This window comes from Oryx dammah, unplaced genomic scaffold (assembly GCF_014754425.2).
Source record: "Oryx dammah isolate SB20612 unplaced genomic scaffold, SCBI_Odam_1.1 HiC_scaffold_5, whole genome shotgun sequence".
In the NCBI taxonomy this organism is placed as follows: domain Eukaryota; kingdom Metazoa; phylum Chordata; class Mammalia; order Artiodactyla; family Bovidae; genus Oryx; species Oryx dammah.
The window spans coordinates 41083280-41205175 of record NW_024070189.1 but is presented as its reverse complement, the minus strand read 5'-3'; the positions used below and the strand labels follow the sequence as shown (position 1 = coordinate 41205175).

The 121896-nt window shown below is 45.8% G+C and overlaps 2 protein-coding genes and 1 non-coding gene across 3 annotated transcripts; 2 read left to right on the top strand and 1 right to left on the bottom strand.

Moving 5' to 3' along the window:
* The first annotated feature begins 6627 nt into the window (after positions 1-6627).
* On the top strand, positions 6628-21326 carry NIPAL4 (NIPA like domain containing 4). Its single transcript, XM_040241438.1, has 5 exons — positions 6628-7541; positions 11585-11641; positions 13256-13346; positions 16108-16268; positions 17642-21326. Exons 1-5 carry the CDS (start codon positions 7265-7267, stop codon positions 18268-18270), a joined length of 1215 nt encoding a protein of 404 aa, XP_040097372.1. The 5' UTR covers positions 6628-7264; the 3' UTR covers positions 18271-21326.
* On the bottom strand, positions 20899-113946 carry ADAM19 (ADAM metallopeptidase domain 19). Its single transcript, XM_040241437.1, has 23 exons — positions 112517-113946; positions 109834-109919; positions 105140-105210; positions 74661-74739; positions 69198-69274; positions 58732-58915; positions 57873-57938; positions 51989-52060; positions 48337-48503; positions 46294-46378; positions 45482-45621; positions 43398-43575; positions 41527-41616; positions 38949-39144; positions 37613-37721; positions 36184-36388; positions 35125-35202; positions 34898-35006; positions 33499-33643; positions 32590-32674; positions 32075-32299; positions 25249-25401; positions 20899-24415 (listed from the first exon to the last, which is right to left on the bottom strand). Exons 1-23 carry the CDS (start codon positions 112581-112583, stop codon positions 24362-24364), a joined length of 2721 nt encoding a protein of 906 aa, XP_040097371.1. The 5' UTR covers positions 112584-113946; the 3' UTR covers positions 20899-24361.
* On the top strand, positions 87833-87939 carry LOC120864975. Its single transcript, XR_005721302.1, has one exon. It is a non-coding gene; the product is annotated as a U6 spliceosomal RNA (small nuclear RNA).
* Positions 113947-121896: the final 7950 nt, after the last annotated feature.

The following is a 121896-nucleotide window of genomic DNA, read 5'->3' as shown; positions in this document are numbered from 1 at the left end:
CACTGTTTCCCAGCATTAGGATCTTTTCCAATGAGTCAGTTCTTCACATCAAGTAGGCGAAGTATTGGAGTTTCAGCTTCAGCATCAGTCCTTCCAATGAATATTCAGGGTTGATTTCCTTTAGGGCTGACTGGTTTTATCTCCTTGCAGTCCAGAGGACTCTCAAGAAGAGTCTTCTCCAGCACCATAGTTCTATGTTGTATTTAATGTAGTATATCCAAGAAATAATCATGTCAACATGTAATCAATACTAGAAAATTATTGAATGAGATATTGTATACCTTTTTTTCTTATTAAGTTTCTGAAATCTGGTTGATTCTTGATCTGGAGCAGTTTCGGCAATTGTCTGGGATGTTTGAATTTTCAGAACCAAGAAGGGTAGAGGATGGCAGGCAGAGGTATGTGTGTGCAACTGGCATCCAAAGGGCAGATACTGGGGTTGCTGCTAAACTCCCTATAGTGCATACGACAGCCCCCCACAACAGAGGGTTATCTGGCCCCAAGTGGTAACAGTTCCTGTTTTACACATAAAGCACAATTCAGGTTAGCCGCTTTCTAAGTTCTAAATAGCCACATGGAGCTGGTGGCTACCATATTGGACAGTGCAACTCTATGACATAAAATATTTGGAGATGCACTTAAAAAGCCAAATTTTTAGGAATTTGGGTTTTAGTAAATTTGTTTTCCTGCTCCTCCCTGAATAAGTGGCCAAATGAGATGTAGCTGGCTTGCCCATCCCTGGCTGGCTAAGAACAGAGACCATCTGTCTCTGACTGGTTAGATTCTTCCAAAGCTACCCGCCCTCCCCTGGGAGACTGAGCCTGGGATGGACAGTGAGCCCTGTTGTTCTTTTCTGGGGAGACAATGCTTCAGGCCCTGCTACCTACCTGACAGGCCTATTGTGGCTCAGGGAGAAAAGGGCTTTGTCAGGACAGCAGCCGAGGAGCCTGCAGTTCAATGGGGCCCTTTATGTCTGCACTCCCGGGATGTTCGATGCCACCCCTGGGGAGGCTCCACCCCCTCCTAGAACAAACAGGGACCCAGAGGCCCAGAGAGGGTGTGGAAGGCCCTCCAATAGATCCCAGTTCCCTCCACCTCAGCCCTTTGCCCTAAAACATGAAATCCATCTAACTCTGAGAAGCCCTGCCTCAAAGCACAGGGTGAACTCAGTATTGCCCTTAAACTGGGCAAGGGTGCCCCTGACCCATACTCTGAAATTTAGCAGCTCCACAAATCACAAGCATGTATACAATTAATGAATTAAAGAACATGCATGTATTTGTCTGCCACAACCTAGGCTCAGCTCTGGCACAAGGCAATGATAACCCAAGATCTCCTCTTGTGACTTAAAAAGCCCAGGCCAAAGCGAAGCCCTCCATCTCTCTTGTCCTGTGTCCTTGGAAAAATGCAGTGAGAGTTTGAGGGTTGTACCTTGGCCAGCCTCAGAGATGGACTCTGTTTTATAGCACAGGTGGGATCTGAGTGGCAGAAATGCTTAACTAAGAGTGTGCGCATGCTCAGGCGTGTCCAACTCTTTGCGACCCCATGGACTGTGGCCCGCGGGGCTCCTCTGTTTTCCAGGATTTTCCATGCAAGAATACTGGGTTGCCATTTCCTTTTTCCAGAGGATCTTCCCAACCCAGGAATCAAACCTGTGTCTCTTGCACCTCCTGCATTGGTGGGTGGACCCTTTACCACTGCACCATCTGTGAAGCCCAGGTAAGAGCAAAGACAAACTAAATTCTCTTGGCATGTTCTCCCTCATGGTGACGTACTGCTGTTGCTACTGCTAAGTCACTTCAGTCGTGTCCAACTCTGTGCGACCCCAGAGACGGCAGCCCACCAGGCTCCGCCATCCCTGGGATTCTCCAGGCAAGAACACTGGAGTGGGTTGCCATTTCCTTCTCCAATGCATGAATGTGAAAAGTGAAAGTGAAGTCGCTCAGCTGTGTCAGACTCTTCGCGACCCCATGGACTGCAGCCTACCAGGCTCCTCCGCCCATGGGATTCTCCAGGCAAGAGGACTGGAGTGGGGTGCCATTGCCTTCTCCACATGGTGGAATAGACGCATTCATTTTCCTGTAATGCAGTATCATTTCCCAGGAGGGCCAATCTGTTTCTGGCTGCTGTGCATTCCAGTTCACGCTGGTCTTGAGAAGTACTCACTTCCATTTGAACTCCGGTGCCCATCCCTCCGTGGTTAGGGACAGGCTTGGATGTTAGGGGTAAAAACATATGAACTTGGATCTGTTGCTTCCCTTTCCTTTCTAATCTCTGGACCTCTGCCCTACCTACCCTACCCTAGACCCCATGGTGAAGTTTACAGATAATGGATACACACACACACAGACAGAAAGGAGCAGAAAAGGCTGTCTTATTTGATAGGTAAGGAAACTGATCCTTCTGGAGACAAGGTAACTTTTTAGTTATTCAGAAAATTAAGGGAAGCCACATGCTGGAAGAACCCATCCTTTGAGGCCCAGCTAGAAGGCCACCAGTAAAGGGTGGTGGGTGGTGATTGGGGAGACAGCCAGGGGCACAGCAGCTCTTTTACTCCTGACACCCTCACTTACTGGCTATGGGACTTTGTGGTGTTGGGAGGGGTGTGTTTCTCAGTATTTAAAATATGACTTTTTTCTATTCCTGTATAAGATGTTATTATGGGAAACTGGTGACAGGTATATGGGAACTCTCTGTAATATTTTTGTAACTCTTCTGTAAATTCAAAATTATTTCATAATCAAAAAATTATACAATTTTCCCTTATCTGTACCATGGAGATTAGCATCTGCCTCACAGAAGGCGTCAATGAAATATGCCTGTAAGGCTTTAGTAACTGGGAGTGAGGACTCAGTAAATAACTACTTTAAGAAGCTATTTCCTCCAGGAGGCCAGTGACCTAACAGAACTGAGCACAACATGGCAGTACCATGTCTTCACTACTTGGGAGCACAAGATTATTTTGGCCTAAAATGCCAGGCTCGGTGTGGCTGCTAGGAGCATGCATTTCATTTGGGCTCCTCCACTTCCCAGCTGGGACTCCGGGGAAAGTTGCTCAATCTCTCTGTGCCTCAATATCCTTTCTTTAAATCATAAAGCTGCAAGTAAGGTTGTCATGAGGATTAAATGAACTGGGGACTTTTCAGCACTAACAGCTGTGACTGGCCCATAAGCAAGGACTGCCCAAGTGTTTTTATGGTCCAGCTCAGTGTTTCTTGAACTTTTTACTAGACCCCACAGTAACAAATGTACTTTCCCTCACCTCCATTTTTCTTTTTAATGGTGATTTGGAAAGCCCTAGTCTCTGGGGAGTTGATCCCATTTTGTTTCCCCTATTAATGATATATAAGGTTCAGGGGACAGGGGGATATTTCTGATTGATTTTGATCTCTAAGTACTCCATTCCCTTCTTTCATTCAGTTCACCAAGCTTCCACCCCTCGTTCATTCCACATATATGTATGGACCATTTGTTGAGTACCTACTTTGTGTGCCTGGTACCTATTAGTGTCCCCGTGTCCATCAGACATATGTAGAATGAATAAGGCAGGGAGGCGGGAAGGCAGGCAGAAAGGAGAAAAAAAAAAAAAACCAGGGTCCCAGACACCCCTAGCCCGAGAGGGCTCCAGCTGACAGCAGAGCCCCCTTTTCCACCCCCACATTCCCACTTCCACCTCGGCCAGAAAATTGCTCCCTCTGCAGCCACGCTGCAGCCCATCAACTGTGTCATCTGGACGGAACTGGGTGTTGTCCGGCATCGCACGGCGGGGCGGCGCCGGGGGGGCCCGCCCTCTCGCACCTGTGGCGTTTGGTGGTGATCCCTCGCGGTGTGCCAGGCAGCCTCCGCACCCCAGGAGGGCATGCACCCCTCCGCGGGCAGCACGAGCACAGAGCCCCCGGCCCGTGGAGTTGCCCAAGAGGCCGGGTGGCTCCTCCCCGGGGACCCTCCCCCTCTGGGGCGCGTCATTCTCCCCACCCCCGGGTCCTGACCCCAGGGCGCCGACCTCGCTGGGACAGTTCTCAGCCACCTGCTCCGGAGCCGGGGAGCCGGGCGCGAGCGCCCAGAGCCCCATGGAGCTGCCGGCCAGCAACAGCAGCTGCGAGAACGGTGCGTGGGGCCGGCGGGGGCCGGCGGGGACCCGGTGCACCTTGCGCTCTGCCTTCCCTTCACGCTGCTCCTTTCTTCCGCGTCCTCTCCTGCCAGGGGACCCCAAATGGGGCAGGGGGTCTGCGCTTGTCCCTCCACCTAGTTCTCAGGCCCGTCTTGGGGAGGAGCAGGCTCCTGGCTGACTTTACCCCTCTTTGGACCTGGGGGGGCGGAAAGGAGGGGAGGAGGGGAAGAGGGGGAATTGGAAGAAGGAGGCGTGGCTTGATTGATTGGAGCTGGTCCATCCAAAGGGTTGAGGGGAGGGTGTCGGGGTTTCTTTTATGTATAGTTGCTTTGGATATTAGTACCTGCCCAGGCCTGTCTCCCTGGGGCTCACCAGAGATAGGGGAGTGGGCACAGAGCCCCACCACCCCCAAACCCATATCCACCTTTTAGGAAAAAGAGGGAAGGAAAAACCCAGGAAAGGAAAAGGAAAGATGCTGAGCCTCATGCTCGAGTTATGAACCTGGGAGTAGGCGCTTCACTTGCATTATCCCAGCTAACCCTTAACACAGCTCTAGAAGGCAGGTGGATATTACCACCTCTGTCATCATCCCAGAGACAGACAGAAATTGAGGCTCTTAAAAGTCCGATGACCTTGCTCAAAGTCATACAGTGGGGATGTGGAATATAAAGCCAGGGTTCTTGGATTCTAAAACCTGTGCTCACACCACTGTGCTCACCCCATTTTCTGGCATATCTCCATTTTTCTACCTGTCTTGGTATTGCAGCCTGTGGAATATCCGTGTTTTTCTAACTTCTCTTCTCCAGTGGCCTGTTGGGTGTTGGCTGTCTTTGGTTTTCTGAACAACAGTGCAGTCCATTTTCAGCCTCACCTTCCCCTGGGGATAAATATGTTCCGGTCCTAGCATATTCTAGGGGAGAGGTAGGGATCATCTGGCCCAGCATCCATTTGGCAGCGGCGCATCCTCCTCAGGATTGGGTTCCCTTTGGCCCTCAGCCTTCCCTCCTTTTCTTTCCCCCGCTATGGGAAGACTTGACTTGATGGAGGGCACTCAGCTCCTTGGGCACCTCAGGCCTCCCCCAAACTGCCAAGCTCACCCTTTGGCTCCACCTGCTGGAGATGTACCTTCAGGAGGGCAGGGGAAGGGCGTGGGGGTGGGCTTGGACTTCCTCTAAGGAGTTGCCTTCCTTGGCCGGCATCCTCCCAGCTCTGGCTCTTTTCCTGAGCTCAGGGAACTCCCAGGACTTGACTCCTGTCCAAGTGGAGGAACAGGAGTGAGCAGTCAGGACAAGTCTGATTAAGGGCCCAGATGGTTTCTCGTCTCCTCTTCTCTGGATTGTGACACAGGTGTGGGAAAGAGAGGTCTCCCACTGCAGAAGACGCCTGGGTGTCTCTGCTGGGTTCCAGACCCAGTTCTGCCTCCAGGCTTTTGTGAGACTCAAGCAAATCCTTCCCCATCTCAGGGCCTCCGTTTCCCCAGCTGAGAAGAAAGATGGTTAGATGGGCTGCTGCTATTCCATGCTTTCTCTGCTGTGGAAGCAAGGTCAACATTGCCCTTCCTTTGTTCCACCAAAATGCCACTCTGTGCTCCAGGTGTGCCAGAGCTAAAGCTGCCTCACCTTTTGGGCACTGAGGCTCTTCCAGTGCAAGCCCAGAGGTCTAGCTTGGCCCAAGGGAAAGTGCTAGGCCCAGCCTTATATCCTTGGCACAGGAGCTTGGGTCTTTGTGACATACAGTTTGAAAAAGACCTTCTCCACCAAAAGTTACAAACTCAGATGCTTCAAGGGGCCGAGAACAAAACAACAACAATGATGACTAAAGAGAGCTGGGTATGGACTCTGGGGAATCGCAAAGATCGTGTCCTATCTAGGAGCCAAAACCCTGCTGAGCTGTGGCCCGTGGTTGCCTATGGGACCGCATACCCAGCGAGGTAAGCAAAGGCAGCCCGGAAGTGGAGTTTTTGTGGGAAATCTCCTGATTTTTAAATGTTAACAGTGAGTTCATATTTTAAGATAACCTTCAAGAGGCTGAGTGAAACCCAGCCTCTTTACCCCCTGCTTTGTGAAGGGTATGTAGTGACTGAGAGCATGGACTTTGGCATTCTATGCACTTGAGAAAAATTCTGGTTTCACCGCTTATCACCAATGTAGCCCCAGGTTACCGAGCTTGTCAGGGCCCCAGTTTCTTCAGGTAAAACCCTGAGCATCATCACTGTGCCGTTTCCATGACAAAGATGCTCCTGGAAAGTCCTGGAGTGGTGGGCCCTGTGAGTCCCAGCCTGTATTTTGTACTGATTCCTTGAACTTCGGCAGCTTCATTCTACTGACTAAGGGTCTGCCTCTCATGCCCAGGTTTGTCCTCTTGTCTTTGCTGTTTGGGCCAGAAGAACCAGCAAGAGTATGCTGGCTGAAGGGCATGAGAACTGATGATTCTTGCAGCCTCGGGGACTTGGAAAGAGAGCCTAGACAAAGCCTGTATGGGATGGCAGGGACCCTGATTCCTCTGAGGCCTGAAGGAGGCCCCAGCCACTGACCATGCACATCAGAGGTCTTCGAAGTAAGAGCTGGGATAGTTAGTTCTCATAGACAAGGATGCTGGTATTTCATCACCTTCAGGCCTCAGAGGGCCTATGCACTCCAGCCTCGCTCGCTCCTGTTACTTGTAGGGACTCCCTGCTGTGGCTGGAATTAAGTATAAGTGAAGAAGCCTCTGGAAGGGGAGAATATGTGTGCTCTTGAGCTGTTGGAGGCCTCTGTGCCTGGAGGGTGGGAGATGTTTCCTGTGGAGGCCAGGAGGTTGGATTCAGTGATGCCTGAGAGCTGGGGAACCCTGTTTGGTGTGTGGGAGCATCTTTCTGGCTTAGTGATGAGGCGCTGGAGCTCCAGAGTCAGACAGCCTGCATTCTTAGGCAAGGTTCCTGACCTCTCATGGCCTCCATCTCCACATCTATGAAATGGGAATCAAAGACAGTGCTTACCTGACATGTGGTTGGAAGGACTTGATGAGTTCATAAAGTCCCTTGTCTGGAATAAGCACTCGGTGACCCTTAACTGTTCCTTTTTAGTTTGGAGCCGGGGATGTGGATGGAATGTGGCAGTAGCTGAAGCATGGAGTCTGAAACAGTGGCCAGTCGAGTGCTTCTAAAGCACACAGATGTCCCCACCTGACTCTCTCATCATACTCTTCCCAGGTTCCCTGATCAGCCTGTACTGCTCCTCCCAAAAAGTCCTGTGCCAGATCGTCAGTGACCTCCAGCCTGAGGTGCCCAGCAATGTCACCTCCAACAGCTGGCAGGAGAGGTTCAGGAAGAACTACAGCTTCTACGTCGGTCTGGGGCTGGCCATCCTGTCCAGCTTCCTCGTCGGCAGCAGTGTCATCCTCAAGAAGAAGGGCCTACAGCGACTGGTGGCCTCGGGCGCCACGCGGGCTGGTAGGCTCCTGAGGGGGCAGGTGCAGATGGGGTGTCGGGTGGCGAGCCCTCAGCCAGCCCTGTGAGCCTCTATTTGTGGGCCCACTGGAGCAGCTTGCAAGCTGGTCCTAGACGGGCACAAAAGGCCCACTGTCCATCCCATTGGGAATCTCATCCACCAGCAGGAGACCCTCCTTTATAATCTAGTAGTTTATGAGAACTACATGATCCGTTAATTGGGGTGAAGTCAGGGAAAAGTCCCAGGGCCAAGACTAAGAAACCCCACGTCTAGTTCTGGTTTTTTTTTTTTTTTTTTTTGGCTGCACCAGGTCTTAGTTCTGGTACTTGGGATCTTTGATCTGAATGTGGGATCTTTAGTTGTGGCATGAGAACTCTTAGCTATGTCATGTGGGATCTAGTTCCTTGACCAGGGATCAAACACAGGCTCCCTACATTGGGAGCATGGAGTCTTAGCCACTAGACCACCAAAGAAATCCCCTGGCTTTATTTCTTATCGGTTGTGTCATTGTAGGCAAGGCATAACTTCTGTAAAAAATGGGAATATAAAACTTCTGCCCATAACAGTGTCAGGCAGTAATGTGTCCTCACTTACTAGCAATCTGAGCACCTCTATAGGCTACAAAAGAATTACTGAGTTTCTGTCCACTGGGATTTGCTTGTTTGGAAAATAAGATGTGTATCCATGAAACAGTTGTTGAGAAAAGGAATCCTATGTAAAAGAATCTCGCCATTTAATCATCATTCATTATGTCCCTACTGTGTGCCAGGTGCCATGCTAGACCTGGGGACACAGTGCCCTTGTGGGTCATTGGGTTGAGTGAGAGAGACAGGCAAGTCAATGAGCACTTGTTCTGTAGCATGTTAAGTGCTATCATGGGGAAAATGGTTTTTCCAGTAGTCATGTATGCATGTGAGACTTGGATCATAAAGAAAGCTGAGGGCTGAAGAATTGATGCTTTTGAACTGTGGTGTTGGAGAAGACTCTTGAGAGTCCCTTGGACTGCAAGGAGATCCAACCAGTCAATCCTAAAGGCAATCAGTCCTGAATATTCATTGGAAGGACTGATGCTGAAACTGAAGCTCCAATACTTTGGCCACCTGATGTGAAGAACTGACTCACTGGAAAAGACCCTGATGCTGGGAAAGATTGAAGGCAGGAGGAGAAGGGGACAACAGAGGATGAGATGGTTGGATGGCATCACCAACTCAACGGACATGAGTTTGAGCAAGCTCTGGGAGTTGGTGGTCAGGGAAGCCTGGAGTGCTGCAGTCCATGGGGTCACAAAGAGTCGGACACAACTGAGCAACTGAACTGAACTGATGGCAATATTTTGGAGGAGCATGTAAATCTTAGGCTTGGAGGGTAGGGGAGGTTTCCTGTAAAGGCTAATTTGAGGAGCTGAGACTATATGACATTGAGATAACAAGGTGGGGGAAAGAGAAAGATGTAGAATTCCAGGCAGAAAGAACAGCATGTGCAAAGGCCCAGGGGTGAGAGAGTGTGATTGATATTAGAAGTTGCAAGTATCTCAGGATGGCTGGAGCATGGAGGGGTAAGAGATGGGGTGAAGGCCAGCTCATGAAAAGTCTTATAAACTAAGTTCCAGGGTTTAAGTGTAATTGCAAGTGATGGAACTTTTAAGCAGGCATAAATGATATAGTTCAGTTTATGATTTGAAAAGACCCCTAGCTGCTGGGTGCAAAATGGATTTGGGGGTAAGACTGGAGGCTAAGAGACAAGTTAGGGGAGGAAAAACAACAAAACTTGGGCAAGGAAACTGCAGTGGGAATGGAGACAAGTGGTGGAGTCCAGGGATAGTTTTTGAAGGTACAATGTACTGAATTCGATGGTGCTTGGCTCCAAGGGGAGGGTGAAAAAGTGAGTCAGGATGACTCAGAACTCTCCGATTTGGGCAACTGAGAAGATGATGGTGCTATTTTCTGAGATAAAGGATTCAGGAGGAGCAGGTTTATAGGAAGCTGATGTGTTCAGGTTTGGACATGTCCAATTTAATGTTCTGCGGGACACTGAGCTTTGGAAGCAGACTCCTTGAGTACCAACTCTAGCTCCTTGGTTCCTGGTGATGTGATCCTGGGCAAGAAAACTCATTTTTCTGTGCCTCAGCTTCCTCATCTGACAAACTGGGGATAGGAATAGTCCAGGCTAAAGCATTGTTGTGGAAATATGTCATGTATTTAGAGAGATACTTGGCACAGACTAAGCGCTAGTATTAGTATTACTGTGATCTAAGTGGGAGGGCCTGACACAGTTGGATACCCAGGACTAGAATCAGATGTGCTCTAAAAATGGAGAGCTGTGAGGTTTGGGGATAAAGTCAAGGTCAGCGGTCATTGCTGCTCCATCTCTATGGAGACAAGTGTTCCAAAGGCCGGAAACTCCCTAAAGTACCAGAAAAACAGCTGCTTGCACTCAGGAGAGAGCAGGGCAGGTATCATTGATCATTCAGAAAGGCAGCTTTCCTGGAATGAGTTTTTTCCTCCAATCTGCTATTTCGATACCTTCTGAGATTTCAACTCAATAAAATGCTCTCAGAGCTCTTAACTTTTATGGGAAATTCTGACTCCTTTAAGAACCTGATGAAAGCTAAGGGCTATCTTAGAAAAATGGGCATTTACAAAAAAACACATTCAAGTTTTAGACAAAACTGTCTAAAACCCATCTTCCTTCTCCTCCTCCTCATCGCTAACCTTGGGTTTTGACTGTGTGCCAGGCTCTGAGTCCACCATGTGACCAAAGCAGACACAATTCTTGGCTTCATGGAGCTTCCATTTTAGTAGGGGAAATGCCAGAAAATAAATAGATCAATTCAAATTATAGACAGTAAGTGTCACTAATGAGAAGAACTGAGTGTGATGAGAGAAAAACCCAAGGGAGGGCATTTTAGGGAAAGTAGTATCAAGTGAAGACCTGTAGAGTAGGTAAAGATACAGGCAAGTATTGTTAAGAAGACTATTCTGAACGTGGGAAAACACACACAAAGACCTTAAGGCCAAAATAAACTCATCATTTTTGAAGAATGCAAAGACAGCCGGAGTGGCTAGACTATAGTAAGAAGAGTGTTGGGAGATGCCTTTGGAGAGGTGAGCAGGGTCACAACTAGGATCAGGCTTGTTAGGAATTCTGGTCTTTATCCTAAGAGTATTTTGAAGCCACTGGCCAGCTTTAAGCTGAGGAGTGACATGATTGTTAAAAACCCCTGGCTACTATGAAAAGAATGGATTATAAAGGCACAGGATTGAGCTGGAGGAATCCTAGGAGGCAGTTGCCTCCACCCAAGTTGCCTCCACTATTACCCAGAAGTAATAGTGCCTGGAGTTGGGTGGTAGCAGTGGAGTGGACACGAGATGCTTTTTGGAGACAGAATGCACAGGATGGACTGGATGCAGTGGAGTAATGGGAGGGTCCAGTGTGATTCTCTGATTTCTGGATCAAGCAACTAGATACGCAGAAGTACCCCTTACTGAATTTCATTTGGCGGGTTATTGTTGTTTTGGTCGCCAAGTCTTGTCAACTCTTTTGCGACTGTATAGACTGCAGCCCACCTGGGATTTCCCAGGCAAGAATATTGGAGTGGGTTGCCATTTACTTCTCCAGGGGATCTTCCCAACCCAAGGATCAAACCTGCATCTCCTTCATCAGCAAGTGGATTCTTTACCATTGAGCAACCCGGGAAGCCCTCATTTGGTGGGTGGGAGCATTTTAAAATCAAGAGTTCCATTTAGGACAGAGTTTGAGATGCGTGTGATAGACCCAAGAGTTGTTGAGCAAGTAACCGGATACACATCAGGGCTCAGAAGAAAGGATCAGGATGCAGACATGAACTAGGGACATGAGCATCCAGATGGAATTTCAAACTTTGGAAAGGATGCACTCACTCAGGAGAGGCCCCAGAAGGAAGCCTGGAGGATGCACCACAGCTGCCGTGTACTGAACCATTGGAGGCCAGGGAGGGAAAGGAGGGAAGGAAAGGTGCTGGGAACGTGTGGCCAACCTCTAACTTAGTGCCCATTCCTTTCTACAGTGGATGGAGGCTATGGCTACCTGAAGGACTCAATGTGGTGGGCTGGATTTCTCACGAGTAAGTCGGTCCTTTCTCTCTCTCTTTGTTTTGGCTGTACCCGGTCTTAGTTGCAGTACACAGAATCTTTGTTCCCCAAACAGGGGTCAAACCTAGGCTCTCTGCTTTGGGAACTCAATGTCTTAGGCACTGGACCACCAGAGAAGTCCCTTGTGAGTGGATTCTTTGCTACTAAGGACACTGCCCTATTCATGATAGAGACAGAGATGAAAGAAGGAATAGATGTCTCTATTGTGCAAAATATGCATCCAAGGCCCAGATTTCTAAGGGGGAAACCTTGATAGTCTTTGCAGGTAGAACATTTTACCTGGCCCCTCAGGTTACTTTCTCCATCCACAGTGACGTCTTTCATCCACAAAGCATCTGTCCCCAGAGGGGTTTGTACAGAACTGGTAATGATAAAGGTATAATTTCTCAACTTCCCCTGAAAGGCAGGGAGCTATGACTGCCAGAGTCTCCTAGACTCCTACAGGGCACAGCCCAGGACTCCTAACTCAGCTGTCCCATTCCACAGCAGTGGTTGGCTCACTTAGGATGTGACTGGTCTGCCCCCTAAGGTTTGTCCGAATTTGCACGTTCACACATTCCACCATGCTTTCTGGCTTTCAAACCCTAATTCTTTGGGTTGGATGGAGAAGTAGTGAGCTTTCTTTTATAATCCCCTAAGTCAGGTTTTGATCCCTGTCTTAGCCAGAGTTATCAGAGATCGCTTTCAAAGGGCAGACCCAGGTCATTCTCTATGAGCGGAGAGACAGGAGTCTGCAAATTGGAAACTCACATGGGGAGAAGTAGACCCTTTGGGAATGTCTGTCTAACCACCTGCCTGTCAGTCTAAACTATCCACAACTACTCTGGGAAAGACAGCTCCGTGGACCATTTGGTACCTGGAGAATTGATGACTGTGGCTGTGTCTTTGTTTGATAACTCACACTTCCTAGTTGTTGTTGTTCAGTCACTGAGTCATGTCTGACTCTTTGCAACACTAGAGACAGCAGCATGCCAGGCTTCTCTGTCCTCACCATCTCCCAGAGTTTGCTCAGATTCATGTCCATTGAGTCAATGATGTCATCCAACTGTCTCATTCTGTTGCTTCCTTCTCCTCTTTGCCCTTAATCTTTTCCAGCAACATGGTCTTTTCCAAAGAGTAGGCTCTTCGCATCAGGTGGCCAAAGTATTGGAGCTTCAGCTTTAGCACCAGTCCTTTCAATGAATATTCAGGGTTGGCTCCTTTAGGATTGACTGGTTTGATCTCCTTGCTGCCCCACTTTTTAGAACTTACTTTAATCATACAGACCAATCATTGGTCTGAGATACCCTTAACCGTGCTTAGGCTAGAACCCAAGAGACCTCTAGAATAAGAAGGTGCCATATGACCCTGGACTCTAGGCCACCTCCTTATCTTTGAAATGAGAGGATCTGGTCAGGATGGTCTGGGCCTGACCTTTAGATGAGATTCTGCAGGGAGAAAGCATAAGGATCGGGATTGTAATGAATGCTGGTCTGGGATTCTGTGAATGGGTGAACACCGAACGAAGCTGTCTCCACCCACATTCATTTGGGCTGGAGATGGCGCATCAGAGCCACTGTGACCTCTTCTCTCCCTTCATTTCCTAGTGGCTGCTGGGGAAGTTGCCAACTTCGGGGCCTACGCGTTCGCTCCTGCCACAGTCGTCACCCCTCTGGGAGCGCTGAGTATCCTCATAAGGTTAGTCCCCTCTCCTGCTCTCTCTGACTCCTTCATGTTTTCAGTTGATGTCTGAAACTGCCATATGGGGTCAATCGCTACTTGCAGTCAGGGACCTGGGTCAGTCCCACCTCCTGGAAAGAGGCTCTGCACTGGGGACTGCGTGCTGCCTGTTGTTCTAGCATCCCTTCTACTGCCTGGGCAGTGAAGGGACAGGCCAAGCCCCATCCAGGGAAAGGGCTGTCCCTGCCACCAGGCTGAAGGTCTCACGTCAGTGTTTTGGTGCACACACATTGAAAGTACAAGCCCTAGATTAACTGTCCCTGAGTTCTAACCTTATCTCTGCCACTTTGTAGTTACGGTACATGGCAGGTCACTTAACTACTCTAAGCGTCTATTTCCCATCTCCTAAGTGGGAATGTTCATAATGCCTGCCTGAAGGCATAGCTTCAAGGCCTCAATGAAATAATGCACAGAAAGTGCATAGTACAGAATTGGCACTGAAGAATATCCATGGCTAACATGTGTTTAGGGGTTTTGTTGTTGTTCTTGTTTAGTCAGTAAGTCGTGTCCAACTCTTGTGACTTCGGAATTTTCTAAGCAAGAATACTGGAATGGGTAACCTATGCTATCTCCAGGTATCTTCCCAACCCAGGTATTGAGCCTGAGTCTTCTGCATTGCAGGCGATTCTTTACCAGTGTGCCACCTTTAATCCTCACAGTATCCCTACTAATTAGAAAGGAGGGGAGACCTGAGGCCAAGTGAGGTTAAGCATCTTGGCCAAGGTCACCCAGATTCCCGGAGACTGAGCCAGGATTCCCTCCCAGGCAGTCTAATTTCAGAGTCTGGATGCTTAATCACTAGGCCATGTTTCCTGGAAAATGTTTGATGATTTTAAAAGATAACTGCTATTACATGTGTGTGCTTCCCATTGCCCTGTTCCTCCCAAGCTATAAGACCCCTCCTCTGTGGGGGTCCTGAGTCCCATTTGAAGCTGGCTCTGATTGTTGCCCTAATCATGGAGTCCTGGTAAGTGCCAGCCTACCACACCCAATACCTATAATTTCCTGTTTTGTTTTACCAGCTTGAAGATAATCTTGCAACATCTATACACTCAAAAACCAGATAGAGCCATGACTCACACGGCATAGTTGGCTGATGTAACTGTGATACCACTATTGCATATCTGGTTAGTTTACAAATTCCCATCCCAGGTAGTTAGGAGAGGCAGGGAACCCTTTACTTTGTGACCCCTGCCTTTGCTAAGGCCACCAAATGCTGGTAAAAAGGCATCGTGGGTAAGATGCTTTTGGTAGTTTTAGAGGAGAGATGGGAGACATTTAGAGGAGCTTAGACAATAGTCCCCTCTTTCCTGATCTCTTTAAGCAGGACTTGTGAAGCTTACTGGGTGACCTTAGGTCAGCCAACAGATTTTTACCCTAAAGTAATGCCACCCTTGTAAAGAAACAGAAGCATGCCCCAGTGATCATACTTATCTTGTCCCATTTCCCTCCCATCTTCCCTCACCTTTGCCAGCTCATTTGGAGGAATGAAAGTCATATCACCAAAGGACAGCAAGGAATTGGAGGTGTTTTCCCAGAAAAGACTCCAGTCACAATTCTCCTCAGTGAGATGTAGAGGGAAAAACCATAGGCTTTATAATTAGACAGAATTTGAGCTCAAATTCTGGCTTGTCTCTTATCAGTTGTATGATCTTGCCACCATTTAAGCTTCTATGGGACTCACTTTTCTCATCTATTAAATGGGCATAAGTATATTATTTACTTCTCAGAGTTGTAAGATGTTAGTGAGGTAATACAACTCTGAGAAGTAAAAAATATACTTATGCCCATTTAATAGATGTTAGTGGGGTAATATGGAGATGGCAATGGCAACCCACTCCAGTACTCTTGCCTGGAGAATCCCAGGGATGGTGGAGCCTGGTGGGCTGCCATCTATGGGGTCACACAGAGTCGGACACGACTGAAGCGACTTAGCAGGAGCAGCAGCAGCAGTGAGGTAATAAATAGAAAGTTCCTAGCATAATGCCAGTGCAAGAGATGCAAGAGACATGGGTTCGATCCTTGGGCCGGGAAGATCCCCTGGAGTAGAAAATGGCAACCCACTCTAGTGTTCTTGCCTGGAAAATTCCGTGGACAGAGGAGCCCGGCAGGCTACAGTCCATGGGGTCACAGACTTGGACACAGCTGTGCCTGCACGCATGCATTGCCTGCTGGTAAAGTGCTCAAGACACAGTGCCTGTAATGGTCATGATGGTTGTTTATGCTGGCATAGACAAATGGAAGAAGGGATGGATTTGTTCTGTATGGTGCAAGGAATAAGATATGGGACAAGCAGAAATAACCACATTTGGGTAATACCTCATAGAATGAACCTACAATGCATTCATCTGCATTGTGAAGCAGTGAGCTGTTTGCCACGAGAGACATACAAGCCAAAGCTGAAAGCGTTTAACATTTGTTTGCAATGTTACAGATGTGCTCACTGGGTAGGAAGTTAGACAAGAGTGCTCTGAAGGGCTCTTCCAGCTCTTCTGTTTGGGGATACTCTCCGTCTCTAAATGAAAGAAATTCACGTGGCTGTTGTCCATTCCTCCCACTGTAGCCCTCCCATAAGTAAGTTTCTATTTCAGACATTTTCAAGGGGTCCAGAAAAGCTCCCAAGTGGAAGAGCAGTGAGCCCTCGCTCTGCCCTGGCCTTTCTCCAGGATGCTGGGGCCAGCCTGGCTACTCTGAGCCCTTTCTCCTCTTCTGCACACAGTGCCATCTTTTCCTCGTATTTCCTGGGGGAGAGTCTGAATCTCCTGGGGAAGCTGGGCTGTGTGATCTGCGTGGCTGGCAGCACAGTGATGGTGATACATGCCCCCGAGGAAGAGAAGATCACCACCATCATGGAGATGGCTGCCAAGATGAAAGACACAGGTAGGTTCCAGCTCCCCTTGAGCAGGAAAGCGCTGGGGGTGAACCCTGGGGAGGGCTGACTGGGTTATGGCTGTCTCAGGTGCTGCCACCTGGAGGAGGAGGAGGAAGCAAGTCTGGGGAAGAAAACTGATGGCCTGGTACTAAGGCTAGTTTACAGGGTCCCAGTCTGATAGGTGTTGATGCTGTTTATTATGTAATGAGTACTGTTCTAAATGCTTTGTTTGCACTGTCTTCGTTCAAATATCATAGACTGGGTGGCTTATAAACAATAGACATTTTTCACAGTTCTGGAAGCCATCATCAAGTCCTTGATCAAGCCCTATAGATTTTGTTCATAGACATCACCACCAGGTGTCCTCACCTGGTGGAAGGGGCAGGGGAGCTCTCCGGAGTCCCCTGGGGCACTAATCCCTTCATGAGGGCTCTACCCTTATGACTTAATCACCTCTTGAAACCCTCACCTCCAAATACTGTCACATTAGGGGATTAGGTTTCAATATATGAATGGGAGGGGGCATTCAGTCAATTGAGTATATTATCTCATTTAATCTCACAAAAAAAGCTCCTATAGGGAAGGTCCTATTATTACTCTTATTTTACAAAGATTAAACTGAGATCTTGGGGGTTTAATGAATAACTTGTACAAGTTATTAAAAAGTTGTGTTGCTGGGACCAGAACCCATGTTTGATTCCAGAGCCTAGATTTCCTTTTTTAACAACACAGATTTATCTATCTATTTATTTTTACTTTTTATTTGACCGTGCCACAAGAAGAGCTTCCCAGGTGGTGCTAGTGGTAAAGAACGTGCTGCCATTGCAGGAGACATAAGAGACCTGGGTTCAACCCCTCGGAAGGGAAGATCCCCTGGAGGAGGGCACGGCAACCCACTCCAGTACTCTTGCCTTGAGAATCCCATGGACAGAGGAGCCCGGTAGGGTCAGAAAGAGTCAGACACAACTGAAGTGACTTAGCACGCATAGTATAAAAGGGCTTCCCAGGAGGAACTAGTGGTAAAGAATCTGCCTGCCAATGCAGGAGATGCAAAAGATGCGGGTTTGATCCCTGGGTCAGGAAGATCCCCTGATGGAGGGCATAGTAACCCCCTCCAGTATTCTTGCCTGGAGAATCCCATGGACCAAGGAGCCTGGTGGGCTATGGTCCACAGGGTCGCAGAGTCAGACGCAGCTGAAGAGACTTAGTTTCCCGACCAGGGATAAACCCACACCCGTTGCACTGCAGGTGCAGAGTCTTAACCACTAGACTGCCAGGGAAGTCCTCCAGAGCCCAGATTCTTAATGTGACATCCCGCTGCCATGGTGGATGCTGATGGCATCCTCCCAGCTCAGGTCCTCTCTCTCCCTCCCCCACAAAGGGTACATCGTGTTCGCTGTGTTTCTGCTGGTGTCCTGCCTCATCCTCATCTTCGTCGTCGCCCCACGTTATGGACAAAGGAACATCCTCGTCTACATCGTCATCTGCTCTGTGATCGGGGCCTTCTCCGTGCCCGCCAGCAAGGGCCTGGGCATGACCATCAGGAACTTCTTCCAGGGGCTGCCAGTGGTGCGGCACCCTCTCCCCTACATCCTGTCCCTCATGCTGGCACTTTCCATCAGCACTCAGGTCAACTTCCTCAACAGGGCGCTGGACATCTTCAACACCTCCCTGGTGTTCCCCATCTATTACGTGTTCTTCACCACGACGGTGATGGCCTCCTCCATCATCCTCTTCAAGGAATGGTACAGGATGTCGGCCGTGGACATCGTGGGCACCCTCTCCGGCTTTGTCACCATCATCCTGGGTGTATTCATGCTTCATGCTTTCAAAGACCTGGACATCAGCCAGAGCAGCCTGCCCCACATGCACAAAAACCCACCTGCCACTCCTGCCCCAGAGCCCAGTGTCATTAGACTTGGAGACAAGAATGTCCTGGTGGACCACATGGAACTCTCCAGCACCCCATCACCAGAAGAGAAGCCCAGAGTGTTTATAGCCCATTCGTAAAGCCTGAAGTAGAGAAGTGAGAGGATGAGCCCTCTGTGGTACAGCCTGACTGCTTGATTTCAGAGCCACCTGGTTACTTCCAACAGAACTCTTAGCAATGGGCTCTTTTCTTGAGACTTTGATTTATACCTCATCGCTGTTTCCAGGAGAAAAATCCCTACGCAGTGAGCAGTGGTGGTATAACTTCCTGGAAACACAGCCTCTGTGACCAAATACCCTACTTTACTTGGTGCCAGCAGGTCCTCCCCTGGACCTCCCTTCCCACTTGTTTCCTCTGTGTTGTGGGGAAGAAGATCAGATTTGACCCATTGAATGTAGCGCAAGCCAGGAACTTCCCTGAAACGCTGGTCATCAGGAAGTTCTCCTCCTGAACTGACTCACTGTTCCCAAGTCCAAGGCTGAAGTGCACCTGGCTCCCCGGGGCCCAGAGAGCAACTCGCCATACCCTCCCCATCAGGAACCAGTAGACACACAACTCTTGGCAAATGTCTTGTTGCTGTTGCCACCTCATTTTCGGAGACGGAAACAAGACCTCAGCTGACCTTCTTACTGTGAAAGCCGCCTGATGTCTCAGGGAAACCCTGCCACCAGCCCCATTCCCAGAGCAGCCAGCCTGGAGCTTAGCATCTGCTTCCATCCTCCCCACCCCTACCCTTCCCTTTGTGCTGTGCTCAGTTGCTTCAGTCATGTCCATGGGATTCTCCAGGCAAGAATACTGGAGTGGGTTGCTGTGCCCTCCTCCAGGGGATCTTCCCAACCCAGAGATTGAACTCATATCTCTTGTCTCCTGCATTGGCAGGCGGGTTCTTTACTGCTAGTGCCACCTGGAAAGGCCCCTCTCTAGATGCACCCCAAGGAGTTGGTCACAGAGACATTCAGGTGGTTGTCCAAGAACGCGAAACAACACAACCAACCACCACAACAAAAGGTGCCTCCCAGCTGAGCTCTGCTGGCCAAGCCCAGAGTTTCATTCTGCCTTACTCTAAGAGAACAGCAGTTGCACCACTCTTAAAAGCAGCCTGGTTGTCGAGTAGAATGCACTTTCCTTTTCCTCAAGGAGTAAACCACAATATGATTTGGGGAGATGGGGAGAAGAGTGAGGAGCAGAGTCAGGATTTGGCAGAGAGCAGACACAAGCTCTCTGGAAACCAGAGGCTAACCTGTGTTTACTCTGGTGGCTGACCAAGAACCCAGGTTGGAAAGGTAACCTCTGGGGGTGTGTGTGTGTGTTTAAAATGCAGCATGCAGGATCTTAGTTCCCAGACCAGGGATTGAACCCATGCCCCTTGCATGCAGTGGAAGCATGGAGTCTTAACCACTGGACCACAGGGACTTCCCCTTTTGCAGTGGAAGCTCAAAGTCTTAACCACTAGCCTGCCAGGGAAGTCTCCTCTGGGTAACTTCTGGGCTGAAGCCTTGGGGGCTTGGCAGTGGAATCAGCTTTGAACTTCAGTGACCAAGTTGGGGCGTAAGCTAGGTACAGGGTGTCATTCTGGCCACGGACCAGATTGCCACCAAGTCCCCACTCCACTGATGAGCTGCCCACCCTGGGAGGCGGCGCGCCACAACTGCTGCACCACCACCTGCTTTGGGGACTGCCTGTGGTCCCCCCACATTTGGCTGGAGGCAGTCAAAAAACCAAGAGCAGCTGGAGAGAGAGAATTAATATCGTCTCCCTTCCTGTCTTCTTTCCACCAGTGAGAATGCGACAGTTGATTCAAGATCATTGATACAGAGGTAAGGGAGTCAGTATATTTGTCAAGAAGGAAGCCCTGGCCCTCAGCCCCCTGAGCTGGTGTAGAGCCCCACTGTGTAATTCCATACCTGTGCCTGTGTTTATGTCCCAGGCCCTCAGCACAGCCAAGCCCAGGCCAAACTCCTGCTGGCCTTAGAGTGCCAATGAACAGACTGGCTTTCTGCATGCACTCCAGCCTCAAAGCCCCAATTTTGAATGACTGTGGATTTCTCTAACTAAAATCAATGCAACCCGTTGGATGTTGAGAATGGTCATGATCTGAGGGCCCTGAGGGTGTGGTCTGTGGGGTCAGTAATAAAGACCTCTGAGTGTGTTTACTTGATGCTTACATCTCGGCCCTCCTTGGACATGGAACAATTAAACTGGTTCTTCTAGTGCTGGGGGTGGTGGGGCGAGGTCAGGCCCCAATCTCTGGAGAGTTGTGGCTATCAAGGAGGTCCTGTCCCTCCAGTGTCTTCTGCAGCCCAGCCTTCACTAGAGAGGGAAAGGTTGTCTGGGGAACACAGTCCACTGAAGACTTCTGTACATCCCTTGTTTTTTTGTTGGTTTGTTTTTACCATCCCTTGTTAATGCCTGAGCCCTTAGGAGGAACCAATCACAATGCTAAGAGCCTAAGCCCTCACAAATCCTCAAGGTAGGTCTGTATCACTCATGTCCCGAGTGACCCCAGACCTAAACTAGACCAGCCTTTGTCCAGGTGTAAAGACAAGCCAAGATCCCAGGCTTCTCTGTGGCTCAGGTTCTTCCACAGTGGTCTGACAAGCTGGGTGGATAGTCCCCATGGGAACTCTTCTGAGGAGTCCTCAGGGATGGATCCTATCCAGGCTAGCCAATACAACATGAAAACAAACAAACGAGCTGTCAAACCAGCCAACATTTCAAATGACAATTTAATTAAATACAAACAAGGAAAAAAGGCACCATGGCCCATTCAAGTATTTTGCATAGATATACAAATATTGTAAACAATTAATAGGTGAATGAGAGAAAAGAGGATCTGTTTTCCGTGAACAATCTCCCAAATAAAAAGAAAATTCACATTGCCCTGGATCCCAGACACATACATACGTACACACAGTGGGTGATGAGAGAGGGTGGGTGGCTCTGGGGGCACTTGGCGTGGATTCTACAGATCCTCTCCTTTACCAGGTTCCCTAGGGAGGGGTGGGGCACCATTCCAGTTGGCATAGTCTTGGTTTTCTTGGGTGTCCTGCAGAGCTGTTGTACATACATTTAATGCAATCTCTGACTTTAAAACCAGTCCCCGATTTAAAACATGAGAGTTTTCTATACCCCCGGCCAAAAAAAAAAAAAAAAAAATTCTGACATGGGTAAGAGGAGGCTTTGTTCTAAAGGATTACACCAAGAGATAGAGAGGGGTCATGGCCACAGAGGATGGGGCTACGATATCACCGTAAGATCTATAATGAGGCACTGTAAGATCTGCAAGGTTCTCAGAGCTGGGACAGAAAGGAGCTTTTCTTTTACAGGGAGAAGTAAACAAGGCTAAAAAGAACCGAAGGTAAGCAGGCATTTACCACTGGAGCCCAGTGCCTGGGCTAAAACCCACTGAGACAAGGAGAGCCAATGCAAGCTCCCTTGAGATCCCTTGAGGCTTACATTTCAGAGATGCCTCCCAGGCTCTTAAGGAAAACAAGTCTAGGGTTGAAAAACTGGTAGGAGGCTAAGTTAGCTTCTAAAAAGATTTACATAGTCTCCATCTGAACAGAAGACTGGTTAAGTCACTCCACCAAGCCTCAGTTAAGCTCCTTTCCTCCCCATCAGACCCTGAGCATGGACTCGCCCTCAGCCAGAGCCGGCATCAGCCCCTCCCCCAAAGGCTGAGCACAAAGTCTGTCCCTGAATGTGGTTCTTTCCAGCCATGCTCACTCCTTCCTATAAAAGGCCTCTTCCTTCTGAGCCGTGAGATGCTTATAGATCTTGCAGCCGCTCAGCTCACCCAAGCATTCTCCTAAAGCAACTGCCCCATGTCCCTAACTCAACATTCCCTTCCCCAGTCTTGCAGTAATCCCTATGAGTAAAGTCCTTCCTTCCCTAAATCCATACTAGGTTTTGTCACCTCAAAGCAGCACATGGACACAGGAGGGGAAAAGCGGGCCACAGTAGCCAGTCTTGTCCCCCTGGGCAGCCTCCCTGGCCTGCCAGAATGGTGCCTCCTGCCTCCTTGAACAGAACCAGGAGAGAAACAGTAAAGAGAACAGGTTGCCAAAAGTCTTACCAGATTTTAAAAATTCAACCATCTTCCAGTTCACAGTACAATTTTTATCACATGGAGGTGGTACTAAAATAATGGGAAACAAACACACAAGAAAGCAACAACCCAGGTCTCTTTCTGGTTTGGTTCCAGGGAGTGGATTTCAGATTCAAGAGGCTCATACCTCAGAGCCTTCCACCTCCTGATGTCGGGGAGGAAAGCTGGATGAAACCACAAGATCATTGGTGAGGCATGGGATTGGGCTTAAGGGTGATTTTGGTGGGGGAAGCCTTTCATTTTCTGGGACCCAGCCGTAAGGCCTGGGGCGTCTAGAGTAGCATGCTTAAATGGAAGGCTGTCCCCTGACCCCACCAGGAAGTGAGGATGATGGACATTGGGTGTGGGGCGCAACCAGGACCCTTGTCAGCAAGACAGAGGTGTGAATATCACCAACATCACAACTACCTAACTACCTGAGGGAGGAGAACTTCATTTCCTGAGCTCTTTCTAAATCTACCCCAAGAGTCCCCCAGGTGCACAGCCCAAATCTCCTACTTGTCTCCAAACCCAGAACATTGATTAAGCACCCATTGTGTATGGAGAGCTAGAATGGGGCCCTGGGCTAGTGGCTGGGGGGTGAGAACTCAAGCCTCATCCTTGAACTGAGGTTTTCAAGAGCAAACATCTGTTCATTGCAGGAGGTGGGCAGCCCCCGGATACCCAGCACCTTTCTGGGGTGGGAGACAGTCCCAGAGGAACTCGCCGGTGACTCTGACAATTGTCCCAGCCTGCAGAGCACCGCACAGCCCCCCTCCCTGTGGGGAGGACAGGACCAGAGGAAAGAGCACAAGGAAGTGGGTGAGGAATCGTCTCGCTGGTCCCAGCACAGACTGTTCCATCAAGGCTGCTTCTCTAGGAAGTTCTAGAGACAGCTCTGCTCTCTGCTCAGAGGACAACAGTCCTGTCTCGTTCCCAGGACATCCGCTCCCTTCCTTACACCTGCCACCATCCCTGAGGACCATGCTCAGATTCAGGGCAGGGAGTAAGAGGAAGACCTGTGCTCTGCTGAGGTCACAAAACCACAGACAGTAAAGCCAGGAGCTCACAGCCATGGCCCGAGGCCATGCCAGTCATCACTCTTGAGAGACCAGGAAATCCCGGGGGCCAACCGTCAGGCAGGACCCTGACCTGCAAGTCACAGCACCAGGTCCCAGGAAGTCGGGACTGCTGAGGAATCACATTCCACAGCACCACACATTGGGCAGGTCCAAGCAGGGAAAGAGAAATCAAAAGCACGAGGCACTTGCAAAGTGCAGAAAAGAGAAAACAGAGCAAGCAAGAATCATGGCAAGTGGATGGCGACCTTTGGCTTGACGGCTCAGAGGGGCCCAGGCTGTGCTCCCCTTGCTGTCTAAACGCCTACAAATAGTACCTGTCTGAGTCAGAGTGACCTGTGGGAATATGGGGAGGTAGGGGTTTGGGGGTGGTGGCGGGTGGTAAGGAGAGGGCTTGATTTGTTCACATGTGACCACTGAGCCAGGAGTTATGACCTTGACCAAGCCCTGGGCAGTGGGATGGACCCGTCGATCCCAGAGCTAAAAGGGAGGCTAAGTGCCCACCTCCAGCCAGCCTGGGACCATGGAGGAAGACAGAAGCAATAGAAAGCTCTCACGTGTACCCTCCACCACAGACATGGATGGATGGCTTCTCCAAGCTGAGTCCTGGCCTGAAGCTCGAAACCAGCTTCCCAGCTGGGCTCCAGCTGGGACCACCGGCACCAGCTGGACTGGCACCTCTGGGGGGACGGCCCAGCTGGAGGGTGGATGGGGGAGAAGCAGCCATTCGTCCTCCTCTGCTTTCCTGTTCCTACCTGGGGCTGGATATTGCACAAAACAACACTTGTATGCCATGGGATAGAAGTCACTCTGGGCCCCTGAGGAGGCCGAGGAGGCACTGAGTCAAGAAGGAGATTTTCAGAGATGCGCTGGTTCCAGGAGGTGGGGAGCTGGGGAGGAGGAGCTCAGAGGCAGCCAGACATGCTTCTTCCAGAGCCCATGGCTAATGGCTCCTCTGTGGTATTCAAAGTCCTCAAGAGAAGGGAGAAGCCCCTTTAGACGAGTCTAGATTTTCGAGCTAGTCATCCCCACAGCCCTCTGTGATCTGTATTCAGGAAACTGGGGGAAAAACGAGAGGAGGGAGAGAGACATCAGATCCGTGCGGATTAATGGAATCGTGGGGCGCTGTCCTCTTGCTGGTGACAGGTGAGCAGATGGGACAGACAGCTGGGAACGACGGTTTCTACAGAAGTCTGTCCATGTGTCTTCTTGTCCATCAGCTATCCAGTGAGAGGCATGGTGGCACCGCCACCCCGCTCCTGACCCCAGCTGATCAGCTATCCCCACTGCTCCCTCTCAACAAAGCTGTACTTCAGTCTGCAGTTTGCAGGGCCTCATGGGAACACAGGGCAGTCAACCAGCTTCCTCACTGGCTCCCGTCTGCCCCAACCCCCAGGACTGGCCGCACAGAATACATCAGCTTCGAGGGAGATATATTAGGAAAGGCCATTGTGCACAGCCTACCAAAGGCTGGCAGTTAATGGCAGTTAACTGTCTTGACCTTCACAGCAACCCGGGGTTGGGGTGGGGGGGTTGCCTACTGCTGCTTCCTAAAACCTCTTTCAAGATAAGGCATCAGAGACTCAAGAGTGACTTGATCAGGGCCGCTCAGCACATCCACTGCAGAGATGGTGTGAAGGTACCAGAGCTCAGCCTCCTTAACATCAGCTTTCATGTGAAACTAAAACACCTCTATCATCAGGGGATGATATCACCAATTTAAGGGACAGTGATTCAGGCACGAAGAAACGCTAAGCTTTTTGCCCTTGGCTTTTGTTCTGGAAGTTCAGCCTTACCCAAGAAGCATGAACTGGTCTGTTTTCTCAACCATATTTTTGCCCCCTGGATCCCTCTGCTCTCAGCTTTTACCTCAGGAGTTTCTGAAGACTCACCTTTGGGGCAGGTGCCACCAGGGGCCGGGTCTGCTGAGGGCCGGAGGGAGGGGGCCGCAGGATGGAGGTGCCACCTGGCCTAGGCAGGTTCTTGCGGCCTGGCACTGGGTTAGCTGGGAGTGCTTTCTGTGGTGGCCGAGGCCTGGAGAGATCCTGTGGAAAAAGCCATAAGCCTCACTCAAAGTCCAGAGGTGCCCGTTCAAGAGAAAACGTCCTCAGTATGTTACAGGCCAAAAGCAGATGAGAAGAGAGATATACCATCTAAAAAGAATGGTCCCATTTATAAAACCAGATTGTGTGCATCCCTGTTTACCTGCTCAGGAGAAAAAGCTTTTTTGGAGAGCAAGTTGGCAGTATCTATTAAAATCAGAAATCATACTCAATTTAGAAGTGATCCTTCTCTGACCTAAATACATGATTCCACTTCCTTTTACCCATGTTAGAGAACTGTTTGCACAGGGCCACAGAAATGAAACTGCAAGGCTGTTCCTTGAAGCACTGTTTATGACAGCAAAAGAAATTATAATTATTTATAAATTACTTATGAATTTATAATTTATAAAAGTTTCATCAACAAATTACTAAAATTACACAGTGAGATATGACGCAGCATTTTAAAAGAATGAAGTAGGCTGATAAGTGCTGAGGTGGAAAGATGACCAAGAAGAATGGCAAGGTGTGGTACAAGCTGCGGAGGATAGTTTAGAGAAACAAGTCACCCTCCCCCAGTCCCTTACCAATGTAAATGCAAAGGTATGGTGGTGGGGGGTGGGGGTGGAGAATCAGAAAGGATGAAGACCAAATTGACAACAGAGGTCAGAGGTTAAGAGTGGGCTGTGCATGGTGAGAGGGGTCGTCCAAGTGAACATTCAATTTTTTTTTTAACAAGAGTATATATATGTATATTACCTGTGCAAATAAAATTTTTAAAAAGAAGATAATCATATTTTCCATATTGGTTGTCTGTGGGTGGCACAATTCTTTCCTTTGTACTTTCACGTTACCTTCATGTTTTACTACCTTCTCAATAAGGCCTCCCCTAATGGCCTTATTTAAAATTATCACACCCTGCAAAACACAACCACACACAATCTAGGGATGCTGTAAAAGCAGTCCTAAGAGAGAAGCTCGTAGTGATACAGGCCATCCTCAGGAAACAAGACAACTCTCAACAACCTAGCCTACTACCGGCAAGAATCAGAAAAAGCAGTTTGATTTATACGAACAAAACTTAAAGTCAGTTTATGGGAGGAAATAATTAAGATTGGAGAGGAAACAAATAACAGAGATTAAAAACCAATAGAAAACAATCAATAATACCAAGAGTGGTTTTCTGAAAGGATAAACAAAATCAATAAACCTCTGGTCAGGCTCACCAAGAAGAAAAGACAGTACCCAAATAAAACAAGAAAGAGGAGAAACAACTACAGACACTGCAGAAATAAAAAAATCATAAGAGAAAACTCTGAACAATTTTATACCAATAAGTTGGACAACCTAGAAGAAATGAACAAATTTCTAGAAACATACAGCCCTCCAAAACTAAATCAGGAAGAAATAGATACTTTGAACAGATTCATCACTAGAAGTGAGACACAATCTATAATAAAAAAAAACAACTGCAAACAAAAGTCCAGGACCATGGCTTTACTGGAGAATTCTACCAAACATACAAAGAAGAACTTAAATCCTTCTCAAACAACTCCAGAAGATTAAAGAGAAGGGAACACTCCCTAAGTCATTCTATGAAGCCACCATCACTCTGACAGCAACACCAGACAAAGATCAAAAAAGAAAATTACAGGCCAATATCTTTGATGAATGTAGATGCAAGAGCACTTAACAAAATATTAAAAGGCTGAATCCAACACATAAAAAAGATCATACATCATGACCAAACTGAATTCATCCCAGGGTCACAAGAATAGTTCAACAAACGCAAATCAATATGATACACATCAAGAAAAGACAAAAACCACTGATTGTCTCAATAGATGAAGAAAAAGCGTTTGATAAAATTCAACATTCATTCATAACAGAAATTCACCAAAGTAGGTATAGAGGGAACATATCTCGGCATAATAAAACGGATTTATGACAAACCCACAGCCAACATAATACTTGACAGTGAAAAGCTGAAAGCCTTCCCAACTACAATCCCGAACAAGGATGCCCACACTCACCACTTCTATTCAACATAGCATTGGAAGTCCTAGCCACAGTAGTCAAGACCAGAAAAAGAAATACAAGGTATCCAAATTGGAAAAGAAGAGGTAAAGTTGTCATTATATGCAGATGACATGATACTATATATAGAAAATTCTAAAGACTCAAACTACAACAGCTGGGATGTTCAGTGGTTAAGACTCTGTGCTTCAACTGTGGGGAGTGCAGGTTCAATTGCTGGTTGGAGAACGACATGCCCCATGGGGCAGCCAAATTTTTTTAGATAATAAAAATAAAAGGGAATAGGATTTAAAAACCTGCACCACCCCCTCATTCAGCATTCCCAGACCCCTTTATCCTAATCTACTTTTTTTTTCTTGGTATATATCACTTGCCCCATTCCACCACAGTATACTCCCTTATTTTTTATTTTCTCTCTCTGTTCCCCACTAGACCAGAAAGAGGAGCAGAGGTCCTTTTCTGTCTGATTCAGGGATACAGCTCAAGCTTCCTGAACAGGGCCTCATATACAGTGAGCACTCAACATCCATTAGTTGAAAAAAAAATAATAAAACTCTGTATGAGTCAGAAAAGTTTAAATAACTGTATTTCTTCTGTGATTAAAAAAAAAAAAAAAAACAAATTTTAAGGGGCAAAGACTGGACCATGCCACCACCCACAGATCCCCAGGCTGGTACAAGAGAAGCTGATTCCACAAGTGAGGGTTTCAGGGCCTGCTGACCTGGATGGTTCCCCTTCTTGAGAAGGTAACGAGCAAGCATAAAAATGGCTAAATGGCAAGCATGGGCAGAGGGTGGGAGTAAATCAGAGATTTTCTGCAAGAAGCTTCTCAGTCAGCAGAAAACTGGGAGCAGAAATGAATAAGAGCAGCAGATTCTTGGGACCAAAAAACCACGCCGTCCCGCTCCATTCCTTCCCCTAAGGACCAAGAGATCCCACACGCTTCCAGGCCAGACAGCTGCCAAACCAGAGTGGCTCCTGGAGGCCAGGACAGAGACATTCTGGCGGAAGCAACAGCTGGGTGCAGATGTCAGGATGCAGTGGGGAAATGCTGTGCTCCCTTGGCTGCTTGCTGTGCAAAATGAACAATTTGTGTGTTTGTGTGTGTGTGTGTGTATGTGCGCATGTGCACACATGCTAACAGAGGTGATCTGGGCAGGAACCTCCTCAGCATGGCAACACTGGGCATCCCCGAGCAGGGTCGTGCCACTGGCCATGTCTGCTCCAACCCAGCTCGGCTCTACCGGAGGCCTCAACCAACACTGTTTTTCTGGGGTGGAAACAGTCCCTGAACTGCTCTGGCCCAGTGCTCCATCCACAGCAGCACCTCTGTCAGTCAAGCTGCACAAACCAAACCAGACATGGGGCAGCTGTGCAGGCAGGGATCATCCCCTCCCAACCCTCAGCAGTAACTGTTCCCCAAGTCCGGTCTATTTTCCTTTCTATACACCCCTCATGGGATTCACCCTGTCAGTGCTACCATCGCCTCTCCCCCGGACATAGTTTAAACCTTATAACTGATAATGTCTGTGTACTCGGCCTCATCCCCCTCTGATAAAATGCCACCAGAGTGGGCCTTTCATTTTTTAAAACTACTTTTTAATTAAAGTGTAATATACATAAAAAACATGAGTCATAAATATACAACCAAATGAATTATCAGAGTGAACACACTAACGTAATCCTCACCCAGGTTTTAAAACAAAAGGAAGATTAATAGCCCCAGAAACATCTCTCGGCCCTCTCTTAAGCACTGTGCCTCCCTCTCCCCTAAATGTAGCCCAAAGAGAGATCCCAAAGCAAATCTGATCACATCACCCACACCCCACCACAGCCCCCCTGTTCCCATTGAATGCAAATCCAATTTGTAATTCAGGCCCAAGGCACAGTCTGGCCTGTCCTGGCTCTCCAGCTTCTTATCATAGCTCCTTCGGCCCCAGGCAAAGGGGCTCTGAAGCTCCTTCTATCTGTGGGCTCTCTTCATCAAAAAGCTTCCCCACCAGCAGATCCCTGGTCCAAGAACCTCTCCTGCCCCTCACAGCCTGCCAACTCCTGCTCACCCCTCAGGTCTCAGCTCCAGTGTCACCTCCTCAGGGAAGCTTTCCCAGATTTTCCAGACTAGATCAAGTCCCCGATAACTCTCTGTAAGCAAGCTGAACCTCTCCTTCATAGCACTAACCACTTCTGTAACTACACACATACCAGTGTCTTCCCCAGCAGGCTGTGAGCTCCAGGAGGCAGAAATGGCTTCTGCTTTGCTCACCAGGGCCAGGTACAAAGTAGAAGTTCACACACATGTGCAGAGAGAGCAGAAGAGGTTATAAAGCTTTGCCTACCAGCTCTCAAGAGTGGTCCAAGTCACCAGGCTAGGAGGTGGTAGAGCTGAGACATGAGAGTGTGGATGCCTGCAGAGCCTACCCAGGGCCTGACACACAGGGTGGTGAAGGGTCTAGAGTCAGCCCTAGGTGCAAGTCCTGGCTACTCTACTTACAAACCGTGCCCTTGGCCTGGCCCCTCCAACCCTGTGAGATAGCTCCCCCAAACAGAGACTGAGGGCAGCAGACTCAGTCCTCGGACGGGTCCCAGGAAGGCGTCTGCCCAGACTGAATCCCTGCCGCCTGCCCTCAGCACTGTTGAGAAATCCCTGTTTGGGCCTGAAGCCATGCTTGGGGTGTATATTTTGGGGTACCTGCCACTGGCTGAGGGGCCTTCTGGGCTCTGGATTCCTGCCAGCAGCCTCCAGGGCTCCCTGCAGCTGGAGTCCACTACCCAGCCCCTCCCCCAACCTATTGCTCAGCACCTTGGGCTCAGGCTGAAGCCATCTCCATTCAACAAGCCTCCAATGAGAGATTTTCTGGAACACTGGTCTCAATGGACTGCCCCCTCCCTCCCTCCTCCTCTGTTCTCCCCTCACACCCTCGTCTGCGCATGGTTGCTTTCTCCCCTCTTATTCCCTTTCTCTCTCCTCCTGTGGCCTTCAAAACTCACATGTGGCCACTCTAACCCCCAGTGTCTCAGAATGTGAGTGTATCTGGAGACATAGTCTTTAAAGAGGTGATTATGTTGAAATGAGGCCCCTTAGAGTGGGCCCTAATCCAATCTGTCTCTGCGGACACACAGAGACATCAGGGCACACACACACAAAGGAGAGACCACACGAGGACACAGGAGAATGCAGTCACCTGCAAGCCAAGGAGAGCTGCCGCAGAAAAAACAAACCTGCTGGACTTCCAGCCTCCAAAACCGTCAGGAATTAAGCAGTGTCTGTGGTTTCGGCACCACCCCACCACCAGACTCTGGTGTCAATTACAGTTGCCCAAGGAGCCCAACACTCTCCCTGTCCTCTGCTCTCCTCCCTCTTCTTGCCTCTCCTGTCCCTGTCAGTCTTTCTTTTCTTTCTGTATGGAATTTCCTATCCCTCTCCAGCCCCAGATGAGAAACACGGGAGAGCAGCAGTTTTGCAGGGCTTCCCAGGTGGCGCAGGAGTAAAGAATCGGCCTGCCAAATTCGGGAGATGCAGCTTCGACCCCTGAGCTGGGAAGATCCCCCCGGAGCAGGAAATGGCAACCCGATCCAGTGGTCTTGCCTGGGAAATTCCATGGACGGAGGAGCCTGGTGGGTTACAGTCCACGGGGTCACAGAGTCGAACATGACTGAGCAATGGAGCATGCACTTGCAGCAGCTTTGCATCATCAGGGAACCAAACCTGCTGCTCCTGGCTCTGCTGAACCATGACGCTGCCATGTCCCAGGGACCCCAGGACCTGGAGCCAACCACAGTCCTTAGGGGCAGGGACAGCCTGGGCCCCCTGGACCATGCCCAAGAACAACAGTCCCAGGAGGAAAATGGGCAAGTCCCCTACCCCAACTGAGGGTAAAACACAGGTGGTTCCGGAAGGCACCACGCCTGGCCACCACCCAACATCTGTGTCTGTGCTGTAGGAACTCCTGCCGGAAGGTAGAGCTAGAACCATCAGAGCGTAGACACGCCAGGTAAACAGACTGCCGGGGAAGATGGCTCTGCTTCTAAAGAACACCAGTGATGGAGGGAGAGCCCAGACCCTGCCCACCTCTCCCAGATGCTGGGCCCCTTGACCTGCTCCCCAGATGAGCAAAGCATCACCCTACATCCCTCAGAAAGACTTCCTGACTAGTGCAAGGTACTGATTGGCACAATTTGGTGGAATAAGTACTATGATGAAAGACACGCAGGGACACCAACTTGGGCTTGGGAGTCAAAGAAGGCTTTTTGGAGGAAGCAGCATTTAACAGGAAATCTAAGAATGAACACACGATGTTGATGCAAAGGGAAGAAAGTGTATGTGGCAGAGGAAACAGCATTTGCAAAGGCCTAGCAGAGAGGAAAAGACCATGGGGAACTGAAACACTGACTGCACATGCATATTTGGGGTGGAAGATGGGCGCTGGCTGTCACAGAGGAGGCCAACCGGGGAGGAAGTCCCTGTAGCATATTTCCCCATCGCATCACCCCACATTCTGTGTGCCCAATATGGACCAGAATGCAGAAAAGGCAGCCAGCCCAGGACTCAGCAAGCCCTCTTCCCAGCCTCCATCATTCCTCATGGCTGATGGCTTGACACGTGACGCTCCTGATCCAGGGTTGCTGAGAAGCCACTTACCTGGGAGAGGATGCACTTAGGTGCAGGGGGCACTGGCCGGCTTGGGGGCGGTCCCCTGGATGATTCTTTCCTCTCTACTGATGGTCTGGGCCCTGGGGAGTTTCTAGCAGCCTTGCTGAGGTGTGCTGGCAATGGTGCAGGTGGTGACACGCTGTGCAGGTAGTCTGGAGGGGGCCGGGGAGGAGGCTGGGAGGGCTTCTGCAGGGTTTCAGGAGTGTTGGTCACCTGTATGCATAAGACGAGGAACGCCTGAGATACAGGAACCCTTAATGCACTTAAAAACTTGGGGGTGGCCTTGGGTGTCCCACTGGCACAAACAAAGACCTCAGATCCCAGAGGTCAGATGCAACTTTTAAGTCATGAGGGGATGGTAGAACCAGCTGACCATCCCTCAGGCCAAGAGAGTGTCGTTTATTACCAATCCCAAGGGGCCCACAAAGGTGCTTAAGGGAAAATCTAGCACAGTCCTAGGAGAGAAGGTCAAAGTAGCAAAGTTCATGGTGCAAAGCCCTTACCTTTCGCCTGCCTTGGGGTGTCTGCAACTTGAACGTCGGGTTGGCATGGCCTGTTCCACTGTTCTGAGACACCCTGAAGGGACAGCTAGTAACAGGGAAGGAGAAGCACAGGCTGTTCATTGAAGGTCATTGCCTGAGTTCGCTCTGACCCAGGTGTGGCCAGCCAGCAGCTCAGTCTTCCCTGAATCTGCTCTGGCGGAAGTGGGATTGGCCCTCCTGAAGCCCAGCTCCCTCGGCATGGAGACAGTGGCCAGTGGAAAACTCCCAAGGAAAGACAGTTGGCCTCATACACAGTACAGTGTGCCTCAGTATCTTTTCTTCACCCTTTTAAGACCTTTCTCCCCACAAGAAGACAAGGATGTTACCAGCCATCAACCAATCTCCCTCAGGCATCATTCCAGGAGGACCTGGAATTTAAAAATCTCCTCTGGAAAAGGTATGATTTATAACAGAGGACTTGGAGACTATACATTTTCAATATCCACAGGAATGAATTACTTAAGACAAAAATTACTGTCTTGAGCTGATGTCTAGCCACCTATGTGATTGAGCTAGTCAGTATTCCTCTGCTGCCTCACTTTCTGGGCTCTAAGATGGGGAGAAAATCCATTAGATACAGGATAGATTTCATTTCACATTCCAGCTTGAACTGGTTGGGGCATTCTGCTGAGAAGGCTCCGGAAGTGAAGACCAGGCTCAATCAAGCTTACTTACAATAAAAATCAGGTAGTAATGTTTGCCGTGGTCATGGAGCGTAGCAGAAGGGGAGAGGGTGGCGTGCACTGGGCATTTGCCTTCCACCTAAATGAGACCCACCACCACCACCTTCTTTTTCTAAAACCAAGCACTACTTTCAGAAAGCTGTGACCCCCAAGTAGACCTCAGGTCCTTCACAGCACCCCATCATACCTGAACTGTTGCCTCAGCTTGGAAGGGAGGGCTAAGGAATTGAGGTAGCCCGGTTTGTTGTTCTGTTTACAGCAGCGGTACATCAGGATCAGGGCTACCAGCACAAAGATGGCTGAAAACACTCCAGCTACCACAGGACCAGCGCCTTCCAGAAACAGAACCCAAGAGGCAGATTTAGAAGCAATTGGAGCTTCACTTGCTGTGTTAGTCACTCAGTTGTGTCTGACTCTTTGCGACCCCACAGACTGTAGCCCGCCAGGCTTCTCTGTCCATGGAATTCTCCAGGCAAGAATACTAGAGTGGATGGCCATTCCCTTCTCCAGAGGAACTTCCCAACCCAGGGACTGAACCCTGGTCTCCTGCCTCACAGGCAGATTCTTTACCATTTGAGCTACAGGGAGCTTCAGTAGTGGATTTCAAATAATATGTTCCAGATACTCTTCAGATCCTTGATTTTCATTTACCTTGTATTACTTATTTTTAACTTAAAAACTATAACAAAAAACCACATACTATATCCCACTGTGAAGTTACTAATATTATTACTAGCTTCAATAATCAGGTCAACTTGCTTGGCAGAGACTTCACAGTAAAATTTCTCCAGCTACTTCAGTTTAATTGAAAAGCATTCCTTTTCATATAAGGCAAGGAGCTCTATTATTCCAGCTCTATTATTATTTACCACTTGTTTTCTGCCTAAATCATGATTTTCCTGGACACAAAGCAACCACAAAAACACTGAGACATATAGATTGATCTAAGATTAGAAGTCTCACACATAATCCACAATTTCACATTTGGTTTCACCAAACTAGCCTCAATGTTCTCATGAATTATAAATCTAAATGTACAAAATATATACAGATCAGTGAAACACTACTTTTAACTGTTTTACATATTGAGGTTTCTTCCTTGAAAGATTTTGCTCAAAAAAAAAAAAATTTTTTTTTGTTATTATTTTTTTAAAGTTTGGAAACCAAAGAGCTAGAATCCCTGAAATACATTTCTGAGTTTCTAGCTCATTTTAAGCTTTGTCCATCAAAGGGCATCTGAGTCACTATAATGTGACCTAGGTTCATGATTAATTTTAAGTGACTGAGAAGGGGTAGTTGCTACCACTGACCCCCAGATAGAATGGGTTATTCAATAACCTGTGGTCTGTCTTAATCTCTCTGTAAGCAGGAACAGGCTCCTCAACAGAAGGGACAGAGGCAGAGGAAGAGCAACTGAGCTGGGCCCCACACCAGGCCACTAGCCTGGGCCACTCCTCCCACTCAGCCCCTCTTGTTCTCTCATCTATAAAAATCAGGACGACAGTGCTGACTTATCATTCCTCTGCATTATACCACCCATCCCTCCTCACAAAGGAAGGCAGGAGCCACGCAGGCCGGCCACTCACTCTCGGGGGGCATGGGCCCGCTGTCGATGCTGCCCCCTTGGCCCGGCGTGTTGCAGAAGGGTGGGGCCCAGCCCCGGAAGCAGTGGCAGTTCTGGTTGTTGTTGCAGACCTGGAGCAAGGGCAGGGCAGGGAAGAGGTGTCAGCACCCTAGAGAGCTCTTGCCTCCCATAGTGCCTGCCCCCATGGACATCATCGCAGAGGAGCCCCAGAACCCCCAGCATGCATACCCCGTTGCCATTGCACTTCTTTGCACAGCCTTCCATTTCAAAGAACGAGGTGTTCCTGCACTGCCCCTCAAAGCAAATCTGTAATGAGAAGAAACCGGTCAGTACAACAGAAGGGACACTGGTTGGCAATTAGGAGACTGAGGTTTTGCATTCAGAACATATGGGAGTCAAAAAGGCAGCCTGCTTCAGGTTATTATCATGAAAAAAACAACCCAAAGAGTCGAGGACAGGATGGCAATTAACTAAGTTCTGCTATATCTCTTGCGATGAGGGAGAAAACAACAAATACTACATTTTAAGAAAATATAATAATATAATGTGCGTGTGTGCATGCTCAGTTGCTAAGTTGTGTCCGACTCTTTACAGCTCCATGGACTGTAGCCCACCTGACTTGTCTGTCCATGGATTCTCCAGGCAAGCTTACTGGACTGGGTTACCATGTCCTTCTCCAGGGGATTTCCCTGACCCATCGATTGAACCCGAGTCTCCTGAATCTCCTGGCATTGGCAAGCAGATTATCACTGTGCCACACCTGGGAAGCCCATATAATAAATACGTCTGATTTCATTCTATATTACTATATACTGGTTATATGTTAATTACTTAATTGTATATTAATATGTACTAATTTAAATATTATACTTAAAGATAATGACCATAGTGATAGCTGTTTACTTTATGCCAGGTACTACACCGAGTGCTTCAGATGTGTTTTACAATGTTATTCTCAGAGTTAACTCTCAGATAGCCGGCCCAGGCTTCCCAGACTCCTAGTTTAGACCATTTCATAATTCATACGATAATTAATGATGAGGGTAAAAGAGATATAATAGCCAATCCTTCTGAACAGTTTACAGGGATTATCTCATTTAATCCATACAACAATTCTATGGGGGTGGGTCTTGCTCTTAATAACATGCTCTATAAAGAATGCAAGCCATAGGGCTAGAGAGGTTGGGGAAGCTGGGATTTGAACCCAGGCATCCTCCCCCAGACTCCCACTTCAATCACTGCCCTCTGCAACCCAGAGGCTGAGTGAGGCTGGAGGAAGGAACTTACGTGGTTATGGCCACACTTGGTCCCGGTCATCACCAGGCCGGGGTCCAACATGTCACCCTCCTCCTCGGGACCTCGGTAGACGTGGGTGCCCCGACATCGGATCTGCCTTCCGTTTATCACGATGACGGTGTCAATAGGCACTGCATTAGACTCCAGGGGCCGGGCCTCGGAACTCTGACACTGAATCTTGCCACACTTGGCATCTCTGAGCCCAAGAGAGGAGAGGGAAGGAGATGGAATCAGAGACAGGGAAGAGCTGGGACACCAAAGAGCTTCAGTCTTTCTCAACTGGGACAGCACGTTTGTACGGGGGAGAGGCAAAACGCAATGAGTGTGCTGTAGGGACTCAGCCAGAATTCCTCTGTGTGGTCTTAGACCAAGGATAGGATGCTACATCCTTATTCCCAAGCAGATGTAGCCAGAGGGCTGGCCTTGGGAAGTCCCCTTTCCCACAAGAACAACTGCCTGACCTGAGCCACCTAACCCCTTGTGCTCTTTGTACCCCACCAAGCACTTGGGTGTTGCAGCCAGAAGAAGCCTGGTGTCATCCCCAACCTCCCTCCTCCATCCTATATACCAACCCAAGTTCACACCACCATCCTCTCTCACCTAGACACCAGGAAACTGATCTCCCTGCTCCAGACTTGCCCTACAAGGGCCTAATTTCCAAACTGCTCTCAAGCCAAAGTCCAAACTCCCCTAGCCATGTACTCAAGGCTTCTCATGATCTGGTCCCTGCTCAACTAACCAGGCTCATTTCTCAGTAGCAGCCCCCCTCCCACTGCACCCCAACATTATACTTTATTAAGTTGCTATCAATTCTTCCTACCACCAGCTTTTCTCTACTCATTTCTCTGCCTGGGACACTCTCCCATGTATCAGCACCATTCCTCATCCTGTTCAAATAGATACTTTCTCCAGATCGCAGCTTAAGCATAACTTCCTCTGGGAAACCACTTCAGCCCACTAAGGTGGGTTAGGTGGCTCCCACCATATTTCCATTATTACACTATCCTGTTAAGTTCCATGTACTCAGCCCAGTGTCTGGCACATGGTAAATCCACAATAGATAGTGGATGGGTGGGTAGGTGGATGGATGGTTGAAATGAATGAATGACTGGGTGAATGACAGGCTATTCAGATGAGGGTGTAATTAGTACCCTGCGGAAATGACTCAAGAGGGCTGATGGGCTGCCCTAGCATAAGAAGGTCCCAAAAGGAAATGTGACCAGCCTTCTAGGAAGCATTGCATCCACACCCTCCCTCTGACTTCCTTAGGGCTGAATGGTGCATTGTCGAAAGGGCCTGGAAGAGATTTACTTAAGGGCCTGCTCTAGGGCCAGCCAAGCTGATGAGTGGGCAGGAGTGACGAAAAAGCAGGACTTGCTTTCTCATCCTCATCTCATGGGGTCTGCCTTATGGTCATCACCTCATGTTGCACTTCTTGTGTTTTCCATTCATGTCCTTCCCACAGTTTCCAAAGGTGTCCCCCGCCACATTCACCTTCTCGAAGCAGAGATCAGGAGCAGGCCGGGCTCCTGGGTGGGCAAGAAACATTTATTAGCACACTAGCCAACTTTAGTAGGAGTCAGAAGCCCCCAAAGGACAGAGCTAGCCCTTGGCAAAATCAGGAAGTTAAGGAAGTTTTGTGGAAGGGAATATTCAGCCTTTTCTTTACCCCTATCTGTTATTCCACCCTCACCTTCTCAAGACCTACTCATAAAAAAAGGTTTTATATCAGTTCTTTACATTTTATTGAGGTTTCATATCTATGGGAGGTTTGTGTGCTAAGCCTTCTTTCTCATGAAGAAGCCCTGTCTCATTTCAGGTGTTTGTTATGTTTTTTTTTTTTTTCTTTTCTTTTTTAAATAAAGGTAATACCTGCAGAAGATTTTTAAGAATAAAATATGTCTTTCAGTTTTTTCTACTTAGTCATTCCAGTTCCTACATCCCTAAAACCTAGAGAAGCAATCAATTAATAGTGTATTTTCTAAAGATAATTTTATCTCTACCTTCTAGATACAATTCTTGTGTATCTTCTAGAGATAATCTATCTCTAGTGGCAGCATAGTCTATTCACATGATTTTTTTTTACTTAGTACATACAGAGCTGCATCTTTTTATTCAGCTTATGGAGTTCCAATGTATGGGTGAACCAGAATTACCTTAACTGGTAGGATTTATTGAAGGATTTATGGGTTGTTATTGCTCTAACAATGCTGTAATAAATATCCTTGGCCAAATACAAAGGTAGGACACATCCCTAAGCAGTAGTATGGATGGGTCCAATGATAGGTACACTTAAAGTTCTGGTATCTTCAAATTGCTTTCCATTGGGGTTGTATACATCTGTTCCCTCACATGTATAATATGGTTTTCTCCACAACTATATTACTATTGTTCTCATTACAGTATTATCATTCCAATTTATCATACTAATTCTTGTCTTTGCCAATATGATACATGAAAAAAAAAATCCCATCTCATAGTTGACACTTTGCTCACAGCTCCCTCCACCTGTTTTATTGGATTATTCTTATCCATTCACTCACTGTGAGAATTTAAAGCATCAAGAAACTAGGAAGAACACTGTCTACTGCCTCCTACTGAAAGTCTACCTTGAGGCAAGAGGATTAAAAAAGGTGATATCTGGAGATGCTCTTTTAAAATCTGATTCTAAGCAATCCAGAGTGTCTGAAGGGGCAGGCTGGCTAGGAAGCAGTGGAGTGGCAGGAGGGTGGCCCGCTCCCTGGGGAGTGCCTTACCAGGGCCCCACAGCTGCTGGCACTGCTCCTGGTAGGTGAGGCACATGCCATTGTAGCAGTAGGCCTGGCCATCCTCGCAGGGGGTGCCGTCCATCTGGTAGAAGTTGGTGGGGCACTGGGGGGACTTGCCCGTGCAGAACTCCGGGAGGTCGCACTGCCGGGCCTGTTCACGGCACAGTGTGCCCGGGGCCAACAGCTGAGCCGAGGAACAAGAAAGGGGGATAAAGTCAATCTCCCACCTGTCCTCAATCCTCCCAGCAAGGGCTCATGAGCATCACTCCCATGGAACAGAATTTCCCCTTACCATTATTTCAGAGCACTTTTCATATGACCTCACTAGCTTAAACCACCATAAATCATCTCACAGGAAACATCTAACACTTAGTTTCAAGGTGGTTTTACAAATGTTAACTCTACAAGCAGTCTTAAGAATCATGTAAGAAATAATATTTATGCAACTATTTACAGTTCACTAAGTGCTTTAGTAATAACAGCTATTTTATGGAGCTCCTACTTAAATGCCCAGTACAAATAATATTTCATTTAGTCTTCATGACAGTCCTATGTAATATAATTATCCCTGTTTTATAGATGATGAAATCTGAGGCATGTCTTCAAAGTCTCATGGTTAGTAAGTGGCAGAAGAGCAAAGCCCACTAGTATGTATGTACAGACACACACATACACACACACACACAAACTAGCATTCATGCATCTTTGAATTCACAAGCACTCTGGCAATAATACACTCACATTACCGAGTCAAGCTCCAGGCCAAGTATGTTGTACATGTTCATGTCATGAGATCCTCACAATGTCCATGAGCTAGACACTGCTATTTGCCCCATGCTGCAGATGAAATAACTTGATCAAATAGCACACCTTGGGCAACTGGTAAAGTCTGAGTTTCTGTTCGAGTCTTCCAGCCTCCCTGGGTGGGGTCAGTGTTATTAGTACTCTTCCCATCTTACAGATAAAGAACTCAGGCTTGGATGGGTAATAGGTTGCCCCCAGTCACACACAGGGCTGGAAATGAAGATCTCAGACTCCAGGGCTCATCTTTTCCCACATACTTCTCTGCAGGGAAACCCTTTCCAAGATCCAAGCTGAAATCCTGGGACCCGGAGACGAGTGCTCTCCATGTTCATTCTCAGGCCTCAGCCTGAGACCCTGACCTGACACAGCACAGACTCTCTGAGGAATGCTGGATCTGTCTTAAATGAAACAGACCGCATGGGAGCTCCCCTGAACAGGCAAAGAGACCTGTGTCTGAGAACAGCACCCTGCCACACTCCTGGGTGACTCCATACCACCCACGAGGGATCCAAGGAGGGAAGGTGGGAGCAGGCCAGCTGAACAGCTTGCTGACAGTCTCAGAGCAAGGGTGGCCTCAGATGCATTTCCCCACCCAAGAGCAGATTGGAGGGGAAAAAGACTCACCAACCCTGGAGCCAGTCTGCCTGGGTTCAAATCCCAGCCCCTTAGGCAGCAGACCTCTGTTCATGCACTTTCTCATGCGTGCATGAGGATAATAACCCTCTCGTGGTTATTGCTAGAAGCTCATGCTAGAAAGAATGTTCTAATAAAGCACTTCAACAGTATGGGGAACAAAATGAGCCCTGAGCATGTGGTAGGTGGAAGCACAGTCTACGATCCGATCTAAAACCCTGGGACCAGATGGGCCCCAGACTTCACAGATTCGAGAGAGCAGACATTACACAGATGTACATACATATGTATATGTGTATATCTCTCTCTATATATACATACACATGACATATGTATATTACATAACCCAGCATCAAGGCCTAGGATTATACTTTATAATCAAACACACTAATGTTTTTGCAATGAAATACACTATTTGCTTTCAGTGTGATTTTTTAAAAAGACTATAATTAGATTCATGTCAATTCAGATCCAATTTTGCCACCAAATGAGTTAAAAAAAATTTTTTTTTCAGTTTTTAGAACTTCCCGAATTTCAGAATTGTAGATAAGAGAATGCAGACTTATGGTAACATTAGTGGTAAAAATGGTGTGCTCTTCCAATCAATACTAAGAATGTGGGCTCCAGAGTCAGAGAAAGCTGGTTCAGCCCCTTCCTCACTGTTTAACCCTGGAGAAGTCACTTATACCCTCTGAGTCTTAGTCTCTATATCTTGAGGATATTAACATAAACCCCATAGGTGTTCTATCTATAAGGACTGAATGAGATGACACATATAAAATTCTCTGCACTGTGCCTGGCACCTAACAAGCAATCCCTTAATGTTAATCAAAACTGTGATGAGAAATATTATGAACGCCAAATGAAATCAAGCCTACTCTCTCTGGACTTTTTTTTTTTTAATTTAATTTCCCACTTTCCAGGAAGCCCATACAGCCTTCTGGAATAATCTGAACTCAGTGAAGTCAAATATAGAAAAAGGGAAACTTTGTTCAAGGCTCTTTCTGGCTCCATGTTTCTGAAATTTTGACACCACCACTTCCCCAGGACTGAGGCTGAATCCTGGCCGTCAGCCCCTGCAGAGCCTCGGACTGTCAGGTCAGAACCCTGGGTGGGGTGGGCCCCTTACCTTACAGCGGTGGCAGCAGGAGCCGTGCGCACACTCGGCCCCCTCTCTCAGGGTGCAGTTAGCGGCATTGCAGCAGGGGTTATCGCATTCCTGGGGAGGCAGTGAGAGGGACGTGAGCCTCTGAGGCAGCAGGGCAGGGAGACGGGAGACAAGGCAGGACGAGGGGCCTTTACCCCCTACCCCACCTCATGTGCCCCTGGAACTCCAGCTCCCTGGGAAATCTCTACCCAAAACACCACTTTAAAGCTTTATCATTAAGATAGTATGTATATATTGTAAAGAATATACATAAGCAGAATAATAGTAACACACAACTTAGACACAACTGCATTTTGACACATTTATAAACATATAGTTATTTTACAAAATCACAATATCCATACCACTTTTAAACTTAACGCACTACCCCCACTTTTCCTTGTAATCATGGATTCTTCTAAAATGTGATTTTTAGCATAGTACTACATTATAAGGAAATGTCATGATTTGTTTTTCTCATCCCCAATCCAACATCCAGAGACCATGTCTTCCTGGGATCCAGGCAGACCCGTGTTCCTCCCCTTCTAGCGCACCAGGCGTCTCCCCCCCCGCCCAAGGCACAGCTCTCCCACTAGCTAAAGTGTGCCTTCCCCTCCTCGTGCCCCTCGCTAACTCCTACCTCAGCCTTCGAGCGTAGGGTCAGAGTCCACCCCCACCTGATAAGGGCAGCTCCCCTCATATTACATACACTCCTAGCATCATGCTATTGGCTCTCCTAGTATTGACCACAGTTGTTATTTATACATTTTTGCAGCTATTTGGTCAATGTGTGTTTCTGGCTTTGGACTATATACCCCATAAGGACAGGAACCACATCTATTTTTTTCTACCTATTTATTTTCCTATCCCTGGGACATGACCTAGTATCACATACTCATTTGTTGAAGGAGAAACTGCTCTGCATATAAGCCATTGACCAAGCCCACTCATAGGAGTGGGCCTCTCAACCTCACTGGGCCCTCCATGATAATACAACTGTCCTTTCTGAAGGGTCTGGGCTGATCTCTCTGAACTCATGCTAGTGCAGGTGGGAAGCCTTTAAATGGTTCTTGTTTTATTAAAGTTACATGCTGGCATTTTTAAAAAGTCAAACCATAGAGAAGATTAAAAAAGCAAATAGTCTTTTCCCACATATATAGACCCTCACTCTCATCCCCAGAGTTTATTCTGAATCCATAGACTACTGACACATTCTCCCACAAACTGTTCTGCACATTAACGTTCATATTTTCATGCTTCATAAAATAGATATGAAACTATCCAGTTCTGCTTTTTGCAGAACCGCTAGCATCTGTTAGAAGTGACAGAGCTATGATATGCCCACTATATTCATCCTGAAGATCAGAAGGAAGGAAAGGGCTTGTACACCACCAATTCTGCTCTTTCTTCCTCCTAGAAGCCCCTTTCAGACTCGACAGGACTTCCTACATCCCCTTTCAATCATTTCTTCTACAGGTCAAAGAGCATGAGCTTGTTATTTTAAGTATCCTCATAATGCCCAGGTTTAAGTTCACGTATCTGGCTGTGGACAGCCAAGGAGGCCATCTGTAGCTCCACTGGCCAGGACTGTGGTTTCTGGGTAGATCAGATGCTCACAAGGAGAACTCCCCTGCATTTTGGACACAGATACTGTCAGCCTCAAACTGGGAGAATCTACATAAATGGTCCATATTTAAGGCTTACTCCCCATATGTTATTTGTGATGGGGTCTTTGACTGCCACGTGTATGTAGGAAATGCCTATGACTAATTTTCAGATACATGCTCTTTGACCTTGAGATTTGAAGTCACTGTAAATTCTTCCCCTCCCACTAACATGGCATGACACCTTACCTCCTCCTCCCCACAGTCACACTCTTCCCCATCTTCCAGGTACCCATTTCCGCATCTCCGGCCTCCATACAGCGTCCTGGTGTCTGGCATGTTGGAGAGACACATCCCCCCGCCTGACTGCAGATACCTGTCCAGCTCCCTCCTGTTGCATCTGTTGAACACTCTGGGAAAGGGGTGCCTGGGAGGAGAGCCAGGGCGGAATCAGCTGGGGGGTCTGAGCACCAAGCTGCCAGAATAGTATCAATCCTGCTGCCCATGAGGCTGATTCCAGCTGGATTCAGACCCCCACAGGCCCATGCACATACATTCTGCCCCCTGAGAACATAACCTGTACATTAACTTTCTATGAGCTAAGAAATATTAACTACCACATAATGGGTTTTTTTTCCCCTTTCTCTCCATGGAGGATTTATTTGAGAATCTGAAGCAAAGATTTCAGCCCTTTCCATGAAGGAGTTGCAATAAATAAAGGATAACCAGTATGTTACAATAGGTCTCTTGAGCCTTAGAGTGGAATAAAATTCCAGCCAACCCAAACTTTTCCTGAAGCTGATATTAGATGGAGATTTTCTTAGAACAGAAGACCAGGCCAAAAAAGGCCAAGTTTATGGGTTTAATTTCTTTGTTGGGCCAGTGATCTGATCTCTGCTCTAACGATGCAGGCAGCACTCCAAACTCAACCTCCCAACTCACAAACACATGGTCTGTATCTCAAGAGTGTGAAAGGCCCTGCATCCCGCTATTGGGGAAAAGAATCAGAAGCCATGCACTGCTTGGTGAGAGGTGGGTACCATGATTTGGGTGTACAGAGGAAGAGTTATCCTGATCCCAATTACCTAAACCAAGTACAGGTTAGACACTGGAGGGTTTCCTTCAGTTGTCAGGAATGTCACAAAAAGCCCGTCACTAAAAATTGTTAAATTACTATAATGTCTGAACAGTTTAAAACAAATTGTAGTAATTAACATAATTCTCTCAACCACCTGTCTACAAATAAGATTTTTAGATTGAGAGAGAAAGAGGTGGACTTAACAGCGAGCTTGAACCCTGTTCAAACAGCAGAGATTTGAGCACGCACCATGGAGCTGTCTCCTGCATATCAACATCATCCTTTGTGTGACACTTTCTCCACGAAGTGAGGAGAAGACACTGGAACACCAAGAAAGCTGCATCTCCTCTCAGAGACACAGCAACACGACTCCCTGAGCAGCATGAGCTGGCCCTACTGGCTTTCCACAGGAGGAACACAAGCTCCCACCATGATGCCTTCTGAAGAGTGACTCGGGTCCCTGAAGAACCTGGTGGTCTCTGCTATGTGAGTCCAGACACTGACTCTAAGTCCTCTGAAGCAATTGAGAGTTCCCTTTAAAAGGCTCTGGTTTAAAGACCCCTCAGAACTACAGTGAGATGGAGCTGCCTTGTCCCTGTTCCTTGTGGTAAATGCAGCCTGCAAAACCCCTGAGGAGTCACCGTGGGGTGTGGGGTTGCTGTCTCCTTGTTCTGGAGGCAACATCAGCGCTTTCAGGCCTAGGCGTGACAGCCCTGATCACACTTCCTTCACATGAAGGGACGAAGGGTTATGGCTGTTATAAATGGGTTCTCAGCAAAAAATCGTGAAGCGGAAAAGACACATGTGGTCAGACCAATTTTACAGCTGAAGACCACCGAGGCAGAAATTAAGTGAATCTCGGGTTTCATCAGCTTCCCTGGTGGCTTAGTGGTAAAGAATCCACCGGCCAGTGCAGGAGATGCAGGTTGGGAAGACCCCCTTGGAGAAGGAAATGGCAACCCACTCCAGAATTCTTGTCTGGGAAATCCCATGGACAGAGAAGACTAGTGGGCTACAGTTCACGGGGTTACAAAGAGTTGGACTAAAAAATAACAACAGGTTCTACCATACCAAAGTTTCTGCTAGAAACCTGCGCTGCTTCCAACATTTGTTTTCTTGGTCTTCTTCCCCTTCTCTCTTCAAGGCATGTGTCAGAAGTATAACAGAGGCTCCCTGGACCAGGAGCAACACTTGAGCTGCACTGGCCTCTCGCGCTCTGCCCTCCTCCCTGTACTCAGCTTCCTGCTTGACTCACCCAGTGGCAGCAGCCATGATGCACCCACCGTCAGCCGCGCTGGCTGAGCAACAATCCGCGGAATCGTGGCTCATGCCGAAGTTGTGACCCATCTCATGGGCCATGGTGGCAGCCACGCCGATGGCATTCTCAGAGTGGTCCTGCTCGGGGAGAGAGCTCAGGTCAAAGACAGCTCTCCTCTGCAGCCCTGCCTTTTCCTTAGCCAAGCTCTCCACTGATAACATAATTGCTGGGCACACAGGCTCAGGGACTAAAGTCCATGATCTTAAGTACCCTGCAGCATCTGTCAGTAAGCACAGGTCACAGAGAGGTTGGCAGATAAATGCCCAGCAGCCTCCTTGCTGTCTACTTCACAGGCCAGAAATGAACAGCACAAACATTCTCACAAACTCAGAGAGAACGTCAAAAGAAGGCAATAATTTCCTAACTGTGACTTTGAGACAGGCTCTTGCTCCATAAAGATACACAGAACAATCCGAGGCTTGAAATAAAATCATTTTTTTATCTCTGTATCTTATAATTTGTCAGCCCTGGTCTGGACCATATAAGAGATGTAGTGATGTATGATTCATATAATTGCTTCAGGGTTCTCCTGAGTTTGAGATCTGGGGATAAATGACAATAAATTAAAATTCATCCCTCAGTACCTCCATCTCTTAGAACTTAATACCTTCATTTAAAAAAAAGTCCCTTCTTTATATCCAACCTTTTTTCCTGTAATACTTCATACACAATTAGTTTTAGAAGATGACCTCCTATTTTGTAAGGCAGTTTTCCACTTTCTGCAGCGTTAATAATGGCTTGAGACTCACCATGTTGACTCCTCCAGACTGGTACACGGAGCACATGGCCATGAGAGGGGCCAGGCCAATGGTGGTGCCATGAAAGGACATGCCCCTGCGGGAAGGAAGGAGAGGTGACTAGGGTAGGGGCTCGGGGGCTGCTCCCACATGCCCAGAAGCCATCATGGCCTTCCTCGGCCCTGCTGACATTCCCAGATCATTCCCAAGGGGAGAGGTTCTGCTACTCTAAGCCAACGCAGCAATTCCCAGGTCATCACACCTCTCTATTCTTCTCACCTACTCTCTAACCACTATAGACAAACAGAAAAGAAAGCAAAAGGTCACTTCTTCCCACAGTACGGCCATAATCCCATCCCCTGGAAGGAAATGGGCAGGGCTTTCAAAGCTGCATCCCATTCCTGCTACAGAGGAAAAGGTCAGAGGGTGCGGATGAGGGAAGGGTGGCACAGATTCTACTGCTGAAGTGAATCATGCCCACTTCCGCCAGCTGCCAAGGTCCCCCGCCATATCCCTGGCTCTGTGGTATGTGTACGGCAGGGGATGGGGCTGGGGGAGGGGGGGTTGCAGTCAGGGCAGCAGCTGTGGGCGCTGATGTTTCTTTGCTGAATCACTCTGGGGCCAAGGAAACAGATGTGTCCCATCGGGATAGAGTGCAGCTGGGTGCGAGGATGAGCTGTTTCTGCCTTTGTTTTGTGACTGTGACCCTAATCTGCAACAGCCAGCTACATTCCCCTAGTTTAATACACTCTTTTCTCAGCTGTCTGCATCCAGCACAGGGGCAAAGGAATGAATAAAATACCGGTGTTTCCATGCATGCCACAAACCATGAAATTTATTTAAAGGATCTACATGGAAATTCATTACATCATGCTTTCATATCTCTGTGTTTGCCTTCTTATATAGTCCATGACATCTCAGAGAGCCAAGACCATCTTATTTATTTTGGGATCATGAGAACTTAGCTTAGAATCAGACACACAGCGGGTGCTTAACACATGTTCACTGAATTCAATGCAGATTTATCTTTAAAGGAATAATCTGCAAGAAAAAAAAATACATGCAAATCTCTAGGAAGCCCTATTGACGGGGCTGATAAACTGATAAACCCAGACATGACACTGAGGAAGTTATACTGGAAACTGGATTCTAGGTCTTGCCCAAAGCAGGATACCAGACTTTCAAAGATCAGGCCAAAGCTTTGGTAATCAAAGACTCTTCCTAGGTAAGTGTGTCATCAAGAAACAAGAACTCAGGTTTTGGGTAGAGCTATTTCCTCGGTCTCTTTTAAAGTGGAAACAAAGGTTTAAATGATTGTTGTTTGAGAGATATTTAGGGAACAGGGAAAAATGGCTTTATTATGTATGTGCTTTTTGTTGTAACTTCTTCAGAATACCTTTGGAAGTCAGCACTAATAAATACCAGATTGCCATCATGAGGGACTGTCACGGGCCGCCATGACCCCCATCAGTTTCTGTTCTTTTCTTTCTGGGACTGAACAAACTCCAACACAACCACTCTCTCCCCACCATGTCTCCCTCCCCTCAGACGCACTATTCCTGCAACATCTGCCACTTGACTACCTCGCAGTTGGCCCTGAGACCCTGGGAATGACATGAAGGACAAGCTGAGGAGGCCCCTCTCCTGGGCCTGCATGGGGAGATCAACTCCTGCACTAGAACAAAACGCCATGAAGATCAGAGTGAGCCCCTTAGAAAGTCTGTTTCCACGTGGCCATGACGAACAGTCAGTCACTACCCAAACACACACCCAGTTGATTCAGAGTCTCAGCTAAATATGTCTAAGGCACTAATTTTCTAATTTGGGTTGTAAACACTTCTTGGAATTGTGATGACTCGGGCTTTTTAGTATTTTCCTGAATATACTGGGCACAGAGCACATGACTGAGGAATATTTGGTTACTGGAACGGAGAGTCAGGACAGCTTAGTCCAGCCAACTGTCCACACTGGGGAGCGAGGACAGACGGCACACGCGCCAGGGGCAGGGGCTTGGCAGCCAAGGGCAAGGCAGCCCACATGGAAAAGGCTACTTACGTGATTAACTGCGCGTTGTCATGGTTCTTCCGGGTGAGCAGCTTGCGCCTCCAGCTCAGAAATGACCAGAGGGTAGAGTATGGGTTCTCTGAAACTTCACACATGTTCCCATGAGTCCACACTTCCAAGCCCACAAGGGCAATCCGGATATTCAAGGATCGATAAAACTGAAAACACACACGGAAAAGTCACAGCGTCATCTGTCGGCACCACCTGAGAGTATGAACACCTTCCCAGCAAAAGTGCTCGGAGCTCAGATTCCAGATTTCTCTTCTATACCTGCCTCCAGGGGAGGAGGGAACAGGTGTTGCTCTTCAGATTTCTCAGAAGGGGAACAGCCTGAGAGAGGCACAACATCCTGAGAGAGGCACAACATCCTGAGAGAGGCTCTGCCTCTGGTAGCAGAGCTGAGGTGACTTAGCTTAGAGAAATGAAGACTGAGTCAGGACACAGAGTTGCTTTCAGACATGCACAGGGCTCTTAGTGGAGAAAGGACCAGCACTATTACACATGAGCCTAAAGTGGGGCTCAGTTAATAGCTAAGACAGACAGGAAGATACATTTCATTTTAAAATAGGAAGAAACTTTCAAAGCTGCTCAAGAGCTAAGCCTCACTGTCATCTGTAACAAGTACCCTTGGCTCATGTGTCTGGTACAATCACCCCACCCAATTCCTTTCACGGCCCTTATTTTTATGTATGTCTAAAAAGTCTTCTTGTATATGAATATTTAAAACAACTTTATTAAGGTATAATTTATACATCATAGAATCCACCCACTTTAAAGGTAATATTTTTTAGTAAATTTACCAAGTTGTAAAGTGATCACCATAATCCAATTTTAGAGTATTTTCATCATACGAACAAGAAACCTTATGTCCATTTACTATCATTGCCCATTTTCACCCCTAGGCCGGGATAATCACTAATCTACTTTCTATCTCTACAGATTTGCCTTTTCTGGATATAGTCTATAAATGGAATTATATAATAAGTGGTCCTGTGTGTCTTCTTTCATTTACCATGTTCTGAGTTCTGAGTTCATCCATCTTGCTGTCTATATCATTCTGCCACTTCTTATTGCTGACCAGTATTCCATGCCATGGATATACCAAATTGTATATGACTTTACTGAAAGATGTCTCCCACTCATTTTGGAAGTAAATGGGTATAAATGATAATATATACACATAGATGTGCTTACTCTCGAAATTTTCTTCCCCATCACTGGAAGTTCTCGGGTTTTGTAAAGGATACCACAAACAGGTTGTAAGCATGAGGCTGTAAACGTCCCAGATAATCCTCATGATTTTACGCAATCCAGAGATACTGAAATTCTATAAATGAGACCTGATTCTTGGGCTCCTTAAGGCTAGAGCTACATCTAACCTTATTACACGGTATCTTTCATCTTACGCACACATAGCAGGAAGAAGGTTTTCTTTAAAGCTAAGTACTGGAAGGCGTAGATACCAGAAATTCCCTGACTGGCCAAGCCCTAGAGAATACTGAGGCAGCAACTTAAAAAAAAAAAGTCATCATGGGGACTTTCCTGGTGGCTCAGTAGTTAATGCAAGGGGGGCACGGGTTTGATCCCTGGTCAGTGAACTAAGATGCTGCATGCCTCATGCTTTGGCTTAAAAAAAAAAGTCATCACAGTGAAACCTAGGTCATGTAAGCAGATGTCGTCTCAATCCAAAAGTGGCAGGTACAGCCCCTGGTAAAAATAACAATATAGCAACAATGTTTATCAACTACTTCCTATGTATTAAGGACTGAGGCTTAGAGAAGTTCAGTAACTTTCTGAATTCTCAGCAGGAAGCTGGCAGAGTTGGGATGAAGACTTGGATTATTAGACCTCAGAGTCTACTCATGACCCTGCACTGAAGTGCTGCCCTATTTACCCATCCAGAGAATCAACTTGCCCCCAGGAAATTGTGGTGTAAATGGTCTCCAGATTCAGCAAAATATCAGTTGATTTCAATGGAAACTGTGATTTTCCTGTTTTGTGCCAGGTCAATCATTCCAGAAAATGAAGGGTTTGGATTCCAATTCAAACTTGCTTCACTAGGGAGCTTTTCAAGGACTTGACTTGGCTTTTTCATAGGGAAGGAAAAACATTCTAGACTGGTTCATGATTCGGCAAATGGGTCCAGTGCATTCCAGTTTTAGTTCCATAACAGTTCAGTTCAAGGAGCTGGGTCAGCAAGCCTGAGAGAAATGGGCTTGCCTGCCCTCACCCCAGCCAGGGGTGACTAACCTCAGCTGAAGATGAGAGAATCAAGGCTGCTTCACAAAACAAACCAGCAGGCAAAGTTGGGGACTTCCAGCAAGGATGGGGCTGGCTAGTGCCTCTCTTCTCCTTCCACTTTTCACCAGCACCCCCAATTCTAACACCCGGACCAGCTGCAGAGTCCACAAAGGAAACCCAGCCAAGTCTCCCACCTGTAGCATCTCCAGAACAATAGCCGTCACGTGGGTGATAACAGGGTCTACCCCAGGGAAACAGCTTTTCTTATTTTCCCAGATGCTGAGTGTTTGGGCTGTGGGATCATTTCAATGTTATTGTTGAGGAATTGAAGGCGAGAGAGAGGACTGGACTGGGTCCCTGGAGTCCTCCCTTCCAGGAAATGCCAGTGTTTGTGTTTAACTTTCACCTGTCAATGACCATCACTTCCAGAGTCATCTAAAGCAAAAATAGAGGGCATAGACCCTCCCACCCAATGACTCCAAAACACTACCAAATTTGCTTGTAAATCCCTAAAAATATTGAAGTTCTCTTCTTTATTCTCCATATTAAAAAAAAATGATTCCCCCTTCAGACTTGGGATCCATGAATCCCTAGCAGACCATGAGTTAAGCTTCAGACATTTCCTGAGTGCCCTGAGACTGTATAATAAATGTGATCAGATTCTCACAGAGACCTGCAATACCAAATGATTAAAATCTACTTTTAAAAACTATTTACTACTTGCCTACCAAGACGTCACTATCATTCTAGGTTACCTCTTCTACTTCATTTTGCATTTTTCATATAAACAAAGTATTTCCAAATCCCAGACCGGCCTATTCTAGTCAAATTAAAGAATTTGGGTATTTCCTAACAGCATGTTTTAAAACAGCCTGACCTAGAAAAGTTAACCCTCTGCTCAGCCTTTCTAAGAGACAAAACCAAATAATTTTAGAACTGTTTAACAGGCGGAGATGACACAGATTGACCCCAAGCAAGCCACTCCTCATCTTTAAGGCAGGGGTGAGGGGGAGGGTGTCAGAGGACAGTGCTCTGGGTCCTCAGCCCTGCTTCAGCTTTGAGGAGTCTGTTTTCCTCAGACTTTTGTATTAGATGTTGGAAAAAGGAGTCCACTGGAAAAACACAAATAATCATATTGGTTTAAATCAACCCTATTGGTTTAAATCAACCCTATTTTGTAAATTAAAAAACAAAACCGCAACCCAAACAAGACAAGTTACTTGGCTAGGTCCATGCAGCTGATGACTTGTCATGAGCACCGAACCCCTGCACATCACTACTGCCTCTTGGAAGCTGTCAGGGCAGCTGCTCCAGGAAGAGGCAGGTCAGCTCCTGCTGGGCAGCTCCGCTAAGGTGCTGGCAGGTGCTGGCACCTTTCCCACAAGTACACACCTGGTCTCACCTTATCAACATAATTGGCGATCTCCATAAGCTTGTGTCTGGTGGCATCTTGGTCCCGGCCGTTCTTCTGAAACTAAATGGGGCAAGCAGAACTAGGTGAGAACCCAGAATCCTTCCCAGGACCCCACGTGTGTCTCATTACTTGTCTGTGAATTCCTTCACTTTCTCCCATCTTCTGTGAGCAGTCATTTCCTTAGGACTATCTCCCTGACACACAGTGTCAGCTCGGCGAAGGCAGAACCTGAGTCACATCCATCCTGGTATCTCCAGCTAACAGTTCAGTTCCGGGCATACAGTAGGCATGCAGTAGCTGTGTAGTGAACTGAACTGTCTTCCTCCAGGTCGAACCTGTTCTCCTCTCCCCCTAATTACAAGGCCTTCTGCAAACTCCCACTGTGGCTTAGAAGAGGGACCAATCCAGTCCTTGCCACAGTCATCTCCCCAGCATGGAGCCACCATCACAGGGATCACCCAAGGACTCCATGCAGGTTAATGGTCAACAGGGTCAAATTGTTGCTGAACACCCACAGTGTGCAAGGCACTGCACTTGGTGATGGGTAGGACTCAAAGTATGAGGTCCTGGCCCTCACCTTGAAGGAGCTTCAGCTAGAACACAGAGGGGATCAGAAATAACAACGAAGGCAGATTTTGTATTTAAGGAGTATGAAATTGAAATGGGCTGAGAAAACCTGCACAGAAATAACTGCAACAAGAGGCCACATGAATGACACAAAATGAGTGCTAGCAATGAGGATCATAAGAGCCTGGCAAACAGGTTTCATCTGGCTCATCACTCAGATCAACTTGAAGTGCCTTCCACAGTGAGAAGGATTCTGAGGCTGCAAGGGGCTCAGCAGGAAAGAGTGCTGTGCTCGATCAGAAATGTCTGCCACAGGTACCAGGAGGAGCACATTTCCATAGGTAGCCTCACATTCATCATGCCTGCTTCAAAAGGATATATCATGTTCCGCAATGATGAAGGAATGCTTCATGGCATAAAGATAAGATTTGCCACAACTGCAGCCTAAATTTGCAAAGAATAGATATGTCCCACACACTGCTATGGTAACACAGAATTACTATGTTACTATCTGAATTACTCTGGATATACATGAATATATGTTACTTCAAACCGTCACATCCTTCCTCCACAAAATCCCACAAGAATATTCAAGAACAAAAAGAACAGACACCCTGGGCTATTTGTTTGGATAGGGGTGTGTCTTAGCCACGATACAGGGAGAAACCTGTTTCCTTTTCTCCCACTGCTTTGGGACCCTCCTGGGCCTCCATCAGAATGGCAACCAACTCATTTTCATGACTGCTTTTTACACAGTTAAATTCCATGTAAGACTGTGGGACTCAGACCTTGCCAAGGTGTCAATCCTGAAGCTTCTCTTTAGAGTCACTGCATTTCTACACTGGTTTCACTGCACAGCAAGTGCTGCTGCAGGATTTAGTGAATACTCATTAGAACATCAGAGGCAGACTTCATTGTCTTTCAAATATATTAATCCTATCTTCAAACAGCTACCTGATAATACCACCACAGTTTAAGGAAAGTATCATGCTGTCCTGAAGAGCTTCAGGCAGGAGTCAGTCAACTTTGTTTTTTGTAAATGGCCAGGTTGGTAACACTGTAGGCTTTGCAGTCATACTGTCTCTACCAGAAGCCCTCAAATCAGCCATTCCAGCTCAAAAGTAATCATGGACAATACATGCATGGATGTGTTTCAGAAAAATTTATAAAACCCTGGAGTGGGCTGGATCTGGCCATGGGCTATAGCTTACAGACCTCCGACGTAAAGAAAACAGTGCCTCCCCTTCACACTTTCTGGGTGGACACAGACACGGCAACACAGTGCGTCGGCTGGTCTTTCCCAGCTGGCCCACGTCCCGTCTGTGTCTTGAAAGTCCTTGGCACACCTGTTCTCACAGCTACCCTGTCTCCTCCTACAATATCCCATCTTGCTCTTCCCCTGCCTAGGTATCCCGCTTTACCTGAAGAATGAATAAGCTGAAAACCACCCCAGGGAACTTCCCTGGCAGTTCAGTGGTTAAAACTCTGGGCTTCCAAATCAGGAGGAACAAGTTCAATACCTGGTCAGGGAACTAAGATCCGACATGCTGTACTGCGTAGTCAAAAATAAAATAAAAAGCTTTAAAAAAAAAAAGTTCCTGCTCCACCTCTCTAAAAACAAATAAACAAAAAACAAAACAAAAAAAGCAAAAGACAAACCACTCCAAGTGCTCCAAACTAGGCCCAGGGAGCTGCTTGATCATTTTTTCTGCTAAAAACCCTCTCTCCAGGCAGTAACGCCATCCTTGTCTCTATTCCCGATGCCGAGTTCAGAGCCCAGGAGAAGCCTGGCCTGTCTCAGCACCAGGTTATAAATCACAGATAAGGTAGCCGCCCTGTCCCTGTCTTTCCATCCTTTCAGATTAGTTCACTGTCAGGAATACATTGCTGCCTGTGGAGGATATGAGGCCACTTGGAAAGGGAGTGGGGGAAGAGGAAGTGACGGGGCAGGGATTTGTGAGCCTGTGGGCCCAGCCTGGCCTCTCATATCCTCCACTCACCCTTGTCATAAATCAGCCAAAGCAGGGACCTGGGAGGTTAGCATAGAGCCTATCCACCATCCACAGAGCGGCAAGAATCATGGCCTGTGGCAACATCTGCGAGGCTCCTAGTGGAGGTGCTGTCTTCTAGAACAGGAGACAGTTTTCCAGGGCACCACAGTCCTGAAAGGATCTGGGGCCGACACTTTTCCTCTAGGGGTTTTGCTGTGACTCTGGAGGTCAGGAGACTAAAGACCCCAATTAATACCCTGCTCTCACTTCTCCAGCTTCTAGACTCACACTCACTGAAATCTTAAAACCCAGCACCAAGAGTCCTCTGGGGAGACTGCAGGGCCAAAGGGCAGCCTCACCCCATCTTTGCTTTAGAGCAGCTGTGTTTCTACACGCTTAACTATTAGGATCCCAGGAGCTGTCATCTGAACAAAGATTCTGTGGCTCAAAACAAAAAGGATATCCCTGGTCCAGTGGCTAAGACGCTGTGCTTCCACTGCAGGCGGCACAAGTTTGATTTCTGACTGGGGAACTAAGATCCCACATGCCACACAGCATGGCCAAAGAATAGGGGAAAAAAAAAAAAAACGTTCAAGACCACCATATTAGATGACCTTAGGTGTAAGAGGGTCCTCACCCCTGCTTCAGCTTGGAGAAGTCTGTTTTCACTGGACTTTTATATTAGACATTGGAAAAGGAAGTCCCACCGGGAAAACAAAAATAATCGAAAGCTACTGATTTAAATCAACCCTAGAGGAGCTCAGCTTTCAACCAGCAACCCTCCCAGGAGGGCAGATCTATGAGTCAGGGGCCAGGGCCGTTAGCCCCTCCCAGAATGCATAGCCGCGGCTTTCAAATCACCTTTGGCTTTTGCTCCCCACATCATTCCCCCAACCAGCACACACATCAGTCTTTGGAAGTGAAAACAAAAGGCAAAAAAAAAAAAAAAAAAAAGGCTGCTGGAACAACCAACACCAACATCAATTAAAAAGCAAAACTCCTCTCAAAGCAGAACAAGATGTTCCCTTGGCCTAGAGGGCCCGGCAACTCCTTCTCTGCCCAGTAAACTCGAAGACACTCAAGGGCCACCTCCTGCTGCCTCCAACACTGGAAGGCCGCTCCCGCAGCATGAAGTCAAATGTTCTCCCCAACCCCATACAGCCTCCAGGACCTGTGCTGTTGGACTAACCACCTGAGAATAAGCCTCTGGGGAGCTGTCAGGAACCCATCTGGTAAAAGGAGGTAAAGCGGCAGGGCACAACTTCTGAAAGAATGACATAGCCCAAGGACACAACATAAACCAATCAGAATCAAATGGGACCAGAATGGCAGACAAGACTAGACCTTAACCAACAAGTGAAATGACAAACCCAGAGGTGACAGCTCCACAGTTAAAAGACCAAGGAGTGGGCGGTGGCCCAAATCCCAGAAATCTCTACCCCCTCCTAAAATAGCTGGAATAACCCTCCCACTCATTAGCATATGAAATTACCCAGCCTGGAAAACTAATCACAGCAAATTGCCGGGCGCCACTTGTCCTCTGTGATGCCCCACACTGTGTCTGGAGAGTGTGCTTCTCTCTGCATCTGAATAAAACCACTTCTTACCTAGCACTTTGTCTCTCACTGAATTCTTTCTGTGATGAGACATCAAGAACCTGAGCTTCATTGGGTCCTGAAACCAGGTACTGTGGGTTTTGGCTAGGTTTGAGTCCCAAGCAGGGCTTTGGCTGGGTTCGAATCGCAGCCATGTGGGTTTAAGTCCCAAACTGGATTTTGTCTGGGTTCAAGCCCCAGTCTGAGGTAAACGGTTTCAATCTGGATGGAGTGTGACAGACGGGAGTTTCATGAACGCTGTCAAAGGGAGCCCCAGGTGAGTTGCAACGTTAGAACTAGGGAGCGATCAGTTCACCTCACCTTCCACGCCCGAAAGATATGTCAGTTATGTGGTTGAGCTACTACACAGAGTGAGAATGAGGTAAAATACAGCTGAATTAGGCAAACCTGGGGTCTGACCTCGCTCTTCAAGAGTCAGCTTCAACACCACCGCCTCAGGAAGGTTTTCCCCAGTTCCCAAGACCACGCTGCTACTGCTGCTGCTAAGTTGCTTCAGTCGTGTCCCGCTTTGTGCGACCCCATCACTAGGCTCCTCTGTCCCTGGGATTCTCCAGGCAAGAACGCTGGAGTGGGTTGCCACTTCCTTCTCCAATGTGTGAAAGTCAAGTCGCTCAGTCATGCCCGACTCTTAGCGACCCCATGGACTGCAGCCTACCAGGCTCCTCCATCCATGGGATTTTCCAGGCAAGAGTACTGGAGTGGGTTGCCATTGCCTTCTCTACGCTGGGACCCTCATTATCTGTGCTCTAATCCTCTCCAATGTGCAGTCACCACACTTGGAATCAGAGAGTTTTTGTGCTGCTTCTGTAAACTCTGCCATGTGGGGGGCAGGTCTGTATCTCCAGGATCTAAGCACTGTGCTTGACACATAACAGAGAATCAAGAAATCAATGACTAAATGAAAGGAAAGAGTGAGGGAAATGAGTGTTTATTAAATTTTAGAAGCCAAGGCACATGAGAACCTAACTTGAAGAATGTGGAATTAAAGGCCAAACAGCTACTCCTTTAGGTCAGTAATTTTCAAACTTGCCTGTGCACCAGGATCACACAGAGGCTTGTTAAAACATGGATTGTTAGACCTCAGCCCCACATCTGGGGATTCAGCACATCTGGGGATTCAGAACATCTGGGTGCAGCCCCCGAATCTGTATGGTCACAAGTCCCTGGGTGCTGCTCACGCTGCTGGGCTAGGGACCACATTCAGGGAACTCTGGCTTAGGTACTCATTTGGCATGATTATAACATGATTATAAAAATGACCACATGTTGGCAGAAAATTGTATTCAATCAGATAAATACACTCCTTATCTTTGCAAAAAAAAAATTTTTTTTTTTAAATTTCTATAGAGAATTCATGGACTCCCAAAGAGTAAGCACAAAAACCTAAGGATCTCCCAGATCTGGTCTAGGAGTGTTAATCCAAATAACAGTCTTTGTCCTGATTTTCTGATTAATGTATTGAGCTTGAACGTCTTTCTCCTTGCTTTTTTCCCCAACTATGTTTAAAATAGCAAAAAGAGCCTTTGGTTAGATTTAAGGTCAAAATTACATGGCAAACTGAAAAAAGATGCATTTTTTTTCATCATTTCCCCCATTCAGCATTTTGGCACTTCAGCATTTCCCCAAAGCAGTTTGAAGACTGGAATGGAAGTGATTAAGAAAGTGATTTTTCTGCTAAACCCCACTGCCCCTCCTTACCTCTGCATAATCAGCCACAAGGTAAAGCTCCACATACTTCATGGAGTGTAAATCTTCCCTTTTCATCTAAGAAAGAGACAGAAGCACATCAGAGCTATGGAAATGGTGGACTTGGCCTCATTTCAAAACACTGCTCAGAAGCGGTGGAGTTAATAAGCAGTGAACCTCATTACCAGGTTCCAGAGACAACTTAGCTATGATCGTCTCACCATCACCCTCACTAGACCCTCTGCCGGCCATCTTGGTTATCATGGGAGGCTGCTCTGGGACACCGGGTCCAGCCCTTTAGTCTCCAAAAATAATGAGCTGGCTGTCCAGTGCAGACAGAACAGAGGCCAGCATACTGTGAGGGAACATGCTGACAATCAAACTCCCAAAATATTTAAACCACGTACCTCTATTTTTGGTATAAATAAATACAAGCATTTTGTGCATGTGGTTAAGCAGCTATTTCAAAAAGGGAGGCATATTTTTTTTCTCACATTTTAAAGTTTCCAAAATCAGCACCTTAGAGTATTTTAAATGAAGTAATGTTTTCACCTAAAGCAGTTATTCTATCAAATGCAAGGGTTTCTCACACTCAACAATGACTTAGACTAAAAGGAAAACTTCCTTGGTGGTCCAGTGGTTAAGACTCCACGCTTCCAATGCAGGGGGCACAGGTTCAATTCCTGGTCAGGGAACTAAGATCCCACATGCTATGTGGCGCAGCCAAAAATTTATTTTTAAATAAACAAAAGGAAAAAGCTATTGCCTCCTTCTTAGCCATCTCCATTCAATTTAGAAACACTTCTGGATCCAAGGAAAGGGTGCTCAGAAGGGATTATCTCCCGGCTGACTCTTGTACTGAGAAACTCACCCTGCGAGGTTGCTTCTTGGTCTGGTTTGTATACTGGGGGACCCAGTCCCTGGCGGTGGACTCGAATCCACAGTTCCCGAGAGGCAGCTTGAGATGTTCGGATCTGTAAATACGGTGGTGGCTCTCACTGTCAGGAAGGGGCTCGATGATATAGCTGAGGTTACTGCTCACTATAATCAGTCCTCTGTAGACAAGAGAATTAGAACCTCTGGTCAAAGACTATGGTCCTGGAAAAGCCCCTTGCTCGGGCCTCAGTTTCCCCATATGCAAAATGGCACAGCTGGTTTTGATCACTGCTTTTTAATTTTATTAAGGGGTCATGTACTCCCTGGTGAGAATCTGATGCCAACTGGGACCTCCTCTCCAGAGAAACGTATGTGGACATGAGATGTGGTGCACAGTTTCAGGGTGTGAAAGCCTATCATGGAGAAACTCGAAGGTTCTAAAAGGGCTGGAATAGGGACAGTTAAATCTTGTAAAGGATGGTAGGGCTAGAATTCCAAAAAGCCTTCCAATCCCAAACATGGCATACAGCAAATCACAGGTGAAAACTTTATAGGCTGAGAAAGAGACGGTGTGTTTAGGACAGGAAGAGTGCTGGTCTAGGGGAGAGGAGACCCAAGTTCTAATCTTAGCTTCAGTATTAAATTGCCAAACGCTCTTCAACAAACTTCTTCAGTCACTCTGTGCCTGTTTCCCCAGATGCAAATGCCAATGCTAATTTTCTAACTTCACAGGACTCCTGGGACGATTAAATGGAAAGACAAGTATCTTTGTTTTTGGAAGCCAAAGCTAGAGTCATCAGCTACCAGCCCCAGTCTCCCTGGATCAGGAACGCAGCTCTGTGGTGAGGTGGTGGCCACAACCAAACATATGTGACTACTTTTTTCTCTGGGTTACATATGCTAACCTTGAACTCAGAATAAAGATGTATATTTGTTCATTATATTCTTTCACTCATTGAGTCCTTACTCTGTGTTAGATGTAATCTAGACACAATCCTTGTCCTTGAGTAACTCACATTCCATTTGGGGACAGACAAAGATTCATTCCACAAATGCTTCCTGCTATGTCAGGCATTGTGCTAGTTGCTAAGGATGGAGTAGTAAACAGGACAGATAAGATTCCTGCCCTCATGGAGCTTAGAGTCTGAACATAGGAGTAAATCACTGTAGCATGTAACAGTGGAGAAGGCAATGGCACCCCACACCAGTACTCTTGCCTGGAAAATCCCATGGACAGAGGGGCCTGGTAGGCTGCAGTCCATGGGGTCGCAAAGAGTCAGACACGACTGAGCAACTTCACTTTGACTTTTCACTTTCATGCATTGGAGAAGGAAATGGCAACCCACTCCAGTGTTCTTGCCTGGAGAATCCCAGGGACGGGGGAGCCTGGTGGGCTGCTGTCTATGGGGTCACAGAGTCGGACACGACTGAAGCGGCTCAGCAGCAGCAGCGTGTAACAGAGAAGGCAAAAAGCTTTCCCCACCCTTAGCCCTGATGGATTGGACACAGCTGCATGGAATGCTGCATCATTGAGGCTTCTGGGCCCTTTATCTGGATTCGGTGAGAAAGAGTGCCATGACTTATTATCAATCACTATCACCAATATCAGTGGAAGGGACAGCAGAGGCCCATGTAGCAGGTATGTATCTACCATCCTTGACTCTACAAGATGAAAACTAGAGCAACGGAATGTGACCAGGGCTCTGGGGAAGGAAGATCCCAGTAATGAATCCCAGGAGTCCCATAGCATTTTGTGTGCTCCAAAACCTCAGGCTTTATCCACCCAGAAATTTCAGAAGGTAAAGGACCTGGCAGGACCTCTCTTAGACTGTCTCAGCTTCCATCCCTACCCTGGACCCCTCCAGGTCCCCGCCCAGGTTTTGCCCTTTGGGAAGAGCCTGCGAGGCTCTCAAGAGACAGCGCCAGGTCCTAGTCAGCAGCAGCCCTTCCTGGAATCCATCTCCGGTTGACCTCGTTCCAGTGCCAGGGAGCTGACGACTTTCCGGCTGCCTCACCCAGGCTGACACAGCAATCCTGAGCCAGCCCCCAGCGGGACACCTAAGGTGCTCCCTGAACAGCTGGGGGTGGGGATGGAGCAAAGACCAAGGGTCATGTCCGCTCCTGAGTCCAGACGGGAAAGGGCAGAGGGCAGAGCTGCTGTGGGCATCCTGTTCCCAAGCTATCTGCTCATCTCGGCTGACCAAGGCCCCTCCCGACCCCTCAGTTTCCCCCAAAGGCTGCAAACACTGGAAGCAAAGGGCCTGACCACAAACCAGGTGACAGCTTTGTCTGCATTCTGCTGTGGCTATGGAAATAACTCAGTGGGTGGAAAGTCCCAGTGTAGCTGACAGGGCATCGCCTGAACAATCCTCTAGGCCAAATAGGACAGAGACCACACAGGATTCCAGTGCACAGTGAACAGCAATCGAGCTGGTTATAAATCACTGAGTCTGTGCTATTGACCATGCACTGTGCTAAGTATTTTACTATTCACACAAACTTCTATGATTCTTACAAATATTATCCTCATTTTACAAATGAGAAAACTAAGGCTGCCGCTGCTGCTAAGTCGCTTCAGTCGTGTCCGACCCTGTGCGACCCCATAGACGGCAGCCCACCAGGCTCCCCCGTCCCTGGGATTCTCCAGGCAAGAACACTGGAGTGGGTTGCCATTTCCTTCTCCAATGCAAAAAAGTGAAAAGTAAAAGTCAAGTCGCTCAGTCGTGTCCGACTCTTAGCGACCCCATGGACTGCAGCCCACCAGGCTCCTCTGTCCATGGGATTTTCCAGGCAAGAGTACTGGAGTGGGGTGCCATTGCCTTCTCCGAAACTAAGGCTCAGAGGGGTTAATTAACTGACCAAAGTCATACAGACAAAGCCTGGTTCTCTGTCCTGGGATCTTAACCATGACTTCACTCTGCCTCTGTCACAACAGCCCTGTAGAGTGGCTATCAGTGACAAAAATCAGCAACTCTCCTCTGAGGTGTGCTTGGCCATCACCCAACTCGCTTGTCTGAAGTAAGACACCAGCTGGGAGAGGCACTGTCTACTTTTCCTTTTTAGACACCATTTTGGGGAGAGTTAATTATGTGCCAGGCTTCCCAGAGTAAAGAGTCTGGAGTAAAGAGTCCCCCTGGCAATGCAGGCATTGCAGATTACCGGAAATGGCTACCCACTCCAGTATTCTTGCCTGGAGAATTTCATGGATAGAGGAGCCTGGAGGGCTCTACAGTCCACGGGGTCATGAAAAGTCAGACACAAAGGAGTGACTTAGCACACAATTATATGCCAAGGGCTCTGCATACAATTGTTCTTATTTCATTCCCACATTAATGCTATAAAGCACCATCATGGCTCCCATTTTATAGATAAGGAAACTGAGCCTCAGAGAGATTAATTCACAAACTCTCCTGGGTATTGTGTGGCCAAAAACTTAAGGTCTGGCAGAGTCTAGACCCTACTCCCTTAACCTCTGTGCTATCTGCCTCTATCAGTGAGTTCCAAACCTATGAGTCAGAGATAACAGGATAAAAGCTCCCAGAGCTATCCATTAGAATATTCTACAGAATGTATTTAAAATGTCTATGTCCTAGAGACTGTCACACAGAGTGAAGTAAGTCAGAAGGAGAAAAACAAATATTGTATATTACCACATATACGTGGAATCTAGAAAAAACAGATGAACCTATTTGCAAAGCAAAAATAGAGACACAGACATAGAGAATCGGGATAAACTGGGAGACTGGGATTGACGTACAATCATATACAATATATAAAACAGGTATCCAACAGGACCTACTGCACAAGCACAGGGGGAGGGGCCGGGGAAGGCCTGTATCCAGGCCCAGTCTAGGAACTGCAGATTCTGTAGTCTGAGCATCTGCACTGTGAGCAAGCCCCACGCAAGCCCCTGCACAGTCACACTCAGCAGCTCTGACCTGGAGCCCAGGCTCTGGAGGGGCCCGTCTTTTCACGGAGCTCCAAGCAATGCTGTTCCAGGGAGTGGGCAGATTACCACTGGAGAAACACAAGCTCAGAGTGACCCTGAGGGTCCTTGAGCAATAGGACTCTGTGGCTGCTCTCTGCCCCTCCCTCATGCGGTCCCCCAAAACTTGCCTGTGTCACAGCTGCCATCCCCCTACTCCCAAGGGTGGAGAAGAGGCAGGCAGGGGCCCCAGCACGTCATAGGGAAGCCAGCTTTGAGAGTGGGGGGACATGTGAGGACCTAGTTCCTAGGGGCCTCCCCTCTCACCACCCCCAAGCCCTGCTAACTGTCCTTCCCTGAGCACTCCCCAGTCATTTCTCCTCCTAAACATCTCTGTTGATCTAATTTGTGAAATGTAAGCACTGGCAGAGCTTCGCCTGGGGGTGGAGGTGGGGGCTCGGGAGGGGGACCCAGGAGGCTGGGTGGCCAGGACCTCACACGCAATTCTCCACTCTGCTCTGCATCCTATTCCTCATTGTTGAGAGCTTGATACAAATGAAATTGTACAGAGGAAGCCTGGCAGGGCAGGTCAGGCAGGCAGCGGATTTAACCCCTGAATGACTGCTGGACTCGCCCAAATGCATCTTTCCAGGACCTAGTTTTGAGAACAGCTTCTTGGGAATTAGTCCATTCGGAGCTAAACCTAAAGGGGACACAGCCTACAAGGCTACACCCAGAGCTTCCTTAAGAGGTAATCACTCCATCACCCTTCTTTCCTTTCCTCAAAATGTGCATGCAAGTGAGAAGGAGGGAGTTTCAAAGGCAGCACTGAGGGGAGCCAAGAAGGCACATGGGTGATGTGATCCCTCTGGGATGGGGGTGGCAAGGCACAAGCGCAGAGCCTGGGCTCAGGAGGGGGGACATACCTGGATCAAAGTCTGGCTCTGCTGTCTGCTAGCTGTGGGGCACGGCACTCAACAAGACCGCCCTCTCACAGGGCTGCTACGAAAAATGAAGTCATAGGCAGTGCTTACTAACCATTAGGGTAATATTTTAAAAGGACAGCTAACAGTCATTGGGCACGTATTATACACCTGACTGGTACAAGGCATCTTATCAGTAGCCATTCAACACATGTGTGCTGTGTGTACCTAATGTGTGCCAGGAACAGTTTTAGGCACTGGGGATGCAGCAGGCTTATAAAAAAAAAAAAATCCCTGCTCTCAAGGAGGCTGCACTCATCACCTAGTGTAAACCTACCAATGACGTCACTACTGTTGCTCCCATTTCATAGATGAGAAAACTAATGCGAGAGATCTGAAGCAAGGCATCAGGCTTTAAAGCAGCAACTGCCTGACTCCAGAATCCACACCTGGCACAACCTGACGCTGCCCTGCGAGGGTTTACTCGGTGCCTGACACACAGGTGGCCGCCTTATTTGTTCTGCAGCAGGAAGGCCAGGTGGGCAAAGGGGCAGACAGGCAGAGACTGGCTTCTTCTGTCCCAGGCGACCCGCCTCCCAAAACTCTGCCTACTCTCCCTGTGGCACAGAACTTCCGACACTGAAGGATCCTTTTCATGGTCTGGTCTACCCTCCTTTCTCGGACAAGAGGAACAAAAACCCAGAGACACAGGAATGTGCCCAAGGTCACTGAGTGAGGAGCTAGGGGCATATCCCAGGCCTCCTGTTGTCCGGCATCATTACTTATGGGCGGGGCCCTGCCGCCACCCTCAGTCCCCCAGCCAGGACTCACTCCTGCCCCATGGGCACCATCTGGGCTGAGTGAGGCTCATGGGAGGCAACAGCCTGGCCAGTGTAAAGCCAGAAGGAAATGAAATCAAACAGGGAGAGAAACACTCAACAGATCACACAGCTGAGAGGTGTGAGGCGAGATCTGAACTCAGATCTCTTGACTCTGAACTGTGAGCTCCTTCTAAGCCATCACACACACGTTCACACACATCCTCCTGTGCTCACTCTCAGCTTCGTACTCTCCCCCACAGAGTCTGAGTCCAGGGAGCCGGGGTAAGGTGTAAGCACAGTGAGTGTGGGCCCCAGAGCACAAGGACACATCTGCTATAATCCGAGCAATGCATCAGATGACTACAGGTGATCTACTCTGTGTCTCTGAGAAACTCTACATGTAATTAAACCTGCCAGACATTAGTACATAAGATACTATGCACCTATTAAATGAATGAGTTTGATCTATGTGTGTCTAAGACATGATGTTAAATTGAGGAGGCAGAAAACTAACAGAATGGTATGTACAGGGTAATCTCATTTGGATTAAAAAAATCATATATATATATATATTCACACAATTACATATTTCAATTATGTATACCCCTCCAACAGTGATTACAGATGGGAAATGAGGTTGACTGAAAGGGCAGGACAGGATAAAGAATTTTCACTTCGTTTAGTTTTACACTCTTTGTATTAATTGAATGTTTAACACACCCATTAGCTATATAATGATCATTTTTAATGAGTATTTCTTTACAAATAGACTGATCATTCAGGTTAAAAAAAATGTTTTTACTGCAATCAATACCTCTCCTGCTGACAGACAGACAGTGAGCGGGGTAAGCTGGGGACACACACATGGGCAAGTACACACAGTGTCAATCAAATCCCACAGGTTCAGTCAAGGACATCTCAGCCCAGTAATGCCTAGATCTCCTCACAAATAATCACTGCTCCTAACATTACTACTTTGTGTGAATCTGCAAAGCATTTGTGCACACAACATGTTGTGCAGGACATTTAGAAGATGAGTCCTTCATTGAAGAAAGGCTTGGGGACTGTGGATACTATGCTGTTATCAGTTGGTAAATCATGTCCGACTCCTTCCAATTCCATGGATTGTAGCCAGCCAGGCTCTTCTGTCCACGGAAGAATACTGGAGTGGGTGGCCGTGCCCTTCTCCAGTGGATACTAAACATCCCTAAGAAATGGTGTGCCACATCTTTTCCTTGGTGTAGTCTGTAAGTATCTACAGCTGCCACTCAAATCTCAAAGGGGTCAGTGGCCTAAGCAAGGTCACAAAGCATTATATCACATATCCATGTTCCTTTTTGGAAGGAGTATTTCTGAAAGGAAACACAAGAAAGTAGTTAACAATGACTACCACTGGGGAGAGGGATTCAGGAAACAGGAAGAGACCTTTTCCACTGTACATTCTTGTATTATTTGAATTTATTTTTACTATGATCCTGTATTACTTCTTCAGTTAAATTAGCCTAAAGAACTGCTTGGGGGAGAAGAGGGGACCCAGCAACAGCCTAGAAACTCAGCTGAATTCCTCTGGATTTGGATCATCACCCTGAGGATCCCACTTGGTATAAATCCTACCTACTTTCTCCAAATCACAAAGTGCTTGTTTCCAGGAGAGAAGCACAATTGCTATGGAGATTTTCCATTGCAGCATCACTTTATGAGCCTTGGTGGGGGGACAACGTGAGGGCTACATGGGTTTGAAGCCTGCTGCTGCTGCAGCTGCTCCTTCTCCAGAGTCCGAATTGAGCCATCTGTCTTGCGTTTCCAGCTCTTAAATCAGTCAGGCCCACAGACATCCTTGGTTTCTTAAGGTGTGTAGCGAGAAGGCTGGGAAAATAAGGCGGGTGGACCCCACCAGAGGTAAGTGTGCAAAACAGAAACACATGGATGGCTCACTCGGTTCTCCCCTGTCAGCATGGCTGTGGGAATGATTTATAAGTGGCTGGGCCAAGTTCCCACTGCTGCAGACCAAGAAGACAAAGGAAGAGGCAGAGAGAAGTGAGTCGCACCTGCATGTTCCCTTTTGTCCTCCTTGGGACAGACGTTGTTTACTTGCAGGCTGCAGGTGGCGGTGGCTGGGCCTGTAAACACCACTGGGAGTTGGCTGGGCTCAATCAGGTCACTTGGGCAGGGGATTTGGGGCCACTGTTATGGCCTCCCAGCCAAAGCTTGTTTCCTGCCTAATTCCCTCTGGCCGACTCAGCCTGAAGCCTTACAGAGGAGACATGGCTCGATTTATAAACAAACACGTGGGATCAGCAGCATGATGGGCCTCACGTTGGCATGCAAGCCTGGGTGAGTCTCAGAATGGCTTCACTGTGGTAAGATGACAATAATCCTGTCTGCATGCTTTAGCACTTAGCATTCTCTACCATGCCTATCATCCATGCCCACTTTACAGACAAGACTGAGGGCTCAGGAAACTCCTTTTATATGCCTGTCTTCCCTCCACCTGTGTGGGGCACTGGCAGAGAACAGACAGCCAATATTAATTTGCTGAATGAAAGGAGCAATCATTAATTGTCCATTGATGGATGAACGGATAAAAAAAAGCTGTAGTACATATATAAAATGGAATATTACTCAGCCATAAAAAAGAACAAAATAATGCTATTTGCCGCAACAAGGATGGACCTAGAGACTGCCATAATGAGTGAAGTAAGTCAAAGATAAATACTATGATATCACTTATATGAGGAATCTAAAAAAATGGTACAAATGAACTCATTTACAACACAGAAACAGAGTCCCAGACGCAGAAAGCAAACTTGTGGTTACCAATGGGGAAAAGCGGGGGAAGAGGTACACTGAGAGATTGGGACTGACACATACGCACTACTGTATATAAAACAGATGACTAATAAGTACCTACAGTACAGCACAGGGAACCCTACTCAATACCCCTAGTAACCTATATCGGAAAAGAAACTAAAAAAGAGTGGATATGTGGATACATAAAACTGATTCACTTTACTGTACAGCCGAAACTAACCCAAAACACTGCAAATCAACTATACTCCAATAAAAATTAATTTAAAAAAAGAAACAATTATTGACTGAATCAATCAAGAGAGAGGAGGGGTACACATAGAAACACCTCCTTCTGGCTCATGAGAGCTAACATGTGTAAATCTTCCCAATGACGCCTTTAGTAACATCACATTGAGAGCTTTGAATTGGTCATGGTGGGAATATTTTTATCACTATATTGGCAACTGCTAAAAACAAGGGCTTTACTTCTGTTTTTGTTTTCACAGAGCTAGTTTACCAACACACTGGGTACTACATAGTATAGGCAATTAAAACTGAGGCAATTAGTATAGACAATTAGGTTTTTCAAATCATCATCCCTTTTCCAAAAGGAAGGGAGGGCGGGAAGAGTATAAATAAATGATATTACTTCAATAGACGTGTAAATCCTACTATATGTAAAGCACCAGGGTAGGCTGGAGGAGAGAAACAGATATTGAGACAGAATTCATATTCTCAAGGGACATACATACTCAGGTATAAACTATAACTTGCACACGAGTCGTCTGGGGATCCTGGTAAAATACAGGTTAAGATCCAGCAGGTCTGGGTGGGACTTGAGATACTGCATTTGAACAAGCTCCTAGGTGATGTTGATGATGCTTCTCTGTGGGCCTCACCTAAGAAGCAAGGGTCTGGAAGGTAACCAAGTGCCCGTATGTACGGGCCGGTTAGCTATCTATTAGCACAATCTATGCTATTGTGCTATCTCAATGTGCAACCCTCACAACATGACAGAGGTCTATTTCCCTTACCCACATTTTACTAGTGACCTAGCTGGTCAACTGCTATTGGCTCAAAGCCAGGGTGTCTGGCTCACAGAATGAAGTCACTCTCTTTCCAACATGCCATCTAGATGGAACTTTTCACCTCATTTCCTGTCCTGAAGATTATCCTTGCTCCTCCCTTCTCTTCCTGCTCTTTTCACTAGCTGCCCATTTCCCTTTTTACTGCTTATAAGCACTTCTACTGGAGAAGAGCAAAAAAGTGGGAATAAATGCTCAAACTCATCAATTTCAAGTGTATGAACCATTTCCTTTACGTCCTGTATTTTGGTGCTTTGACATCTGGGGCCTTGCCCCTGTCCCCAGGGTTAGCCAATTCCCTGAGACAGAACTCACCCAGTGAGCACAGCATGCTGCTCCAATGGGGATCTAATGCTCTGGGCCACCACCCCCTTGCCTGCTCACCCCAGGGCCAGGTACCAGGCACCTAGCGACAGCCCCATGCCCCAGATCCCACTGAAACTATTAAAACTAGCCAATCCCAAGCTGCTTACCCCACCTTGCCTGTTCCTTCCCATAAAAACCATAATAAAGACTCTTGCCCATATTCCCTTCTACCCCTCTGCCTCCTGAGTGACCCTTGGGCCCCCCACCAAGCATGGCACGCCCCAACCTCTTGGGATCTTGAGTACAACCATCTTTCTAATGGCAGCTGTCTCCTACTCCATTGGCTTCCCCATACTCAAATAATAATAAAACCTCAAGTTCCTCAGGAAAGAGTATGCTCAGTCCCAGTGAATTTGTGGGTTATTTTTATCATCATCATGAAGGATTATCATTTCCCTTATCCCTCCCAAGCTCAGCCTTTCTGAGCTGGCTTGCACACATTCTCTATGGACAGCTTCTCAAAGTCCCTGCCCAAGGCCAGCCCCACTTGTCCTCAGCATTCCTTTCTTGGGGAGAGAGCCAGGGGCCCCTCGCACGGCAGGGCCTCTTACCTCATTCCCCGGCAGGTGCTCAGCGTGACACTGGACTGCTCCGCCTTCCTCACTGTCCCGTGGTAAAAGCAGTGATCCTAGCAAGGAGAGAGTGGCAGTCAGACCACAGGACACTACAAGGCAGCATGCTGGCATCCTGAGACAGTCAGGGACGACTGTACACCTACCGTAACCTTAGATCTGCAAAGAGCTTTCCCAGCCACTGTTTTATTTGATCCTCATGATATTCCTGGGAGGAGGGACAGGGCGGATGCCATCATCCCCACTGAATCGATGAAGAAGCCAAGACTCAGAGAAGCAAAGGGATTTGCTGAAGGTCTCTCTGCTGGTTGGAGAAGCCAGAATTTCAGATCTCTTTCTATAACATGATGCTGGTCACAGGAAACACTGGCTTCCGAAAAGCTTGCCTCACCACTAGAGTCACCTCTGTGACCACCCCCCATGAGAGCTGAACTGTGTCCCCACCAAAATTCACATCTACCCACTCTGCATTTCCAGTGCAGGGGGTACAGGTTTGATCCCTATCGGGGAACTAAGATCCCACCGATCATGTGGTACAGACAAAAAAAAAAATCCATATCTACTCAAAACCTCAGAATGTGATGTTACTTGGAACAGAGTCTTGATGTAATTAAATCAAGATGAGGCAATACTGGACTAGAATCCTTATAAAAAGAGAAAAGGACACTGATACACACACACCAAGAAGAAGGCCGTTTGAAGGTAGAGGCAGAGATTAGAGTGATGAAACTAGAAGCCAGTGGGCACCAAGTATGGCCAGGAGCCACTAGAAGTTGCAAGAGGCTACGAAGGATCCTTCCCTAGAGACTACAGTGAGAGCATGGCCTTGGTTTTGAACTTCTAGCCTTCAGTGATATGAAAGAACACATTTCTAATTGTCCTAAACCTCCAAGATTACAGTACTTTGCTGCAGCGGCTCTAGGAAACTGATCTATCACCCATCTTCCCTGCCTCCCTTGAATCCCCTGCATACCTGGACCAGACCTTATTTTGCACCTGTGTCCATGGACACTTGCAGGCCTGCTGCTGTGCTCTCACCAGGGCATATGTCACGGCCATCTGGCCTTCCCAACCCAGCTGGATTCCTCCTGGCTACACACTGTGAGGTGCCAGGCCCGGGGCTAGGCCCTAAGACACAACCGTGAGTAGAGTCCAGACTTTGTAGGACTTAGTGTCTTGTGAGAGCCAGTAGTAGTTTAAAAGTCATACAGAAATACAAATCATAAAGAATGGCTTGAAATAAAGTTTGAGGTGTCAGCAGAATGTTTGATAAGTAGGGTAGCCAGAGTATTTATGAGGCAAAGCAGGACTCTGCCAAGAGTGATAAAGCGCTAAACCAGACAGATGGACACAAACCAGGGCTGTCCTCAGCAGATCTATGGGTGATAGATAACAAGGGACACATTCCTATAAACTTTGTCCCAAATAGGTCAAAAGAGATAAGTTGGAGCAAAGAGAAAAAAAGTAAAATCACCAGAGCGCAGTCTGGTTCTAAGGTCTTAAAAAGGATGTAAACTATGTAGTTGCAGATACGGAAGCCTTATCTTTCCCCACCAGCGTCCTGCGAGCAGGGCCAATCAGAAATGTCCGGCATTCACCCACATAACAACAGTCTGAGTGAGCCATCACCAGGACCACACTTGACTGCGGTTGTTCCCTGGTCCCCAGCAGGCAGGCATGTGAACCAGGAGACAGCTAAGTAAGCCATTTGTCTACATTCTCCAGTTCCAGTACCGCCCAGCTGTAGGTGTGACTGCAGTGTGACATGCTTTAAATATATAAAGGGTCTTCACACACATCACCGTGTGACATAATAATGCCTGCCATTTACTGTTATTAACAACAAGAGCTAACATCTACCCAGCTACTGCTCCTGGATAAACAACTTACATAGATTTTTTTTTTTCCCTTTAATTTTGATCATAGTCTTATGAGGTAGATACTGTTATTCTCACTCTCAACTAAAGTTGGAGAGGTTTCAAGTCATTCACAGGACCACAGTGCAAAGTGGAGATGCAAACCCCAGCAGCCTGATTTCAGGCTCCACGCTCAGCCTATCTTAGCAAAAGCAGACCCAGCAAAGTACATGGGCTTAATTTGTCAAAGCTCTATTATTGGGACCTTGGAGATCCAGTGGCTAAGACTCCATACTCCCAAGGCAGGGAGGCCGGGGTTCAATATCTGGTCAGGGAACTAGATCCCACGTGTTGCAACTAAGAGTTTCCATGTTGCAACTAAGACCCAGCACAGTCAAATAAACATTCAAAAGAAAAATAAAAAGCTTTATTATCTTTCAACACTGACTCAGACTGAAGTGTTAGTCTAAGCCTTGCTGCTGAGAGCAAGCAAAAAAGCATGCTCCTTTTTCCCATCTCCTCTCAATTTCCTCATCTGTAAAATGTAATGTTGGAAGAGATGCTTATAAATTCCCATAAAAGTCAGTGATTCATCTTACCCTTCCATATCCCTGAGAGTCATATCTTAGCATATCCAATTTTCAGATGAGGAAACTCAACGTTAATATGGCTGAAAGGGTTTTTCAGGTCACACAGCTGGTTAAAGCCAAGACTAAAACCCTGGCTTCAGACCCCAAACTCTGCAATTTGTTCTACTGGAACACACCATTCCCCCAGTGACCTGACCTAGATCAGGGCTGGAACCCACGGGCCTGGCAACGAGCAGGATCAGGTTCCCAGAACTCCCACTACCCCCAGCCAAGTTTTGTGAGAGAGTGTGGTCTACAACACTTGGGTCAGCTGAAGCTAAGTGGTTTATTCCATTCCCATTTCTCTTTGGGTCTTCAACTCCCAAATAAGAATACTGACTGGGAAACCCCGGGGCTGGGTGGGGGCTTTGCAAGACCCCAGCAGGAGGGGATGTACTGAACAAGAAAACAGAGTCACCCCTACTTCAGCTGGGATGCACACTGGTCAACGAGACCTTTGGGAAGGAGGGGCTGTCTGGGAGGGAGGGGAAGTGCTCTCACTGCCCTCTGTTTGTCAAAGGCCCTCACAGCATCTCTGCCCAATCCTGAGAGCACAAAGAACAAGTACATGAACACAACAGCCATGAAGTCATCGCATTCCTTCTCAGTCTCTCGGCCTGAGGGGGCCACCCTGAGGGGGCTTTCATAGCAGGAAGCATGAGCTCATGGCAAACTCATGCACTGAGACCCATTCTTCGGCTCTGGGTACAGAAGTGCAAGAGCCCAACGCAGAGGAGGGTGCTTTGTGAGGTCATAATGGCGAGGGGCTTCCGGGGCTTGTCCGTCCCCTCCCATCTCTTCAGAGACAGAGAACTGAAGTCTGAAGTGAGGAAGAAGTTTCAACCAGGGGCCATGAAAAAGGTGTGGAGCCACAGCTGAGGCCAGCTCCCCCAGAGATGAAAGGACACGGGCTACTTTGCTGCAGGCACTGGCCACTCCCTCCCCATCCAGGAAGGTCTCAGTGAGGAAGGCAGCACTGATTCTCACATCCAAAGATCCAACATAGCCCCGCAGTACCTACTTACTTCAGAGCTCACAGACCCCACCGAAACATAACTGTCCTGTGTCCCTCTCCTCACTCAAGGGTGATCTGATCAACTCATCTGTGCTGTTAACAACTGACAGTGGCTGTCATTGTCTTCTAGGCTATTCTAAAGACTGGCAGGGCTATTTTAAAGACAGGGTCATGTGGGAGTCTTGGGTTCCACAGGAAGCTGTTGGAGGGGCACTGAGCACTGTGCTGCCTACACAGCACACCTCCCAGGTCTGCCCCCATGAAAGCCCATGATGCCCGACCCCAGAGGCAAAAGACACTGCTCCTCCTGCCTGCATCCATCTTCCCTTCTCCTTCACCCCTGCTCTTTGCCACAGAGTTTAAGAGCGCTAAGTTGCTTCAGTTGTATCCGACTCTTTGTGACCTTACGGACTGTAGCCTGCCAGGCTCCTCTATTCATGGGATTCTCCAGGCAAGAACAGAGTCTGAGAAGGATCACTCAAATCTAGAATTTCTCAACTTGGGCACCACTGACATTTGAGACAGGATAACTGCTGTGGAGGGATGCCTATGCACTGGAGAGTAACTGGCATATCCCTGGCCCCTACCCACCAGACAGTAGCAGCCACCTCCCAGTCATGACATTCCAAACTATCTCCATCCATTGCCAAGCCTCCCATCCTTTGTTGGCTAAAATGGTCAAAGAAACAAATAGAACATTTTAGTTTATTTGCACCTGATTAAAATTGGTACAAATCATCATGAAGCATATTTTCCTTGCTTTATTATGTTAGTTACCAACATATTCAACAAAGGTTTTTAAGAAATGACTTAAACCAAAATCACTCCTAATTGAGAACCACTACTCTAATCCAAGTCGGATACGACTGAGCAACTGAACTGAACTGACTCTAATCCTACAAATTCTAACAGGTCCCCTCTAGGAAAAGCTAGCAAATCATGAAATGTGTGTGATTCACGAGCTTAAATGTCCACTGGTGACCAAATGGCATGATGAAGCAAACTAAAAGACTAAACCTGAAAGACCAGCTTTAAATGACAAATTTTTGTGCAAGGGACTTCCCTGGTGGCCCAGTGGTGAAGAATTCAGCTGTCAATGCAGGGGCTGTGGGTTCGATCCCTGGTCCGGGACCTAAGATCCTACCTGTCGTTGCTGTTTAGTTGCTAAATCATGTCCCACTCTTTTGCAAGCCCATGGACCACAGCCCACCAGGTTCCTCTGTCCATGGGAATTCCCAGGCAAGAATACTGGCGTGGGCTGCCATTTCCTCATCCAGGGGATCTTTCCAGACCAGAGATCAAACCCTTGTCTCCTGCACTGCAGGTGGAATCTTTACTGCTGGGCCACCAGGGAAGCCTAAGATCCTGCATGACGGGCGGCAACTAAGCCCACGCAGCACAACTAGAGAGCCCGAACACTGCTAAGACCCAATGCAGCTAAAAATAAATGAATTAAAAAATTTTTTTCTTAAATTTCTGTACTAACAGCCAGACTCAACTTTGAGGGAGAAAAATAGCCAATATGAAAATAGCAACAAAATAAGAAAATCTTCACATCCTAAACTCACATTGACAAAGCAGACCACAAAACTTTACCCACCCATATGAAAAAGCAACTAACACCTGACTGAAACAACTGCAAATCATTTCTTTTACTTAGATTTTTGTTAGGATGTGGGTAATACAGTGATTTGTATCAATTTTAATCAGATGCAATAAGCTTAAAATATGGTTAATTTCACCTTTTTAGCCAGCAAAGCATTATGAATCCATGAAGCAACAAATTCATATGTTGTTTTTCCTGCTCATTCCCTGGATCTCAGTCAGGGAAAACAGTTCCTTCAGCAGAGGCATTGTCTTGACTGAGCTGCTCTCCTGGCTTCCTAGGGGTGGGGTTGGGACAGGGAAGCTGCCTGGGAGATATGTGTTGATCTGAACTTACCTCGGATTTCAGGTTGGTGGTTTGAGCGTCGCCACTTGGAGTATAACGCGTTTCTGTGTAGGCTGGAGCAAAAAGATGCCTGAATAGAATAAAAAAAAGACATTTGTCTCCTTAGAAAATAGACTTTACCCTCCTGGGAACAGTAGCCAGAAATCCTAACTGAACCTGGTAGAACCACCCCCAGGCATCTCCATGCAGAAGAAACAGGGCAGCCTTACAGAAGGGCTCAAGGAATAAAAAGAAAAGCAGAATGAAGTTGGTTATGAATTTTGTGTTCACTGGGATCATCACTTAATTCAGCCACAACCAGATGCTGCTGAGCACCAAAGCAGTGATATTAGATCTTAATTTGTTCTGGGTCCTGGGAAGATCATGTGCAAACACACTCACAGAATTTCCCAGGGTCTGTGGACCCTACTGTATACCTTAATTGATTATTTTCCCAGCACATCCACTAACTTTTGGTATCAGCACACCAACCATTCTTTAAGGGAATCCCTCCTCCCTGTTGCAGGTTTTGTTAAGATTGACAATTGACAATCAAGGTATCCTACCTAGCCTTGGCCCACTGTGCAAGCCAAGCCTATGGAGTAATGCTGCAAGAACGTAACAGATGGGAGCTATTTATCTGCTCCTTTGTTCCTGCTACAAGGATTCTGGAAGTTTCCTTTGCCCATCTTTTATGAGACTTAATGGTTCAGATTTCCTGAGACCTGGTTCTGTGTGTTACCTTTTCAATATTTCTTTTTTTTCCTTTCTAAACCTGGATGTCGGTTTCTCTCCTGTTACAGACCTCTAGAAGTTGACGTTAAGAATCCTTCGCCCAAGGCAAGGTGACCCCAATAAGGCTTTTAGAATTTCTCTGAAAGTTAAAAGAGAAATAAAAATGCCAAATGGATTCTTCAACTAGTTCAGCCACATTAAAAGCAGAATGAATCTAAAGAAAATCGAGGTTAGGAAGCAAAATGGTTTTTAATGGAAGGCATCATTAAAAATTGGAGTCTAACAAAAAAGAATTAAGTGGATCTATATCTTTTACTATGGAAAGATGTTTAAAATGGAGTCAGGAAAAAAAATTTTTTTTAATAAAGTAAAATGGAGTCAGATGAAAAATTTCAGGAAAGTATATACTTTTAAAATCCCTTTAAATGAAAAAGTAATAGCAGTATACACTAGGGCATGCACTGACAATAGCTGGAGAAGGACATGGCTGTCGGTAGTGCTAGTGATCTCAGGGGACTACAGAAGATGTTCACAATGTAAGCTGTATATTTCTGAAAAACTGGTTGATTGAAAAAAATAATTATCATGTGTTTATTTTGAAAATGGAAAATCTAATCTGAAACTGCCTTTTAAAAAAAGAAAAAAATACAAGCTGATGCCAGCACAGAAAGCCAAAGGAATCCTCAGGGACCACCCTGGTTTTGTAAGAGGTGACATTTCCCACAAGACTGGGTCACTGAAGAGGGTTTCCAGGGTCACTCCAGAGTCACTTCCAGCTCTAAGTTCTGGGACTCCAGACTCTCAGCTTCCCCTCCACCCCCAGAGCACACTCAGAAGGCAAATGCCACAGAGATCTTCTCCTGCACGATATCAAGCCCTTCACCATCCAGCCTTGAACAAGAAGAAAAGAAACCCAACAGGCAGATGTAAAAACAAAGCAAAGCAGAAAACCTAGTTTGTGTAGAGAAACTCCAATTTACATGGCAAGTTTGGGTCAGTAGCTAAATTGCCAGATTTTTTCTTCCTCTTTCTCCTTAACATCTAACCAGCCAAGGATCTAAGGGAAGAGTCACTCATTTGTCTGAAGGAGATAAACTCTAAGCCCCAAGAGGACAGAGGCCAAGCTGTTTGCTCACCAGTATATACTGATGCTTAACATTTACTCAAAGGAAGGATGTGTTAACTAATTACTGAATGAATGAATGAGTGAGTGAAGGAGGTAGTCACTGAGCATGCTAGGAGCTTAGGGCATGGTGTGGAATCTGAGAGACTAAGCTTCAGCCCCTGCTCTGACATTTACTATCTCTATAGCCAGAAGGGAGTTACTTTACCTCTCTGAACCTCTGTTTCCTCTTCTGCAAAAACCCTTCTGCTCAACAGAGTTGTCATCAAAGTAAAATGACATAATGCATGAAAAGAACTTAAAATCAGGCCTGGCTCAGAGTGGAGCTCAGGAAACGTTAGTGATTATCACAATTGCTTTCAACAGGGATTGTGATGGGAAGAACTGAGAAAAACTGGCGGAATTTACCTATTTCCTTCCAACTCCTCCCAGCCATAAACTCCCCAGTATATCACTTGAAAGAGGCGAGAAAACAATGAGCTCATTCCTGCAGCCCATTTCTGTGGTCTACTTTACAGACTGCATAATGGATGGCCAGGCAGGAGCTCAGAATCTAATGGTTCATCCCGGGTGCCAGATGTGAATGTTCCCACAAAGTGCACTTCTGGAACCACATCCTCAGCTTCTTCTACATCTTGGGAGTTTAAGGGGTGGGGTGGAATATTCATCTAGTAACACCACGATGATCCAAAAAAGAGAGCAATCCAGACAACCTCAGAGGAGTCCAAAGTCTTGTCAGTTCTCAGCCACACGTCCTCAGAAGGGTGAGCATCTTTCTACACCTTCTTGTTCTGAGGTTCTGCCTCTGTCACTCAGAGCCTCAGCATTGAGAGAGACCTCAAGAATCATTAAGCCAAACTGGCTAGACTATGTGTTCCTGGAGAGCAGGGAGCACATGGCTGCCTTGTTCAAGGTTTCTCCTCCGCTCCTAGCACCAGGCAGGTTTATTCTGTGAAAAAGTGGATGAATGGATAAATGAACAAACAAATGAATCCCGTACCTTGTGTAGGAATCTGCCAAAGGGCCATCCTGCAATGGAAATCTCCAGACCACCCACTCCATTCCTGACCGCATACGGTAGTTAGAGAAAGTTGTTACACTGAACCAAAAGCTACCTTTTTCTGTAATCTGTACCCACCGGCCTCATTCTGTCTTCTGAGTCTACATGAAACAATTCTTCCACCTAACTGCCCTTTTCAGGATCAGCAGCAGCAGCACCACCTAGGAACTAGTTTAAAATGCAGATTGTTAAAAACAAAACAAAAAACAATGCAGATTGCCCGGCCTTATCCCAGATGGCCTGAAGAACACAGAAACTGATACTGGAGCCCAGACATCTGTTGTAATAACTCTGTGAATGATTCTCATGCAGAACCACCACCCTAAACCGCAAGTTCGCAACATATTTTTAAGGCAGGCAAACTTCAGAAATATCCACCTGTCTCACCTTTCTGCATCCATCGCACCCTGTATCTTTCTGAGCTAAAGAAACCCCAAAAAGTTGCCATCAAAATAGCTCATGTGTATTTATTTAAGTGTGAAATCATTCCACCTTCATAACACACCTATGAGGACACTGTGACCTCAAGACCTGTAACTTGTCCAAGCTGTCACAGCACAGCGTCAGAGGCAGGTTTCAAAGCCAAGTCTGTTAGACCAGACCACTTTTTAAGCAGCTGTCTGCTCTGTCTGTATTAGAAGTGATAGCTGAGTGATAGTTGCTCAGTCATGCCTGACTGTTTGCAGCCCCATGGACTGTAGCCTGCCAGGCTCCTCTGTCTATAGAATTCTCCAGGCAAGATTACTGGAGTGGGTTGCCATTTCCTTCTCCAAGGAAGGAAAAAGCATATTAGAAAGCAGAAGCATAAAATGAAAACATTGTCAGCAGTAGTCCAAGGAACAATTTCATGGTGATGACAGCAGTTTTAAGAACATGTAATGCCACAAAAAGGAAGCTCCTGGCTCTTAGATGTGAGACTATCTGCAGAGAAGAGAAAAGGGGTAGCAAAGCAAAGGGCAAGATAAAGAGGATGGACATGTAAGGACTTCAGCGCTATTTCAGTTGCTTTTTTTCTCAATAATCCTTTCCCCAAATGGGGTTGCAATATTAGCCAGGAAGGTCATCCTTCCTTCTAGAAGCAAAAGGAAGGGTCATGTTTCATCACTACCATCTGTGCAATTATACTGATTCATAAAACTCTGCTTTTAAATGCTCCCCAGTGCCCCCAAGCTAGGCCCATCTATGTCCCCATGCCCAGGTGGTGCCTTGGCACTGCTCTAAGCACCAAAGACGATCCCCTCAGAGACAGGGCCGCAGAGCCCCTGAGCGGCCCAGCTCAGCCCAGCCGTCCCTTCTCCAACCACATCTTGTTCTCATCTCCTCTCTGACAAGGGGCTGGCTCAGCAGATCTGCAGGAAGCCGTCTCTCACCACTGGAGTGTATTAGGTTTTTCAGGAAACGAGTTGTGAGTGATGTGCATCCAGGAAGAGAGAAGGACTGTCCAAGATTTCCCACCCTGCCCCCTCCTTTTTCTGGCTTTGACAGAAAAGCAGTTTCTGAAGAAGTGCCTCCCACCCGTGCCCTCAGGGCTCACAAGCCCATTGGCAGGCAGAGATCACACATCATCCCAAGGCTCAATGCAGTGCTCACTCTGGGAGAAACCCTGGCTGCGCTGGCCCCAAAGTCCTCAAGCAATCTCCCGACTCTTTGCGTCTTCTGAAACCCAACTGGGAAAATAAACTGTCCTCCAACTACTGGACATAAAATGTAAGGTCACTCTTCAGAGAAGGACAACAGAATTGCCCATGGTGGCCTGGAAACTGTACACTCGGCCAGACCCCAAACACGCTGCAGTTTCAACAGCCCTGACTCACCTTTTCCAAGGCTCACAGGCCTCAAATCCAGAACTGTCCCTTTAATGATTATATGTTATTGTTTAGTCGCTAAGTTGTATAGACTCTTTGCGACCCTATGGACTGCAGCCCGCCAGCCTCCTCTGTCCATGGGATTCTCTCCATGGGATTCTCCCAGCAAGAATACTGGAGTGGGGAGCCTTCTCCAGGGGATCTTCCCCACCAAGGGATCAGACTCTCACATCGCCTGCTTGGCAGGCAGATTCTTTATCACTGAGCCACCAGGGAAGCCCTTAAAGGCTATGGACTTGTCAGACCAATTTCAAATGCTTCTTAGAAACTTCTAAGAAACTTCTTAGAAACTTAGAGAAATAAGTTTCTCTAAAACTCCTTCTGGGGAAAGAGAAGTGACAGGACTAAAACAAATTTGCAAAACATCTTCCTGAGTTCAATCCCCCTACCCTGCTACTACAGATAAGCAAATCAGTGAAGACAAGTGATAACAATTTCCAAACTACCTTGAAAAACAACCTACCCAGACAAGCTCAGGATAAACAAACATTAGTCTGCTCACCCCAGTGGCTATTTTTACTGACACCTCCTTCTCCCAGGTCTTGTTTTGTATCTGGCTCTTTCAGGAGTATTGGGACAATTATACACTGGTAGTGCTTGGGAGGTAAGCTGTGCCGGTCCCTCTCCTCCTCTCTGGGGGAGCTGCTCCCTCACCCCATCCACCTGTGGTGCTGCTAACACAGGCTCTTTCATTTCTCACTCATATTCCTAAGGCCGTCATTATGGGACTCGCCACAGTAACACCACACCCGGAAATGCTGTGGAAAAATATAAAACCCCAGGCCCCACTGAGAATTTAAGTCTCTAGAGAAGGACTCAGAAATCTGTATTTTTAATAGTTTTTCCAGGTGATGCTTTTTCAGGCCCTGGGAATTCTACTCCATTATACCAATTTTAACATTCTTAATTCTTTTTCTCATTTCTAGCCTCCTAAAGCACCCTCTCAAAATCTAAAGATGACACCAGCCCAACCTAGAGGGCAAGTCCAGGGCCCAGACAGAGTTGGTTTCAGTACCAGTTGCACTCTCCAGCTGTCATTTCAAACCCTGAAAATCAGGCAAAAGATCACGGTGGTGCCTTTCAATGTTATACAAGAGCACTGACCAACTGCAGACTCTGAGAAGCCTGATTGAGGTTCTTTGGACTCCATGGGGGGAAATGTAGCTTTGAAAGACTATTTACAATTAATTAAGGCAGCTCTTGTAAAACCCTGTAAGAGTAGATGTTAACTTGTAAAAACTTAATAAGATACAACATCGATGCAAAGGATTTCCACCTAACAGAAAAGACAACCCTCAAGGTTATGATTTTATTGCCCCTAGAATAGTAACCAATTTTATATGTAATTGAGCAATGTTATCTCAGCATTCTCTGTCCACTATTGAAATATATATGTATATATACACATACACCTATATATTTTTCCCTATCTATCCAATTTTTAAACCAGTTTTATCATTTTGTTGGTTCCCTCATTAATTAGATAAATAAAACTTAGACAAAAGCTCACTAGTGCCAAAAAAGAACTGTTTTCACTTGAGCCACCTAAATTCTGTTTCCTAGACTGCAAATAAACAATGTGATAATTATGATCTCATAGCCCCACTGAGAGGATCAAATGAGAAAATACATTCAAAATACTAGCTATGACATTTTTAAGTTCTGTGGGCACACACATCTATGGGCATATGGGGTAAAACCAGGTAATTTTCAACCCAAGACAATGGGTTTCTGAGGTTTTAATAATACTAGTCTCTCTCCCTTTGGGTATGTTTGGAAATTTCTATATTCATATTTTTTTAACTAGAGAGGTAATACTAGCATGTCACAAGCTCCTCAGCCTCAGTTTCCCTTTCTCTCAAATGGAAATGGTGATACCCAGGACAGGCACACACTGGGAAGAGCTTTTGAAAAGCAGAGAGTGACATTCTAGTATAATGGCCAGTGTCCATATTTGGGACAAAATAACAGACTCAGTAAGTAGTGTTTTGTTGTCTTTTGTTTTCAAAGAGCAAGAAAGAAAAGGGGAGGAGAGAGCTCAATCTGTCTCAGAAGCAAGACTTCCAAAGCAGTGCTCATTTCACCTCTGACTCTAAAGGAATGGAAACAAAGCAACATGCCAAAGGCAAGGATCTAAAGCCAAATAAGGGGCCCACAGGCAGAGGCACTCCTTGGGCAGAGGTGTTTCTTCTGATGTAAAGAGTAGGAGATCTCCTCTACTGTAATCACTCACTTGGATCAAGCATCGTGGCTGCCAGAGGGCCAGCTGCAGGAGCAGTGCTACAAAGCAAGATGGTGCCACCCACAAGCCTGGCGTAAAGCCAAAACATGTTGTCTTTCCTTCTATTAACGAAGTATCCAAACAATGCATTAAATCAACACTGTTTTTCATGGATCGCATCTCATTACATCTTCTCCCAGTTCCTACAAGACCTGGCACCCTTCCGACCAGCTCCTGGTCCTGTGTTTGGCTTTTGTGTTGTTGACCGAAGGATGTTTGGATGAGCACTGTTTACTCCTTTGGTCAGCAGGGCCTTCATTTAATCCTCTTCAGGCCTCACTCTTGGCTGCCTCCACGATGAATAACCTGTCTGTGCAAACAGGGCTGACCTCTTGGAGTGGGGATGCTTAACTGTCAGGGACCTAAGAGGCCTGCAGAATGGCTCACCCAAGAAGAGTTTTTAAGTTTGTTTTGCAGTGTCCTGTAAAGTACCCATATAGGCACTTAGGGAATTGGATAAGAAGAGTTTGGGGAAATGGGGTACTACTCAGAAGTTTACCACTTCTGAGAAAGCTAAAAACAAAAAGTGCCTAGTGCATTAGCAAACAGTTTCTGGTAAATAACCAATTATCAGATTAACCCGAAGGGAAGAGTCAATGCAAGAGTAAGTGGTTAAACTGTATAGTAAACTTTGGGGATAAGACATGGGGCAAGTGAAGAAAAGAAACCTCTAAGACCACAGGACCTCTGAAAATATGCTTAGAAAAAGGGAGTAGGTAGGCCATCCCATGAATAAAAGCAAACAAACAAAAAGCGAAGACCACAAACGAATCTGCCCTAAATGTTAGTTCCTGGTCCCTTTTAGGCTCTGATTAAATAACCAGTAACTTTGATAAACCTTGCCCAGTGTTTTTCAGCATGCTAAAGGACAAATCACAGCAAATGCACATGTCAAGAAGGTTTGAACTTGAAAAGTCTTCCTAGATCACAGAGGACATGTGTCATCCTGGACTGCCCAGTATCTCTGCCATTTTCCTGGGAAAACAGTGCCAAGTTTGCACTTAGAGAAATATTCCCCTCTTGCTACATGCTGAGTTGGGTCACCTGGAGTTAGCTGTGACAAAGTAGGACAATCAGGTCTCATTTCATTGAATTTCAAGATGAGTGACACCTGGTGAAAATGACTGGAACTGAGACACACCATTGGTGGCACCAGAAGAGACCACCTGACTTCCTGGACCCTGTCCTTTCAAACCTTATTCTTCAGCTTTTCCCTCACTCTATTGACTCATACCCTGCTCATAAAGCAGTTTTTTGGAGAGGAGGGGGATTGTGAATAAATTTCAGACAGCAACAAAAAAAATCTTTATATATATAATCAGGTTCTCTGTTCAGTGCTTCTCCCCACACCACCCTCTACTCTTACCAATGTAGAATTTGAAAAAGAACAAAAGCAACCTACCAACATCACACAATTGTATTTTGCTTCAAAACTCATCAGTCTAAATAAAGTTAGCTAATCGTCAGCAGTAGATAATCCAAGAGCTGGGCCATCCAGACACTGCCAGGAGGCAGAGAGGAAGGATGTTCATGAAATCTCATCAATGAATGCTTATTAAGCAGCATAATGTGGTACAAACTACAGGGCACGTGACCTCAAGAAGGCCAAGTCCCTCCCCACTTGAATTCATCATGTATTTGCTCTGAATTCTTGGCCAAGGTGTGGTACCTCTTCAGAACCTCAGGCCATGCACTTGCAGTGCCTCTTTGGAACAGCCATTCCACAAATATGTACTGAGGCCAATCATGTGCCAGGCACTGTGCTAGGTGGTGCGGAGGAGGCAAGTACTGCTTTCCTGCCCTCCACGTGGCAACTCGCTCATGAGGATTAGAGGAGGCTGAAGGGGTGGCAGATCACGGCACCCCGGATGTGCAACTTTAGTGAAAGGATCATTTTGAGCCGAAGGCAACTGAGAAGAAGCAGATACAAGGAAAGGTCCCTGTCCTCCTTCCATTTGCCTAAAAACGAGACATCAGTTCTCAAAGGTCCTCTACCAGGAAAGACAAAAGCTAATCAGCCGAGACAGTTTTAGGCCTCATCAGCCTGGAGACAGTACCAGAGGAATCTACACGACAAACATTGCAAACCAGCCTTTCTCTACCATGCAGTTCCCAAATATTTACCTTCCCACAGTTACCTGCCTTTAGAAGCCTAAAACCTCTTTCCTTTTTCCTACCATTTCTCTACAAACTCATTGTCTTTTGTTGAAGATGCTACAGAAGCCTGACTGCCAACTGTCATTTATTTTTCTCTGGGTATCTCCCATGTATACACTTTAATAAACTTCTGTTTTTCTCTGCTAATCTCTTTTGTTACAGCTGAGAACTTGAACAGGTAGTCAGAAATTGATTTTTCTTTCTTTCCAAGGCCATCTGTGAAAGTACTTTGAAAACACCAACAGGCCACACAGAAGGTAGGTATTACTAGTTGGTCCCTAGAAACCAAGTTTCTGTTTTACAACCTATTGGGCTGGCCAAAAACTTCCTTCCTTGCTAGAACTACTGCAAACCAGAGCAGCAATCAACTCCCAGTTTCCCTTAACAAGCTGCCTACAGCTTTGGAGGAGGGGTGCCTGTGCACGAGTGAGGGTGTGTGGAAAGCAGAGAGAAGAAGAGCTGCCTAGGGGTCAGGGACTCACCATCCTCAACACTGCTAGTCTCCTTTTCCACAGCCATATTCCTGTCATCACACAAATGAAAGGCCAGTTTAACCTTTGCATTCTTACCGAAGCCCCCAATCCAGCATTAAAGCCAGATAAAGAGCTTTTATCATACAAGGAGTCTAACATCTCTCCCAACACTTAGATCCCCTCTTTCTCTAGCACTTCAGTCTTCCTCCAAGGGAATCCCTTCCCATGACTTGTCCTTCCTTTCCCGGGAAGGGGGACTTGGAAAGAGAAACCACGCCTGATATAATACAGCCATTCTACCCCGTGGCCCATCTGGATCTCTCTCCAGGGAGACTGATGCAAGAGAAGAAAACATGGGGGCTGCCAGTTTTCTGCAAAATCATAACCTCAGGGGTGAGAGGAGGAGGAAAAGGGGGCAGTGGGGCACATGGGCGCTATGGAGAGGCCTGGAAGACAGCCATAAGTACAGAAGTCATAAAGACCCCAATTCTCCTTAAACTGGCTGAGGAGTCTGGCTCAGCTCCACCCACTCAATGATATCATTGTTTTCAGCAAAAGTCGATCTGAGAATCCACAAGGAGGTCCTCAGCGAGGCCTCATCAGTTCCTGGGAGACCAAGTGCTTAGAATTGTAGATAAGGGGGGAAGTCTATATACAAAGAGTCCAAATTATAAAGATAACCAGGGTAAGGACATACTTCGCTTCTGCCAGGACTTTTAGGGTCATGGAAAGAATATAGAATGCTACTTTCCACATAGATTTTATCAATGGATTCCCAACCACCACAAGCAGGCAAAGTTGATGACTAGGGGTTGTTACCTTCAACGAATGGGAAAACTAAAGATATGAGAAGAGAAGTGGCTTATCCAAGGTTCCGCTACCAGCTAAGGACAAACCCTGGGACTCAAACCACTGTCCTGCTACTTTCTCAAGTCAGGAACCTCAGATTGGCCTTGGAAGCCATCCTCTTCCTCAGCTCATATTCAAGCCATCTCTCGGTCTCCATGATGCCACCCTATAAATATCTGTGGAATTTGACTCTTCTGCCTAAATTTGACTCTTCCCTAAATTAGATCACCATCATCTCCCCCTCAGATTCTAAAAAAGCTTTTGAATGGGTCTGATTACTATTGCCAGTCTTGCCCCTTTCAATCCATCCTCCAAACTTCCATCTAAGTAATCTTTCTCACATGCTTTGGATGCTGTCAGTATATGGCTTTTAAAATCATCTTTGTCAGCTTCCTGTTGCCCTCAAGATACACACCAACCCTTTTAATGAGGCTACAAAGCCCTTCAAGGACTCTCCCCTGCCCACCTGGACCATTTCCTTCCTCTTGCCTTCTATTTTAATTTCATCATCAACAAAGGCCTTTGTTCTTGCTACTGGCCCTGGGTGGAACTCACCCCCTTGTATAAACCAGCCCTCTACCGCCACCCTACTTCTTCCTTTTACTTTACTTCTCCTCGAAGGCTTCCCCAACCCCTGAGCCAGGGTAGGTTCCCCTTCCCCATGCTCCCACAGTACTTTCTACTTCCCCCCATCATAGCATGCCCCACACTGGTCAATAATGATTGGCTTATCTTTCTCCTCCACTGAGCAAGCACCAAGACAGCAGATAGTGTCTTGCTTGCCATTACTCTTCCAGGAACACTCAGGACTTAGCCCAATGCCAGCCACATGGCTGGTATGCACAGTATTTGTTAAATGAAGGAAGAGAAAGTGAGAGACAGGAAGTTAAGAATTCCCAATGAGTAATCCATAACTCAAACCCAGTACACTGGAGACTCTTGTTAGTAAAACCAGGGATTCTCTGACCAATAACTACTCCCAGGTGAGTTTGAGCAAGACCTGCAATTTGCTCCAGGGTACCCAAAAGCCTGTTCATTCAGTATTCAAGGTATCAACCAAAGGTATGTGTATGTCACTGAGTTCTAAATAGAGAAAGAGTAAGGGTTACCTTCTTTAAATCAGATTAAATCTCAGGACAGAACCAGTCCAGAGGCCTCAGAACTGGCCTCCTCCTCCCATAGAGAAGGAGAACTCTTCCCCAGATAATCATGTTCCATTTCCTAAGCACAAACGCTGAAGAGCAGAGATATCCTCCAGCTTCCAGAGAGTCTGGATGAAGAATCTAGGCACATCCTTGAAGATGAAAAATTAGGTCTGTAAGGTGGGATTTCAAGCACATCTCCCAAATCCAAATGCATAGCCATACGCCAATCTCCATCCTGCTCTCCAGGCCCTGCTTCTCAGGAGACCCCATCCACCCACTCTGAGTTGTGGAAGAAGCTATATTTCCCTTGGACCAGTCCCTCTCAGGCCAAGGCTCCATCCACCAGGTCCATCTCCTTTCACTCAGCTCAGCCCAAATTTCCCTTCAATGAAGAGGGGTGAAGAAAGGGCTTCTACTCATCGAGGTGCAGGAAATACAGCTCAGCTTTAAATTGCACCTCAAGCCTCTTCCCTAAAAATATCACACCTACCTCTCTGACCATGTGGTTTTACCAGAAGCAAGAGAGAACCCAACTCAAGGTCAAAAATAAGAGGACCAAAAAAAAAGTGAACTCTAAGTCACTCAAATCCTCAGGTAGCCCAAATGTAGAAGGGCAAGAAACCCCTTCCCCACTGCCACATACCACTCTTCTGAAATACAATGATTTGGATAGCTGGAATACTGAATTCCTAAGAGTTTATTAGCACTACAGTTTTGGTTCCCCTAGATCCAGACCAAATATTTATATATTAATTTCTCAGTCTGAATTCCTTTCTCATTCTTCCACTCATCTCTCCTCCCTCCTTCATCCAAAGCCTCCCCTCCTTGCTCCCACAAGACAGAGCTCCAAGGAACACTCCTTAGGGAAGCTTTCTCTAGCCCCCAATCAGAAATTCTTTCCTTCCTATGGCTCCCTCTGTACTTTACTTTTAACTCTATTAAGTAAATCTATAACCAGCTTCTTATTATGCTGTGTGAGTATATTCTCTCCCACAGAGAGTAAATAGCTGGAGGGCAAGGATATGGTCTTTGCATCTACTCCCTAGAACACCTAGCACAGGACTTTACACATGGGTGCTCAATAAATATTTGCTGAAATCAATACTTCCAAGATACAGTAATCAAAACAACGTGGCACGGGCACAAAAACAGATATGTGGATCAACAGAGCAGAACAGAGAGCCCAGAAATAAACCCACACACCTACCATCAATTAATCTTCAACAAAGGAGGTAAGAATATACAAGGGAAAAAAAGGCTCAGCAAGTGGGGTTGGGGAACTTGGACAGCTGCATGTAAATGAGTGAAGTTAGAACACATCCACTCACCAACACAAAAATAAACTCAAAGTGGCTTAAAGACTTAAACATAAGACATGACACCATAAGCTCCTAGAAGAGAATATAAGCAAAACATTCTCTGACATAAATCATACCAATCTTCTCTTAGGTCAGTCTCCCAAGGTAATAGAAATAAAAGGAAAAATAAACAAATGGGTGCTCGCTTCGGCAGCACATATACTAAAATTGGAAGGATACAGAGAAGATTAGCATGGCCCCTGCGCAAGGATGACATGCAAATTCGTGAAGCATTCCATATTTTTAGCAAAAATCAACAAAGCCAAAAGCTGGTTCTTTGAAAGGATAAATAAAATTGACAAACCATTAGCCAGACTCATCAAGAAACAAAGAGAGAAAAATCAAATCAATAAAATTAGAAATGAAAATGGAGAGATCACAACAGACAACACAGAAATACAAAGGATCATAAGAGACTACTATCAGCAATTATATGCCAATAAAATGGACAACGTGGAAGAAATGGACAAATTCTTAGAAAAGTACAACTTTCCAAAACTGAGCTAGGAAGAAATAGAAAATCTTAACAGACCCATCACAAGCACGGAAATTGAAACTGTAATCACAAATCTTCCAGCAAACAAAAGCCCAGGTCCAGACGGCTTCACAGCTGAATTCTACCAAATATTTCGAGAAGAGCTAACACCTATCCTACTCAAACTCTTCCAGAAAATTGCAGAGAAAGGTAAACTTCCAAACTCATTCTATGAGGCCACCATCACCCTAATACCAAAACCAGACAAAGATGCCACAATAAAAGAAAACTACAGGCCAATATCACTGATGAACATAGATGCAAAAATCCTCAACAAAATTCTAGCAATCAGAATCCAACAACACATTAAAAAGATCATACACCATGACCAAGTGGGCTTTATCCCAGGGATGCAAGGATTCTTCAATATCCACAAATCAATGTAATTCACTATATTAACAAATTGAAAAATAAAAGCCATATGATTATCTCAATAGATGCAGAGAAGGCCTTTGACAAAATTCAACATCCATTTATGATTAAAAAAAAAAACTCTCCAGAAAGCAGGAATAATAGAAGGAACATATCTTAACATAATAAAAGCTATATAGGACAAACCCACAGCAAACATTATCCTCAGTGGTGAAAAATTGAAAGCATTTCCCCTAAACTCAGGAACAAGACAAGGGTGCCCACTTTCACCGCTACTATTCAACATAGTTCTGGAAGTTTTGGCCACAGCAATCAGAGCAGAAAAAGAAATAAAAGGAATCCAAATTGGAAAAGAAGAAGTAAAACTCTCACTGTTTGCAGATGACATGATCCTCTACATAGAAAACCCTAAAGACTCCACCAGAAAATTACTAGAGCTAATCAATGAATGTAGTAAAGTTGCAGGATATAAAATCAACACACAGAAATCCCTTGCATTCCTATACACTAATAATGAGAAAGTAGAAAAAGAAATTAAGGAAACAATTCCATTCACCATTGCAACGAAAAGAATAAAATACTTAGGAATATATCTACCTAAAGAAACTAAAGACCTATATATAGAAAACTATAAAACACTGATGAAAGAAATCAAAGAGGACACTAACAGATGGAGAAATATACCATGTTCATGGATCGGAAGAATCAATATAGTGAAAATGAGTATACTACCCAAACAATCTACAGATTCAATGCACTCCCTATTAAGCTACCAGCGGTATTTTTCACAGAACTAGAACAAATAATGTCAAGATTTGTATGGAAATACAAAAAACCTCGAATAGCCAAAGCAATCTTGAGAAAGAAGAATGGAACTGGAGGAATCAACTTGCCTGACTTCAGGCTCTACTACAAAGCCACAGTCATCAAGACAGTATGGTACTGGCGCAAAGACAGAAATATAAATCAATGGAACAAAATAGAAAGCCCAGAGATAAATCCACACACATATGGACACTTTATCTTTGACAAAGGAGGCAAGAATATACAATGGAGTAAAGACAATCTCTTTAACAAGTGGTGCTGGGAAAACTGGTCAACCACTTGTAAAAGAATGAAACTAGATCACTTTCTAACACCACACACAAAAATAAACTCAAAATGGATTAAAGATCTAAACGTAACACCAGAAACTATAAAACTCCTAGAGGAGAACATAGGCAAAACATTCTCTGACATAAATCACAGCAGGATCCTCTATGATCCACCCCCCAGAATTCTGGAAATAAAAGCAAAAATAAACAAATGGGATCTAATTAAAATTAAAAGCTTCTGCACAACAAAGGAAAATATAAGCAAGGTGAAAAGACAGCCTTCCGAATGGGAGAAAATAATAGCAAATGAAGCAACTGACAAACAACTAATCTCAAAAATATACAAGCAACTTATGCAGCTCAATTCCAGAAAAATAAACGACCCAATCAAAAAACAGGCCAAAGAACTAAATAGACATTTCTCCAGAGAAGACATACAGATGGCTAACAAACACATGAAAAGATGCTCAACATCACTCATTATTAGAGAAATGCAAATCAAGACCACAATGAGGTACCACTTCACACCAGTCAGAATGGCTGTGGTCCAAAAGTCTGCAAGCAATAAATGCTGGAGAAGATGTGGAGAAAAGGGAACGCTCTTGCACTGTTGGTGGGAATGGAAACTAGTACAGCCACTATGGAGAACAGTGGGCAGATTCCTTAAAAAATTGCAAATAGAACTGCCTTATGACCCAGCAATCCCACTGCTGGGCATACACACTGAGGAAACCAGAATAGAAAGAGACACATGTACCCCAATGTTCATTGCAGCACTGTTTATAATAGCCAGGACATGGAAACAACCTAGATGTCCATCAGCAGATGAATAGATAAGAAAGCTGTGGTACATATACACAATGGAGTATTACTCAGCCATTAAAAAGAATACATTTGAATCAGTTCTAATGAGATGGATGAAACTGGAGCCTATTATACAGAGTGAAGTAAGCCAGAAAGAAAAACACCAATACAGTATACTAACACATATATATGGAATTTAGAAAGATGGTAATGATGACCATGTATGCGAGACAGCAAAAGAGACACAGATGTGTAGAGCAGACCTTTGGACTCTGAGGGAGAGGCAGAGGGTGGGATGATTTGGGAGAATGGCATTGGAACATGTATACTATCATGTAAGAAACGAATCGCCAGTCTATGTTTGATGCAGGATATAGGATGCTTGGGGCTGGTGCACGGAGATGATCCAGAGAGATGATATGGGGTGGGAGGTGGGACAGGGGTTCATGTTTGGGAACTCATGTACACCCATGGTGGATTCATGTCAATGTATGGCAAAACCAATACAGTATTGTAAAGTAAAATAAAGTAAAAATTAAAATTAAAAAATAAATAAATAAACAAACAAATGGGACCCAATCAAACTTATAAGCTTTTGCACAGCAAAGGAAATCACAAACAAAATAAAAAGATAACCTACAGAATAGAAGAATGTATTTGCCACCGAAGTGATGGACAAGGGCTTAATTTCCAAAATATTCAAACAGCTCATACAACTCAACAACAAAAAAACAAACGACCCAATTCAAAAGTAGGCAGAAGACCGAAACAGACTTTTCTCCAAAGACGACATACAGATGACCAAAAGCACATGATAAGATGCTCAACATCACTAATTATTACAGAAATGAAAATCAAAATTACAATGAGGTACCATCTCACACCAGTCGGAATGGCCATTATTAAAAAGCCTACAAAAAACATGGAGAAAAGGGAACCCTGCTACACTGTTGGTGGAAATGAAGGTTGGTACAGTCACCATGAAAAATAGTATGGAAGTTTCTCAGAAAACTAAAAATACAATTATCATATGATCCAACAATCCCACTCCTGGATACAGATCCAGACAAAACTATAATTCAGAAAGATACACAGCAGCCAAGACATGGAAACACCTAATGTCCATTAATAGATGAATGGATAAAGAAGATGTAGTACACACTGCTATATTTAAAATATATAACCAACAAGGTATACTGTAAAAAAAATTAAAAGATTCATTTTAAAAAGAACTGTGTATGTCAATAAGTGTTAACAACATGAAAAAAAGATGTGGTATATATACATACACAATAGAATACTACTCAACTATAAAAAAGAACAAAATAAAGTCATTTGCATCTACATGAGTACCACTAGAGATTATCATACTAGTGAACTAAGAAAGACAAATACCATATGATATCACTTATATGTGGAATCTAAAATACAACACAAATGATCTATCTATGAAACAGAAACAAAACTGTAGACATAAAGAACAAAGTTATGGTTGCCAAAGGAGAGGGGATTGGCGGAAGGATGGAATGGGAGGTTGGGGTTAGCAGTAGTGAATTATTATATATAGAATGGATAAACAACAAAGTCCTACTGTATAATACAGAGAACTGTATTCAATATCCTCTGATAAACCATAATAAAAAGAATATTAATAGAATATATATATAACAGGATCACTTTACAGTACAAAAGCTGTTAACACACTATAAACCAACTGTATTTCAATTTTTTTTTTTTTTAATTTGCTGAAATCAAACTTGTAGAGTGGAGTCAAATAAGCTCTGGCTTAAAAGGCAGGAGATCCATCAACTGATGAATGGATAAGCACAGTGTAGTACATTCATACAATGGAATACTATAAAGCAATAAAAAGGAATGCAATACAGATGCATGCTATACATCATGGAAAAAACTCAAAAACATTACACAGTGAAAGAAGCCAGTCACACACACACACACAAAGACAATACTGGATAATCTCATTAATATGAAATATCCAGAGTAAGCAAATCTATAGTGACAGCAGATTAGTGGTTGCCTAGAGCTGATGGCATTGGGGAAACGTGGGGAGTAACTGCTTACATTCGTTTGCTAAGGCTGCTTTAACAAAGTACCACAGACTTAGAGATTTAAAAAATAGAAATTTATCATGTCACAGTTCTAAAAAGTTAAACATAAGATTAAGGCACTGGCAGGGCCATGCTCCTTTGAAGATACTGGGGAAGGATCTGTTCCAGGCCTCTCTCCTAGCTTCTAGTATTTCCTTGGCTTGTGGCCACATAACTTCACTCTAGTCTTCACATGGCATTCTCCCTCTGCACGTCTGTGTCCAAATTTCCCCTATTTATATGGACACCAGTCATACTGGATTAGGTGCTATTCCAGGATGACCTCATCCCAACTAATTACATCCACGATGACTCTATCTCCAAATAAGGACACTGATGTTCAAGGGGTTAGGACTCTGACATATGACTTTGGGGGAACACATTCAACCTGTAACACTGCTAATCACTTCTTTTTAGAGTTATGAAAATGTTCAGAAATTAGAATATAATGATGGCTGCACAACTCTGTAAATATACTAACACACACTGAATGGCATACTTATTTAACCAGATCAACTATGTGGTATGTAAGGTAAATTTCAATAAAGCTGGTTAAAAAAAAAAAAAAAAAAGTTTGGATTTAAAGCAACTGCCCAAGCTCAGCAACTAACCAGTTAGTGACAGCATGTGAAACAACTTCTCTCAACACAGGCAATGGGTTTAACTTACACAGAAGCCAAAAGCAAAGTGCCTTTATCTATCTACATGTTCTGTGTAAATTCCCTGTGACCCAATGGTTCACATCTAGGAAGTGATCCTCCAGAAGTGCCTCTCAAAGAACATGAAGGTGTCCACTCTAGCACTATTTGTAAAAATGGCAGAGGGAGGGGGGGAAATAAAAGAAAAAAAATTGCTTGAATACCCATCAAAATGGGTGATTATATTAATCATGGCATCTTGATTTTTACTGAATCTGAATGATGGGTTTATGGGGATTCATTATATCATTCTCTCTACTTCTGTGTGCATTTGATAATTTTTCATCATCAATCAGTTCAATTCAGTTTAGTCGCTCAGTCATGTCCGACTCTTTGCGACCCCATGGACTGCAGCATGCCAGGCCTCCCTGTCCATCACCAACTCCCAGAGTTTACCCAAAATCATTCTAAGAAATTTTAAGTTAGTTATGGCATACACATACAATGTACTATCATACAGACATTAAAAATGATCCCATAAACTTACATAGAAATATATCCATAATATATTCCCAAACTGTGGTATAGCCTTTGAGGAGGAATCTGTGGAATGGGAAGTACAATTAGTCAAAAGTTAAAACATGTTAGACATATATGCTATATGACCTTGCAATTCTACTGCGAGGTATTAATCCTACACTAATACTTGCTGCTGCTGCTGCTAAGTCACTTCAGTCGTGTCTGACTCTGTGTGACCCCATAGACGGCAGCCCACCAGGCTCCCCAGTCCCTGGGATTCTCCAGGCAAGAACACTAGAGTGGGTTGCCATTTCCTTCTCCAGTGCATGAAAGTGAAAAGTGAAAGTGAAGTCGCTCAGTCGTGTCCGACCCTCAGCGACCCTATGGACTGCAGCCTTCCAGGCTCCTTGGACCATGGGATTTTCCAGGCAAGAGTACTGAAGTGGGGTGCCATTGCAAATATGTTTAAAGATTATGCATAAGACAATTATTGCAGCATTACTTGTAACAGCGAGAAACCATTCAGTGGAATCCTCTGTCATCATTAAGAAGAATGAAATAGGTCTATAAATAAGCTAATGTGGAAGAGTATTGAAGCCAAATAATTAAAAAGCAAATTACAGAATGGTACATAAAGTATAATCTCATTTATTTTAAAACCTTATTTTGTTGTTCAGTCACTAAGTCGCTTCCAGCTCTTTGGTGACCCCATGGACTGTAGCCTGCCAGGCTCCTCTGTCCATGGGATTTCCCAGGCAAGAATCCTGGAGTGGGTTGCCATTTCCTTCTCCAGGGGATCTTCCCGACCCAGGGATCAAACCAGAGTCTCCAGCATTGGTAGACAGTACTAAGCCACTTGGGAAGCCCAAAACTTTATTACTTGTGTAATTTTTTCTAGAATTTTATTATCAATGTTTCAAACACTCCAAAAATTTCTTCTGTAATTTTTTAAAAAAGAATTGATGATTCTCATGCTGTATTTCAAAAATTTTTTTAAAAATAGATAATAAAATTTAGGCTATAGTATGACCCCATTCACACAGAGTTGGACACGACTGAAGCGACTTAGCAGCAGCAGCATGACCCCATTTGGATAAATTTACATGGAAATATATACAGGGTTAAAAAAAAACTATGTAAAATAGTATGCTCACAGTAAATGTTCACTCATTGGATGCCAGCTATCATTGTTATCTTAAGGTAAACAGATGATAGTCAAGGGTTCCTCAAACTCAAGAATCAACCCCCGACTTCCTCCAAGTACACAGCTTCCCTTTGCTCTGACAAAGGTCCATCTAAGGCCAACAGGGCAGTTGACAGCTTCCTTCCATTCATTTCACCCTGTGCTCTTGCTGAAGGGCTGCCAGGAGAAATAAGCTTGAGACAAAAGAAAACCATGGACATCCTTCCTGGCTACACAGGCAGTCCTGGCTGCAGGTCCCTGGAAGGAGATAGAGCCGGAAATGGTGAACAAATTCTACCTGCTTATCAGACAGTTCAGAGCCTCGCCTAGGGAGGGCACGGATTCTGCAAGCAGAGACAAGAGGTACAGTTTGGCCGACTGGACAGCCCTGCAAAGCTGTATTCTGGAGATACAGTTAGGTCAAACTGGGCACAGCAGGGGAACAGAAGTGAGTTTCCTCCCAAGGGCAATGGACTTTAAGGTCTTCTTCCTAATTACATTTGGAAACCACCTCAGGGGAATTCCCTCTTACTACATTCTTAAATGATTTTCCCATTCTGCAAAATACAAATAATAGCGACTCTTGGGCTCTCACTGTGCACCAGGCACAGAGTAAGTCCTCGAAGAGCATTGCATTATCTAATAACACACAACATCTGACAGTTCAGTTCAGTTCAGTTCAGTCGCTCAGTCATGTCCAACTCTGCGACCCCATGAATCGCAGCACGCCAGGCCTCCCTGTCCATCACCAACTCCCAGAGTTCACTCAGACTCACATCCATCGAGTCCGTGATGCCATCCAGCCATCTCATCCTCGGTCGTCCCCTTCTCCTCCTGCCCCCAATCCCTCCCAGCATCAGAGTCTTTTCCAATGAGTCAACTCTTCGCATGAGGTGGCCAAAGTACTAGAGTTTCAGCTTCAGCATCATTCCTTCCAAAGAAGTCCCAGGGCTGATCTCCTCCAGAATGGACTGGTTGGATCTCCTTGCAGTCCGAGGGACTCTCAAGAGTCTTCTCCAACACCACAGTTCAAAAGCATCAATTCTTCGGCGCTCAGTTTTCTTCACAGTCCAACTCTCACATCCATACATGACCACTGGAAAAACCATAGCCTTGACTAGATGGACCTTAGTCGGCAAAGTAATGTCTCTGCTTTTGAATATGCTATCTAGGTTGGTCATAACTTTTCTTCCAAGGAGTAAGCGTCTTTTAATTTCATGGCAGCAATCACCATCTGCAGTGATTTTGGAGCCCAAAAAAATGAAGTCTGACACTGTTTCCACTGTTTCCCCATCTATTTCCCATGAAGTGATGGGACCAGATGCCATGATCTTCGTTTTCTGAATGTTGAGCTTTAAGCCAACTTTTTCACTCTCCTCTTTCACTCTCATCAAGAGGCTTTTTAGTTCCTCTTCACTTTCTGCCATAAGGGTGGTGTCATCTGCATATCTGAGGTTATTGATATTTCTCCCGCCAATCTTGATTCCAGCTTGTGCTTCTTCCAGCCCAGAGTTTCTCATGATGTACTCTGCATAGAAGTTAAATAAGCAGGGTGACAATATACAGCCTTGACATACTCCTTTTCCTATTTGGAACCAGTCTGTTGTTCCATGTCCAGTTCTAACTGTTGCTTCCTAACCTGCATATAGGTTTCTCAAGAGGCAGGTCAGGTGGCCACTATTATTGGCCCCATCATGTGGATGAGGAAACTGAGACTTGCAAAGGTAAAGCAACTTGCCAAAGCTTACACCTCCAGTAGGTACAAGGAGCCAGGCTCTGAATCTAACATGCTGAGGTTACATCATTACAATCCACTGAAATCCATTTCCAACTAGGGAAGGCAGAAGGAAAGGGAAGAAGGCAGGCAGAATATCAGAGAACACCAAGTGTTCATTGAAGAGCATACTGAGTAAGGACAGGGCATCCATGAGGCAATCTGAGGCCACAGCTAAGAGCCTGGGCTTGGAGTCAAAGAGCTCTAGCTCCACCCTTCCGACCAAAGTAACTATGACCAAGTCGGGCTGCCGCATGCCTCAGGTCTCCACCTGCCAAACAGGACTAACACAGGTAATGACAACCCACAGGGTTGCTGTGATGATTCAATTAGTTGAACTATGTAGAGACTGCACAACAGAGCCTGCTATAAAGGCATCGCCTACTTTGTAACTGTTACCATGATTGACGAGATCATTATCCCTTTCTGATGATCATTCCTCAGCCAGAAGCTGCCTGAAGGCAAACTGCATCATACAACATGACCCAGAACTCAGGAAATGCTGACAAACTGTAACCACACATGCTATGTCTCAACGTGTTTTTCTCTTGTCACTCTTACTTGAAAACACTCACAGGGGCCATATGCAATGGTTTGCATCACCAAGACACTTTAGAAAACATCTGTTCATGATTTTACATTAATGAAAGTTAACATGTACTGAAAACCAGCTTACTTATGCACCATAATGATACTAAGCACATCGTAATAAATTATCCCTAAGGCTGACAAACATAGTGGATTTGTTTCCTGTGCCCAGTGTGTGACAAATTACCAGAAACTGGGTGGCTTGAGACAATAGAAAGTTAGCGACTCCCCCGGTGGTCCAGTGGTTAAGACTCCATGCTTCCACTGCAGGGAGCACACTTTCCATCCCTGGTCAGGGAACTCAGATCCCACTTGCCCCAGCCAAAAAAAGAAAAGGGAAAAAAAAAGATGAAAAAGAAACCAGAAAAAAAATTGTTTTTAAACAACAGAAAGTTATTCTTTCAGGGTGCTGGAGGTCAAGAACACAAAGTCAAGGTGTTAGCAAAGCTGCACTCAGTCTGAGAGGTTTCACTCCTGGCCTTCCCCACCCTCCAGTGGCTGCCCGTATTCCCTGGCTTGTGGCTGCATCACTGCCCTCTCGGTGGTCACAGTGCCTTCTCTTCCATCTGTGAGCAAATCTCCCTCTGCCTTCCTCTTACAAATACTAGTGACTGAATTTACAGCCCACCCAGAAAATCCAGAATCATCTCTTCTCAAAATCCTTCATTAAGTCACACTTACAAAGATTATTTTTTGCCACATAAGGCAGTATAGTCTCATGTTCCAGGAATTAGAATGTGGGTCTTTTAAGGGGTAGGGAACATTTCTCAGCCTACCTTACCCACAGTGAAGTTATTTTCATTTTCTATGTGGAGGTAAAGTATAGTAAGAAGCAAATGAACCTGAGTTTGACTCCTGGCTCTTGCCTGAGAGTCTCCCCATTTATAAAATGTGAATAATACTCATACCTTCTCAAGAGGGTTGCCACGAGGATTAAATAAGATGGTACGTGAAGTGCCTTTGCACAGTGCCTGGCCCTCAGTTAATGCTAGTGAGTGATCATTATGGTGCCTACCGAAGAAGAAACAACATTCGGAAGACAAGTGACTTGCTGAAGGCCACCTAACCAGGAGTGTCAGTGCCTGGGACTGAATTTGGGTCCTTCCAGCACCAAAACCCAAGCCTATCCTACTATGGATTAGGCATTTCGCCTTACATTCTCACAGCCTTCAGAATCAACACATCTGTGGGAGGTGGGAGGAAGGCTCAAGAAGGAGGGGATGTATGTATACCTATGGCTGATTCATTTTGATGTATGGCAGAAAGCAACACAATATTATAAAGTAATTATCCTCCAGTTAAAAATTAAAAAAAAAATCAACACATCTAGGTTATTACAGATGTGGATGCTGCCTGATACTCCCTTCCAGCTACTGTCTAGCTGCATCCATGCAGATCACCATTTCCAGTTACTGAGACTGAGTTTACACAGTGGACCCTAAGAAAGCAGTATCATGTTTCTAATGATTCAGAAATAATGGAGCCCCTGCTTAAGCAGGGGTGGGGCTGAGAATTTAGCTTGTAGAAAGACCACATCACATTGGCTGGCAATCCAGTCTGCAACTCCAGGGGTTCTGGGCAACATGGGAATCGTGAGATCAATCTCTATCTACAAAGCTACAATTGGAAGCTGCATTTCAGACAGGACTATGTGGTCTCTCTGGGGCAAGGTGCCTAACCTAGCACTTAGAATTTAAATCCACTTATGCATTCACTGCCTCAGAGTCAATGCAGCAGGGTTAATTCCAGCTCCTGGTACTTCAAAAATATATATATATTTGAAAAAAATTTCAGCCACTTGGAGGCAGCTTTCTGCAAATTCTGATGTCCCCACCCATCTATCCAACGGTTTCCTCAGCGCTGGTCTAACGGAGTTATAGGATCTCAGCTGCAGGGAATGGGGAGCCCAGCTGTGTGCTGAGTTTGGAAAAACATTTTGAATACTTTGGATCTGCCAAATACTTGGTTAAAGAACGATATCCTCCAATTTCTTAAGCCATGTGTATTTTAAGTGAAATGTAAGCCATATGTCTGTGACTCATTTAAATGCACTTCAGTGAAGCATGGTTTACCAAGAGTGCTGGGATATGCCTAAGCCTTTCTTAAGCTTCTCTTTGATCCAGGAAATTGAATTCTGCCAACAATAAATGAAGCTCCTGACAAGAGAGGGTCAAAGAGAGCTGTCCTTTATCCTAGATAAGATGTTAAAGTCTATTCCTCACCCACAAGGAAGCAGGGAGCCAGGAAGAGGTCCGTGGTCTGGGTGGTATGCAGAGTTTTGCTCCAGATCAACTATGTATTAATATTACCACCAGGCCTCCTTGGAAGAGAAGTGCAACGGTAAGCAGTGGTGACTAACCCACCCAATCTACTGCTGAGAAAACTCCTCTTCTGCCTTTCTCCCCTTCTTGGGTTCTCCAGTATTATATACAACTCAAAAAGGGTTGAAGAAAAAGATTCAAGGAGCTGGATCACTCCATTAGCAGTGAACAACTATTCATTCTCCAGGCTGCAGCTTGATTTCCAGGATAACAAAAAGTCTCCATCCCTAAGATATCTCCAAGGGACTGAAAAGAAGTTAGAGATACGAGGAGAGATGAAAGTCAGAAGTAGTGGTAGGTACAATAACCAGTAAACCTCCAAATACCTAAATTTTGCCTTAACAATTACTATTCCCCCTGAGGTCTAGAGGTAGATATACACACAAAAGAAAACAAATATCCAGTCTTATTAGCCAGACGATACAAACTCTGTTTCTCTTTTGCTAACAGGGCTGTGGTGAGACCAAGGGATATCTCTCCCTTTCCCAAGCAAAAACCTAAATCTTAGCATCATTTAGACTCAAGGGAGGAAGTCTAATGAAGAGATGACAGTTCCAGAACGCGTTTAAGAGATGAGCAGAGAGAAGTAGGTGGCCGAAGGTCCTCTGGGCACAGCGCCCACTGGCTGGGCTGCTCATTTGCTTTTGAAGGTGACCTTGTAATGTGGTAACATAGTCAGTGAGCATCCTGCAAGCAGGTTCAACAGTTCAGTGTGCCCTCCTTTGGGGAAAAAGTGAGAAGGGAGAGAGTCAGGGCCTGCATCTTCCTGAAGGCATCCAGATGTCCAGATGCCTACAGTGAAGAAAGACTCCATTTGATATCAGCAAACAAGTTGTTGTCCAGTATGGTTTCTGGATTGATGAGGCAGTCCTCAGTGTCTGGGGGAAATTACATGGAAGACAAATATTATGGATTTATGCCTCAAAATTGTGGGTTATGAAAATAGCAGCCTGTAATTTCTTCCCTGTAATTTTCCTCCTTGTGTTTATGTTGCTTAAACAATGGGTCCTGAGCTAGAAGTTCATCCTCAGCTTCTGTGGTTTTGGGGGCATTTGCCTTTATCCCACTGCCCCCTTTTTCCAGGAATGTCTCCAGAACTGGGGAGCAAATGCCCTGAGGCAGGGACTTCTTTTTCATTTTCCACCTACGTGGTGTCCCTTAAATAGGTAATGCAGGAAAGGCTCTTAGAGCCTAACTGGGACAAACCCCCCATGCAACAGATGAGAAAGTGGAAGCCCAGCAGGGCCAACTGGCTTGTTGACCAATTCCACATCACCTGTCTCTGAGCTCAGTACTCTCTCCACTGTACCAGAGTCCCAGTCACAAGTCAGGCTCTGTTAACCACAACTATGCACCAACATTTGCAAATGATCAGTACAGATGTGAATAAATATAAAACTAAGGAACATATGCTGAAATTGAAGCTCCAATACTTTGGCCATCTGATGCAAAGAGCCGACTCACTGGAAAAGACAATGATGCTGAGAAAGATCGAGGGCAGGAGGAGAAGGGGGCAACAGAGGATGAGACAGTTGGATGGCATCACTGACTCAATGGACATGAGTTTGAGCAAACCATGGGAGACTGTGAAGGACAGGAAGCCTGGAGTGCTGCAGTCCACGGGGTCACAGAGTTGGACATGACTGAGCAACTGAACAACAAAAAGGAACATATATTTTATTAGAGCAGAAAACTACCTTCATCTCTTCAGTTGAGTCTATAAAAATAAGTGTGGAGCAACATGTACAGTATAGTCTCATTTCTGCTCTTGTGTCATCACAAAAGTAGCAGCCTGGCTGTGCTTCTGTGTGATGTGCCTACGAGTATCTATGTGCATGCTCTCACACACAGAGAATGGGTCCATGGTGGGCCCACCAATCGTTCACAGTGGATTCTCCCTATGGGCAGGAGGCTTTCATTCTTTTACTCATTATACTTTGGTAATGCTACAAGTTTTACAATGAGTATGCATTGCTTTTGCAATTAAAAAACCAGAAGCAAGAAAAAGATAGCAGCTGCCTCCTACAGGGTATACAGAGTACAAGTCAGGCACTATGCTGACCCTCTGACAGGCGCCATCTCATTTCATCCTCCCCATGGCTCTAAGTGTGGAACTCAGGTATATTATATCCCAGAAAAGGAAACTGAGGCTTGAAAAGGACATACAGTTAGTAAGTGGCAGGGTCAGGATCCCACATGGAAGCCACATTCAGATATCCTTGTGATGTCACTCTCTTCCACCTGCAATCAGTAGGGGAAAGGGTGTGTATCCTCCATGGGAATGTCAGCCGTTTATCCTGAGCTGCCTCACAGTGGAAAAAGGCTGCCGCCGGCCATGCTATGGAACTAAGGCACCTTGGGGTGTCTGCGGCCTGAGCTGAAGACCCATCTGCTATGCCCTCGCTCCTGGCCCAACCAAGCCCCACACTCCTGCAGCCTCACCACTGTTGGCAACCTCTCCACATGTGAATTCCATTAAAGGCTGGCTCACTGCTATTTTGGGCCACGCATTAGTGCTTGGGCTTTGATTAAATGAGAGAAGGCCAGACACCTCGGGATGATGAGAAAGAAATGAGAAATGTCCTCTCCCTGCCCTCACAGTTCCAGGAGTCCTTGTCCACCGCTCCTGGGAGGCCTGAGAATCTAACACGTGGGGGAATGTGGTTGGGGGTCAGCCGAGGGAAGGGAAAGCTTCATAGTCTAGTAGCGTTTTTGAACTCGGTGGCTGTTCCTGCTCCTTGGAACTGTCATCTCCCTGCTGTTCATGTGGCTCACTTCCTCACCTCCTTCAGGTCTGGACTCAAGTATCAATTCACCACCAAGGTTGGCTCTGGCTGCCATTCCAAACAGCACCTCCCTCCCTCTTCGGAGCCCTAATGCTTCTTTGTTTCCTCCATAGCAGTTGTCATCATTTGCTTGTTTATTTATTGCTCACCCCTACTGGAATACAAGCTCCAAGAAGGCAGAACTATTTTATCCACAGCTGGATCTGCACTACCTGCTCTGGTGCCTAGAATGCTATAGATGTATCCGAGATGGGAAGATGAATGAATCAGTTGAGGATATTAAGAATCAGAGCATGAGGATCCCTTAGCACAGGGCCTAGTTTCCCCTCAAATATCACAGGATGATAAAAAGTTTACCATTTTTTTAATAAGGTTTGAAAATCAGAAAAGCAGCACCTCCTCTAAGCCCCTCCCCACCCCCCAAGCTGTTTTGAATCCAGGCTCACACGCACCATGAATGAAAAGGCTTTGGGAAGTAAACACACTAGGAAGTCGTGTGCAGTTGGAGTTCCGCTTGCTAACACATGTCCAAAAACAAAAGCCCAGTTTAGACGAAAATAGCAGGAAGCGTCCCTAGGGATACCTGGTGAGGTCATATTGCTTGGCTCTGCTGCTTCCATTTTTGTCAGATCTCCTGCCTTCTGCCAATTGGAGGAGGCCAGGAACCATATCCAGCCCACTGCTGATCACTGGGAAACAAGAGAGCTGCTCCCGGCAGCAGACAACTGAACCACATTTCCGGGCTCTCCTCTGGAACCTCAGAATGGGATGGTAAAAAAAAAAAAATCACAATAGTAGTCAATTATTTACCGTGTGCTCTGTAAGCACTCTGTGTACATCACTGCATTTAGCCCTCATAGCCATGCTTATGAGGCAGGTGTTACTATCCTCATTTTATAAGTTAAGGACACTGAGACTCCAAAAGACCCAGCAATGTGTCCCCAGGTTAATCAGCTAGTGAGTCGAATCTGGGTTTCTGTGACACAAACGATCCTCATCTCATCTCTCCCATTTACTTGCTGTGTGGCCTTAGACAAGCTCCTTTCCTTCTCTGAGCTGAAGTTTCTGCTTCCACGCATACTACCGCACTCAGTGTTTCCCAAGGCATCTTTGTGCCCTAACTTTCTATGAGCTCTTGTAAAGATTATAAAATATGAGGGAAGGATGAGTCCCGGGATCCTTGCCTGGCCAATCCAACTCCCAAGAGTTTGTCCATGACACCAACCCCATCACATGGGCAGCCCAGAGGAAGCTGAGGAGTCAGATACTCTAAATGGAGGCAAGAGAGGACAGCTGAGATGGAGGTAGCAATAGGATATCTTTAGTTTAGAGCTAGAGGGCTGGGACTGTAAGAAACTGAAACAGGCCCTGAGAGAGACTAAGAACACACCCTCTGAGACTCCCCTGCAAGACCAGAGGAAGACAACGCAAGGAGAAACCCCAGGCAGACAGGGCCTATGCTCTTGGCAGACACAGCCAGCCAGGTCTATTCCAGGGAAATGGAACAGAAAGAACAGATTCCTGGGCCGGTTTCACTTCAGGAGGAAGGCACAAGGAAAGGACTGCTCTCACTCCAAGGAGGAAAGCTGCAAAAATGACTGAGATGCTCATTTTTCTGGCTTCCTAAAGGCCACCACATCCTGGAGGCAGAGGAAAGACATGGATGAGGACTGCACACACTGCTGAAGTCATGCTTATAATGCACTTCCAACACCACTCATCCTCCTCTGCAAGTGTCCAAAAAGCCCAAATTTGGAATAATTTATATTCTTGCTTTCCACCCAAGCTGAGCAGTCATTCCCATCCTTCTGGATATGGGAAGGTCCCTATCTATCCCTTTCTTGGCAGTGATGTGTGTGATTACTCATCTGCTTCCAGGAGACTCCACAGGCTGCCAAGAGGAGACAGGCAGTTCACTGAGCCATGCAGCCTTATCTGCAAGGTCTGTGTGGCAGAATGTAAGTAGGATTGTTGATGAGGAGACAGCAGAAGCCTTCAGAGGGCCCTGGCCAAGTAAGGAAAGCTCTCCAGTGCCCAAAACAGACTGGGATTGGTCAAAGAATGGGCAACACATGCAACCGTGCCTTATGTCTATTTACCTGCTCAATAACATCAATCAAGATACAACTGTGCTTGACAGCAAATCAATGTGGAAATATTTCTGAGCAAGGCAGCCACCCAAGACAAATGAGGTTGGGGATATGGAAGAACCAGGCCGTTGAAGCCAGGAGACTGCTGCCCATGCCCGTATTGGCAGAAGTTCAGATGTAGCTGAGCCAGAAGAGAAGGAGCAATCAGGGTGTGAGCGTCAAATCCCCAAGCACCCCACCTCGCCTCTCTCCTCTCTGCTGCTTTCCTCTCATCTCCTTCACTTCCTGCCATGAGCTGTGCTGGAGCGAGTAAGACAGCTGCCCAAGTCCTCCAGCCCATCCCTTCCTTCATGTCTCTCTGTCTCTCACACACAGACAGTGAACCCTAAGAGGCCCCAGAAATTTCCCCAGCTTGAGGAAATTCAAGGAAGACGGTAAACAGTCCAGTAACTTCACAGCAAGTCAAGAGATGGTGGAAGTGCAGGCTTTGCAAAAATGCTCTCAGTAAACGAATCACAGGTTGACAGCCTGGGTCACTTCATTAACTACTTCCTTCCAAGTCAGTGGCACCTGCGTCCGGCGCTGCCACACAAGTGGGTTGTCTCATTTTAGACAAAAGAGAAGTCCACTTACTCATTCTTCTCCAGGTCCAGGATCAGCTCTCGCCCCTCAGCCATCACCCTGAGCTCTGCTTTGAGTGGATGCTAAAAGAAACAACGAAAGAATGTCAGTTCCGAAAAGCAGGGGCCGAGGCTCCCAGGGAGAGGCAGAGGGTCCAGCCAGAGCTCTGACGTGGATGGAGCCACAGGAAGAGAATGAGAAAGGGTCAACTGCATTTGCAGCCCAAACATGAAATAACTTCAGTCCCAGAAGGACCCAATTCTCCTCCCCCATCTGCCTTCTCCTCAAAGACAAAGGAAAGAAACTCCAAGCCAAAATGTGGTGTAAATGCCTGCATGCAGGCCTGGTAAAGGCAAACCCTAAAAAACACGATCCTGGACAGCAAATTTGAGTGGAGTCAGATCTGGGATCGAGTGAAGGCTTCAACACTACAGCCGTGGAATCAGACACGTTACTGAACCTCCCTACAGCTCAGCCTCATTTGTAAAACAGAATAGTCAGCTTTGTGGGGATATTGTAAGGACTAAGTGACAAAGTAAACGTAAAGAATTTATTATAGTGCTTGGCACACAGGAAGCCCCTGTTACATGTTGGCTGCTACTTAAGATACCAGGGAAAGCCTCTTCATCATGGACTCTTATTTTATAGTGGCTCTCAGTTTGGATATCCCTTAATCATCTCAGAGGAGACAACTGGAAGAACCTCCAAGTAAGGATTTAAAGGTCCAAAACATACATTTTACACAAAAAATTTACTAAGAGCCAAAGTAGCTAGATACCCAGAATAGACCATTTAAGGTATCATACAAATAAGCATTAAAAACATGTTCAGCATCACTGGTAACTGCCCCCCATCCAAAAGTATTTTTTAAAGATATCTTTTTAAAAACCAAAGCAACAAAGATTTAAAACAAAAAAACCATAAATCACAATGCAGCAGAGTATACTATAGAATGGGCACTCTCACACCCTACCTATGAGAATTTAAACTGATACCTGCTCACCAGAAAATAATCTGACAGTATGAACCAAGAGTTGAAAAATGTTTAGACCCTCAAACGCTATAGAAGATTCTATCTGAAGGGAACAAATGGAAACACAGGCAATGGTTTATACACAAGGATGCTCGTTAATTTACAACAATAACTAATGAAACAATATCCAAATAATCCAAATGTAGGAGAATCGTTAAATAACCGATAATCCATTCATATAACAAAACATTAGACCGCCATTCAAAATTATGGCTTTCAATCATTTTTAAGTTATCAAGAAAGTACACATGATAATGATTAAGCACAAAGGTTTAAAACATAACACTGTATGCTTTATATTCATACATATTTTTTATAAAGGGACGAAAGTAGAAATAAACCAAAAGGTTACCATAGTTACTTCTCGTTAGTGAGATCGTTTGTTGCTATTTAGCCGCTCAGTCATGTCCTACTCTTCTGCAACCCCATGGACTGTAGCCCACCAGGCTCCTTTGTTCATAGGATTTTCTAGGCAAGAATACTGGAGTGGGCTGACATTTCCTTCTCCAGGGGATCTTCCCGACCCAGGGACTGAACCTGCATCTCCTGCAGGTTGGGTTCTTTACCACTGAGCCACCAGGGAAGCTCAGTGAGATCATAATTCAATTTAATGTTATTTTGTGTACTTTCCCATGTTTTTATAATGCCCTTTTATATTTTCAGAAATGGACTTTTTAATCTCCTTTTATCTAATTATTGTGGAAAATTTCAAAGACATTAGAAATCCAAGTCATCATATACTTTCATGCTTTAACAAAAGTTCAATTTAGCACAGCTGAACTTTTCTTAGAGGCAGATATTATTTAATTAAAAGAGGGTATTTATGTATTTAAACATTTTTAAAAGGATCGATTCTTTGGATGTTTTAGATGCACATTCTTCAATTTGGGACCAAGGAACTGATAAACTCGTGAAGTCTCTTTCAAGTCACATGAAGCTCTTGCTAGAGGAAAGCTTCGATCCCCTGTAAGGCCAGCCTCAAAACTTAGTTTTGGCAGATATGAGCAAGTGCGTCACCTGCTTTGCCACCTCTGGTTGGGGGCCTGCCCTTTCTAAGTACATTTCTCATCTTATCAGCTTCAAACCCCATTTCCCATTAGGGTCCTGAGCATCCCTGAGGCTTTTGTGCCACCGAGGGCTCTGATGTGGTCCGAACATTGTGATCTTGGATGCTTGTGCAACCCTGTCCTTTGCTTTGTTTTGCAAATTCATCCTACTCACTTCTCTTAAGGGACATGTCAAAAACATGGGAAGAGGAAGCGACAGGGATGTTTATGCAAAAACTTGCACTAAGAAATTCACTTCTCTATTTTCTGATGCTCTGATTCAGCTCTACCCATACCTATTTCTGGTTTGTTGTTCACTCTGGGGAGTTCTGGAGCAAGGGCCCTGCCCAATCACATTAAGCATCAGGGACACAGTCCCAAGTGGGCACTTGAGGAGACACACACAGCAATAGAACTGTATCTATTCCCTTTTCTAAGAGGAAGGTAGCCTAGAGTCCACACACAAAGAAGGAAAGTTGACACAAATCAAATCACTGTCACTTCTCCCCCAAAGAGACACAAGTTGCAGCCTGAGTATGAATATTTAAGTGGCTAATCCAAAACTATTGCTCTCTAGTCTAGAAGATGCTCAGACCCTGATATTTAATATATGATGTTCCTTGTTTCCAGGAGATGTTGCAACCAAAACAATGAAACAGCACTATAAAGATTCATGTAACTTCCCTGTCCAGATTTACTCAGGTTTTTCTCTCGCAACTCCACTCTGTGCTAGGAAGGGGCAACATCACCTTTCCTAGGAAGTGAAGGGAGCTGACCCACTGTTTATACTTCCCTAGGGCAGGGTTTTAAATGCCTTTCTCTTTTGAGGTAGATTAAATAGATCTTCAGCTGTACAGGGTATTGGAAATCTATACTATGTATCTACATCTCCCTTAAGACATAGTATATGTATATTTAGTATGTAGTGTTCAACTAACATTTGCTAAATGAAGTAATTACATGAATGAGAATAAGATGCCCGACTGAGACCTACCTCTCCTCTCCCTCTCTGACATTCATTCATTTGTTCAACAAATATTTACGGTGCCAGGCTAGTCCTACAAAGAACAATGACCTGGGCAGATCCTAGGCAGACAATGGCTGGGAACAAAGACAGGATCTGAGCTCCACTTTGTTTCTCAGGCCCTTCCTGAGGATGCCCGGCATCCCACATCTGGAGAGAACAGAGAGGCATCTATAAAAGTATCAGATCCATTCCTCAGACAATAATGGATAGGCTGGGATATCCAAGATCTTAATTTTTAAAAATAACCTGCCCTAGGATGTCCATCCATTAATTTGTCTAGACTTTTCCTGGAGCTATTTTCAGTCTCTCCTAGTTTTGGATGAAATGAACTCCATGCATTTATTATCTTTAAGATAAAATATTATTTGCTTTCATCTGTCCTAATATTTTTGCTGTAAGTTTCCTCCAAATTGGAGCACTTTTTTGGACACGTCTGCATTCCTCCAGCCATAATTTCATGGATTCTGGGCATTTCTACTCTCCGTTTACCTTTCCAGGCTCAAGGACTTAGAAGTCTGAAATCTTTCCTGACACCGCTCTCTCCTCTCTCTCCTACTATAATCTTGCTGTTACATGTTGCCCAATAAATCACTGACTGTTTGAACCCAAAGCACTCTTATTAAGCACCCCTCCTCTCCAGTCCTCTTCCTTCTTATCCCCTCTAAGCCCTGTTTTTTTAAATGAGGAAACTGCGCTCAGAAAGTGAAAGGTCTGATAGCTGGTTATTGGCACACAGCAAACACATCTTTCTTTCCCGTCTCACTTAAGCTATAAGAACCAGAACCACAGACTCTCCTAGATGCACGGGTCCTTCCTGCAAGAATGGGATAATGTTTTCTGTCTTATTCCCAATCCCCTCAATGAGGCCTAGCCATTCTGCTGGTGTTGTGGCCCAAGGAGCCTACTGAATTTTAAGATTATTGGATTTCAAAACAGACTTAAGGCAGTACTAGGTCCCTGCGTGTGTGTTCAGTTGCTCGATCGTGTCCGACTCTTTGCGACCCCATGAACTGAAGCCCCTCAGGCTCCTCTGTCCATGGGATTTCCCAGGCAAGAATATTGGAGTGGGTTACCATTTCTTCCACCCGGGGATCTTCCCGATGTAGGAATCAAGCCCACGTCTCCTTGCCTTGGCAAGTGGGTTCTTTACCACTGAATCACCTGGGAAGCCCTACCCTGCCTCTTATTTTTAAAATAGTTTGGATTGTCATTTTTCTCTCCAAGTATATCATCTCATGAATAAACTGAAGCACATATTATGCAGAGCAAAAAATACTAATGACAACATTTAGTCAATCCCAATTGAGAGTCAGTGATTTTTGTGAAACATACTTGCATTTAGCTTATGCCAGCATTAACATGGATTTTCATTTCCTCAACCACTGGCATATGGAAGTGTTATAGTAGGTTGTCACACAGTGAAGGAAAGTCCCGTCGAGGATTTCCAAAAGTGAAGTACACAGAGGACAGAGTGGGCCAGAAAGAGAACTAATGGTGATAACCATTAGCACCTCCAGAAAAGTGAAGTAGGTGACCCCCAAGCCTCACAGAACAGAGCTGTCAGCTTTTGCCTGTGAAAATGAGATGCTCTGAGTCTTACCTTTTCTCTCATGGGGCTTTCTGCAGTCTTCCACTGAGGCATTACCAGTTCATGCTGCAGCTGCGGGCTGCCTTCCCCACTTCCTCCTGCCAGAACAGCAAACACATCACTGGGATCCCAGATCTCTGTACCCTAGCTAAGCCAGACTCCACACTGGGGTGTTAGGAGACCTGTGGATTCCAGGCTCCTGGCACTTACTATGGGTCAGGCACTCTGCCAGGTGCTGATAATAGAATGGTAGATCTGTGTATATTTCACTGGCTTACTTTCTAGAGATGGGAAGAGGATGACACAAATATTCTCATGGTACAACAGGGTCATAAAATAAAGAGACACTGAAGAGGGGGTACCTATTTTAGGATGATCTTCAAGGATAGCATTTAATTGAGACTTGAGGGACCGGGAAGAAGATGCAAAGATCTAGGGGTCTAAGAGTGTCCCAGGGAAAAGGATCAGCAAGAGCAGAAACAGCTTGGCCTGCTGAAGGAATAAGCAGAAGTTAGAAGTAGCTAGAACTGAGCAAATGAGAGGGGAAATTGGCAGATATGGTCAGCAAGACAGATAGGGGGTCTGCTATCACAGAGGGCATGGAAAGTGTCTGGATTTTATTATAAATCCTGTGACTTGGAAGGCACTGGAGGGTTTAGACACAGAGCAATATGATCTGTATTCAGTTTGTGAAAGATCTTTCTGACGGTTGGGTGGAGACTGAAAGTGTGGAAGTGCTGTAGGGGCAGGGATGAGAGTAGAAGCGGAAGGCAAGGATGGAGCCTTGCGAGAGCCCTGGTCAGAGCTGCTGGTAACTCAGACTAGTATGATGTCAGTGGAAAGGAATGAAGTGTTTGGGTTCTGGGTATATCTGGAGGGCAAGCCCCTGGGTATTATTCACATTGTGCTTCAGTTTTCTCATCTGTAAAATGATACCCACCTGCCCATCTCACATCATTAATGGGGAAAGTTACTGTGATAGTGCTTCCCAATCCACAAAAGCATCATTGCTTTAACCTGAGCTTCCTACGGGCAAGGCTGCATTTGCATATCACATCCTAATTCTCACCTCCCAGATCTCTGTACTCAACACAACCCTGGGAGATAGGTAACAAGATTCCTGTTTTTCAAGAAAGGTGAACTGAAATCTGTTTGTAGAGAGACTGGGCAGACTTCAAACACTGGTTGCAGACAATCTTAATAAAGTGGTAACTGCTCAAGACCTAAGTAAATTAGTCTCTGGTAAGAATAGGCCACACCCACAGAACTCCTGAGGTCCTAAGTGAGGACTCCCAAAAGCTATTCTTTTCTAAACTAACTACATGTATCACATAGAATATAATGAGTTACAAAGAAGATGGCCATATTTGTTCTGTTACACTGGCCCAATGATGAGTGATTAATTTCCATTTCAGATTACTGATACGATGCATTCTCAGTCAAAATACATCCTAAAAAAAAGTCATTAGACTACATTAGTGTTATCGTATTAGTAAAAATGAGAAGCAATGCATTCATTTACACATTTTCTGAGTGCCTAACTACAGGCCAAACACTATGCTAGATGTCTGATACTCACTGGGGAATCAGAAAGACAGTTTCTGCTCTAGCGACTCTGATAAATCTAGATTCTTTGCAACAAAAAGGAATTATGATATTTAATAGAACATTTAAAGGAATGAAATGATCTTTATGATTGCAAAAATTATGGAAAGCTAGGCTCAGTAATAGAGAAACAGTACAACTTAAGAAAAACTGTTCAAACTTTGGAAATAAAGCAAAAAGAGCAAGTAGGATATCCTTTCATATCACATTTGGAGCATTGGTTAGCAGGCCTTTTCACAGATTAGTGAATTATCTAGGGAAATGTACCTTTGTTTGCCTTTATTTACTAGTGATTAAAGGCTATATACTCTGCAAAGTTCTGTGTTAACTATAACTTTCAGTCTGGTAGAGATGCAAATGACTCCAGCATAATAGACAGATAACTAAGAATTATGGTTGTTTGGCCCCATGGAGCACTGACCACTTTTATATCTGTCCCAGTACAGGATTTCAACACTGTCTCCAACGCCCCGTATCACTCCTTTTTCCTCTAGTGCTTTAAACTAGCTTTACCATTCTATTCACTGCCTCTCTGAAGAATCAGATCAATCTTTGCCAATCTTCCATCCTATATTTGTATGAGAGTCGTGTTTTTAACTTTCTGAAAATTGTACTTCTGCAATTTCTTGGCGGAATTTACAATCATTGAAACCATGTTGTTGGAGAATGTAACGATGTGGAAATGCTCATGAAGTGAAGTGGAATATGCAAGACACAAAACCGTACATATGGTATGGTTCCAATTTTATCCAAACGTATTTATAGGCACACACACAAAGACTGGAGAAAAGAGGAGAGACTCGGAAAGCAGCGGAAAAGCCAGAAAAACAGAGGAAAAGGAGAGAGCGGGAGGCAAGCCGGGGAGGGATCCACTGTTTTCTGCCTGCTCGGGATCTCCCGCATCTCCACCACCTCCCGGGGCGCATAACGTGGGAACAAAGCCGGGGCTCCCGGGCTAGGAGACAGCAGGCGCGCGGCTCCGAGTTGCTGCTGGGGGTCCCCAGGTCCCCCAGTCCACCCAGGTCCCCCAGTCCACCCACCTACAAAGCCCTCGTCACCCACCCCCCACCACCTCCGCTCCGCTACTTACTTCTGGTCCATCCAGGCAGGGCGAGCACCAGCAGGCAGAGCTGGGCGATGCCCACGCCCTGGGGCATGGTGGCAGCTGGCCCCTCGCGCAGTCGGCGCTCACCAGCACGCGGCCATGCCAGCCCCCTAACCAGGCCGCCGCGCTTCTGGAATCCACCGCGGTCGCCCAGCAGCTCTCAGCCCGCTCCCAGCCATTGACCGTTCGCTCCGCCCCTCAGCTCCACCGGGGCTGGAGGAGGGGCAGGAGGAGGCTGGGTGGAAGCCAGGGCGACCCCTAAGCCTGGCGCGGGGGTGGGGCAGGGGCGGAGGAAAGTGGTCAGGTGTCGGCGATCAAGGGAGGGGACTCCGAGCCCAAGGAAGGGTAGGGATTCTTCACGGTGGGCGTTGCCTGAGGAGGGTTGGGGGCTCTAGTTTGTAGGAATTAAACTGGACCCTTCTCTGCACAGCCCATTTTCTCTGTCCCACGCTGGGCTAGACGCCTTGGGTGTCACTGAAGAGGCTGCTCACCAGCACCGGCCTCCACTCTTGGAGGCAGGCTCCGAAAGAGTTAACCTGGCACAGAGAACTAAGTGCTATACGGAGTTGTTTTCTTAGCAGGACACAAATCAAGGATCCTTTCCATCTGACTGGGAGGAGCGGGGTGGTGAAGAGAGGATTCCCAGAGGAGATGACATCTGAGCTCCGGAGGAGGCGAAATGGAGCAGAAAACCCTAGACAGACGGACTAGGGCGGAAAAGCCCGTGGGCTGAATTGGGGGAAACCGGCATTTGGGATGGTTAGCATTTAGGAGTTTGAAGGAAATTGGAGGGAGATGAGACTTGAAAATAATAATGATAATAATGACTGTCACTTACTGAAGGTTTGCTGTTTGCTAGAAAAAGAAAATAGTAACTAAGACCAATAGAGCATTTCCTAAGTGCCACCGTTCTCAGCACTTTACATATGTCAATTTATTTAATTAATCTAGGAGAAGAATTACCTTTTATTGCCCTTTAAAATCTTCCAGGGACTTTGTATACATCATGTCTTTTCATTAGCCCAATAATTCCCTAAAGTAAGCACTAACAGTATCCTGGTTTAGAGATGAGAAATCCAAACCTGAGAGGCTAAGTAATTTACTCAAGATCACACAGCTAAAGTCTGAGGCTGGATTCAAGTCCACATCTGAATAGTTCCAGAGCCTCTTACAGCACATCTTATTTTACAGATGAATAAACTGGGGGTTCCCAAGTGGCTCAGATGGTAAAGAATATGGCTGCAATGCAGGAGACTGGAATTTGATCCCTGGGTCAGGAAGATCCCCTAGAGAAGGGAATGGGTACCCACTCCAGTATTCTTGCCTGGAGGATTCCATGGACAGAGGAGACTGGTGGGCTACAGTCCATGGGGTTGCAAAGAGTTGGACACAATTGTGCAACTAACACACAAACTGATAATCAGGAAAAAAAAAAAAAAAACTGTCTTGCCTAAGATCCCTGGCAAAGTCTGAGTCTCAGATCTATTGTCATCTATTCCTTTCACTCCGTCTCCTTCAAAATCAGGGTTGTACAGCTAAACAAGATGCTGTTTGGGGAAGGAAAAGGCATACCTGAAAATTAGTAGGTATGTCTACTGAAACCAGTGGGCATAAATAAAATATATTAGTCTGTTCATGCTGCCATAACCAAAAACTAAAGACTGAATGACTTGAACAACAGGAGGTTATTTTTCTATAGTTTTGGAGATTATGGTGTTGGCTTGGTTGGGTTTCATATAAGTCCTCTCTTACCAGCTTATAGGTGGCTGCCTTCTTGCTGTGGCTTCACATGACCTCTTCTCTACTTGTTTGGAGAAAGCAAGCTCTGCTGTCTTCTGCTTCTTAAGGACACTAATGCCATCAGACAGAGCCCTACTCTTATTATCTTCTTTAATTTTTACTACCTCTTTATAGACTCAATCTCCAAATACAGTCACACAGTATTTGAGTGGTTAGGGCTTCAACATATGAATTTGGGGACATAGTTTAGTCCATAACACTCTATTCTGTGGTCCCCAAAATTCATGTCCTTCTCACAAGTATCAACTGAAAAAAAATGCACAATATGAAAATTGTGAGTTAAGTTTTATTTGGGACAAAATGAGGATGATAGCCTGGGAGACAGCATTTCAGGTAGCTCTGACGAGCTGCTCCAAAGAAAGGGCAGGTCAGAATTATATATGATTTTAGGGAAGGCGGGTGGGGGTGGGGGGTGGTGTGCATGCAGTCAGGCACACATTTTGAGAGATGCTTGCTGCTAGTCATGAGGAGCAAATGTCACCGTTAATGATTTTAGTGCTTTTGTAGATATGAGGAGACACAAGAATCTGAGCTCATAAAATCTTCTCCTAAAAATATCTAACTATCTCTCTAAAGGCCTGTTCTGCCAGTTTTTCACAGAGCACAGTGCCTCTTTCTTGATCTCCACCCTTACCTCCTTTCAAGGAGTGCTGAAGGTCAGATACTGCAGTGGCTAGTGACTTGTGTGCATGCGTGCTCAGCTGTTTCAATGGTGTCCGACTCTTTGCGATCCCATGGACTGTAGCCTGCTAGGCTCCTCTGTCTATGCAATTCTCTAGGCAAGAATACTGGAGTGGGTTGCTGTGCCCTCCTCTAGGGGATCTTCCTGACCCAAGGATTGACCTTGCATTTCCTGCACTACAGGCAGATTCATTACCACTGAGCCACAGGGGAAGCCCAGCTAGTGACTTACTTCATTCTTATAGAGGGAATGGCAATTTTCAGTTGATACATGCAAAATACATTTATCCCATCCCAGCAACACCAAAAGATTTGACCCATTCCAGCATCAGTTCCAAGCCCAACGTCTCATTTAAATATCATCTAAATCAAGTACGGGGTGACTCAAGGTATGATTCATCCTGAGAAAAAAATTCTTCTCCATCTGTGAACCTGTGAAACCAGACAAGTTATATGCTTCCAAAATACAGGTTAGGAGGACTTTCTCATTCCAAAAGAGAGAAAGAAGAAAGGAGTCTCAGGCAAGCCCCAAACCTAGCAAGGCAGATTCCATTAGATATATTTTTTTAATTTAAATTTCTTTATTTATTTTGATTACACTGGGTCTTTGTTGCTGCCTGCGGGCTTTCTCTAGCTGTGGTGAGCAGAGGCTACTCTTTGTTTTGGTGCACAGACTGTAAACCAACAGGCTTCAGTAGGTACAGCTCACAGGCTCTAGAGCATGGACTCAGTAGTTGTGGCCCAGGTACTTTGCTGCCTCAAGACATGTGGAATCTTCCCAGACCAGGGATCAAACCCATATGCCCCTGCATTGGCAGGTGGATTCTTATCCACTGCACCAGCAGGGAAGTCCTCACTAGATCTTAAAGCTCTAGACTAATCCTCTGGCAGGATGTTCTCCCTTCCCAGCCCACTGTCCTATGGGTCCCAGCAGTTCAAAAGTCCTCGTGTTATCTCTGTTCTCCTTGGTCCAAACTGGCAGTGTCTCTGCTGGCATAAGCGCATCTCTATTTCTGGTAGCTGCAGAGATGCCTGATAAATGGCTTGAGTCATCTCCGTATAGAGTAACTGTCCAGTCACACCCTCTGAATCCTCTCTAGAACATGTGTTCTCCTTTTCGGCAATGTTGGGCTGAGAATTTTCCAAATCTTCAAGCTTTGGTTTCTTGTTGCTTAGATTCCCTTCAGTTTATCTCCCTCCTCTTGTATTTTACTGTGGGCAGCAAGGAGAAACCAGGTCACACCTTGAACACTTCTGCTCAGGAATCTCCTTAGCCAAATATCCAGGTTCATCGCTTGGAATTTCTACTTTTGCTGCTGAAAGCTCAGCTTCTCTGTACATGGGTGCCAAGTCAAATCTCAGAGACAGAGTTTTGGGTGAATGACAAAAGGATAGCTTTATTGCTTTGCCAGGCAAAGGGGACACAGTCGGCTAATGCCCTCAAAACCATGTGTCCCAACTTGGGGAAGATAGTGAGAAGTTTTATTATAATAATTGTTCAAAGAGGGCGTGATCAGCTTGTGGACATTCTTCTGATGGGTTAGCAATGAGGTAAGTGGGAGTCAGCATCAACCTTCAGGTCCAACTAGTCTAGGGTCTATATGCTTGTGGGCAGCATACCATTAACTTCTCCCACCTGGAGGAGGTTTCAGTATATGCAAAATAGCTCAAAGATATTGTTGTGTGTATACCTTGATGGGAAACAAGGTATCCCTTGTTTGTTTCTCCCTAGTCTGGCATCCCTGTTTGCGCATGCTAAGTCACTTCAGTCATGTCTGATTCTTCACAGCCTCAGGGACTGCAGTCCACCAGGTTCCTCTGTCCACGGGATTCTTCAGACAAGAATACTGGAGTGGGTTGCCGTGCCCTCCTCCAGGGCATCTTCCCAACCCAGGGATGAAACTGGTGTCTCTTACGTCTCCTGAAGTGGCAGGCAGGTTCTTTACCACTAGCACCACCTGGAAGGCCCTGGCATCCCCTCCCTTCCCTAACAACTGCTTGAATCTGCCCATTGGAACTCAGGGCAAGTCATGAGGCTGAATGAAGGTTGTTTCCTATAATCAAAGAAACAGAGTCCCAGAAAGGCCTTGTGCACAGAAGCCCCATTGGGGCCTGCACGATATCACTTTCCACAAAACACGAGGACACAATTCAACCAAGTTCTTTGTCTATTTATAACAAGGATCACCTTTATTTAGTTTCCAATAACATGTCCTACCTTTCCATCTGGGACCTCACCAGAATCACCTTTAACATTCATAGCTCTACCAACGGTCTCTTCATAATATGTGTCTTCTCAAAAATGACAGTCACTTTCTTTGCAATACTTGTTTTCTTCCTGAACACTCACCAGAATTGCCTTTAATGTCACATTTCTACCAACCGCCCCTTCAAGGCAATCTAGGTTATTTGTCATGGACCTCAAAACTTATCCAGCTTTTACCTAGTACCCAGTTTCAAAGTCATTTCTACATTTTTAGGCATTTGTTATTGCAGGACCCCACTTCTTGGTACCAAAATCTGTATTAGTCTTCAGGGCTTTGCACAATTGAATACCATTGACTAGGGGTGATTTAAACAACAGAAATTAATTTCCTCAGTTCTGGAGGCTGGAAATCCAAGATCAAGGTGTTGACAGGGTTATTTTCTGGTGAGACTTCTTTTCCTGGCTCCTAGACAGTTGCCTTATTGCTGTATCTTCACATGGCCTCTTCTCTGTGTGAGCATGCAGAGACAGAAGCTCTGATCTTCCTCTCTTATGAAGACACTAATCCTATCCAATCAGGTATAGCCTCATTTAACCTTACTACCCCCTGTCTCCAATATAGTCACATTGGGAGTTAGGGCTTCATCATACGAATGGGGGTGGGGAGGATACAATTAAGTCCAGAACAGGGGCTACAGCCTTAGAAACATGAGACTAGAATTCTAGACCCAGCTCTCTCCAACCAACTCTGTGACTCTGGGTAAGTCTTCTGGATACTTCTCTTTTCTGGGCCTGAGTTTCTGACCAATAGCCCAGTGGTAATGGTCACCCCAGTCCATCTCACTCAGGACCTAGGAGAAGTTATTGAGATAATGGTGGTGAAAGTGCTGTGCCAGGTAAAAAATGCTAAAGTATCAAGTCTAACTCATTCTATGGACAGTCGACTTGCAAAAGGCATCCAAGCTCCATACCTGAAATTTGCTCCCATTTCCTCACCCTCAGTTGATCAATATTTAATCAGCTTAGGTACCTGAAAATTGGGAAGTAGGTCACAAGAGAAAAAGTTTGGTGGTCTCTGCACTGACCAAAAAATGAGAAAATTCCCAATTCCCAATTTCCCAATTCAAGAAATGAGAAACACTTATATACAGAAACAAACATATACACATCAACTTTTGACCCCCCCATAAGACTTTCCATTTATTTATAAATAATGTGTTTGTTATTTATAAAGAATACTATATCTGTATATAATCTTTAAAATATTCATGCCATTTAACCTAGTAATTACATTTCTGGGAAACTAGCCTAAAAAAATAATCTGTGATTTATGGACTAGAATGTTAATAGTAGTGTTATTTATAATAGTGAAAATATTGGAAACAACCTAAATATCCAACTGTGAAGGGACAGTTAATAAATTATAGAATATTCGTATGATGGGTTACTATGTGGCCACTTAGAATAGTGTTTGCAAAGAGTTTATGCTCTGATGTTAAGTGAAAAAAAAAAACAGTGTCCAAAATTACAAATGTAAGTATGATCTCAGCTATGTAAATAAAAAAGTTTTTAAAAAGATTAGAAGGAAATGTGCCAAAATGGTAGTGGCAGGTACCTCTGGACAGTGAGACTATGGAAGGATGAAGGGTTTTTTGTTTGGTTTGGTTTTGGGGGGGTTGGTTCATCATTTTTTGTTTGTCTGTTTTACCTCTTCTATTTTTTACAATATTTATATACTTACTGTGTAACTTTAGCTGTAGGGGTAGGTGGATAAATGGTAAACACAGGAAAGAAACACAAAAGGAATAATGGTTCATCTTGGTGTCTTATGAAGAGAGTTTTGCATACTTGACCTCTCTACACAAGCTTGACTCTCTCCTCTGATCTTAGGGAAACTGAGGCAGAGTGAGACTCACTAGTTCCAGATTTCAGGAGTCCAGGTGAACCAGGTTCCTTTGAGCTACAGTGAAAGTACAATATCATAGTTAGAATGTGGCCACGCTTCCATGGCTTAAATCCCTTTTCTTTTCTTTACCAGCTGTGTGACCGTAGGCAAATAAATTTTCTGTGACTTTGTTGCCTCATCTATAAAAGATGTTAACGATAGTTCCTAAATGATAGAATTTTTGTGAGGCTGAAATGGGTGCTTAGACTAGTACCTCTCACATAGTAAGCAGTTAACACATGCTAATTTTAATTATTCTCATTCTACTGTTAATAATGTGGGAGTGGGGACCATATCCATAATGTTTAGCTTGTGCTTTTACTTGTATAATATGTGAAGAATTTAATTATATACTGATTCCTTAATTATTATCAAAGATAATTATCATGTTATGCTGTATTAATAATTGTCTTTTTCTTACCCCACATCCACTACATTGTGAGTCCCTTGTGAACAGGAGCTGGACTTTTTCCTTCTCTCATCCACATCTGGAAGACAGACAATAAATGTTTAAGTTAATTATACATTAAATGTGTGTGTTAGTTGCTCAGTCGTGTCTGACTCTTTGCAACCCTATGGGCTATAGCCCATCAGGCTCCTCTGTCCATGGAGTTCTCCAGGCAAGAATACTGGAGTGGATTGCCATTCCCTTCTCCAACAAATTAAATAACTAATAATAATTCTTTTACTCTGGTTTAGGATGAACTTCCAAGATGCTCATGGAAGAACCGTCCTCATGGACCCTTACTGTGAAAATAATGTTGGCCCTATGATAGCTTTCCTTTGTAAACCATTTCCCAGCAACTAGCTTTTTTTTTTTAAGTTCAGTTTATTCTAGTATAATTTACATACTTTAACATTCTCCATTTATTTTTTTGTTTTTAGTACACATGGCTATTAGCTTTGACAAATGCATATAATCTAATAACCACTTTCACAATCAAGATCACACTCCTGTCTCCTGTCACTTCTAACCCCTGGCAATCACTGATCTGTTTTATGCCCCTATGTACATACGTGCTAAGTCGGTTCAGTCACGTCCAACTCTTTGTGACCCTATGGACAGTAGCTAACCAGGCTCCTCTGTCCATGGGATTCTCCAGGCAAGAATACTGGAGTGGGTTGCCATGCCCTCCTCTAGGGGGTCTTCATGACCCAAGGATCGAACCCTCATCTCTTATGTCTCCTGCATTGGCAGGCAGGTTCTTTACCACTAGTGCCACCTGGGAAGCCATGTCCCTATAGTGTTGCCTTTTCTGGAATGTTATATAAATGGAACCATACAGAATGTAGCCTTTGGAGTCTGGCTCCTTTCACTGCTGCTGCTGCTGCTAAGTCGCTTCAGTCGTGTCCGACTCTGTGTGACCTCATAGATGGCAGCCCACCAGGGTCCCCCGTCTCTGGGATTCTCCAGGCAAGAACACTGGACTGGGTTGCCATTTCCTTCTCCAATGCATGAAAGTGAAAAGTGAAAGTGAAGTCACTCAGTCGTGTCCGACTTCAAGACCCCATGGACTGCAGCCTACCAGGCTCCTCCATCCATGGGATTTTCCAGGCAAGAGTACTGGAGTGGGTTGCCATTGCCTTCTCCATCTTTCACTGAGCATAATGCATTTAAGATTCAGCCATAATGTTACACATATTAGTACTTCTTTTTTTTTTAAGCCTCACAGCTTGTGAGATCTTAGTTTCCCAACCAGGTACTGAACCTGGGCCCATGACAGTGAAAGCTCCAAACAAGGTTTTCATCTCTAATTTTGAGTTTTTACCCACAGAAAATGTAAATATCCCCCTAACCTGTAGGAAACCCATAAAGTTCTCAGAATCACTTACTTAACCAACAGCATTTACTATATGCCTGGCCTTTGCAAGGGCTTCCCTGGTGGCTCAGAGGGTAAAGCGTCTGCCCACAATACAGGAGACCTGGGTTTGATCCCTGGGTCAGGAAGATCCCCTGGAGAAGGAAATGGCAACCCACTCCAGTACTCTTGCCTGGGAAATCCCATGGACAGAGAAGCCTGGTGGGCTACAGTCCATGGGGTCGCAAAGAGTCAGACATGACTGAGAGACTTCACTTTCTTTTACTTTCACCAAAACAGTGATTTCTAAGGTAGAGAGAGAGAAGTTGCTCAGTAGTGTCCAACTCTCTGCAACCCCATGGACTGTATGTAGCCTACCAGGCTTCTACGTCCATGGGATTTTCCAGGCAAGAGTACTGGAGTGGGTTGCCATTTCCTTCTCCAGGGGATCTTCCTGACCTAGGGATCGAACCCAGGTCTCCTGCATTGCAGACAGACACTTTACCATCTGAACCACCAGGGAAACAAAGATTTCTAAGATAAGGTCTCCACTATAAAAATTAGGGTAGGGGGAGGTAGGGGACAGAGAGAAGGAGGTAGGAGCTGCCAGATAAAGGGCTAGTTATACACAGTGACCAATTTTCTTGATGTGTGACTTGGGTCTCCTGATTTCCTAACACCAGGTAATGTCTCCAGGATTGTGGATAATAATAATAATAATCACTATCATGTATTAAGCACCTCAAATGGTGCCAAGCACAGTACATATATTATCTCATGTAGTTCTTATAATAGTCCCATGAGAGATTTTAGGTTAAACCATATGGTATTATTGATTTTGAAGGTCATAAAGAATCAAACGTTGGCAGTATAACATGGTTCAACCTAAAGTGTGCTCTACTGTGCTTAGTTGCTCAGTTGTATCTAACTCTTT

Coding starts and splice junctions, on each gene's coding strand:
- NIPAL4 (XM_040241438.1), top strand. CDS start 7,265: ATGTCCCCACCTGACTCTCTCATCATACTCTTCCCAGGTTCCCTGATC. Junction 7,542..11,584: donor CTCGGGCGCCACGCGGGCTG/GTAGGCTCCTGA, acceptor TCCTTTCTACAG/TGGATGGAGGCTATGGCTAC. Junction 11,642..13,255: donor GTGGGCTGGATTTCTCACGA/GTAAGTCGGTCC, acceptor TTCATTTCCTAG/TGGCTGCTGGGGAAGTTGCC.
- ADAM19 (XM_040241437.1), bottom strand. CDS start 112,583: ATGCCCCAGGGCGTGGGCATCGCCCAGCTCTGCCTGCTGGTGCTCGCC. Junction 35,007..35,124: donor AGAAGTGCAATGGCAACGGG/GTATGCATGCTG, acceptor CCCTTGCTCCAG/GTCTGCAACAACAACCAGAA. Junction 25,402..32,074: donor CTAAGTGCATCCTCTCCCAG/GTAAGTGGCTTC, acceptor CTTTTTCCACAG/GATCTCTCCAGGCCTCGGCC.